The sequence below is a fragment of the Mchenga conophoros genome, linkage group LG15, assembly GCF_057382185.1.
Source record: "Mchenga conophoros isolate Kocher_MC1m ecotype Shallow Benthic linkage group LG15, M_conophoros_male_GT1.1, whole genome shotgun sequence".
In the NCBI taxonomy this organism is placed as follows: Eukaryota; Metazoa; Chordata; class Actinopteri; order Cichliformes; family Cichlidae; genus Mchenga; species Mchenga conophoros.
In genome coordinates, this window is record NC_140540.1 from 4059754 (window position 1) to 4202319 (window position 142566).

The 142566-nt window shown below is 41.4% G+C and overlaps 7 protein-coding genes across 11 annotated transcripts in view; 3 read left to right on the top strand and 4 right to left on the bottom strand.

Annotated features, from left to right (window-relative positions):
- Nucleotides 1-218: 218 nt before the first annotated feature.
- On the top strand, nt 219-12928 carry opn8b (opsin 8, group member b). The gene is made up of 4 exons (XM_085247446.1): nt 219-288; nt 10154-10447; nt 10887-11215; nt 12581-12928. Exons 1-4 carry the CDS (start codon nt 219-221, stop codon nt 12926-12928), a joined length of 1041 nt encoding a protein of 346 aa, XP_085103572.1.
- A 3670-nt stretch (nt 12929-16598) lies between these two features.
- mmut (methylmalonyl CoA mutase) lies at nt 16599-35386 on the bottom strand. The gene is made up of 13 exons (XM_085247739.1): nt 35274-35386; nt 33786-34219; nt 33328-33695; nt 33082-33239; nt 26253-26424; nt 25836-26084; nt 25530-25641; nt 23725-23840; nt 22059-22174; nt 20607-20738; nt 20347-20494; nt 17849-18016; nt 16599-17448 (listed from the first exon to the last, which is right to left on the bottom strand). The coding sequence occupies exons 2-13, from the start codon at nt 34180-34182 to the stop codon at nt 17320-17322; spliced, it is 2265 nt and encodes a 754-aa protein (XP_085103865.1). The 5' UTR covers nt 34183-34219; nt 35274-35386; the 3' UTR covers nt 16599-17319.
- An 896-nt stretch (nt 35387-36282) lies between these two features.
- fkbp1b (FKBP prolyl isomerase 1B) lies at nt 36283-45916 on the bottom strand. The gene is made up of 4 exons (XM_085247743.1): nt 45591-45916; nt 44821-44868; nt 37931-38043; nt 36283-37072 (listed from the first exon to the last, which is right to left on the bottom strand). Exons 1-4 carry the CDS (start codon nt 45625-45627, stop codon nt 36944-36946), a joined length of 327 nt encoding a protein of 108 aa, XP_085103869.1. The 5' UTR covers nt 45628-45916; the 3' UTR covers nt 36283-36943.
- A 100-nt stretch (nt 45917-46016) lies between these two features.
- On the top strand, nt 46017-50550 carry wdcp (WD repeat and coiled coil containing). 2 transcript variants are annotated; one of them, XM_085247740.1, is made up of 4 exons: nt 46017-46189; nt 46846-48775; nt 48929-49049; nt 49725-50550. In XM_085247740.1, exons 2-4 carry the CDS (start codon nt 46865-46867, stop codon nt 49916-49918), a joined length of 2226 nt encoding a protein of 741 aa, XP_085103866.1. In that variant the 5' UTR covers nt 46017-46189; nt 46846-46864; the 3' UTR covers nt 49919-50550. The 2 variants fall into 2 exon arrangements, with proteins under 2 accessions (XP_085103866.1, XP_085103867.1); XM_085247741.1 differs by having other exon boundaries at nt 46017-46114.
- Nucleotides 50551-50621: 71 nt separating this feature from the next.
- mfsd2b (MFSD2 lysolipid transporter B, sphingolipid) lies at nt 50622-69394 on the bottom strand. Its single transcript, XM_085247742.1, has 15 exons — nt 69255-69394; nt 68419-68768; nt 64736-64861; nt 64515-64639; nt 60479-60602; nt 57246-57324; nt 56937-57118; nt 55562-55652; nt 54196-54317; nt 53612-53695; nt 52713-52796; nt 52448-52557; nt 51491-51634; nt 51083-51259; nt 50622-50966 (listed from the first exon to the last, which is right to left on the bottom strand). The coding sequence occupies exons 2-15, from the start codon at nt 68749-68751 to the stop codon at nt 50918-50920; spliced, it is 1830 nt and encodes a 609-aa protein (XP_085103868.1). The 5' UTR covers nt 68752-68768; nt 69255-69394; the 3' UTR covers nt 50622-50917.
- A 3749-nt stretch (nt 69395-73143) lies between these two features.
- Nucleotides 73144-79570, bottom strand: ubxn2a (UBX domain protein 2A). Of its 3 annotated transcripts, XM_085247578.1 has the most exons (7): nt 79423-79570; nt 78983-79045; nt 78639-78750; nt 77326-77435; nt 75267-75404; nt 74788-74949; nt 73144-74059 (listed from the first exon to the last, which is right to left on the bottom strand). In XM_085247578.1, the coding sequence occupies exons 2-7, from the start codon at nt 79024-79026 to the stop codon at nt 73876-73878; spliced, it is 750 nt and encodes a 249-aa protein (XP_085103704.1). In that variant the 5' UTR covers nt 79027-79045; nt 79423-79570; the 3' UTR covers nt 73144-73875. The 3 variants fall into 3 exon arrangements, with proteins under 3 accessions (XP_085103704.1, XP_085103707.1, XP_085103705.1); XM_085247581.1 differs by lacking the exon at nt 78983-79045 and having other exon boundaries at nt 79423-79538; XM_085247579.1 differs by having other exon boundaries at nt 78983-79536.
- A 2815-nt stretch (nt 79571-82385) lies between these two features.
- atad2b (ATPase family AAA domain containing 2B) overlaps nt 82386-142566 on the top strand; it is a 66456-nt gene continuing 6275 nt past the window's right edge. Inside the window, exons 1-28 of one of the 2 annotated variants that reach the window (XM_085246773.1) lie at nt 82386-82619; nt 84356-84522; nt 85398-85429; nt 85534-85681; nt 86008-86107; nt 86213-86342; nt 86525-86674; nt 86814-86889; nt 87049-87150; nt 87239-87350; nt 88375-88490; nt 88827-89001; nt 89172-89260; nt 90309-90468; nt 91448-91538; nt 91766-92077; nt 92753-92909; nt 94219-94405; nt 94585-94770; nt 99985-100120; nt 101637-101830; nt 101916-102075; nt 104590-104712; nt 106500-106628; nt 125106-125843; nt 126875-126993; nt 138579-138707; nt 139616-139798. In XM_085246773.1, coding sequence (XP_085102899.1) covers nt 82521-82619; nt 84356-84522; nt 85398-85429; nt 85534-85681; nt 86008-86107; nt 86213-86342; nt 86525-86674; nt 86814-86889; nt 87049-87150; nt 87239-87350; nt 88375-88490; nt 88827-89001; nt 89172-89260; nt 90309-90468; nt 91448-91538; nt 91766-92077; nt 92753-92909; nt 94219-94405; nt 94585-94770; nt 99985-100120; nt 101637-101830; nt 101916-102075; nt 104590-104712; nt 106500-106628; nt 125106-125843; nt 126875-126993; nt 138579-138707; nt 139616-139621 — 4323 coding nt within the window. In that variant the 5' untranslated portion in view covers nt 82386-82520 and the 3' untranslated portion in view covers nt 139622-139798. Of the gene's footprint in view, nt 82620-84355; nt 84523-85397; nt 85430-85533; nt 85682-86007; nt 86108-86212; nt 86343-86524; nt 86675-86813; nt 86890-87048; nt 87151-87238; nt 87351-88374; nt 88491-88826; nt 89002-89171; nt 89261-90308; nt 90469-91447; nt 91539-91765; nt 92078-92752; nt 92910-94218; nt 94406-94584; nt 94771-99984; nt 100121-101636; nt 101831-101915; nt 102076-104589; nt 104713-106499; nt 106629-125105; nt 125844-126874; nt 126994-138578; nt 138708-139615; nt 139799-142566 lie in introns of those variants that run through there. The other variant, XM_085246772.1, reaches the window with a different exon arrangement.

A 142566-nucleotide genomic window follows, 5' to 3' on the forward strand; every position in this document is an offset into this window, starting at 1 on the left:
GCTGGATGATCCTCTCTTTACGCATCATCACCCTGACAACACACGCTGGCTGCAGGCACGAGGCTTCAGCCGGTACGCGTCTCAGCTTCATTCCTGAGGACAGATGCCTCTGACACCGGAGCGCAGCAGCAGCAGAGGCGCAGTCTGACTCTTCTCCGCTTCGTCGGGATCGCATGAGGATCAATTTTCTTTTATCTTGGTTACTGATCATTGTTTTCATGGATAAGTACACCTCTGCTTTATCACCGGCGCTGGACATCGGCACGGGCTGCTACCTGCTGGTCTTAAGTAAGTTGAAAATCGCACTTAAACTAGAAACAATGACAGTTTATGGTTTTTGAATGCTTCCCATCTCTGATCATCTTAATCCTGTCTGGGAATATACTCTTCAATAGCATTGACTTATTCTCCCGGCTTTGGAGACCTAAACTGAATTAAAAGAGCGTGATCTTTTTTTTATAATCCATTTTGCGCACATGAGTTCAAAGCAGCTTTCTGAGAAAATACTGGGAAAAAAATATAATCTCATGATAATATAATCCCACACCGTCATTTAGAAGGTTAGAGTAAGTTTGTGTGGTGTGTAGTGTATTTGCATGAAATCTGTTTGGTACAGTCAGGTAAGGAGAACAGTGGTCTTAGGTTTCAGAGAATATATAATATAACTTTCAGAATAATCCTAAGTGACAGAAGTAAGTCTTCAACCTTGTATGCCGCCCTTTATATAAGATCTTAGATTCTGTGTTTACTAAAATAGTTTATTTAAAAGAAAAACTACAGCCTTCAGGATGGGGGTGGAGGAGGTTATTATTACTTATGTTTGGGATATTATATATCATTACAGTGACAGACATGGACGAGGCCGAGGTAAACACTACCATCATTCACTTATCATTACCTGCCTGTCACCAATGAACGGAGGTCAGAGAGGATGCTGCTCCTCAAGGTGCTCCAAATGCGTGCAGTGGCTGTGATGACAGAAAAAGGTGGAAGGAGGTCCTGGGGTGCAGGAGGGTTAGAAGAATTATGGAAACACAGCTGTGAGGCATTTCCTTGCTTTTTATTGAGAACTGATGCCAGGGGCCATATTTAAAATGAAAATTTGAAATGACGCCAGACAGAAACTGGGAAGAAAAAAATCTTACCAAAGGGGCACTTATCAGGTGAGAGACCAAAGGGGGTGTGGTCGGTCTGTGCATGTGCAGACTTAATGTGAGAATTCAGTGCAGGGATAATTCTGGTGTCCAGCCTGCTGGTAAAGACTTTAAAAACATAGAAATCTCCACAAAGCTACTGTGATCTCCTGATCAATAAGACGGACAGAAGCACAGAGACTCAGTCATCCTCCTGCTATTTCGCACAGTTTATCTGCCTGGAAATGCATCATTAAGCAGTAAGTCTACTGCACAACCAAAGATAGACTGATAGATTGAAATAATAGAGGGTGGAGAATAGCAGCCGAGGACAAAGACCACCGGCCCTTTCATCCACTGATGGCAGGATTTATGAAGCAAAGCAGCAGAGGTTCATAATCCAAATGTTTGAGGTTTGATGTATTGAATTGGTTCTTCTAATGGACAAAAACAGTTGGTGTAGTTGTTCTGTCTGGGAACCACATTCACCTCATACCTGCAGGTCATCCCTGCTGATCTTTCTGTTATCCAGCATGAGAAATGTGTGCCTTATTTTATTTTTGTGCTGCATTTTGCATTTAGAATCAAACATGATTTCAGAATGTAGCTGGCCTTTCATGTGTTTTTAGGTGGTGACGTGGTGGGATTGGGAGGACAGCAATGCTTTGCAATGCTTTGAGATAAAAACATAGATGAGCTGTAGTTTGTAGTCTGACAGATTGTGCTACAGGGAAGCTGGATAAATAATGCAAGCTAAGAGAAGTTAGAGAAAGATAAACCGTGCTGTGTTTTGATGCTGGATGATTAATACAAAGCCTGGTCTGATTTCATTTCTGTTCGGTTCTCTGCTGCCCACAGGGGGGGAAATACACTATATAGGGCTTAATCAATCACTTCCACTGAAATCAGTCCCGACACCATCGCTCTGCTTCTGGTTATGAGGCAAGTTTCTTCCCAGAAAATTTCACACAAATACAGACAAATTATATCCAGTGATTGAAGTCATAGTCACATCACAGGAACAGAAAAACAGCACATGTGTGCAGGGAGACGTCCATGTGCACACTCATAAAAGCTGCTAAAAGGCTAAGAAAAGTTTAGTAACAGTTTGAATTCCCCCCTAATAATGATAGAAGACCAAGTTAGCTACAGCTGCATTAAAGTAATCCGATTGACTTCCTATTCTAAACCATTCTACTCCAACTGTTTGTAGTACAGTCCCTTTATCCTGATGTTCCCACACAGTGTCTACACCCTTGACTTTGTGCAGAATGGCCAAAGATTAAAAAAAGAAAATTAATTCCCTTTGGATTCAAATTAGCCCTTGCATTGTTTAAAGCATGCCTGCTTAGAAACAAAAGGATCCTATGTTTATCTGTGAGGGTTAAACACTAAAGACCTTTACCGGGGCGAGGTCTACAGGGGACCCAAACAAAAGGATGACCATTTATTTGACTTGCACGAACAGTTAAGGATACTAAAAGAGTCAGAGATAACATCTGACGAGCAGCATGAGGAACAGGAGCATGAAACACCATGAACAAGACTACAGACACAGAGTGTTGGAGCCAAGTCCAGGCCAATAATTTCACTCAGTTACATCATGCCATATTTAAGTATTTGTCATGATCTTTAAGTTTCCATTATAATCTTGATCATTTTATGTTATAATGTAATATGCTGTGCTCCATAAATTAATCCTGCTTTATTAGTCAGTTGTTGTTGTAAAGTGTTGGTAGATGTCGTAAAGGGGTGTGTATTTGGCCCGCATGCGGAGGGGTGTGGGTAAAAAAGGTTAGGTAAGCAAGCAGGACGTGGAGCAACAGTTTTCTGACTAATGTAGCGGCAGCCTTCTGTCCTTCTTTGCCGCTTCGTTTCCCATAGTGCGGAGCAGAATGTTGGACTTTTTTCCTGTGACCTGTAAATCCTTCATCAGCTCATCTGTACAAAAGGTTCCAGTGCTTCCTGGGTCTAAGAACGCGTATGATTCAACTGTTGTGTTGCTCCTTGAACATCTGACCTTCACAGGCACAATTGAGAGTGCACAGACTGCTTTGCCAGCCCCGGTACAACCGCATGTTTCACTGCCTGCTGCTGGAGAAAAACTTGCTGCTGGTTCTCTGATACTTTTACTCTCACTATCAGGAGAAGAGTACTGCTCCTTATGCAGAATGGTGGGATGTTTCTGAGAACAAGTCTCACACGTGTGTCTTTGCTGGCAGCCTTTGCTCAGATGCCCCTGTGACAGGCAACCAAAACACAAGCTCTTTGATTTGAGGAAATCAAGCCTTTCTCTGTGAGGCTTTTGCTTGAGGAGTCTGCAGGTACTGAGGTTATGCCCTCCCTTATGACAGAAAAGACACTGTCTTCCACCTGTAGGGCCTATATTTTCCCTTTCCCTCTTTGTCTGCTCTGCACTGTTTAATACAGGTGCTGTATTAGTAGCAAAGATGCTTTCCCTCTCCTTGAATTTCAGAGCATTCTCTCTGCACACCTTTGCTTTGCCCTTGTCTCTAGACAAAGTGGTGTCCTGAATGTTACCAAATAATGGGTGAGAAGCGATCTTTGCCTGCTTCTCTACAAAACTGACCAGATCAGCGAATCTAGCTCTCATTGCTGTACGTTCTTGAATGTCACAGGCGAAACCCCTCCACCTTTCCCTTAATTTAAAAGGAAGCTTGGAGATGACTGTTCTCATATTAGTAGGGCTATCCATCTCCTCAATGTACTCCATGCTGTCTACTGTGTTACAGCAACTAGTGAGGAACATAGCAAACTCCGTCAGTGCATCACCATCCTCTGGCTTGATTACAGGCCATTTTAGAGCTCTTTCAATGTAGGCTGAGGCAATAGTATATTCATCCCCGAAATGCTTGCGCAGAAGCCTCTTAGCTTCAGCGTAGCCCCTGTCAGGATACATGTGCGAACAGCTACGAACAAGAACCTTGGGTCTCCCTTGGGTGAACTGCTCCAGGAAGCGCAACCTATCTCTATTGCTGTCTGTCCTTTCCTCAATCCCATGCTCGAACGCTTTCATAAAAAACCCAAACTCCAGTGGATCCCCACTGAATACTGGAACATCCAAAGGAGGGAGAGTGGATGCTTTCTGTTGTTTTACTAGGAGCTCTGTAATCTCATTTTGTCGCTTCATGACATCCAACAAGTCTTTAACATCAGCCATCCTGCCTTGACTAGTAATAGACTGGCTATTATCCTTCTTATTCAATGGATGAGGAAGCCTGCTACTCCTTTCTGAGCCCTGCATTACCTCCGACTCACATTCTCGACCGACATCTCCATGTTCTGGCTGAACCAAACCAAAACTGGCCCCAATACTTTGGCCCGGAGCTCTTTGGCAGGTAGCCATTTTGTTGACCAAGTCAGCAGAAGTGTTATGGGCTGGCTCCTTCATCCATTGAATAAGAAGGATAATAGCCAGTCTATTACTAGTCCTCAGTCTGTTCAGTCTGGTGGGCAAATGGTTGCCAAGGAAGCTATAGTCAAAGATCCACAGGTGTATCCTTTGCAGATGTGCTTTTACATTTTTTAAAAATCTTTTTACAATTTTTACAAACAAAAAGCGACAGTGCAGTGGGAGAAAGACTCTTAGAACTACCCATCCTTTCTATTAATGTTGTAGCTTAACTCAAATAAAATCATCAAACTTTGTACCCTTGAAAAAAAAGGAGCTGCGTCTTTACATTGTCCCATGTTGTGACCTTTAAGCAAAAGTCACCCTAAATATAAAACACGCTGTTACTTCTTCTCCTACGTGTCGATGCTGTACCAGTAGACCATTATTAAGCCATGTATGGATTAGGATGAAGACAGCCTCTTCATCTGTCTGTCTAAATCTAACAGTAAGGGCTGTCATACCACTATATAATTGACCCCTTTTCATTTACCCCTGTGTGTATCCATAGATCACAAATGCTGCTGCAGTTGGATCTCTACAGGTCTTTCTCACATCCAGTCTGTCCAGGAGGGACACATGTTTTCAAACCTACTGCTTCTTCTTTTGTCTGCTTCCTTTAGGGGTCACCACACTGGATTATCTGCCTCCACCTCACCCCTTCCTCTCTGTCACATCACCATTCTGCATGTATTCCTTCACTACATCCATGAATCTCTGTGCAGTCTTCCTCTTTTCCTTCAGTTTGGCAGCTCCATGCTCAGCATCCGTTGTCCATTATATCCATGTGCTTCATCTGCATGTGTCCAAACCTTCTCCATATTGAAAGAAGACAGTGCACCATGCAGCTTCAACAACTCTTTCTCATGTCTTTATTGTATGGCTCATTAATCCTTCTGTAGCTCCTACAGCTTTGCACGTCCTCCTTGTTCATAAAAACTGGAATCAGTGTTAAACAACCTGGTCCACTGTGCTTTCTCCTAGACATCTCCATAGCTCCACAGGACCAACCAGCTTTCCACTTTTCATCCTCTTCATAGCTGCCCTCACTTCCTCATTACTAATCCTCTGCAGTTACTGAATCAGGAAGTGCAGAGGATTAGTCAGGAGGAAGTGAGGGCTCCTCTCATTTTCTTCATTCATCAGCTCCTTAAAGTACTCCTTCCTCTATCTTTAACCCTGGAGAAACCATGGGGTCAAATTTGACCCCATGGTTTCCCTAGTAAACCAATGGGGTCGGATCTGACCCCATGGGTTCTCCAGGGTTAAGCACCCTAACCTCCTGCACGTCCTTTCCAGTTCAATCTCTTGCTAGCCAATTGATACAAATCTTTTTTTCCTTTCTTAGTGTCCACATACAACGCACTTAAAGTCCGTTCCTTTGCCACCCCTCTCTTTGCTGTGTGCATAGCCTCCCAGTACTCCTGTATACTTTTTGCATCTCCCTGACTGTCCCATTTTTTCTTTGCTAACCTGTTCCTTTGAATACTTTCCTGCACAGCCTCGTTCCACCACCAAGTCTTCTTCCTTCTGCTCAGAGGATACACAAAACACCTTCTTGGCAGTTTCTCTCACCACTTCAGTTGTACTGTCCCAGCCATCTGTTATCTCTTACCTACCACCCAACTACTCTGTGTAACATTTTACCTTCTTTAACCTCCTCCATTTAATTCACTGACTTCCTCTCCTTCCAGAGTCGTCCTACAGACTACGGTCCATCTGCCGAGCTACATTCTTCCCTCACACCAGCTTGCAGTTTCTTTTCTCTTTCACATTACACTTTCTCCAGGATTTAGTCCAGCTGCCTCCACTCTTACACATCACCCTATGTTCCTCCCTCTTCTTGAAGCATGTGTTCACCACAGAAAAAAATCCACCACCGTCTGTTGGGGAGAGAAATCCTTCTGCCTCTGTCTTCTTAAACCATCACCACCCTCTCCCCCTGGCGACACTCTCTACCACTTCATCCAAGTTAGTGTAGAATTCCTCTTTCTCATGTAACTAACATCTAACTTGTGGGGCATATGCACATTCATCGTCACCTAAACAATTTTCAGCTTCAAACTCATGATCCTGTCTGACTTTTTATTCCCCTCCACAACATTATGCATGCACTCTTCTTCTAACCATCAACCAAATCCATAAAGCAAGTGGTAAAACAGAATTTTCCCTGGGCTTGATCACCGATGTGGTGGGTGGAATTAATGTGACTGTGTGTCTGTATTTCATAACCCTTCCCTCATTTGTATTATAACTGGTTATAATGTGGGTTTTCTAAACATAACTCCTCCAGCCATTAATTCAATCATGAGATAGTGGGTGTGTAGCTAAGACAAACTCTATTTGCAGACATATGGGATGATGTTACATGTCGCCATTGATTCTTTTTTGTTTGCAGAGAGCAGTTAAAGCCACTTGAAAGTAATTTGCAGTGAGCTGGAAGTTGATCGGGTCACTGGGCTTTGAGCTTAAAAAGTCCCAAAGGAGATCTTACATAAAATCAAGAGTTCCTGTGTAGGGAGACTGTCAGAGAATCTCCCTTCACGACGAAGGAGTCTGTCTTAGTGCTGGATATACACAGAAGTGCATTTATGCTGTTAGTTTTGTCATCTGTTTGTTTCCCTGAGGTTGCTTCCAGCAAAAAAAATCAATGCAATATTTTGTTCAGCAAGACAGGGCATGAACGTTATATGAAAACAATGTATACCTGCTATCTAACAGCCAGTAGGTGGGCGAAATATTGTATGAAGTCAAGGAAAGTTGGGAAACGGCTCATCACTTGATTTAAAACCTCAATAAAAAACTTTCTAATCAGTTTATGGTTTAATTGCTTGTTTCAACTCTTATTAAATAAACATTATGTTCATGTTGTAACCTCCAGTATGATTTAGAGTCAAACAGAAAAAAAAGCAGGATCCTTTAGGGCTTATTGAACCTGTGACTGAGAAATTACTACCTTATAAGTGTCTTCAACTTATGAGCTTGATCCACCTCTCACTCATCCATCCATCCATCCATCTTCTTCCGCTTATCCAGGGCCCGGGTCACAGGGGCCTAAGCAGAGAATCCCAGGCCTCCCTCTCCCCAGCCACCTCCTCCAGCTCATCCGGAGGAACATCAAGGCATTCCCAGGCCAGCTGTGAGATAAAATCTCTCCAGCGTGTCCTGGATCTGCCCAGGAGATCCAGGACACGCTGGTCTGCCAGGAGCGGAGCCCCTGGCAGACCGATTCCCGGCTACCAAGACCTCTCACTCATGATGTCTGATTTTAAAAATATATGCGGCCATAATGCTGAACTCCTCTTAAGACAATGGACTTCTGCAACATTAAAGTAGTCCTTCAAGCGCTAAGACAGAAGCAGGTGCAGGAAAGGAGTTTCTTGGTGTTCTAGTTTACGGGGAAAGGTTAACAAGATTACCCACAGTAGAAGAGAGTGAGAGGAAAGTACACAGTGCTCTAAGCTGAGGTTGCTCAGGAATAATCCTCACCTCTGGAAACTGTTTCATGTTCAAGCCAAGGAGCAGACTTGGCACACTATAGGCTAGCTCTAATTACAGCCTGAAGCTCAGCAGGTCATCATTCAGCATCTGGACATTTTTCACATTTTTCATGTACTGGAAAACTATCTCTCTGAAATACACGGACATTGATCCAAATCTACCAACCGAACCTCACAGTTCAACACTGCGGAGGCTGTGAAGAAAGCTGATTATACATGAGCACTTTAAAAGCACTTCAACACAATGTGTACACTTCTCTCCTTCCCTGCAGAACATTTTATTGTCACTTTTCTTTTTAGATATTATCCATCCTCATCAGTTCATTCTCTTAGCCATTGCTTTACCATGACTGTGAGACCAGCATCAAAAGCTGATCTAGCAACAAATATTTGTGCCTCCTTTTAAAAAATCCCATCTCTTATTTCCCCACATCGGTGATTTTTTAAACCTTTGTTGTCCTTTTGTTCTCTGCCAAAAACAGAAGCTAGGCTCTTCTTTCTACACTAATCACAGCGATAATCACCGTATACGTTCACCAATTTCACCGATCTGGCAGGAAATTCATCGAATCACCCACTCCAGTGAATACAAGCTTACAGTCTTACAAACTTTCTTCATGTGCAAGGCTGCTAGGCAAGGTCAAGTTCACATGTTGAGAGATACAATGGCGGCTTTGTGCTGAGGAAAACAAAAGAGAGGCAACAGAGTTAGCGTTAATCTGTGTCTGACGTAATCATGACTTCTTTCTGCTTGAAATGTGAAAGAAATAAGTACTGTTATTTTCAGCTTTGAGCGCCTGCCAATGCCCTAACATTATGGTTTTCTTTCTGTGGTTGTTTTCTGTATTACTGAGAGGTCAGAGGTAAAAGATTACCCTTATATGTGAATATTTAACAGTGTGATAAAAACAGTATTGTTCAGATAGCTCAAATAGACGTACAATGTTTTAAGTAATATCCTTATTGGCCTTTAGACTAAACGGCAGACGTGAATAGTTCTTCAGGCTATGGTCAGATGCTGGTTGGCCTATTTCAAAAACATCTTGTGTTTATCAGGAAAATAATCCCCTAAAGGTTTAATGGGGCAAATGTCATAGTGAGTTTAATGAAACACAGATTTGCCTGAGGTGTGGAAACTGATGTGTAAAATGCTTCACCTTATCTCCGTCTTATACATCTGCTCCAGAAATGCAGGGAGACGAGAGGATAGAGTCAGAAACAACAACTAACACTACCTTATCTATTTTTTTTTTTAAGATTTCATTAAGATTTCTGTAAATAGAGAGTGGAAAAAAATCAATGTGTGGTCAAAAGATACCCAAAAAAGAAAATTCCTTCCTTTAAAACAGTACATTGTAACGTTTTCCTACTGATGGATTTATTTATTTATTTATTTTAAACTGTGCTGCAGATGTGATTTTGCAGCAATTATTTTACAGAAGATAATAAATAAATATAGAGGAGTAAAAAGTGACGTATTTATCTCTGAATTGTGGTCTAAGCGTATAAACTAGTAATAAAAAAGCACCTCACACAAACCTTGAAGCTGCACTTAGGTGCTCGCCTGACTTTTACCTTCCATTATAAAAGAAAAGGTCAAATCATTTTGTAATGGGCTGTGAGGCTGTTTAAAAAGATTAGCATTGTGTGTCATTTGCAGGCAGCCAGTGGGTAAAGCTGTCCTTCTTCCTTAGTTAAACCTCTACCGTGGATTCAATAAACGATGTAACGACCGTGTGGTCGCACTCCTCTCCAGAGAAACAAATCCAACATCCATCCAGAGTCTTGTGTTTGTACACAGATCAGGATCATTGTTAATGCACTGTGTGTTTAACCTGTGTGTCAGTGTATGTGCTTATATGCACTTCTTCAAACACAGGGGAACAGTAATGTGGACCTCACACGTACCGCAATCAAGGCCAGTGAATGCTGATTATTGTTGTTGTTAAATCATCTAACAGCTAAAGGACAAATTTGACATAATTTAACGCACGATTAATATGCATCCAAAGGCATCAACCACTTTAAACACCTTTGCAGACGGCATGTGTGTTTGTGTAGCTAGACTTCTATTCATTATCATCTTCTCCTCTTCCTCTGTATCCCAGCTGTGCTCTCCATTGTGGGAAACCTGCAAGTCCTTATCGTGGCATTCAAAAGGTCGTCCAGGATGAAACCGCCGGAGCTGCTGAGTGTGAATCTAGCCATGACAGACCTGGGAGCAGCTGTCACCATGTACCCTCTAGCTGTGGCGTCTGCCTGGAGCCATCGCTGGCTTGGGGGAGATGTTTCCTGTGTCTATTATGGCCTGGCAGGATTCTTCTTTGGCATGGCCAGCATCATGAACCTCACCATCTTGGCTGTTGTGCGCTTGATTGTGTCCCTCAACCTGCAGTCACCTAGTAAGTAATTCAGGGCTGACAAAAATACTGTTTCCAAAGATGCTCTTCCCACATCTGCCTCTTTTCATGTATGCATAGAACCGGCAGAGAGGTCACAGACAAGAGCCATGCTGTCAAATATAAAAGAGAATTAATGGAAATAAAAATCTTCTTACCTTTGTATTACATACCATCCGCAATGTTTTCTAATTGTTTGAAGGTAGAAACATCTCGCTCACGTCCATATGTTTAAACCTGTTTTCAGTGTAACTGTGTAACAGAGTTTTTGCGTTTTAACATAAAGGCAACTGTTTTTGTGTTTCGGTGTTTAATAAATAAAACTAAATTATTTCTATGCATGTGATATGTGATTTAAGAAATATAGGATCTTATCTAAGCTCTGCCATTTAACTGCATATAAGAAGGAGAAAGCAACTGTTCTCTTTATTTCTCACTGCAGGGGAGAAAATCAGTTGGAAGAAGGTGAAGATGCTGTGCCTGTGGTCCTGGCTGTATGCTTTGATCTGGGCTCTGTTTCCCATAGTGGGCTGGGGTCGATACGGCCCAGAACCCTTTGGCCTGTCCTGCTCACTTGCCTGGGGCCAGATGAAATATGAGGGATTCTCTTTTGTTATCTCCCTGTTCTTCTTCAACCTGGTCATGCCTACTGTCATCATCCTCTGCTGCTACTTTGGCATCGCCATCAAACTCTATTTCACCTACAAAAAGTCGATGCACAACAGCCACAGAATCCCCAACATCGTCAAGCTCCATCGGAGGCTGTTACTAGTGAGTCGCTCTTTACTGAAGATTATAAAGATCTGAAACTGTAGTTTGCTTTAAAGGGTTAAAATTCTGAAAATTGTTGAATATTTGATCATCGAGAGAGACGGTTCATCCAGTCAGCACTATACCCTGTGGTTTGGTCAACCAATGGCTTGATGTTAGTTAAGTTCCCTCCTATTCCTTTCTCAGAATCAGTTCATTTTAATTTTTTTAGGACTGAAAAGCACATTTAACCTCGTTGTTGAAAACTTTAAGCCAATCCATTTTACACCCACAAGTGTCACAATCTGGAGCCAAATGTAAGCATACCTTCTGTCTATGGTTTAATTAAGAGGCACTAAAAAAGAACTGGTCCTTATCAGGTTTTAAAATTAGGTAAACCATATGACATATTACACCATGTCATTATTTATTGAACAAAACCTAAGCAACAGTGCAGAAGCAGTGTGTCAAAAAATTAGGAAAACCCCATCGCCTCTGTCAGTGCGCCCCTGAGTGGCTGTGGCTACAATGTAGCTGCCATCACAAGTGTATGAATGTGTGTGTGAATGGGTGGATGACTGGATGTGTAAAGCGCTTTGGGGTCCTTAGGGACTAGAAAAGCACTATACAAATACAGGCCATTTACCATTGATGTTGAAGCACCTTAAGCAGCAATTACATCAAATGGTTTTCTGTATGACTTTTTCAGTCTATCACAATGCTGAGGAGGAATTTGCCTCACTCTTCTTTCAGTTCAGTGAGGTTTGCAGGTATTTGTTTATGCACAGCTCCTTTAAGGTTAAACCACAGAATTTAATTTGGGTTGAGGTCTGAGTTTTGACTGGACACCTTGACACCATCGCTACACCTTGATATGTGTGCCTTCGGCCATTCTTTTGGAGATTTGCTGCCGTGTTTGGGATCACTGTCCTGTTGCACGACTCATTTTCCATCAGGCAAATGGCCTCAACCTTGACTCTAGAGCACTTTGGTATACAGGTACTTCATGCTTAACTCGGTGACTGCAAGGTGTCCAAGTCCTGTGGCAAGAAAATGAATCCAAATCATGAACCTGCCACCACCGTGCTTGACAGTTTTTCACACACGGCTTCTGCATTTAGGCTTAGTTTTTATTAAGTAATGCCATGATGTGATGTGTTGCTGTTTACCTGAAGTTGTTATTTACCTCATTTTAAGACTTTCTAAGAACCAGATCATTCTTATTATGTCCCAATATGTAAAACCTGAGAATTGATAGGGTTTTTTTTCTAACCATAACTAAATCAGTGACGCTCCCAATCATAATCCAATGAAATTCTTGCCTTGTCTTTGTTTTCATCGACTTTGAGAGTTTTTTGCTGACTTTATCTTCCTGTTTTATTTCAGATTGCTGTTTTGATCAGTATAGGCTTTATATGCTGTTGGACACCCTACGGTTTGGTAAGCCTGTGGTCCATTTTCCGTGACAGCAGCACCATCCCACCTGAAGTCAGCCTGCTGCCGTGCATGTTTGCAAAGAGCTCTACTGTTTACAACCCTGTGATCTACTACTTCTTCAGCCAAAGCTTCAAAAGGGAGGTCAATCAGCTGTCGTGGCTGTGTAAGCCGTGCAAAGTCTCCAACACGATCAGTGACAACAATATTTACATGGTTAGTGCTAGCATCAAGCCCAAAGAACAACCACGATCTACCTTGCAGGAGATCACAGAATCCAAGTCAGTGACTTTGGGTTGAAAGACTGGTTTGTTTTTTGGAGCACACTTGAGAACAAAGACTGAAAATAATGTGTTATCAAGACAGACAGAAGTTTTTTTGTTTGTTTCTTTCCAAACGGTGTGTGGTATTATACCACAGCAGGGTAATACTTGGCCCTTTTCTGACTGGCCATGACATGTGGGAGGATGTGTTTGCACAATGTATTAAATGCTGTGAATGTGGAGCCAACAAAAGCTGTAATATAGAGTCAAATTTGTGCTTACAGTTGGTGAAACCCTGCTATGAGAGACGTTTCAGAGACAGAGCTGCTGAGCACACCCGTGCCCTTGAAGAACTCACCACAGTAAACATCTTTTTGTTATTTACTACATATACACACAAACACAATGAGATGTGAAAGAGGCAGAGGAGTGAGAAGACAATCAACTGCGACATATACTCAAACTGTGCAAATGTGCACTCTGCAGCAATGTAGGTTTTGAACAATCAAAACTTAGGGCCACTCTTTTTATTGTTGTCACCACATTTTACTGCAGTGTTTCCCACAGGCTGTTACCAGTGGGAATGCATTATTATAGGGGAAGGTTGTTTTCCATCCAGTTTATAGATATAAAAGCCAAATGCCCAATGCTACAAACTTTCAATAGATGCTACACTTTCCCAGTGTTTCCAAATACTCGGCACATTTCAGCCTGATGTTCCCTTTTAACTTTTAACCAAGAATAGCTGATCCCTATTTTACACTCCCTGGCTTTAAGTCCCAACCAGTAGTGTGAAGAAGACTGAATTAATGATTGTTGAGAAAGGTGGCTCCTTCATTTAAAAGTGAGATATAAACCAAAGGTTGCGCAGAAAAATACAACAAAAACCTTGATCATAGCAAAGAAAAGGTGATTTTTTACTTCAAAGTGGACCTATTCTGCTTTTCCTGATCATGTCACATAAACTGTTTTGGTAGTGGATGCTCCAATTAAACATGGCCAGAGTTTCAAATACTGGGTTCAACTGAAGTCCTGGTGAACCAAAACACTGTCCTAAATGTCCAACTTGTTTCTCTTTTCTTGGATCTGTTTGATGTCAGAGAGAGAGAACATGGTGGCCCTAATTCTCCTCCATATCTCAGACACACAGATCTCACTGCGAGAACAGTAGCACATTTGAGAGCGGCAGCCAATCAGAAGAAAGCTGGCTTAAATGGAGGGTTGTTTTTGAACTGTGAAATGTGGAAAGCAAGAGCTAGCTCTGGAGTTAGGTATTAAAAATACGGGACTAGTAATGAGCAGGATAGGTCCACTTTAATGATTCAGGTTCAGTATACACGTGTATTTGAATAGGTTTGTGATTATTTTGAGATACTTGATCTGGTTTTCCTGAAAAAAAAAAAAACCACAATCATATTTTTGACTGACATTTTATTTCTGGAACAGCACAGGCAGTTACCGTATGTGTTAAATAGGTATTGTGTTGTACTGTTATTTCAGCAACCTGACATATGCATGGTTTAATCAGTGATTCTGACAACACCCATGTTGTGAGCATGTACTGTATTGGTATCTCTTTCTATCTCGGTCCAGTGCGTCTCGCCCAGCGTCATCTGGGACAGGATCCCTCTCTTTGGAGTTTATCTTGTTTTGATGAAATTAAAATGACAGACAGAATTTTCTTTGCTTTGTTTATTTTTGGAGCTTTAATGCCAACAGTGTGTGGCCGTGTGTGCTGGTAAATATCTGTATTGGGATGTCCTTTTGTTTGATAGCATCTGAAAGAGTTCGTTCTTGATTAACAGAACACACGTGGCTTTGCTTTCATTCGTTTTCAGTCAAAGTCATGAACACTGGCTGCTTTTAGTCATAGTCTACATCCTTGTTTTTAAATGTGGAGCCAGAATGTGAAGTGCGTTACATTTTCAAAACCCTTCTCTAATACAAGTGTGTTGTGACAGAGCCTCATTTGCAGCTCATTCGGCTTTGAAAGGTTGGTTTAGTGTTGAGACATCGACTTAAATGGTGGCACGAACTGAATCTTCAGCTGATGTTAACTCCCTTTGCCTTTGATATTGGAGTTGGTGTTTTAATTTTGTTGTGTGTGGCAAGCAGACTTTTTTTATTTCTTGCAACTTGTAACTACTGTTGACGATCGTGATTTGTGAATGTAGCGTTCTGAACACTGAACATATTTATGTATATAAGGGATTGTGCATATTTGAAAATAAACACTTAATGAATGCATTAAAGTCTTGGAAAATGACAATCACACATTCGATCTCCAACAAGAATAATGAAAGAAGACTGACATTTAAGTCTATGTTTTCTTAATCTCGTTTTAACCCTCTCAAGGCAGGCGTTGCCGATTTGCAACAGTTAAAAACTACCAACCTGATTACCCCACATACATATTTTATGAGTTTTTTTTACTCCGAAGTACCACTGCAGGACTTGGTTGTGCATTAGCAACAAAAAGTTCAATTTGAGCCTGAGAGGGTTAAAATCGGGGCATAAAGGTCGCCAACGCCAGCTGACGTATAAATCCATTAAAGGCAGAAGGGTGTGAATTTGCATGTATTTCATATACATGTATTGCTTTCCTCTTAGTACGTATTTCAGATGTGCCTTGATTCAATTAAAGGTCATCTTGAGAGCAGAATACAAACTGTAACCATGTGCTCCACCAAATCCCAAAGGTGGAGATCTGGTGACTGTGCCATTTGAATACAGTGAACTCATCGTCGTGTTAAGAAACCAGTTTCCAATGATCTGAACTCTAGTGAGTGACATTAAAATATGGGTGCACTGTGGTCATGAAGGAATGGACGTTCAAAACAAAAATACTCAGGCTGAGGTGTCAATGTTCACTTGGTACAAGGAGCCGCCCAAAAATGTCTCCCACACCATTGAACCACCACCAGGAGTCTGCACCCAGGAAGGACGGAGTCCTGCTTTCATGTTTATCCTCCAAAGACTCTTCCACGACATGCATTTTTAATTTCTCTTTGATATTTGGGCATATTGGGGCCCGAAGAATGGAAAAAAAACAAATAATTACCAGATTTTTTTTTTTTACCTTATTTTTGTTTTAAAGAAAATGAGAGCCACAAATGAGGATATTCATTTAAAATTTTGACAGAACAGTAGCAGTATAAAGTCCTCGTAAGTGGATATCAGGCCCATGTAGAGCAAAAGTGAGTATTTTGGTCTAAATAACCCAAAATGTGATGTCCACATATGTGGACGGCAGGTCCTAGGAGGTTAAGCCAGATTCTCACCCTCCCAGTCAAATGTCAGGGCTGAAATTGAGACTCATCAGTTATGGAAGCATTTTTATGATCTTCATCAATTTTGGTGAGCCCATGCAAACTCTACTCTGCACTGTGCATTTAGAGATGCTCTTCTGCCTTCCTTGGTTGTAACAAGAGTTCATATAAGTTACTTGTTTTTTGTTACCTTCTTATCAGCTAAAGCAGGCCACTTTCCTCCGAGCTCTGACATCATCAAGGCCTTTTCACTCAGCTGCTGCTCACTGGATATTTTTCTCTTTTTCACACCATTTTCTATAAAGTCTACAGATGGTTGTGTGTGGAAATCCCAGTAAATCAGTAGTTCCTAAGATACTCAGACCAGACCATTATGCACCTGCAACTAAATTGTCATCTTTTGTCCTTTCACAACAAGAACATGCTTCAGCTTATACATTTCCAAAGTTCACAGTATTTATTTTGAGTAAAGACCAGTAAACCGAATTCAGAGTCACAATCAGAAAAATACTTTTCTCTAACGGCTTCATAAACTCCGACCACTGTGACGGGGTTTTATCCTCGGAACAAATTTATGATTGATGCAAAGAGTCGAGATCAGAGCGACAGAAGGCCACTTACAGGACTATCATATCCATGAAAATAAGAGGCAGGGATAAAGTTATATAAGAGGATTGATCCATCTCCACCACACTGGCACTAATCACACTCTGCTACGTTATTAAATTACACAGAGACATTTCAAAAAATACATTCAAAGCAGGTTTGTGGTTTTCCCCGTGTTTTATCTTGGATTGTAAAGAAAAAAGGGCAAATTTCTGTCACATCATAATCCTAATTGGAATAACAGTGTATAATAAGTGCTTTCTTTTACACTTTGGAATTTTCTGGAATTTCAGATGTAATATAATCTGGCTGATTAAGAAATCAATACAGATCACACAGGTATGATGCAAAGGGTGAAATCATTAACAAACGTCATTCAAATCCTACTGAGGTTTGTCTGACGTTGCATTGTTCATTTTGAGTGTTGTTAATGAACACACAAAAAACTAAATGTAACAATTAGTCTTGCTTTTTCTTTTACATCCTCGTGCTACCAGTCAGACTGACCCTGTACAGATGCTTGAACAAGCAGTTCGCTTTTTGCAGTTAGCTTTCACATTGCTTGTCGATTCTTGTCCAGGCTCTTCTCAATGTTGTCAATAACCTCCACTGCAGCCTGTGGGATCCTGGTTCCTGGGCCAAAGATGGCGCATACGCCACTGTGGTACAAGAACTCGTAGTCCTGCATTCAAACAGAGGCGTCACACGGTTTAGATTCACGGTGTTCAGGCAATGTTGGTAAATGTTTTAATCTTTAAAAAGGCGATGCACTCTTAAAAAACGAAATAGTAATTCAACTTTTATTATCTGGAGTGGGATGGATATTGTCAATTAATTACCACAACTTCAATAATCCTTGAAAGGTAAAAGGATTTAAGTGTTCAGCAAATATTAAGCTAATAGGAAAGGGATGGAAAGAAAGACACTTGAGCATTTATAGCTTGTGTTTTTCGTCTATCTGTTTAATTTCAAACCTACAATCTTAGACTTACATTTCAGGCTCTAAAAAAAAGGCGCATTAGGAGATAAAATCCTCTGGAATGCTTTAATTATCCAAAGGAAACCATGCATGGACTGCTTACCTGGGGTGGGATGACACCTCCACAGATGACAAGTATATCTGGCCTGTTGAGTTTTTGGAGTTCCTTGATGAGCTCTGGCACCAGGGTCTTGTGTCCTGCGGCCAGCGTGCTGACCCCGACGCAGTGAACGTCTGCATCAACCGCCTGCTGGGCCACCTCCCGGGGGGTCTGTTTAGGAGAAAGAAAGAAGAGGAAAACACACAAACAACTCAGAGTGAGGTGGGCAGGATTTGAGGAAAATAAACATGAATGCAACAGTAATGCTGCTACTGTATTGTTCTCAAAATGTCATTTTTTTTATGTAGAACTGCCAAAATGCCCAAAGATCACTTAATGTGTCTTTTTGTTTTCATGTGTCACATTTTAATAACAATGAAAGGCTTTTCCATAGAAATGTTATTTTTTAATTTGTTGACTGTGCCTACACAGTCTTTCACAGAGCCCATCATTACTTCTAAAAGACTCACACTCACATTACTAGATTTATTTTACCATTATACATTTCTCTTAATTTTTTTCCTGACAAAACCCCAGAGAGATTTTTGTCTCCTCCCACCATCTAAGCGGGGATGTCTTGGTTGTTAGGCAACTGTGTAAAGCATTACAACGTGAAGTCACTCCCAGCAGTTTTTAATGAGTGTTTTCTAAATCCTATTTCACAGTCACATCTCTTAGTTTCAATGTTTGATATCGTCTTGATTAATTTTTCCAGTTTTTTCAGAAACAGCGTAACACTTGAATATTAATACTTGAGTTCCCTCTGTCTTTTTTTATGAGCTGGGATAAAAATAACAGCAGTTTAACGCCACGCTTTACTTACCACCACCAGCTGAGCTTAACACCAAGCCCTGTGATCAGTGGTGCGAACTCATGCCAACAAAGTGTGACATAATTAGCTGTAGGGCTCAATTCAAAATGCACACAGACCATGAGATCATCTGGCGAAGCTTAAATAAGCACCTTTAGGTTGTCTGAACTTTTGAACTGTCCAACAAAGATGCGGCGATTGCGTCTGTATGACTTCAGCGGCATATCATTCATTTTTTAAAAGTTATGACAATCGCCAACAGCATGTCTTCAGCTTATATATGCATCTGAAATTCACTTAAAGCTAATGCGGTATGGAGTCGGGGTTCGTCGCCATTTCTTGATGTAGCTTGTCAGTACTACACATTACAGAGCATTATGTAGAGAGCAAAACCTTTCCGATTACATAGAAATCTGAGGTGTGAGCATCAGTTATTTTTTAACTACTCTTTAACACAAAAGAAGACCTTAAATGCCTCGGACACTTCAAATAACAGAAAAACCGCATGTGGCGGGGTGTGGCCTGGGCGCAGTTGCACCTCTCCTTAGACAAGCTGGTGGTCTCAGGCTCCCCACGGAGCCCCATATCGATGCTGAACTTAGTGCAGACACCCAATCGACATAGCCTGCTGCAGCTCAGAGCCCTGAGCCTACAGTTTTTGTATTGTATGTATATTAATAACACTTCTCTTCCACTCGAGTGTGACAGCTGCAGTAAGCACCGACAATAACACGGTACCGGTACCGAAACTCAGGAACTTTTACTCGTGCACCATAGAGAGCATCCTGGCGGGAAACATCTCAACCTGGTTCGGGAACAGCACCATGCAGGACAGACGAGCTCTACAGAGGGTTGTGCGGTCAGCTGAGCGCACCATCCGCTCCGAGCTCCCTGACCTGCACTCAATCTACAGCAGGCGGTGCTGGACCAAGGCCAGGAAGATCGTGAAGGACCTCAGCCATCCCAACAACAGACTGTTCTCTCTGTTGAGGTCAGGAAAGCGATTCCGCTCCCTGAAGACCAACACAGAGAGACTGAGGAGGAGCTTCTTCCCGCAGGCGATACGGTCTCTCAATCACACCACCACACAGTACTGACCCACACATATGGTTCTTACACACACACTGGACTTTCTGGACTTTGGTTACACTAATTCGATTAGATGCGTGGTCATCTAATCGAATCACTTCAAGCATATTTGCACTGCACAAGACACAAATGTGGATTGCACAACACTGGACATTATATTCTTCATTTCCATTTAATACTTGGACAGCTGCTGTTATTGTGTGTGTGTGTGTGTGTGTGTATATATATATATTTCTTCATACATTCTTATATAGTTCTATACTGTGTATTGTGTATTTTGTTGTACAGTTATTTTATTTTCAACTTTAATTTATATCTTTTATCTTATTCTTTCCCAGTTAAATTTACCCTTCATTCTAATTTGTTGCTGTGCAGTTATTTCATTTTTAACTTTAATTTTTATATTTTATTTTATTCCTTCCTAGTTAAATTTACCCTTTTTAATTTTCATATTTATTTCCTATCTTATTCATAGCCATTTTTTTTCTTTAGGTCACGAGCAGTTGTGTAAGCATTATATACATATACATACATACATATATTATCAGATTGAGGTCATTACAGGCAGTAAAACATCCTATTTCCTTGGTACAACATTCACCTGAAACAGTGGTCCGATGTCTACATCGAAGCCCAGGTCTGCAAACCCCGTGGCGATAACTTTGGCACCTCTGTCGTGACCATCCTGCCCCATCTTTGCCACCAGCAATCGAGGATTCCTCCCCTCATGGCTCTTGAACTCTGCAACTCTTTGTTTGTTTTTTTTAATGGGGGGGAAGAAGAATTTTACTTGAATCAGCAAATCGAGAGTCTAGCATGTAAATTATAAAGGTCATGAAATAAATTGTTATTATTTTCTACCTGTTGTTGGCCAGAGTGATCTCTTCATGCTCTCCGAACTCAGTGCGGTAAGCCCCGCTCACCATCCTGGTGCTGGCCTTGTGTTCCCCAAACACCTTCTTCATGGCTTCAGTTATCTCACCAACAGAGCATCTGCAGAAAGGAGCAGATTCGAGTGATAAATAATCATTAAGCACTATTTTAAGATATCCACACTCAATACACTAATAGCCTGTTTTTTAATAATAGCATTACAAATTTTATCATTGTATGCTCATTGTGAATTATGGGAGCTCTCGTGTCGTCACTGATCCGCAGAGGGTAATAAAAAAGCAACAGATACGTAATTTTACTGCTAATTTTAAATCAGCTGTTGAAATGTAAATTAGCGAGGCACTTGTGTTTATATGAAAAAAACATATTGGAAGGAATTTAAATGTTTTTTTTAGAGATAACCGGATATGAAGCCGTTATAAGCGTTCCCAGTCAGGCTATCCCCCTGCATCCAAGGAAATAAGCTGCAATTAGCACGTGAACTCTTCACATAATATTGCACCCAAGTGTTACACAGTTCATTATTACATTCTCAAGACCAGAGAGTAAGGCTGATAATGTAACAATAACGTTTAATTTCCCATGTGACCAGCTTCTTAACCTAATATCAGAGTAACTAATGACTATTAAATAACCTGCTGCAGATTATCAGAACACACCAGTCAGACTCTGGTATTGTAGAAGCTGTAGCACATGAACAGGCTGCAGGTGTGCTGGTGTGTAGAGATGACATTATATATATATCGATTATATTCTGTGTTTTACGCCTTTTAACCTTCTATTCCTCGTGATTTGGTTTGTCACATAACAGTTTTGGGTATGAAAGGAAATTGAAAACCGGTGCTAAAAGTTACCCAGAAACAAAAACCCCTTGAAGAAAAAGCACAGAGTGGATTACAGTGGCACAGGATGGGTGCATTTAATAGCAGTTATCTAATAATAATAATGGATTGCATTTTCGGGACCCCTCAAAGCGCTTTCCACTATTCATGCACACACTGGTGGAGGCAGCTACAGTTGTAGCCACAGCTGCCCTGGGCAGACTGACAGAGGCGAGGCTGCCATATTGCGCCATCGGCCCCTCTGGCCATCACCAGTAGGCGGCAGGTGAAGTGTCTTGCCCAAGGACACAACGACCGAGACTGTCCGAGCTGGGGCTCGAACCGGCAACCTTCCGATTACAAGACGAACACCCAACTCTTGAGCCACGATCGCCCTTCTAGTGCTGGAAAAGGTCACTCTGCTCATTTGAAGGCACTGATTAGGAAACGATTTACACTGATTAACAAAGGAACAACAGACCAGAATAAAACTGCAGCCTGACTGAGGTTTTGAAGCAGCGTTCACGCAGACATAAGACATCAGTCTTATGTCTGCGTGAACGCTGCTTCAAAGGAGTTTTTCTGAGTCAGTTCTGACCTGGCTCTTGATGCCTCCACAGCCAGAGCTAAAAGGTTGCCCTCCCTGGTTCGGGCACACTCCTCAATGGCAGCCAGACACTTCTTGGCTTTCTCAGGGTCACGGCTCTCCCTCACCTAAAGAAAAGGAGGCAATGTGATATAAACATGGCACTTAAATGTTTTAATCCATCATGCTGTTGTATATACTACTTATACAGGTTTGGGTACTTTTGTTTTTATCATTTAAGGAATATTTCAAAACTCAGACTAATGGTGTCAAAGCCTGAACTTGAGATTATTATTCATGCTTTTATTCCTTCCCATTTAGACTACTGTAACGGTCTTTTTACTTGTTTTAACAAATCAGCCTTCTATCGTCTTCAGACTGTGCACAACGCTGCAGAACGTCTCTTAACAGGCACCAAGAGAAGATCTCATATTACTCCAGTTTTAGCCCCCCTTCACTGGTTGCCTGTAAGTTTTAGGTTTCATCTTAAAATTGTAGTTCTAACCTTTAGGGCCCTACATGGTCAAGCTCCCCAATATTTATCTGACCTGCTGAAACCGCATTCATCTTCTCGAGCTTTAAGTTCATTAGACCAGAGACTGCTGGTGGTACTGCGCACTTGTTTTAAAACTCGTGGTGATCGGGCCGATCAGGCAGCGGCATCACGGTTGTGTCTTCCAATGTCTCTGCGCTGCACGTTGATTCTTATAAAAAACAGCTGAAGACATTTTTATTTAGAAAAGCATTTGATTAATTTCTTCTTAGGTTGTTTTTATTGTTTTGTTGTTTTACATTGCTGTTTTATTTACTGTTACATTGTTTTATATTTCCATTTCTTGTGTTGTAAAGCACTTTGTGATTTTTATCTGTGAAAAGCGCTATATAAATAAATGTTACTTACTTTTTACTTACTTATTTTTGTGTGCGGAAAATCGTGATGAATTTTTATATTCATCACTTGGTTATGTCAGCAAACTGGGACCATATGTAGAAAAGTACATTTTGCAGACAGCTCAGTGTCTCACAATGTGTAACTATCCTAAATAAAGCTGTAGGGTCTGAACCCAACAAAGTAGTTTATTGTATTCAGTACAAACGTTTTTGAGACTTCTCCCAAATACCTAAATAAAGTGCAAAATAAGTTTTTAAGCAGTAACTGCAAAGAAAAAAAAAAAATCTATTTTCCTTTGAACATTGAGGGTTTATTGAACTTTCTCTCACATAAAAAAAAAAAAAAAAAATTATATATATATATATATATATATATATATATATATATATATATATATATATATATATATATATGTGTGTGTGTGTGTGTGTGTGTGTTTTTTTTTTTTTGTTTTTTTTATGTTATGTGAGAGAAAGTTCAATAAACCCTCAATGTTCAAAGGAAAATAGATTTTTATTTCTAACATTTCATGTTTCAGGCTTTAAAGGGCAAACCTTATAATATAAAGTGTTTTGAATGACCATTGCTGTTTTGGAACTGTGAAATTAAAAAACCATTAGAAGATTAGAAAGCCTTGATGTTTCCCAAACTCTGCAAACCGTTTTTTCCAGTTTAAAGAAAAAAAAAAACCCTCCTGTGCCGATTAAAAGGCGCATGTGTCTTTGAAAGGCGTATATTATACCTGTCATACTGCCAATTCATCAAGCTGTTCACTGTACCACTGACCTTTTTCAGTTTTTCAATCTGCTTCTGGCGCACCACAGTGTTATCTATGGCCAGGACCTCCACCGTCTCCTCTTTCTCCAGACGGTACTTGTTCACACCAACAATAACTTCTGAGCCTGAAACATTCAGGAGAATGACAGAGGATAAATGACAGACACAAAGGAAGTAAATGGTAAGTTATTAGGGCGATGATGAGAAGAAATGAAGATCATTATGATCTGGTGAGAAAGGTTATCCTTTTAAATATACAACTTCAAATACATGTAAACTGCGACACTGCAGCGTTTAATGAAAATATTAGCTCATTTCGAATGTCATGGCAGCAACACATCTCTAAAAAGTTGGGACACGGCCATGTTTACTGCTGCGCAGCATCAGCTCTTCTTTTAACGACAGTCTGTAAATGGAGGAGACGAGCAGCTGGAGAGAACCGTTGTCCTGTTTATGTCTGATGGAGGATTCTAGCTGCTCAACAGTCCTGGGTCTGCTTTCTTGTATTTTTTTAGTTTCATGATATTTCAAATGTTTTCAACTGATGAATTTAGCACGAAGTCACACATTTGTGAAAGACAGTGTATGCCGTTTGGCATCATCTTGCTGAAATATGAAAGGCCTTCCCTGAAAAAGAAATACATCTGGATGCAGCTCTAAAACCTGTTTTATACCTTTCAGCACTCACGGCGTCTTTTCAGATCTTCAAGTTGCCAATAAATAGTCCCTCTCCTTTTTATTACAGAGGACACAGCCTCAGTGTTTTCCAAAAAGAAGTTCAAACGTCAGTTCATTCAATCACACACCAGTTTTCCACTTTCCCTCACTGTGGCTCAGAATATTCAGAGACAGTGTATCTGTGAAGGTTCTCAGTCATCCAGGTCATCGTAGTCAAAGGAGCTTGCAAAGAAAAGCGTCTGGACTTCTTTAAGTTGCTTGAAGACGTTTCACCTCTCATCCGAGAAGCTTCTTCAGTTCTAAGGTCAGATGGTGGCTAGGTTTAAATCTGGGACTCCCCACCATTTGACCTTAGAACTGAAGAAGCTTCTCGGATGAGAGGTGAAACGTCTTCAAGCAACTTAACCCTGGAGAAACCATGGGGTCAGATCCGACCCCATGGTTTCTCCAGGGTTAAAGAAGTCCAGACGCTTTTCTTCGCAAGCTCCTTTGACTTCAGAGACAGTGATTTCTGCAAGTGCTGCACTGATTTCCGAGTGACTGAATCGTGTCTGTTTTGTGTCACAGGCACACAGACTTGATTTTCATCCTGTCCCTATCGCACAGATATTTCTCCAGATTCTCAGAATCATTTGATGATATTACGTTCTGCAGATCATGTAATTATTCTAAAAATATCTAATCAGTTTTGGGAGATTGATGAACATCTGCCTGTCTAAGATGCTCTTTTTATACCCGATCATGTTAGTGGCATGTTGCCAGTTAACCTAGATAGTTACAAAATGACACTTTTCCAGCCTTTCGTTGCCACCGTCCCAACTTTTTTTCACACATGTTTTAAAATGAGCTAATACTCTTTATAAAACATAAACTCAGTTGAAACATTTGATGTTTTCTATGTTCTATTGTGAATAAAATATGGGTTTTAGAGATTTGCTAACCACTTCTTTCTGTATTCACATTGAAACAACATCCCTTTTTTTCTCTTTGAATTGAGATGTAAATTCTCCGTTTCACTGCAGCACAGGCAGAGGGCAGGTTAAATGTTAGGACTGCTTTAAGTAATTAAAGTCAGGAGGGAGGTTAAAGAAAGAGAGGCTTTAAGGCCTTATAAAGAAGTCACCTTTATGCAGTACCTGAGTCAATGCGGGCCTGTCTACGAGCAGCACATTCCTCAATACGGAGCTTTGGAATTCCCTCGGCTACCGCTTTGGCCATGCCTCCCATCTCTTCGATGTCTTTAATAAACTATAAAAAGCAAAAGACCGGCTATAAAAGAATCTCTTTATGATTATGGGTTGCTGTTCTAAAGCTACAGCAAGAGCACTTGGAGCAAAGGAGAAATAAAGCCTGCACAATACAAGATTCAGGTCAAAAATGGTTAATGGTTAATCAATAATGAATTCACCGCTCTGGTTACTGCCTTTGGCCCTGCGACCAACCTTCAAAGCAGTGTTATAGACATCATCTGTGAGAGCCTCCATCATGTGCGAGCCTCCCCAAGGATCTGCAACTTTGGGGATGCCCGACTCCTCCTGGATGATGATCTGAGTGTTCCTGGCGATGCGAGCGCTTTTCACGGTGGGCAAGCCCAGAGCTTCATCGAAAGAGTTGGTGTGCAGCGACTGGGTCCCCCCAAACACAGCGGCCATGGCTTCAATCACCGTGCGGATCACATTGTTGTATGGATCCTGAGAGCGGTCACATGGCACATTAATACTGATTAATTCATTTACAATTTTCATTTTTACATTTCTGTCTTTATTTGCAGATTTCGAAATCTAACAATTCGGGATCTCAAAGTTGGCCAATTATCTCCTCGTACTGTGAGAGCATTCAATAAAACAATTCATACTTACTTGTTCAGTGAGAGACCAGCCTGAGGTCTGGCAGTGTGTGCGCAGGAGGAGAGACTTGGCATTCTTGGGCTGGAAATTGTCTTTAATGAGCGTAGCCCATAACCTCCTGGCTGCCCTCAGCTTGGCAATTTCCATGTAGAAATTCATCCCGATGCCCCAGAAGAACGACAGCCTGAAAAGAAAAACACAAAAATGTCAAAAGAGAGGTTTGTTAAAAATTACAAGTGACACACCAGCGTAGAATTTAGTGTTTTCTATACAGAAAAAGAGCTTGGCCTTGGTGCTTTATTATGGATTATATAAATGTCACTAAGCAGCCAGATAATAACTGTCACATACACCACTGGTATGTGGTACAAGTTAGCTAAAAATCAGATCAATCAGATCGTTGTTTGGGATATAACCTTTCTTCCCTTCCTGTTATTTGCTATCCTTAACCAGCACTTTCCAAATCAAGAGGGTACATCATCCAAAATCAACTGCAGACCGCGCCAAATAATAACGATCTGAATAATTACAATTTTATATCCAACCTAATTCAACTGCCTGATCTGTCTCAGTCTGACATTTATGAAAAGCACAGCCCCGGCAATAAATTGGCGAAGCTACTATTTCAATTGATTTTGGCACACTGCAAATATCCTGGCATCAGTGTGCACGTCAGCTGCTAAGCAGCAATTACAGGAAAGACATGGAAAGGTTTTTCATCACATATTTGGGTCATTCATTGCAAGTTCATCAAATGCCTCCAACCCCAGATTTGTGTCAAAAAATGGGAAAGATAGGCTTCTTAATAGGAATTAGGTTCCCTACAGTGATTAGTCTTCTCAAGAAATAAAATACAGTTCAGAGCAAAACTCTTTTTATATATATAAACTTTTCCGTTTTGTGGTGAGCTTTTCTTTGGCTGTCACTTCTTCACCCTGACCTGTCTTATTTGCCTCAGCAGAACTAAAATATATATCCTGCTGCTTTTACACACGCACACGCACACACACACACATAACGGTCAGCGATTCTCTGCGTGATCAACCTCTCATATGATGACGATGTCAGAGGAATTGGTGCGCAAATTATCATCACTCACCAATCAGTACTGTCGCTCTCTATACACAGTTCGCTCGATTGCAAAGTGAAAGCAAAAAAACAAGGGCAAATTCAAACGCGACTTCAATATGTCACATATTGACAGTGGCTCACCGATGCCAATGACATAATTACCCAGCTACATTTCTGAAAGAATGCAAAAGCATTGACATATATTTTTCCTTCCTACAATAGCCCAACGGGCAGGGCAGAGATAGATTTTGGTAGCCCGACTGGAAAAATCGCTAGCCTCGGGACGTCGGGCTAGCGATTTTGCAAACCCTGTATCTGATTGAGGAATCACTCATCTTTGGAAAAGAGAGTTTATTACAGAGAAATGGCTCTTTCCAAAATAAAAGCTATACTATCCGCTTCTTCTGGGCTATATTCTCAGCAGCATATTGTAGCGGGTCAGGGCTGTTCGGGGTTCTGTTTGTACAGTTATGTTTTGTTTATGTTGCCATAGTGACTAGTGACGCCCTCTCGCTGCGACGGTGTGTCCTTCCGGGGTCAGAGGGCGCCCTGTGTGGAGGGCGCTAGCCCCGGGACGTCGGGCTAGCGATTTTGCAAGCCCTGTGTTACAGGCATGCCCCTTTAAGGATGAAGCCTGATGGGAAATGTATTCGGGATGTGTGTAGCGGGACTGCCTGGTGTGTGTGAAGAGAGAGAGCGGAGAAAGGGAAAAAGTAACGGTTAGCTACAGAAGAGACGAAAAGAAAATAAATAAAAGGAATATAATAACTCCCTCGACAGCCAGAGTTGTGTCGGCGATGCTCGCTGTGAGTAAACTGTTTCAGCCCACTGTACGCGGTGTTCGTGCCTTAGAGAAGAAATAAAGTTCGGTGAAGCAGTTTCCTACGCCTCCTTCGATCTTTTTGCTAGCGGAGTTGACCTGTATAGTAAGCTGTTTCCGGCTACGAGTCAGTTACGGAACCTTCAAGTAACTGCCAGAGGTTTCCTTACTACGGTTCGGGGCCGCGGATCTGGCGCGGTAACACCTGTATCTGATTGAGGAATCACTCATCTTACGAAAAGAGAGTTTATTACAGAGAAATGGCTCTTTCCAAAATAAAAGCTATACTATACGCTTCTTCTGGGCTATATTCTCGGCAGCATATTGTAGCGGGTCAGGGCTGTTCGGGGTTCTGTTTGTACAGTTATGTTTTGTTTATGTTGCCATAGTGACGGGTGACGCCCTCTCGCTGCGACGGTGTGTCCTTCCGGGTCAGAGGGCGCCCTGTGTGTTGTTGTTGCTGTGCGGTTACCGCGCTGAGCAGTTAGCTAGCGGCAGTGTTCTTCTGCAGATGTCAATAAACGGCTGTGCTCCCTGGCTAGCTCACGGGAAGCAAGACCAAACGACACCTCCGTCTCCTCGTTGTCTGAGCTCGCCACATTGGTGTCAGAAGTGGGATGATGGTGGCACCCCATGTTCTGACCCGAGTGACTTTTCCCCCGCCGGTCGTGACCGGCCGGTGCGCCAAAAGAAGGCACCTGGACATTTGCAGGACTTTGTGTGGGGCAATGGGGTCGTCGGGGACGACTGACCCCTTAGGTGGGGGGCTATGTAGCGGGTCAGGGCTGTTCGGGGTTCTGTTTGTACAGTTATGTTTTGTTTATGTTGCCATAGTGACGGGTGACGCCCTCTCGCTGCGACGGTGTGTCCTTCCGGGGTCAGAGGGCGCTCTGTGTGTTGCTGTTGCTGTGTGGTTGCCGCGGCAGTGTTCTTCTGCAGATGTCAATAAACGGCTGTGCTCCCTGGCTAGCTCACGGGAAGCAAGACCAAACGACACCTCCGTCTCCTCCTTGTCTGAGCTCGCCACAATATTAAACATATCAGGTCCCCATAAGGAGAATCATGTGCTAACGGCTGTCTAAATGACTCGGGTAAAGTTTGTAGCATGCATGCTTGTTGTTTTTGTCTGCTTCCACTTGTCTTTGCACTAGGATGATGTCGGCATAAATGTGCAGTCATATTCGTTGTGTTCCCACTAGTGCTGTCAGCGTTAATCTCGTTGAAATGACGTTAACGAGCTACCCCTGCATGGGGCTAGACGGCCAACATGTTAACGAGCTAACTGCGCTAACACACTAGTTCCCACCCATGTAATTGAGCATTGCATGACACATCCAACATACTGTTTTACTTTAGTCCATGACGCGCTTACCTTCAGGGTCATACGTCACATGAAAACCAAAATAATTCCAAACGCCAGATCTGAATGAGGGTGGGGGAGGTTCAGTTTGCCATGTTGCAAGGAGAGCTTAACTTCAGTCTCGCTAGCTTGCCCTGCGCTCTTCCTTCTGAAGATGCTGTCTGTGTTGAGCGCTCAGTGGATCTGCGCTCGACAGTGCAGCCTAGGCGGAGTAGTCGAACGCAGATTCACTGAGCGCTCAACACAGACAGCATCGTCAGAAGGAAAGTTGATAAAATAAATTACAAATTTTGTATTGTTCATACATATGCGTACCGAACCGAAAGCACTGTATCGAACGGTTCAATATCGATACGAGTATCGTTGCACCCCTATTGAGAACAGAAAAAAACACCTCTGCACACGTGTGAACATATGTGGGTTAAGTAAGGGTGATCCGAAGGGCCAGCTCTGTTCTAGGATGCCCTCTGGACCCAGTGGAGGTGGTGAGTGACAGGAGAATGGCGGCTAAGCTGTCATCCCTGTTGGACAACGTCTCCCACCCCATGCAGCAGACTGACAGCACTGAGCAGCTCCTTCAGTGGGAGACTGCGGCACCCACGGTGTGGGACGGAGAGATTTCGCAGGTCTTTCCTCCCCACTGCTGTCAGACTCCACAACAAAGACTTTAACTGAACAAACACACACATCCACACATGTGCAATAACACTAAGTGCAATAATCTTTTCTGGCATCGTTGTATTTTTACTCAGTTGTATATAGCATTCGTATTCTATTTTTATCTTATTGTATATTTTTATTCTATTTTATTCTACTGTATATAGTATATTATTTTATTCTATTCTGTACAGCTGTGTACTGTATTTATTCTTATTGTATTCTAATTTTTGCGTCATAACTTTTGCACTGTCCACTTCCTGCTGTGACAAAACAAATTTCCCACGTGTGGGACTAATAAAGGTTATCTTATCTTATCTTAAGAAAGTAGCCGCTTCTGTCTAATTTAACTATTTTTTTAAATAAATTATTATTATTAACAAACAGGAAAATTGTAAGTAAACACATTTTCTTTTGGCAATTTACCAATCGAGTAAAAAAAAATTTAAGTTGCGTGGACAACAACGTGCCCAATAACAGCTTATGTCTTAACTTAATGTGATTAACTTGAGCACAGCCTTTTTGCTAAAATAAATGTACAAGTTTCATTTAACTTACCTCTACATGCTTGCGCAGGTTTGATGTGGAATTTCTAAAAGCTGCTAACTCTGTCTCTCTGGGCAAACACAGCTTACACTGCATAATAAAGCTGTTGCCTTTCTTGCACTTGAAGCCGAAATGGTCCCTTAAATATAGCCAGGGGTTCAGATCGGTTTCTTCGAGTTCAGAGTCAGCAGAATTCGACGGGGTTTCTTTTTTCGCTGGATCCGTACCACCAATGTCAGACTCCATCTTTATCGTGACCCAATGCCAATTTGTTCTACTACCCATCATTCCCTGCAGTATTTCCGAAGCACAATGTTGGAGGTTTTTTTTGTTTGTTCTTTTAATTTACTCAGTAACAGGTGTGATTGAAAATGTAGCGAAGTACAATACTTTTTAAAAAATATACTTACCGTAATTCTCGGACTATAAGCCGCTACTTTTTGCACAAGCTTTGAACCGTGCGGCTTTTCTATGGATTGTCCATGAGCGGATTTGTTTTGTTTGTTCCGCTGTTGTACGGCACTACGTTGCCTGGCGGAAGGATCGGGGTTCAAGAGTGGTATGTTGGTCACATGTCCATCCGCCAGGCAACGTAATGCCGTACGAAGTAGCGCGAAAAACAAACTTCAAAGTAGCGCTACGCGTTCAGCTGGATGATGAGCGGCGATAAACTTGCGAAAAGCAAGTTATGCCCAACTCCACCGGTGGATTCTGACAGCGTGGAAAAGTGTGAAAACATCCACGATCACCAACGGATTTCGAAGGGCTGGACTGCTGCATGATGGAGAGGACACCGCCACGGCCCTTCTGAGGGTGTTCGACTCTGACACTGACAACGAGGATTTGTTTGGTTTTGAAAGTGACAACGAAGGAGAGAAGCGGAGAGTGGATGACGAAGCCATCCTGAGCCTGTTCGTTTCCGACACTGGAGAAGAGGACTTTGGTGGTTTTAGTGCGCAGGAAGAAGAGAAAGATGATGGTGAGTGACTGACTTTTCTTCTTGTTAAAGCCGTGTCACTGCACCTGAGCCTAAAAGGTAGTCTGAATCTATTTTTCTGGTGTGCTGTAGGTTATTGTTATGTACTACATTTGTTACTCATTTATGAAGCACAGTACATGTGCAAATATGTACCCATAACTTGTTTTTCAAAATATTAATAAAAGTGATGTCTCCAAACAGCCATCTCTTTCCTGACAATTCGCTTTGTTCTTTTTTTGACAATTCTCTTACATATGATAAGTCAACATTGAAACACCTGCGGCTTTTAGTCAGGTGCGGCTAATGTATGTACAAAACAGGATTTTCCTCTGATTTTAGCTTGTGCAGCTAATATTCAGGTGCGCTCTGTAGTCCGGGAAATACGGTAAGTAAAAGTAAAATTACCGACTTGAAAAATGACTTTAAAAAGTACAAATACACAAAAAACTACTCAATTACAGTAACGCAAGTAAATGTAATTCGTTACTTTCCACCTTTGCTAAATGGACACATTTAGACAAGCTAATATATTGGTTCGATCCTGGGTTTAATTTGCTGGAGCAGCAATTGACTGGTAACCTGCACCAGTAGTAGATGGATTCCTCTCAGTGGAATTATTTAGTTTAAATATTTTAAGCCTTTTCTAAACATGTCTTGTAACCTAACAAACTTATCTGGAGGCTCACTGGAGCTGTTTCAATACTGGCATAATGACACCACAACCTTAAATATAAAGACCACCAGACTCCAGATGTGAAATGTTTAAACAGCTTTTACAAAAAATAAGGTTCCAATCATTGGCACCCCTGTGACTGAATCTATATATTTGAAAATGTATTAAATATAGAGGAATACCTACCTTTTATTTACTTTTTATCTCATTTAATTTACAAAAATAACTTTGTAGCACCTCTGTTAATATTGTCAAATGAATGTGATGTAGTTATTTTTTAGCATGACTGAACTCATATTAGCAAAAAAAACGTGTAATTTGTGCAATTCCAAGAAAAACTTGATTTGTTTTTTTCCCTTCTTTTTGTGGTAAATTGCGGCGGAAATGATGAGCATGCAATACCTGCATGTTTGTTTTCGATAATAGTTAAAGATTTATGGTTAATTGGCTTTACTTTTATGATGATTCACAGTAATTTAATGGTTTGATATAAAAACATTTGTTTACTGGTTAAATCTGCATCATCACTGTCATTGTGCATTAATATTAATGTAAGTTTTGACATTTACTGAGCGTCTTATTCATTCACCAACATCACAACTGTCATTTGTTGATATTGTGACCATCACTGGCAGCAATCCTGAAGGCATTTGTGACGTGTTATATCATAGATTTCTCAGAAATATAAACTATTATTAAATAACATTATTATTAAAACACTTTGTCAACTTTTACCTTGGAGCAAATTCATCTATGGTTAACCCTGCTTTCAGTCCAGTGCGGCAGTACTCCAGGCCATTAGCAATGGTGTAGGCTACTTCCAAGATGGCATCGGCACCGGCCTCCTGAAGATGGTAGCCACTGATGGATATGGAGTTGAACTTAGGCATGTGCTGTGAACATGACCGTGGTAGTAAATCAGTTACACTGTGTTCAACAGCACCAGAAAAAAGGTTTCATTAAACCTGTGCTATTACATACCTTAGAGGTATATGCAAAGATGTCTGCAATGGCGTGCATGGAAGGTTCCGGGGGGAAAATATAGGTGTTGCGCACCATAAATTCCTTCAAAATATCATTTTGAATCGTGCCAGTTAGTTTGTCTTTTGGAACGCCCTGCTCCTCTCCGGTGACAATAAACATTGCCAACACAGGGATAACTGCTCCATTCATAGTCATTGAAACAGACATCTTCTCCAATGGGATTCCATCAAAGAGCAACTTCATGTCCTCAACTGTATCTATAGCCACTCCAGCCATGCCCACATCTCCGTGGACCCTGGGGTTGTCCGAGTCATAACCACGGTGTGTTGGGAGGTCAAAGGCCACAGAAAGACCCTGCTGACCAGCTGAAACGAGAGGGTCAAAGAGTAGCGTAATAATTATTTCAATGCAAGCTTGGCAGAAATGTGAAAAACGTAGACCACAACAAAACCTACCCTTTATGTTGTCTTTATAGAACTTATTGCTCTCCTCAACAGTGCTGAATCCAGCATACTGCCTGATAGTCCAAGGTCTGTATGTGTACATGGTGGGATAGGGCCCTCTAGTGTAAGGAAACACTCCTGGCAGTTCATCAGCAACATCTTTTGAGTCTGTTTTGGTGTACACGGGCTTGATGTTAATCCCCTCAGGAGTGTGCCAGATCAGATCTTCTGGATTCTTCCCCTTCAGCTGTTTCTTAGCCAGACTGGCCCATTCAGAATGCAGCTCAGCACGGTCCTGACAGGGTACTGAAGTATGGATCAGAGAGCAGTGTGTGAGGGATGAGGAGACTGAAGTTCTAACCAGGTGCCGGGCAGCCATCGCTGCACATGCCCTCTGTGCGGTCAGCATGCTTACTGTTGGCTTAATCACTCACACATGGAAAAACCTGGAGGCAGAAGAGAAAAAGCTGCTCAAATCAGCAGTTGTAGTAAGTTGGAACAATCTGGCAATTTCCAGTTAATGACTAATTAAATCTGTTTGACAGTTTAATACAAAACACAGCAGCAAGTGTCACTTGATAAACTAGAAATGTAAAGCTTACATGCAATGTTCTCATTTACTTTGGAAGATATTTTGCATGCATTGCTAGAGTTGCCTGTTTCATATCCTAAAGTGTTTTTGAAAGCAAATTAAATGATAATAAATCCATGTACTCAAACTTTATAGCAGATTGTAAGTGCAGGTTAGGTAGTCTGCAGTGATGTGGTTAAGTTTACAGAGATGGGCCGTGTTGGACGGTTGCAGGGCAGACCGAGGTATTGTGGTCACGGCTAGGTTTGGTCCTGGGTACCAGCAGAGACATTTACAAGACAGAGATATGGCACTCAGTTCTAAAATGTAATTTATAAGATCATTTATATTTTAGATTGAAAGTTATTGGTAGAAGCATACCTACCAGAGGAGAAGCTTTTAAAATCTTATGTGTGCAAAGTTTGCAAACTTTTATGCAGATTGAATCAGATTTGACTGAATATTCTGCACATCAAATTTTTATGGTTTGTTGACCTTTAAAATGCATTTCAATGTGACTAAATCAAGTTAAGTAACAGGCGGTGGACACCTGCTCTTTCGTGGCGTATTTTAACTTGCAGATGATAAATTAAAAGAGAAGATGCTAACTAGTTATTAGCATAGTGGTAAAGAAACAAACTGAATAAATACATGACTACATCACACTTTATCAAATTACAAAACCACGCGCTGTTTATGTCGCTGTGGTGGAATAAAACTACAGACTTATATGAGAGCAATATGCAAAAAAAACAAAAGACTAGACACGTTGCTAAGCTAAGTCAGCTAGCCGTAAAACGCTACCGAGCTGCACTCGTTTGCAATGGCGTAAACGTAAAAGCAAAACAGTGGTATACAACATGAGGCATATTGGTGCCTCGCGTGTTTAACAGTGAGTATTTTCAGAGATATTACAACAGAATTCTGACCTTGTCGTTTGTTTTCTTGTTCAGACTGATGACAGGCGTGTGTGCCTGTAGCCAATGGAGTTTGACAACAGAGACAGTCAGCCAATCGGTTGCGAGAATCAACTACAGTACCCTTTGACCTATTACACCGGAAACACATGTTACAGCAAAGATATTTGACTGTCGTAGAGATGAGCGATACAAACAGTTGTTAGTGTATGTGTATATTTAATTTGCTTTATTGGGTTATTCAGCTATTGATGTCGTTTCAGTTGTAGTAAACAATTAGTACAGTTGAAACATATTTTTTTATAATGACCACCCTTATTCCCTGTTTTGTCGACGCGAAGACTGAGAATTCATGTTTATTATTATTATTATTAGAGATTTCAGGAAAATTCAAGGTGATAAAAACAGACGTGCAATGACTGCATATAATTCAAACCCATAGTTAAATAAAAATGGTAACAACATATCACGTTTTGAAACTGAGATAAAATACATGGACAAATCAGGTTGTGATGTATCTCCATATTAGTTCATCCGAAAAATGCTAGATGGGGCTGAATTCTCCCACAACATACTTAACTAACCACACCTTTATGGATCTTGGTTTGTGCATTGCGGCAGTCATGCTGGGACAGAAAAAGACCCTCCCAAAACTGGTCCCAGGAAGTTGAAACATCTGTATTCATCTTAATTTCTGGCCTGATGACCATTAAATACAGGTTTTAAAGGCCTTCTCCCCTGTATACAGATTTCTTGGCACACCAAGGACCTTTTTCTTGCAAAGAAATTTTATCCTTAAATGGAATAAGTATTAGTTTACATGTGTTTCTTGAAGTGATGAAGTCCTCCACATCTTGTCGTCTGAAGGCGAGATTCCAGATGTGATTAAATGCATGGTTTACTTATTTTACAAAAAATTTGATTATGGTTTCATAAAAATTGAACACAATATGTGAACTGGTAAACAGATTCCTCTGGAAATAGCAATCAGTCACTCACAAATCACACAAAGGACACAGACTTTTTAACATAGTGCATGCCACTTTATTCAAGAGTTGGTCAATAAACTGTCATAGTAGCAATGGCTCTTAAAGACTTCTGTACAGTATTGATTGGGTTTGATTTTATAGGTTACACTTGCATGTTCACAAGGATTATAAAATATACCAAACACAGCAACATCATTCAGAGCATTCAGCAGGACAAGCCTTTTTTCAAAGTGGCGATGCAGACAGTGGTATATAATGCCCAGTAAATATACAGAGCAGACATTGTACTTTTAACCTATGTACCCTCAACTCCGCTGTTCAAACTGTAAGGCAATATATGTTTTGATTGCAATGTAGTACGGCTTTTCAAAGAGAACAGGGATCAACAAAATTTACAACATTAAATGAAGTTCAACAAAACAAGCATGTGTAACAAACAAACCAAAACGTGTGTGTGTGTATAAGAGTCTTGTACGACATGAACATTTTCTTGCAGCATCTAGCTCAAAACGATGGCAACGAAGCAGAAGATGCGTTTAAATACCTAACTGAAGAAAAAGACGAAGGCTGTGAAAACAGAGAAACATAAGAGCGGGTGGCTGTGAGAGGCAACAGTCGGGTATAGTCTCCCGGTTGTGGGTTATGGTGAATGCAGCCCCATTAGCCTTCTGCCTTTGCCTTCTACCCCATGCGTCACTCCAGCTTAAGCAGCTCCACATCAAAAATAAGGGTTGCGTTTGGTGGGATAACTCCGGGGTGGCCTGTTGTTCCATAAGCCATATCCGGTGTACAGGTGATTTTAGCCCTCTGGCCCAGGCTCATCTGCAGCACAGGAGAGGAGAGGCGAGGGGACAGCAGAACACACTGAGTATTTATGTGCATTTTCTTGTACTTTACGCCTACGCCCGAAAAGTCCCTTGTCACAGAACACAAAACACTTTTTGACTTGTAAATTAATACCCTATTCAAGTGTCCCTGTAAACAATAACAGTGTGACAGTTGGCAGGCAAACATAATACCAGGAACCTGAAACACAAGCAGATATTCGGAACTCAGGGCTTTTGTTTGCGTACTTTACCAAGAGGCCCGACCACAAGTAAAATATGAGAAACTGCATAGTTTATTCTCCTTTCATAACAGATCTTGGTTTCTACTCACTGCAGCTGTAAAAGACCACTTTCAAGCGGACAGCAATCAAGTCAGCTACTCAGCATTACATACACAACTGCAGAAAATAAGTAATGTCAGACTGCTGTTGCTGTTGATGCTGTGACTCCATTTGTCCTCATTCATCTGTTTTCTCTAACTGAAAACTCTGTAACTGTGTATTTTCTGTGGCTGCCATTATCATACAAGAGCTGAAGGAAGGAATGTGTTACAGCTGAACCGATCTGAACTCCAATAGCTACAGTAGAATCTGTTTTACAGCCTCCCTCTCATTGTTGCTGACCACTGCAGTGCATCTAAGCACAATTTAAAAAACAAACAACTGCAGTGGTGCACCTGTTCACTGTATGAGAGCACCTTCAGAATTGCAACTAACTGTTAGGTATGATCAATTAAAACCTGGCAGTATAAATGAATAAATGAAGTTCAATATGTACTTAGAACATGGAATGCATAACGTACTGCTTAATACTAAAAGACAAAACAAGCAGGGCCTCAACCTTCCTCTCTTACCTGTGCTACTCCTTCTTCCCAGCCCTTAATGACCTCGCTATGTCCAATCTTGAACTTGAAGGGCTTGTTCCTGTCTCGCGAGGAGTCGAACTTTTTCCCGTTCTGCAACATACCTGCCAAAAAAGCATATGAAAACAAAATTTAGAGGCAAAATAAACTCAAAAATCAAAAGTGCATGGGCATAGTTAGCTGCTGCAATAACCAGGAATTTTTCTGGTGGGACTTCTTGGGTCTGTTTCAACTTCTCAAATGAACAGAGGAAATGTGAATCAGGAAGAACTGGCCTGGTTTAGTGGATTATTTTTAAAGTTAACTAGGCCATTGCTTAACTGTATGTAGACCACAGCGAGAGAAAGGGGTAACAAAGGCAAAGCGGGACTCAGCTCCTTCAGAACAATGACTGACCATTCAGGCATGACAGGGCTGTTGTTGCTGTGGCGGTTAAACTACTAAAGGCATGAAAACACTAAATCATTTCATTAGCCACAATCTCAATCCCTGTTCTTTTACTCTGAAAAGTCGTGAACTTTGGGAACCGTTGGCGGCCAGAAAAAAGCAACAGGAGCAACTTAATGGTGTTTGTTATTTTCTCTGCACAATCTATTGTTGTGGAACAGGAAACTTGTAACTGCAAACAAAGTTCAAATAACTGAGATTGGAGATTCAGAGATTATACAATATAATGCAATGCTGTGCATTACCAACCAATATAATAATGTGTTTTATTTCAAGTAATTAACATATTTAATATAATAAGATTTTAATAATAATAATATTTTGTCCTCCATCCTCTAGAAATACAGATTAAAAGGTTTCGTTTTTACATAAATAAATTAAATAATAAAAAAATAATAATAATGATCCGCTATCACTTTGGAGGTTGTTCTGGTACATTATTTTATCTCTATGTCATAGTGTGAATACTTGGCATTTAAAGCTGGTGTTAGCTGAAGTTTAGTTACAGTGTCTTGCTCATCCAGTCATATGAAAGTTGGTACTGTACTCCTTCTCCACTTTCATTCCCCCACTAAACTTAGAAGGTCCATCATTTCCAAGAAGTCCAGTAGCCCAGATATGAGCGGGCTGGGCCAGGTCCAGCTGCGGAGTCATCAGGTTCACACCCCCTGGTGAATACCACCTGCTGCAGGGCATTCGAGTAGCAGAAACACAAAACCTTCTTGCAGAAAAGTCGTTTGAGTTTCTAGCAGCAGTTGGCTGCACACTGAAGAAAAACCCTGACACAGAAAATGCATTTCAGCTAAACTGAAATGCATTTTTACAGCAGTGCATACTCCTGCAGGTTGGGGCTGTCTCTGTGCAGTTTGCATGTCCTCCCTAAGCCTATGTGGGTTTCCTCTGTGTGCTTCGGTTTCCCCCCACATATGACAAACCTGTTTGTTAGATTAATCAGAGATTACCTGTCTATCTCAGCCATGTGATAGAGCGTTCAGGATGAACCCCAATTCATTGCCCTGCATCTGTTGTAACTGGTTTCAGTTCACTCCAAACTCAAAGATGGAAAAAAAAAATACTGGTGGCTGCCAGTGCTACCCCTCAGCTTCCTAGTGGGTATCAATTTGTTTGGTAGTGTATAAATAGTATCAATTTCAAAATCGTACGTCACCTTTTTCTCAACTCATCACATTCACAAGATTTTCAGAAAACTTGACCTCTGACCTAGAGGTCACTGAGATTTGAAGTCGTCTGATATTTATAGTAGATGCAACCACCGTATCAAAATCCTGCAATTCCTCTGTGACAGGAATGATAGACCGAACCACATATTTCACTCTTTACACACTTCTTTATTCCGGATGTCGCTTCTTAGACACAGCCGGAGCTTAGCTGACAGCCACACACAACAACAACAACAAACCCCAACCTCAGGTCCCGGCACGTTTAATATAGGGGAGGCGTGATGAGCTGATCAAGCTCAGGTGTGTCAGCCTCCCCCACAGCCGTGCCACGAACCACGCCCCGCCACAGCTTCATTCTGGAGTTATCCCAGTCACAAGATTTTAAGAAAACTTAACCTCTGACCTTGGCCCTGAGGTCGAGGTTCAACCAGCCCTGAAATTTTTATTAGATGCACCGATGCGCCTCCATTGAGTCGTTCTCAAGTTATCGCATTGACAAACTTCTGTGTTCACGCCGCCCACCCACCCAGTGGGGTGACGACAATACCCCACCGTGTTTTTACGGCTGATGTGTAAAAAATCGATGGACTGTGACACAACAGAACGCAGACACAACAAACACACTCATGCTCAGTGTGTCCTTCCTGGCCGGGAGGGCCATCCCAATGGAAAGTGGGCCGGCCTCTGGTGCTGGCCCCCCGCCCTCCGTTGTAAAGTGAAAATTTACAAAAACAAGGCAGAGGCTCAATCAATACACATCCTCAAAATATCATCAATATATCAGTCGGGCTCCAGTCTGGACACAGATAGCTCATTTCACACAGGCAGCTAGGTGTCTGCCCCTGCCAGACCACACCCTTCACCAGGGGTGGCCAGCATGGGACCAGGCTAAACGAGGACCAGGCCGTGGACTATGAATTGCAACACATTGGACCCTGTGTTAATATTCTATAATAATCTGTTTCCTGGAGATCACAGAGATAGCCATAGCAAAATCCCAAACTGCTAACTAAACCACACTCGTATCACTGCTCTATTATCACTATTTGTACAGCCGAGCATGGGTGAGGTCTTTGCAAAAATACAGCCAAGCCTGTCCCTTCTGAGGTTGGCTCCTAGGCTCTCCTTGTGAGAAGCTTACACTTGGTAGTGGCTAGCTATCGCTGTAAAAAGCCATTCCACACAGGGGTGGGGCTATTTTTACTTTGTTTACCTTATCCTGTCTTAGCCCCTGTCTAGGATGGCTGCCAACACAGCAAGCCCCTTGGCTCAAATGTGGATGAAATGAGATGTGTGTAAAGCTATCTGAGTATGTGACTTACATGTCTGCTGTGTTTCACACCTGCAGGCACAGACATCTTAATAACAAGAGTCTTCATCATTCTTCATTTCTATAGCCAAGCAACTGGGATAGGGCATATGAGTAAAGTTGACACCGGAGCCTGAAAGTAATCCTCAGCCATGACTTAAAAGTTACTCTAATACTATCATTAAGTGCAAAAAGAGCTTTTTTCTAACTAGATATGGAGTGTCCTAGATCTTTAGTGGAGCCTAGTAGTTCACTTGATAAATAATAATGTGCTCGAATATCACTTTTCCTCCAGTCTTGCCTGCCAAGTAGGTGCTGCATAGATATTCGATCCATGTTCATAACACAAGTTGCAAAAAGCCTGTGAAGCACTCAGACAACCCAATAGTCAATGATTTTCAGCAGAAGCCTTTCTACTAATCTTGGAGCCTCCCATTGTTTGCTCAACTATATGAACAACCACTCTCCCATGGAGGAAGACTTTGGCATCTTCTGACACACAGCTTGATCTATTTCTGGGTCAAACACGTAGAACCGCGAGGTCTCAGTTTCTGTCTGTTTTATGCTAAAGTCTGGAGGACAAACATGGTAAGGTATGATGTCCACATTTAGGAATGACATCACATGCAGCACGAGCTTCATGTCAAAAGAGGCTACAATGCCATTCATCTTCGTAGCTTAGTGCCATACTTCATCAAACTTAAAACCGCATGAGCTACTTTTGTTGTCTCATGTTGACTGACATCAGATCTGCTTTAATTTTCCTCTTGCAGCAAAATGAGCTTCAGACTGCAGGACTGCAGCTGACAGAGCTGCCACTCTGTGAGCAGACTTGCAGTCAGCCATGAGAGAAACAAGAATGCAAGACAGGATAAATTATTGGAGGCCTGAGCCATCAACGACCACTCGGCTAATTTGGGTGGCTACAACTTTCACCAGAGTGAGAAGAAGGTCGCTCGCATATCTGAGCGTCTGTGTGCTTCTGGCATGTGTGCATCTGCATATTCAAAATCCCAGAGGTGAAAGTGAGAGTCAAAAATTGCACAGCATTAAGAGAATGCGTGAGAAAGCCTCTCCAGCAGAGTGGCTTCATATCCCAATATGTATTGGGAAATCACTCTCTCTCCTTACTCTTACTGTTTGCCTTTGCTATCTGGAAAACACCAGGGGAGGGTGGAGTGGAGTTGAGGGTACAGTCTGTGTTTTTGCACCGAGAGCCAGCTGACTTATGTTACAAATCCACACCAACCTGTATTACAAACATTATCTTTTTTTCAGAGTGTCAGCTAATCTTGTCGTGTAGCTTTTAATTAAAACACTTGTCCTCTGGGGCACTGAAACTGTGAAGTATAATCTTAAAACTTCCCTGCCTCAGTTTCTTACAAATCCCTTGATAACTACCTGAAACTAGTTGAACCGATGTATCAAATTTAACTGGGTTAACATAATAACAGTTCAGCAAGGAATTAAAAAAACCCTCCTCCCTCACTATAGGATCGGAGACTTGTTTATGAGTCCATAAAAACCTTGATGTGAGGAACACATTATATCAATTCTGCAGATTACAACACAAATACTCCCAGATTATCTACATAAACCACATTCTTAGCCAATTTCATGTGTTCATCACCAAGTTCAGCTCTACCCTTAAATATATTTTGCAAATGCACTTCCTGCATTTATACAAAACTGTATTTATAGCTCTTTGGGCGTTCCTTTATTGAAGCCTCAGTTTGGCTCAACTATGTATTTTTGAGTTGTATTCCAATAAGTATAAGCATCTTATGAGTAAGTTAGCGTAAATCGAAACAAAAAGACAAACAAAAGATGGGGAGTACAGTACCTCAATGAAATAGGTGACGAATGTAACAAAAAGAAGAGTACCCATGCTAATTGTTGGGGGTGGCTATGGATCAAGTGGTAGAGCTGGCTGTCCATCACCAGCTCCTACAGTCCAAGTGTCAAAGTATCCTTGGGCAAAATACAGAACTCTGAGTTTCCCCTGATGCATTCATGGAAGCGTGAATGTGTAGTAAAGTGGTTAGGTATGGATAAAAGCAATGGATGCATATGTGATTAGGATGAGATTTGTAATAGAAAGTGCTTTGAGTGCTCAAATTGAGTAGAGAGGCACCATGTAATTCCCAGTCGATTTACCATTTGTAGATTTTGCAGACAGGATTCTTTACATTTGTCCCTCTTATAAATAAAAAAATGCAACAGGTAACAACACGGAGAAAGGAAATAAAGCAGAAAAAGGAAAAGCTTTTTTATATGTGCAATCCAGCAGAGGTGGTGCGGTCTTGATGGAGTTTAAAACTTAAAGGGGACCTATTGTGCTCATTTTCATCCCCTATGTTTAATTCTTGCTCACAGCGAGAGAAGGTCTGCATTATTTGCAGATCTAAATTATTCTTACTTTAAGATTAGAAATACTTTATTTGTCCTAGTATTGGGAAGCTCTTTATATAATCCTGGGTTTTGATGCATTACCTAAACGTCAACAACCTCACCAGAACCCAAAGTTTAGACACCTTTAAATCCCAAAACTCTGATGCACGATTCGAATGAAACAAGGGACCAGAACTGGGCAAATTCTACCATTCTTGGCATGGACATGAGACTGGCCGCTCAGCCTCCAGTGTGTCCGATTACGAGTTTCACGCATAGAGCAGTGCAACAGGACCAGGCAAATGAATTAATTTTTAATTAATTTTTGGCTTTCAATATTGTAACAATATATCCATCCACCCATGTTCATAACTGCGTATTCAACAGTAGAGGGGAGCAGAGACACCAAGTGTCAATCAAACCCTTACTCTAGAATGCTATGTGGCACATCTCAAGAGCCTAGCTTCACAATTTGAGACGTATAAATTAAGATTACATTCGCCTGACATATGAAGGATCCCCAGTTCCAGACACAAACCCAGCCTCGAGGGATCACCAGCTAGTCTACTTACAGGGCCAGACTGAAGCAGATATATGGAAGGGTTGCATCAAACATGCAGATCCATCCACTAGGCGACTCAATGGAAATAAGGCAGCAGCCAAAAAAATGGGATACCTGAAATTAGGCTTAAAGGCAAATCCAACTTTCCCCAGAAGAGTTTACAGCACAACATCCTAGTATAAGGTACAGTATAGGGCATAGTTGTTGTGGATCGTTTTGTCTCTAATGACACACACACACACACACACACACACACACACACACACACACACACACACACACACACTAGTCAAACAAAGCTGCAATTTTCACATAAGGTTAAACACTATGCATAGGTCAATCAAGATATACAGCCAGTATTACAATAGATTAGGAAAATCACATTAACCCATTTCAAATGATGAAAATGAAGTCCCAAAGCTACAAGATGGAACTACATGGACGTGTACGTTCAATAAAAATAAATAAATACTTACAAACTCGAAACCAACCCTCTTTACTACACAGACCATAGCCAGAGTGTGTACAATTGCATTTATAACCATATAATAACCATGTGATACTCAGACAGTCAACAGACGAGATGCCAGCGAGGTTTATTTACTTTCTGTCTGACCTAGTTGTGTGGTCTGCTAACCCGAGGCCATAGAGCAACCCAAATTCATTTCCCAAAAGTCTCAGCGTCTTATTGTCCCACCTAAAAACTTGGCAATCTGACAAGACACAAACAGGAGAAACATGCCCATTTGAATGAATATGTGCATGTCAGCACACCCTAAAACAAAAACAAAAGAAAAAACAGTATTTTCTGGTCCTGTCGGCAACTTGCAAGTGTAACCAACACTCAGTTACACAATGTTACGAGCATTTTGCGTATTTTGAAAGCTTGGTGTGTTGTGCACATATTTCCCCCTATGGACTCCAAGACAGAAAAAAATGCAGAGAATGAAAAAAGGGGGGGGAGAGAGAGAAGAAAGAGAAAGGAAGTTACCTATGTAATGAACAACACATGTTTGGCCTTTCTTTGGAAATGTTCTTCCTGTTAATGAAAGAGAGAAAAAACAAGTGTTAGTGTGTGTTTGTATACTCTCTGAGGCTGGCAGGTTAATCTTGTAATTAGACTGGCAGTCTCATTAGCAAATGCAAGGTTCAGTCTGGTGGGGTGCTGATGCCAGTACTGTTGCATACTAAAGTGAGATATGCATCTGTCATCCTCATGCTGTAACTTTAGCCTGCAGGCATTTTTTTTCCTACATAGTAATAGAAATAGTAGAGTAATTAGCTATCAGATGCACTTTAATTTAGCAGTGCCTATAAGGACACTGTAGTCTGCCTTACCCAGCCCTAGATTTGGTGTCTTTCACTCTTGAGCTGACTGACTGCTTACACATGAGTAACTCTTCAAATGTTTCCCTACGTGCCTATGTGCTAATGCTCAATTTTAAAACACCGGACGGAGTTTGACTTCACAGGATAGAGAGTTCTAGAAAGATGCCGTGCAGGCGTCAATGATTTTAAACTGTAAAAGAAGAAACTAAACTAAAATCAAAACAGGGTAAAGCCGCAGCATACTACCGTTAATTGCTAAATATCTACGGGATATATTCAGTCGCGTCGCACACATCTTAATATTAATCTTGACAAAAAAAAAAGTAAATATTTAAAAATATCTGAATGGCATTCCGGGGAACTACCGTGCCCCGACAACACCAGCACCACCAACCCTCATCAAAGCACACATAGGCGAATAAATCCGCTTACCATCACCGGGAGATATCGTCTCGACCTCCACGCCCATGGTTGTGCTGCTTCAAATATTAGCTATAAAGCATACAGCCGACAAAGCTTTTTTTTCTTAGAGCCAGTTCTACCCTTTTGCAGCTACAAGTCGGGCTTTAGCGACAGAAACCAGGCATTCACCCACCCGCGGTAGCTACAGCCAACCGTGAGACAGCCAAGATATTTTCCACTTCGCAGGGAGGCAGCGTAGAGATCTACAACCCCACTACGTACGTCGTCTTCAGCCCTGCAGACCCCTGGAGGTGAAATAAAGCTCGAGTGTCTAATGTCAGTTGAATTTTCATTTTCTGGTTTGTCATAGTCTTTATTAAGTTTATCAAGTCCCTCTAAGTAAGCCAATTGTTTTTTATTAATTCGGGCTATATAAAACTAGAGCGCTTGTTAAAAGTGAACTACGTCTCCCACAATGCACCGAAACTGTCGAGTAGTTTTGCTTCCGTGTCGTTTACTAAGAAACGTTGGAGGCGATTTTTAACCGGTAAAACGTGAGTTTGCTGACATGAGAGTTAATGTTCACTGTTTTATACGAGCTCCTTGGAACGTGTTTTTAGTTTTGTAAGGTATGCTGAGCTTTAAAACTCATGTTTGTGTCGAATCTAGCTTTAATTATCTGTTTGCGCGATATATTTTTTAAAGGGAAGCAGCAAGTTAATCTCGCTAGTGATTTCCAATGTTTATTAATTGAATTAATGAGCATTTCTCCTTTTCGTGGTTTGTGTCTACGCGTTTTAAGCTGATGTGCAGTAATCAATCCACACAGTAAATCTGTTTTCTGAAGAATCTGATTGTGTTTAATGTGCTCCAGTGTTAAAATGGTGTTTACATTTTAAGTCTGTTACAGTTTTCTTTCTCTGATGACGTGTATTTGAAGACTTAATGTACTTTTTGTAATCATGTCAGAGTCTAAAAAGACAAATACTTTAATGAGACACTCTTATTCAACACATACTAATGTTAATACCCTTAGGTCCTAAAGGGCCTGTGTGTTGTTAAGGTCATCAGGCGTAAGCAGCTATAGGTGTTCGTCACCACTGCCTCAGGCACAGAGGGATTAAAGCATGTACTTGGAAGGAGACACAAGAGAGGCTTTTGCTATTCTTAATCTGCATAGGTAGCAATAGCCACTCGTCGTCAAGACCCATTTAGAAGACATACAGGACTCTATTATCAATGTTAACGCTGTGACTCTTTTGTTTTCTTTTTCTCTTTGGATAAGCTTCTTCATACCTGCCAGGATGGATCTTGGTAAGGCAAAGCTGCTCAGGACAGGTCTCAACACACTGCACCAAGCCATCCACCCTGTGCATGGGATTGCTTGGACAGATGGCAAGCAAGTCTGCCTAACATCTCTCTACTTTATCAACGGCGACGTGAAGTTTGGCGACACAAACGTCATCGGGCAGTTTGAGCATGTCTTCGGACTCTTCTGGGGCCCCCTGTGCTGCTCTGATTCTCCCGCCTTGCTGGCTGTGCAGCACAAGAAGCATGTTACCGTGTGGCAACTGCAGCTCAGTGCTCTTGAACAGAACAAGCTGCTGTGCACGCAGACCTGTGAGATGAGCGAGCCTTTCCCCTTGCTTTCACAAGGCTGCGTTTGGCACCCTAAACTGGACATTCTTGCTGTGCTGACTAAGAGAGACACCTCTGTGCTGTTTTCTGTCAGGGTGGACAACAGAAGAATCAAAGCAGATATCAAAGGTAGTGGACTCATCCACTGTGCATGCTGGACTAAGGATGGCACACGCCTGGTGGTGGCTATAGGCAGTGCCCTTCACTCCTACATCTGGAATGACATCCAAAAGAGTCTGGTGGCCTGTTCCTTCTGTCCCATCTTTGACGTGGGAGGCTATATCTGTGCCATTGAGGCCACCGGGGAAGCTCAAGTAGCTGTGGCTACGGAGCTGCCGCTGGATAAATTATGTGGGTTAAATTCTGGCATAGCGTTCGACTTACCAGCAGAGACAGAGGCCCTGCACGGCCATGGCTCTCACATGTCAGATGATGACAGCCTTCTGGATTCGAGGAGAAGATCCTTCGAATCTGAAAGGTCCTACATCCCTAGCTCAGGTCCTCTTGATATTACCCATCTTCTGGCGAGACACCGTCGCTCTGACCCCAGCCCCCTTATCCATTTGCGTCGCAGGGACACTGTAACAGGCTCCGGGCAGGACTCCTCGCACCTCATTCTGGTTACCTATGAGCGAAAGGTCACCACCACTCGTAAAGTCAGCATTCCAGGGATTTTGGTCCCAGACATTGTGGCTTTTGATCCCCGTGGTTCCACAGTTGCTGTTGCATCAAACACATGCAACATGGTTCTTGTGTACTGCATCACAGCCTCCACGATGCCAAACATACAGCAGATCTCTCTGCAGCAGAACGAGAGACCCAAAGGAGTCTGTTTCCTCAGCGATAAGATTTTACTGTTGATGGTGGGTCGCCAGAAGTCCAACGACCCCGCCTTCCTCCCATCTGCTAACACTGACAAATATATTCTTCATCTCATAGCCAAAGAGTTGATCTACGATGGAGAGTCGCCTATGTCTCCTATCATACCATCCTCCTCTGCTCAGAGCCATGAGTCCACCTCTAATTTCTGCACAGGGATTAGGAGGCACTCAGAGCACCTGTCAAAGGATGACAGAGAGCGCCCAGGGATAAAAGACTTGATACTGCCTGGAAGGGGGGTAGTTTGCTCACCGGGGAACAGGCGGAGATTGGTCGAGGAGGTGAGAAGCAGCGAGCACAGCCCCATCACCAGCTCTGTGGACTTATCAGACAGAGCCCCGTCCAGTGCCTCTTCAGTTACAGTGGAAAACTTTGACATGGACCATGTCAGCCGCATGGCCAGCCTGGCGGTGGCCGGACAGGTCAGCAGAGATTCCAGCCGAGCCAGTTCTCCTCGCTTCGAACCATCTGACAAGATGCACACAGAGCCGAAGCTGCCTATGCCTGAAAAGACTCCCGGCAAGGCCAAGGAGCGCGCGCTGGAGCAGCTCGTTCACAACATGGAAAGACTTTTTACACGCTTTGCAGAAGTGCAGCAGTGCCTGACAGAAATCAGAGATTACACTCAGAATGGCAAAAAGGCCCCAAGTGTCTACCCTAATGCCAGCGAACCCCCGTATGTCAATGTCACATGCCAGGTACAGTTTTACGTGTTATGTTTGATACCCTATTATATATATATATATATATATAAGTTAAGTAAGTTAAATAAGAATATTGCATTTTTTAACATAATAATAGCCACGAGCATGTCTCTTTCCATCACATTTCCTTTCTTTGTGCTCACGCAGAAGCAGTTGTCAGAAAATGTTTTTATTGACGAGCGGAGGCCGGTGCTGCTGTGCGACGGGAAACTGTGTCTGCGTGCGCTCCAAGACCTCTTCAACCTTACCATCGTGGAGATGATGTATGGTATGTTCACAAAATTGGATTTGGCATCAGTAGGTCAACAGTAACAAAGTATAGCAAATAGCACGTGTCCTCTGCTACTTGTTTTCTGTTGTTTGTGCATTTTAAGTGGCATTTCCCTTAATGTAAAGCAGTACCTAAGCTGCCTTTGTGCAAAAGCCTCATCTGTTGTTTTTCATGTGCGATTAACCGTGTTGTGACACAGGGTGTAAAGGGTTAATTAACTAAAATCACTCTGAGGAAATTTCTTCTGGTCCTCAAGTGGGGTCAACTGCAAGTCATTGACTAAATGTTAAGATCTGTATGCTCTTGCTGGCTTTATTCACCATGAAGGCATCCCCCTCAGATTGCTCTGTACTTTATAAGAAACCTTATTTATTGCAGTCAGTTGTAATTTCAGGCAGCTTGTGGTGGCATTGTTCTTCCGATAGCGTGCGTGAGCTATAATTGGACGTGATTAAAAGCCTAAGTCAGATTATAAGGTCTTAAACAAAAGCAGCTTACTACCATTTAATGTGCATAGTGTTTTGTTGCTGCTGTAGCAAAGACTGGCTTTCCTAAACTGAGACCACCAAAATGTAGGTCGCACAAACTACAGTTTCTAAACTACACTGACATTTAGAAAACCATACTAAGTCAAAAAGTCCTAATTGTCGTTTTGTTTTTGTTTTTCTCCAGGACCGTTGTGGGTTGTACTTGTGGCAGATGCAGATGGCTTTGTCCCTCTGACATTTAAGCCTAAGGAGGAGCTCACGGTGCGGAACGGGAAGCGGAAATCAACCCTGCGGACTCCCGGGAGTCCAGAGAACTCTTGCCCATCCAGTCCAGCCCCCAGCCAAAGCCCCAACACAACCACAGAGGCCTCCGTGTAGCCACTCCTAACGCACAGTTCAATATATGGACTCACAAAACAATGTCCCTCTGTTATCATGATGTATTCGACTGTCAAATGGACCGCAACTGTATGACAAAATTACTCTTGTGTGTGTTGAAATGACAGCCGTTTGACAAGAGATGCTCATTGCACTCCATGCATTGTTTACATTTTCTTCTTTTAAAAAAACAAAACCTGTGCAGTTCATGTTTTTGCTGAAGCAGGACGTGCTGATTAGCAGTCCAGCAACAGCGGCGAGTACGTTTTAGATATGTTTGGGACATGTTTCTGATTGTTCTGACGTCTTATATGAACAAATGGAGGCTAATGTTGTTGTTTTTTTTGAAGCAGAAGTAGATGTATGAAATTCAGGTTTTACACTTAAAATGTCAAGTTTAGCACTTTAACATCTCAAATGTTCTGTCTACGAGAGACCCAAAGGATTTTCCATCCTGCTAGAATTTTAACACGTTCAGGAAAACCCATGTGACCACTAGAGGGGGCAACAGTCAACAGTAACTTTTCTCTCATGGTCATACCCTGCTGTTAGGACCGCTGTGGTTTGTTTTGAATGTCCAAAGAAAGGAATGCTTGGGGAGCTTTCTGAAAATTAAATTTGTATATGTAGTGCTTCCTCGTCTGTTATTTTCCACCGCACCACCTCCTCGGTAAAGATCCCCCAAAACAACCATTACAAAAAGCACTCTCTACAACATTTATTCATCTCATATCATCAAACCTTTTGGAATCATATATTATAAATAAATAACAGTGTTGTAGAGCTAAACACAGCAAATAACTCTATACATTCATTTATATAAATTAAGTAATCTCATATATTTATATATATCCAGTATGACTGTACAGTACATGTGAAAATGAAACAAAAATGTTTACATTAAATCTATTTAGCAGTGTAATGTACACTAATGAGCAACTTCCCAGACGCATTACTGGAATCCGTGGCTTCGCGTCTTCACTCCATTCGACGTTTAGGTCACACGTTACTCGGATCTTCCACTGTTCTGGAGCCGATGCTTTGTTTCCTATGTGAGAGACACAGAGACACTGGTTTCAAATACAGCGTTTGAGTCCAGTCAATTTTCTCCTATACACTTCAAACGTCAGTATAGAGGTCAAAGGTTACAGGTTTCTTTCTCACCTTAGCTCCTCCAGGCAGACTTTATTCCTAAGCCGTACATCTTCAGTGATGGGATAGAGGAGCAGGATCATTAAGCCCGTGACGATGAAGGCCACTGGGGCGGCGCCGATCAGCAGCTTCAGGGTGTACACCACAGGGGGAGGCTGCTTGCAGGCGCCTGTGTCGTATCCTGCAAACCTACAAGCAATGACGGAGAGGCTCTGTTAAAATGCGCGAGAGGAAATGAGCATCAGGCCGCACTGTGCAGCCCTGCAGATGAGCAAACTCGACACCTTTCGTGTGATGAATTATGCATCGCACCAGGGGTTAATGCATTTCGGTGAGGTATCATGACATGCTAAGTGCAGACGTAGAATATCGCGCAGCGCTTGAGTTAATCATGCATGTGTAACAGTAATGCAGACTTACTCCAGGCAGAGGGTGGACACTCCCAGGGAGATCCCAGAGGCAAATTTGGTGAAGAAGACATAGAAGGAGTAAAAGATGGCTTCGTGGCCTTTACAGTAGGGGTTGGCCAACCTGAAGTCATCCACCACATCTGGTAGCATCGACCTGGATTGAAGCACAAAAACAGGCGTGCAGAGCTGAATGAGCATGTGTCGTTTGTCATAAAAGTTCAACATCACAGTGAGCCATGGTAAAACTTTAAGCTGATACGCGCCGAGACCTCCCTCGTGCTCTTACTTAGGTTATCTCACACGTGCAGTCAGGATGCCAGCGCGCAGCGATGTGAGGTCAGAGCTCTGATATACCAGTGGGCCAAAATTACAGAGCTAATAACACGATTAGATGATGAGCAGCGGGCGGGACAGGATAAACAATCAGCCCCTTCCAAAATAAACAGGCCCCCCTCAGGAGGCTGTAATTTAGGTTTTTAAAGGGAGGGGAAAAGAGATGAGTGAGGAGAGGCGAGGGCCTTAGCAACGACTGGAAAACAGATGTAGTGATACCTCTGGCGTTGCCGGGGCTCTGTGATGGTATGGAAGATTTATAGTAGACGGGTCCTGTAATTCTTAAAAATGACATCATTTCATGACCGTGGCATGACCTTGGTGAGCGCTCAGGGCCCTCTGACAGAATGGCTTGACTAATGACATTTTGCATCAAATCAAAAGGGGATTAAAATGAACAGCAGAGCATACATATAGCAGGGTTGAATTTAGGTAAACAATATCAGCGGCTTAGGGGATTTCAGTTTTATTTAATCCTTTATAACAAGGGGCGGGGCAACCAAATTTATATTACTTAGCAGATGGCAGGGACGCTCACGGGACCGTTCACTACAGGGCTTTTAAAATTTTAGCACAAATATTTACACCTAATTTATGTTGACGAGCGTGTTTCATCTGAACTGTTGAGTCTCACCATGGCAGGAGGAGCGATGCAGCCACAGTGAGTCCAGAGGAGACGGCCACAACGTAAGCCACTATGACGTTAGGGATGAACACCAACATCAGTGTGAAGGGCAGGATCCACTGGAGAGACAAACACACATCCATAAAAAACAAACTTTCTTAAAACTGTTTCTTTGGTCAAGACAAACACTTTAAAAGCTCATCCACAAGAAGGCACAAACAAAAAGTCTGATGGTCAAAGCTGAATGTTACAAAAATAAAACCAATTTACTCACGGTGATGCCACAAAAAGCTGCCGTCTTCTTCCCAAATCTCTGCAGAAACCACTGCCACAGTGGAATGCTTATTACTGCGGATACCTGAGCAGATGTGTGCAAAAGCGTAAAGTGACTTAGTCTGTAAGTTAATTTAGAACTTACAAAAGAAACAATAGTATTAGGAAAGATGGTCAACATTTAAAATAACATGACAAGTAGTGCTAATACTGGACAAAATAATAATCCTTTACACCAAGTAACGCGAACACTTCAATCCGGCCCATTGGACAGCTTTGGAAATGTAAATGACACAGATTTACACAGATTTTGGATTTTCAACAGTGTTTTCACACATTTTACAGCTTTTCCTCCTGTGGTTCATACTACACCAAAGTAGGTAATAGATATAAAATTCAATTAGGGTTCTGCTGAGATTTCTTCCTGTTAAAAGGGAGTTTTTTCTTCCCACTGTCGCCAAGTGCTTGCCCATATGGGTACTGTTTGACTGTTGTTTTCTCTGTATCACTGTCGGTTCTTTACCTACAATTAAAACCTCCTTGAGGCAGCTGCTGTTGTGATTTGGAGCTACGTAAATAAAACTGAATTAAATTGAATTAAATTGTAATTTTACATGTTTATTTTTTTTACAAATTATGCCTCTTGTGCTGACAGATTTCTTTCATTTACAACAGCAGCATTTCTTCATCATGTACAAGAACGTACTGTTCATTGCTTTTTTTCTATAATAAGATGTCTCAGGGATTAAATTTGAAGTTAAAAGTTCTTCACATTGATTATGTGGCACATGATGTGAAATGAAGTCGAGCTCCCCACATTACATTGTAGTTAAAATGCACAAGGTGTTACATTTGGTTACGTTAATGTTGCAGATCTTCAGTGCTAAAAGCTGTACTCACCAGGATGGTCAGTACAATATTCTGGAAATGATCCCTCAGGTCGGCTGCATAAGTGCAGAAGAGGACAAAGTTGCTCTGGATCAGCTGCAAAAACCAGAGATGAAACATTCAGATATTCAGTCTTGTCTATTCAGCACTGTAGCTGTGCACTCTTGCTATGCTGAGCGCCAAATAAAGTGACTGGAGAAGCTGCTGACAGTGTTTTTGCCGGGATTTATTCCCGCTCTGGGGCTTTCGCAGAAGACAGCTGATAACTCCTCTGAGATGAGAGGATATATGAAATACAGAGAACCAGATCTGATGCAAAATTGGACAAGTTTGCAATCATTTAAACAGCGTTAAAGTGAGGTTGAAAAGTGAGCATCCGCGCACATGTGATAAACAAAAAGCAAGAACACACTGCTGGTATCACTCCCAATAGCCCTGCGACTCACAACACGCTTAAAAACGATGAGCTTTCAGTAAGTGCTCTTCTACTCTGATCAAATCATCATCGAGCGCCAGCAGTTCTCCCACGCTGTAAGGTCTCCATTTACTGTAAGGCCGAGTGTCATGACTGAGAAGTGTTCTGCCAATAAATTTACCTGAATGGCAACAGTGATGAAGAGGAATGCAGCGGTCAGAGAGAGGTATGGCCCGTGCCTCATCACCAGGACGAAGGCCTGCTGGAAAGAGACCTGCTTCTCGGTCTTCGGGGCGTATGGATCTGAAACACGAGGAATTAGAATAAGCAGTATATCAAATAACACCCAGCAAGGGAAAGCTGATAGATTTGCTCACTGGAACTACTGGAACTGCCCCTGCATTGCAGTGGACTGTGCTTGTCTCAGTTAGAGGTGTCATTTATAATAAAGAGCAGAGAATGAGAGCTAATGTGATCACATCTATGAGACGTAGCCCAGTATATATGTTCTTACATATTCCAGTAACTCTAAGTATTGTGTTATCAATTTCTAGATAGGTTTAGATTAAAATTTTCCTGTATTTGTTCGTTTTTTTTTATTTTATTATACTGGTATCATGCAACAAAAGTCCAGTTATGAAATATGTTGGGTAGAAAACTAATTTGGTCTCAGCGAAACTGGTTTAATCCTGAAACAGTTCCTCGGGGGCCTCACTGAATAACAGTTTTCGGACAAGTTTAACTGATTTTTTTATATAAATATTACAAGAGTAAAAATAGTTACTAAATTCTTCTGCTGACCGTTGACCAGTCCTGCACATTGATTTAGATGTATTCCAATCCATGTCCATTCCTCTGTGTAGAACCGGTTAAACTTTCAGATGTTTGTGATTTTCTTCACTTAAACTGCTCACTTCAAGTCTTTCCACAACATTTCTGTCGGCTCAAGGTCCAAACTCTACTCAAACTGTTTCAAAGCAATAACCTTCCTTGGCAGAAATGCTTGCTTAAGGCCATTATTTTGCTTTATGAATCACTTGGATTTGGTTCAAATGTCCAGACGTTTTCTATGATGCCGTTCCGGTGCAGAACATTACTAAAACCCTATTTTTCAGAGGTGGGGTCGACTCTTATGGTTGGAATGAAGTGTTTTCTTTTCTCTTAACATAAAGCTTCTCATTTAAAACCAAAGTGTTCTACCTTGGTCATTCCTGTCCGCAAAACATTGTTCAAGCAGCCTGTCCACGTGACCGTTGGCAAGCTTCACAAAGGCAAGAGGGTTGTTTTTGTAGGGCAGTGGCTTTTTCCTGCCAAGCACCCACTGTTGATCACCGTTCTCCTGATGGAGAGTTGATGACAAGTTAACCTGGTGTCCTTTGAGACCTTCCAATCTGTGAGCGATTTTGTCCATTTTTGACAAAGTCTTTGAAGATGTTTGCGTAACCTTTGCTTAAAACCTTGAATGTCAACTATTACAACTGATTAACCTTTTTTTGGTCAATTTCAATACTCATTAACACACAATCACACAAAAATTAAGTCCTCACCGTCTCTCTCTTTGACACCCAGGAACATCACCACAGTGCAGATGACGAATACGCCTCCAATAACGCCGGCAGCTATCGTGTACACCTGCTTCTGCAGAGAGAAAGAAACGTACAGTCATGTCTCCATCTAGCTATCTCGTTTCATGGAGGCGACACAACACAGTCTATTTTGAGACTTTCTGCAATCTTTAATTCATAGTGCCCTAAAAAATTTAACTCTTTCTTTTTAACATGCTATAGATCAATTTTTGGAAACAAACGACACAGAATGTGCCAGTTTTTAGCCTACATGGCTTTTATTTTCTTCAATTCTTTGTCATTCTATCACTCAGCAGTGCATGATTTATTGACGTGACGTCTATGGGGAGCCAAACTATCCGTGCACATCTTGCTTTCCAAATACTAGCAGGAACAGGAAGAAACCTCAAGTAGATCCGTATCCCAAAATACAGACATTTAAAGCTGTAAACCAACAGGAACTGCTCTGCCTTAAACAACCTGTGTTTGTTTGCTATTTTTCCATGCGGCTCAGCCCAGCAGTTCATTATTATTTATGCACATCAAACACTCCCTGTTTCTGAGGGCAGACGGAGTTTGCCCAGACGGTGTGCCACCCTCACCAGCAACCACGGAGGAATTTAGTGGGTGGCTGCAGAGGGTTTGGGCTGCCCTGATAGGGTTCACCCAAAATCCATTGAAAAAGAACCATTTGAAGCCCAAATAGCTGCGGTGCAACCCCAAATCCAACACTGGACAGATTGGACTCTGGCTTGTTTCATCTTCACAAAAAAAAGTCTCATGATGGATGCTCAGTTTATTCACAGTTCTGCAAACTGAAATGCGGACATGAATGTGTCCCTTTCCCCTTTTTTTTTTCAACTTTAACCTAAGCTGCAAATAAGACATTAATATATTGAACACATTACATTGTATGTAAGATGGCTTCAAATGTTCTGGGTGAGGCATAAACAAGCCCAATGACTGGCAGACTGTGGCGACCCCTCAGTGCAATGGGGAAAGATGTGGAGTGTGATGCCAGGGGAAGCACCCCCTTTGTGGTGGTGAGGGAGAAGCTGGCTCAGGGTGCGAGGATCAGATATCAAACAGTGGTGTTTCCTTTCACTCCCACGAGGTAAACATAGGAGTAAAAAGGTAAAAGTAAAAGAACCTGTAGACAGTAAATATGGAGCCAATTGTGAACAATCCTCCTTCTCATTCATCACTGCTTTTTTTAGCCTCTAATATTCTCTATAACTGCCTTGAGCACACACACACACACACCACAGCCCGAGGTAAACTAGAAGTTATTTTCAAACCAACTCTTTGCCCTACTTTTAGCGCACCTGGCTTCCTGGCTTGGCACGGTGATACTTACAGCATATGACAGGTACTCCTTGGAGTGCACCATGCTCTTCACGATCTCTGCCCCGCTGCTGTTGCCAAGGTAACCAGCCGACATGTTGCTGGTAGGGCAGTGTTTCAGAGTGTGAGCGCTGGCCACAATCTGTCCCTGGATGGCAGCACCCACAAGTGTCCCCAGGACCTCCATTGTCATTCCTGTCATCAAATGAGCAAAGGTCCAACTCTTGGTTGCAGCACTTCAAACGCTATGCAAATGAAAAGCTAGAGCAAAGATTAATTCAGCACTGCAGGCATTAAGAACTTTGTGCATATTAAAACTTACGGTAGGCAGTGGCTGAGTCTCTCTCCTTCTGGTCCGTGCTCAGGAACATTGTGAGAGCAGAATAAGGCACATGGAAACACTAAAGAGGAGCAGAAAGACGTGGACAGAAATAAATGCAAGTCCTGCATAACAGATAGGCAAACAGTTGCACAAGTCTCCTGAGGAAAGGAAAAGATAATGAAGGTATTTTATTTTATTTTTAGCATTGCTAGCGGCTTATTTCTAGAAGATTGAAGGTTGTAATACTTTGGTCCAGAACAAAATGTGTCTCCGCTGCTACTGAATCAGTTACAATCGAATTTTGCGCTCCGATCGTGGTCCCCAGAAGACGACTCATAACAACAGTAGTTCCCTACCCTCAGGCACCAACATGAGGTGAACATTTTTTCATAGTCCATCCATCCATCTTCATCCGCTTATCCGAGGTCGGGTCGCGGGGGTAGCAGCCTAAGCAAAGAGGTCCAGACCTCCCTCTCCCCAGCCACCTCCTCCAGCTTGTCCGGGGGAATACCAAGGCGTTCCCAGGCCAGCCGAGAGATATAATCTCTCCAGCGTGTCCTGGGTCTGCCCCGGGGCCTCCTCCCGGTGGGACATGCCTGGAACACCTCGCCCAGGAGGCGCCCAGGGGGCATCCTTGCCAGATGCCCGAACCACCTCAGCTGGCTCCTTTCGATGTGGAGCAGCAGCTGCTCTACTCTAAGCCCCTCCCGGATGGCCGAACTTCTCACCCTATCTCTAAGGGAGAGGCCAGCCACCCTTCGGAGGAAGCTCATTTCCGCCGCTTGTATCCGCGATCTCGTTCTTTCGGTCACTACCCACAGCTCGTGGCCATAGGTGAGGGTAGGGACGTAGATCGACCGGTAAATTGAGAGCTTCGCTTTTACACTCAGCTCCCTCTTCACCACGACTGACCGGTGCAGCGTCCGCATTACTGCAGCCGCAGCCCCAATCCGTCTGTCGATCTCCAGCTCCCTTCTCCCATCACTCGCGAACAAGACCCCGAGATACTTGAACTCCTCCACTTGGGGCAGGAACTCATCCCCGACCCGGAGTGGGCACTCCACCCTTTTCCGGCTGAGAACCATGGCCTCAGATTTGGAGGTGCTGATCCTCATTCCCGCTGCGTTACACTCGGCTGCGAACCGCTCCAGTGCGAGCTGGAGGCCCTCACCCGATGAAGCCAACAGAACCACATCATCCGCAAAAATCAGAGATGAGATTCTGAGGCCACCATAGTATGTGTCAAAATCTAATAGATAGATAGCCATAAAATTAAGCAAGCATGTTAATAGTCCCTACAAGATAAATCTAAATATCTCTCTCTTAACTTTTCCAAATACCTAAATCTAAAAAGATTGCCTTCATCCTTAAAAATGTTTGCACATTACCATGCTGATATTAGCATTTAAACAAAGAACAATTTACAAGGGGCTGAAGAAGTAAACCACTTAAGTGCCATAAAGCTTCCTCAAATAGTCACTTAAGATGGCTCAAAAAGTCCCTTAAGCCGCCTATGTTAAAATGACCAACATTACAGCAGAAATAAATATTGTGGTCTGGTACAAGAAATTATTAATGTGTAAAGCTTATTTCCTACTCCTCTAATATATTTTACTTCTTATTACTTCTTATTATTTAGGTGAGATTTAAGTGAGTCAGTGTAGCTGCTAACTGTATGCTAGCCTTCACCTCAGCTAACTAAGGTTGTTAGCTGAGATCCTCTTGGTCTCTTTTGGAGCAATTTTCTTAAATTATTCTATATTAAATTATGTCAAATTATTTTATTTGGTGCAATCATCTAACAAATAACATGGTGTGACCAAGAAAACAACCCAATTCTGATGAGTGAAAAGCTAGTATTTTTGTATTTGGCTAACCAGGCTTGTTAGCTGATCGTTTAGCATGCCACAGTCTTTTGGCTCCAAAAAAACAAACAAACAAGCAAAACAAAAGAAAAACAAGATTGTTGCAGCCAAAATGCTAAATTCAAAGCTTTAAAGCAATGGGTGATGTCTCAGTGGCTATGTCCATCATTTTTTGACAGTCCGTGTATACAAAAGAAGAATGTAACTCATAGCCCTACTGTGCTAAAGTCCAGTCAAACTGTTAAAAACAAAATCTGGCTCATAACTGGAAACACCCTTAATGCCTTTTATCTATATATTCCAGAGAGAATGCTGAAGAAAAATATACACGGTATATAAATATCAACAGCAATTTCTGCAGTTTCCATGCTGGCCAACCTCAGATCTGTTTTCTCCTTTCTCACCACCTCTCCCAGAGAAAAGGCGAGCAAACCAAGTCCTGCTTCACTTTGTAATTTACACAAGGGCTCAGTCAGCACTGTGGCCAAATGAGTATGCATAGCCACAACGAAAATAAATGTGACTCTGTAAGGACTTTTTTCAGCCATCGCTCTCCTGTACAGCATGTCATTTATGGGGCTTTTCCTGGATGCAAACACATTTGGGAATCAAACTTTCCTACACAGAGGTGAATGAAAACTGATTAATTAGATGGAAAGCTATTATTAGTTGATTGCATAAACAAAGGAAATGTTGAATTCTAACCTCTGTTTACAGACTGTGAATGATAACAGCTGCGCTTTCCCAGAAAACTTCACACAAACACACAGGCAGAGACAATGAAGGGCGGCTAAAAGTGGCAACCAGCATTTATCCGGCAAGAGGTTCCTGGCAGGACTGACCGTATACTTATCAAGTAGTTAGAATGACATGCCGTTACAGTTCACCACAGTGTGGCTGCAGTGGGCTACATGCTCTGCAGCACATACTATATGGGGTGCCCCAGAATCAGAACAGAAAGAGGAGGAGGAGGAATGGTTTGGACCATCACAACAAAAGGGAACTTAAATAGCTACACTTCCCCATTTGAGGTAAGGTGTTTAAGCGCTCTGGGTTTTAATCTGCTGCTCATCTCACAAATCAAAGCAGAAATCCTACGAGGGGCTGTCAGAGCCTGCATGAGATGACTGTAATCATTTCCACTTTGAAATCTTGTTATTCCCAACGTTTTCTGCGTTTTGTCTATACGTTACATAATCTGTCATCTGCAGACTGTGAGCTGCATCAGTCAGAGCTTTTATCTCCCGTTTCAACTTGACATCTCTCTTGTACTGAATGCGCAGTCCCTCCGAGTTATCTGAAGCATCGCACACACATAAATCTGAATTTCTTAAACGCACACAGTTCTGACAGAGCGTGCATACTCACGGTGATGAGGGTTTGGTAGAGGCAGTAGAAGCCGAGGTACCAGATGAACCGGCTGCCACTGAAAGGAGGAACGTACCACAGGTAGAAGTACGAGATCACCAGGAAAGGAGTGCAACCCACCATCCTGTAGAAGACAAATGACAGTGTGTCAGATAAAACTAAACATACAGAAGCAAAAATATCAGATTGTTTCTGAAAAGGTTTCATTAAAAAACACCACCTACTAAAAAGGCGGCAAACTTGGATCTGAATTCAAATCCTCCATCGTCACCGCTTCAACCTGTCACAGTAAGTGTTACAGCAGCTGTGCTCTGTCATTTTCATAGCGCTGGTAATTTGAGGCCATATTTCTGTCAGATTACAGTCAGTTTAAGCTGAATGCTAAATGATAATGTTGTAAGCATGGCAGGAATCTGCCTTGGGAGGGGAATACCGCAGTATTTCAAATCCTCATGAAAGATCCACATACACAAGCACGCAAATATGTAGTCCACACTCGTGCAAACGCAGCATGAAGCAATTCTGTCGCGTTGTGCTAGTTTTTTTGGGATTTTCTTCTAAAACGTTGTGGGCCATGTATAATACATAAGTAAACAACGGATATGTATCATTATGGTTAAAGCAAACAGCTGTGTGTTCAAAATGAAGAGAAATGCTGACAGATGATGGATGATGGACAGCATGACTTGGCTGCAGACATCAGTATGTATCACCAACCCTGCTCCTCTAAACAGTAAATGGAGTTTATCCCGCAGTGCAGACCGGAATAGCTGTAGCACAGCCACATCTGCAGGTGGGGGGAAAAAACGGAACGATTGAATTTAGGTGACTGTCACAAAACCCACGGGGGCTCTGACCTCTGACCTGCTCTTCGCCAGGAAAGAGAAAGTGGGAGAAAGAGGTAGAGAGAGGTTGATTGCAGTCATTTCTGGCATCATCCAGCTTGGCTACCTCACTCTCTTCCTGATTGTTTGCTGTAACAAAGGCGACTGACATCGCTGGTGCTGCAGTATTGACCGCTTGGTCATGGGAGCGATGAAAGGGCCCCGGGGCCGGTGAATGGGACAGTTAGAATGTTCCTGCAAGATGACTATGTCCGGGGAGAGGCAACAAAGGCACGCACACACACACACAAGCACACACAAACACTAGCATACTCTCTCACACGTCATGCACGCATGACTACACACCTGTCACACCTGTCCTAATAATTTGCACAGCCTTAATTAAACCAGAGAAGATTGATAAGTAGCTGGCACTTACAATTCTCTCCTCAGTGACTTGTCGGGGACATTTGCGGCATGTTAATTAAAAGATGTGCGACTGGGCAAAGGGGATTTGGAAGAGGTTGTGTAGGTGAGATTACACTTTCTTTGCTGATTTTAGGCTTAGTCATGTTCATATATCCCAGTGGATATATAAGTACATTTACTCAAGTACTGTTGTTGTACTTTCCATGTGCATTTCCTGTTTATGCCGTGTTATATTTCCACTGCCCTCACATATTAAGTATTTTACTTTTAAAACCACTACATTTGTTGTGACTAGTAAAAATCACTGATTGCGGTGAAGGATTTTGCTTGCAGTAATCGCTCAGATTAGCAGGCTGTCGAGGCGCAGGGGTGATCACAGTGGTCGCCTTTAGGGAGGCAACTTGTCTCCAGACAGTTGCAGTTTGGGTCAGATTGTCTGAAATCACTCTCAGACAGCTCAGTGTGGGTTTGCAAATAATCGCTGTTTAATTTATAAGCTCAGATTGATTGCTAGCACACTGCAAATCATATAGGATCTAATCCCAAAGTGATTGCAACTTGACCCCATTCAATCACAAGCTGATAGCACACTAACTCTGTCTCATTGTTGTTTGATCGCCGTTGTGATGCGCCAAAGACGCTTTGAAGACGGCACAGAACTGCACCTCTCCTTCAAAGCACCCATTTCAAAGGCAACGAGATTACAAGCAATAATTTTGTTCATACTGCAGTATCTAACCACTGCTTCCCCTCGTGTGACTGTAGCATTGGCTTTCTTTACATGTGACGACTGTGACAAGTTCTCTGTAATACAAGGAACCATAAAACTGTTCACCAGCTACACCTGCTTTTGTTTCATGTATTTATCTCTTTGTTTTCATCAAAACCTCCCATCTATGTTTGTCACAGTGCTCCCAAACCCAAGTGAGGGCAGTTTAGTTAGCCGACCTGCGATCTGGTGTCGAGGCTACTAGCGCTGAACCCCACAACGGATGTGAAATATCTTGGCAGCTTAGACAGCAAGGTTTTCTAAATGTGTCCCTGCGAGGACTTTGCTGACCGGTCTGTACAGCGGTCAGCCTGATAGCTGTCACGGCTAATGAAACAAACGCCACCGCAGTCAACAGAAGTTCAGCACTTGTTAAGATTAAAATAAGGGTTTGTACTACTTAATATGTAGCATTTTGAGTTTTGCGGATGATACTTTTCAGCTCTCAGGTATTTAAAGCTATAACTGTAGGACACTTACTAATAATTGAATATACTTTTATTGTCTGTTTTTGGCTACGTTTACTTAACTAAACAAATTCTGTCACTTAACTCTCACTCTGTCTGTCTCTGATGGAGACAATCTGATAAATCTGCTTTCTCAGGCTTGCCACAGTGATGGTGGTTTGCTGCCTTCACAAATAACAAACACGGCAGTACCCAAGGGATGCGTTTTAGGCTAAAAGACTCCATCCTTAAGAACTGAAGGCACAGATACAAATCACTTAATGTCTGGTTGTGGATGTGTCAGCCAGAGGGAAGAGAAAAGCACTTCCTGCCGAATGGACAGAGGGGACTTCCCAAAGAAGGCTTTGCACGCATCTCATCACAATTATGACCAAAAACACACATTAAAAATGCCCATAAACACTACAGGTTCACAGTGGGCACACTCACATATGCGCACACCGACAGCTTCCCAGGGGTAATCGAAGCTGATTTAACATCAGCATCTGTCTGCTACTGAATGTGGCTGGCTGGCCACACTTGACTTGGTCCCCCTCCAGCACTGTCAGCCAGTGTTTAATCTATGGTTTATAATGGAGGAGGCATTAGATTGCCTGCTTGTGTAAATTACATCAAGTGTCATGCCAGTGTGTTCAAAAGACATATACTCGGTTTAGCTGCTTATGGGATGATTTTCGAAACTGAGTTGATAGCGTCGTATAATCCACACTTACAAAGTCGCAAAATTCAAATTGCACTCAAAGCCCCCTGAGATGCTGAGGTTGAGCTTGCAGATAAAGCAAAAAGAAATGGGACGTGGCACATTACGTAAATGTATTTAAGAGAGCACCAGCGGATGATTTATGAACAAATGCAGATGAACGTCCCTGTTTTTTCTCCTTGTGTGGCGTTCAAAAGTCAAAAAGAGCAGCCCACGTCCTTGAAGTGTACAGACTGTATAGCTAATCAGAGGGAGTGTCTAAAACAACAAATTCAAGCATAACGGCTGTTTATCTAGCACAATCCTCAGGTGACAGACTCGAGTTGGAGAATAATTTTCCAAAACTGGAGCACACAGCTTGTTTTTGTTGTTGTTTTTGCATAAACATTAGCATCATGTGGGGGCCATATTATGTCTGAGAGAGTGGGAGCAAACCTAAGTGAGTCCCAGGGTCTGTCAACAAATTGCAGTCGTTTACATAAGACACTGAAACCAAGAATTACATACCCTAGCTTTATAGTTTCGGTAAATAGTTCCATAAACAGTTTAGATTGAATCTTTACAGGAATCTGGAGTAAAGACAATCATTATAGATATTATGATGCAGTCTTATAACTTCCACTTTATGCAGTGTATGCTTTTATTCCAGTTGGGGAACACACATTTATGAATTCACTTAGTATTTGTGTGTTTTATTGGAAGAATCCTCAGTGACTGTCTCTGCCAGTGGTATCAACTGGCGTTTATAAGAATACACAGCCAGTTTTTAAAATTCCATCAAACTGGGAACAAATTATCATTTCAGCTTTCCTGTATTAGTTTATGGAGAGAGAGGAGAGGGTCTCACCAGGGCATGAGTCTTCCAATCCTGGTCCATTTGCTTTTTGTGATGAAGAAACCGACCACAGGATCGGTCACAGCACCCCAGACTTTACCGATGAACAGCACCATGGAGGCCTGGAAGGCGTTAATCTGTGGAGCGCAACAGGGACACGCTGGAACTCACAGGCACACATTTCCATACCAGCTCATTTTTTCATCTGTGAAAGTCGCTTCCAGTGCGCTTACCTGAGCAACGTCGAGCAGGTAGATTTGCAGGAAGAATCCTGTGGCGCTGGCAGCCACTTCCTTGGGCGCGCCGCCGATGGCAAAACACAATTTGCTGCATAGCGACAACTTCTGGCTCAGGTCGGTCTGGGCAAACAGATGTGAGAAGGGACAAAACACACCAGTATATTTAGATCACAGCAGTAAGTATATATTTATTGCACATACAAGACTAGAATAGTCATAAGCATATTTAAAAATGTTGAAAGATGTACTGTAAGTTCCTTCAGTCAGAAACTCTTCCCAGACACACCAACACAAATGAAGGTGTGTCCCTCTCACATTTTTTAAGTCATCAGAACAGGCTTACAACACAAAGAGGTGTCCTTTCCAATTCGTGGTGCTCCAAAAATAACATTTCCTCTATATCTTCCTGTTGCAATGATGCAGTGATTCAGTGTAAAGAAACGTCACATATGACATGTGTTTGACTGTGAACTGCACTCCTTCAAATAACCCCAGCCCAAACTGCATAATACGGTGATCACATCTCCCTTTATCTTTGCCTCTCTTTGCTCATTCATGACTGTGTGGGAATGTGACTGTGTGTAAATACAATTTCAAAAAAAGGATCAGAAGAAGACCCCCTGCCAGCTGTTAGCACTGTGGTCTATGTGTGCAGACACAGAGCCCACAGAGGAGCCGAAGAAACCCACCGAGTCTCCATTTCCTTCCCCGTGCTCTGCTAAAACCATCAGGCATGTGACTCTGCGCATTTGTGTTTAGCAAGGGCGAGCTTTCATCTTCAGACGCGAATACGACGAGACACCGCAGTCTAGGGAGCCCAATATTTACAACTGGCTGTGAACACATATCGACCTTTTTTCCCCTTTCCTCCTTCTGGACTGCACAACCTTTAGTGTCAGACGCACAAACAGCAGAGTCGACACACATCTAGTGGCCAGGCTGGTCCACAGCTACTCCCCTCAGAGCTGCATGAAAGACATAAATCACCAAAGTGGCCTCAACCCCTACTGACACGCTGTTATTATCCGCCTCACATTTTCTCTTCCCCCCATCAAAATATGGAAGGGGTTGGAGAACGACAATTACCAGGAGGGAGGTGTGTAATTATTCAATCTCAAGACAAGCGGGTCAGAGGTAAGTAAAGGCTGCGCGGCGGTTCCGGCTTCAAAACTCTCTCTTCTTCTGCTCTCACTGCAATTACCCCTAATTGGAGAGGGGGAAAAAATCAAAGTCTTTGGTGTCTGGAGAATGCTGTTTAACTGATGATGTGCAGAAAATACTCTCTCTGTGTCTCAAAACACTTTTTCTTTCCCCCCCAAAATCTTACACTCCATCTTTCATTACTGACTTCTTATCGTCAAAGAGGATAAACAGGATATCCCTGCTACTGTTCGCTGGATGCCCAAACGTAAAAAACCACATGCACACAAGTCAGCATAGACACACACAAACAAACTGTATATATACAGAAACACTGTCTGAGGAGGGGAAAAAACACAAAGAAAAACACATTTAAAAACAGAGTACTTGGAGAGTTCATACAGTGAGCAAAGGGGCAAGGACAGACTAATCTCTAAAGTTAATGAAACTGAGGGAAAATGATTTAGGACTGAGAATAATTAAAGAAGCGAGGGAGGGAAAAACTGAGCTTTGCTATCAAAGAAAAAATGCACACACTCAGTGTTTGCAATGCTAATGTCAGCCTGGTAAAAATGGATCCATGTTGAGTCGCTGAAAGGGTTTTGGACATTTTGGTGCATCAGGTTTACGCCACAGAATCCAGTTATCTGTGTCAACAAGAGCAGCTTTTTGCCCTCCATTCAGCTTATGGATTATAAGCATGAAAGTAAAGTGATGGCAGCAGGCCATTATAAATGTCCACAGTGGGCTTAGTGACATGGCTCAAGGCCCTTGGATTTTATCCAAAATCGAAACATGAACTAGTGCGCAGAAGTGATTTATTCTTTCTCCCGACAATACTGCATATGAATAGATATCATCGCAATGTGACGAGCGCTTTTGTGATGGATTGGAAAGTTCTTGGTGTATAATTTCCCATGCTACTACTCAGTGTGCATCTATCATGTCATCTGAGTTTCAAGTAGTTTCAAAGAGAATATGTGTTTCACGTGCAACATTCCTTTTGTAGTCCTCATCTTTCAGAGAGAATGGAACGCAAGAGTCTACGCTGTAAAACACCTTTAATCCTTCCTTTGTTTTAAAGGTAGTTCAACTTGAAATGTATAGATTAATAGATTCAAGAGACGATGGAAAGTGAGTGTGTATAGTTGAGGACGGTTACAGAGCTGATGTTTTCATACGCTGCACTTTTCCGTCACATCTGAAACATCATGTTAGGATCCGGTGTTAGGAGCACACTAGCTTCACGTGAAGGCAACTAATCCATCAGTTCTGTTTCTATCGCACATAATTTGCATTTATTGATTTGAACTTTTCAGATAGTGTAATAACTTCCCCGTCTTTTTTGTCCATTTTTCTTTAATGTGCAATTTAAAATGTGCAAAAAAAAAGCAGTTCATCCAACTATTGTAACAGAAAATCAGACTATAACGCTTTTATACTTGTATGTATTGAGCTTAACAGCTAGTCCAGTAAATGTACATTTGATTTATTTCATTTCAATTCTTTGTCTAAGATGAGTTTGTTTAAATCCCATTTATGACGCTAAAAAGTGAATCGTGTTTTATGTTCACATCACTGTTCTGCTGCCTGAAGAGTAATCCACTTCACAACCGTTTGATTGAAGCAAACGTGTAAAATTTCAACTGTCAAGTCAAATTCAATGAAACAAAATGCATCGCATATTTGATAGTTTGGCAGAGATGAAATAGTTGCAGAACTGGTTCAATTGCCGTTCCCCGAACACCCTGAGCTAATCTAACGAAACAAAGAATAGATGACTAACTATTATGGTATTGCATTGAGATGACACCACGAACTGTAGTATCTGTCTTTACAGAGGAACAATACTCCATGTAAGGAATTGGTTGTCTGTCTTTCATTCCCTTGCCTGTGGGTCATGTTCTTGTGAGGACCTATAATCTTCTCTTGATTGAACTGGTTTACAAGTGCAAGCACATTCCCATGCACACAAAAAAAGCTTTGCATACCTCACACCAACTCATCCTACACATTGTGCAACATCTATAAGGTTAAATGAAACAACAACAACAAAAAATTACACATAAGGCAACAAATTTTCTAATCACGGCAAATTTGCCCTCTAGTCACTGTTTACTCCTATAATAGCTGTGATAATGACTGCCTCTTTCACTGCAAATCACCACTGATATCAGACAAAAGAAGCTAATCATCAAGCCGATCTTGCCGTCATCAGTGGAAACACTCACATGAAAAATAATCAGCTTCCGGACAGTGAATGTGTTATCTGAGGGATTATAGGTCACAGGAAAACAATGGAGGTGATTAATCCCAAACAGATAAGCAAATAAACAGATCTATTTCCCAACTTTATCCAATCAAGTTAATTCAGACTCATTCTGAGCCTTAAAGACACCAACTGAGATTGAAAGTCTCAGCAAGCCTTAATTGTCCAAACAAAGGTTACAGCTATGAGACTTAAAATTAACTCACACATGCAAGACTGCACAATAGAAAAAAATCACCAACAAACAAATGATAAGAGAAGATCTTACCTGCTGAGAGGTTTTGGGAAACAAAGGTTCGTTGGGCTTTCCTTCAGAGCCTTGCACGCCCCTCTCTCCCTTGGCCATGGCTGAAAGACTGTGTGTGAGGCGACAGCCGTACCTCTGTGTGTGTGACGGGGTGCTGTTGTTGAAGTGAGTGTGGCTGTGACTCCTTGTGTGAGCGAGGGCGCGAGGAGCCTGCTGCCAGTGAGTGGTGTGTGTCAGAGGCTGAAACTGGATGTGGCTCTGACTTCGGGTGTGTGTGTGGTGAGTGACAGCTCCAGAGGCAGGGAGCTCCTCCTGCTCCTCTGCTCTAACAACCCTGCTGCTTTCTGCAGCCATTCACATGCTGTGGTGCTCTGGAATGAGGCCAAGCGGAAAGACCAAAGTCAGACAGGTTGTGTCACACACACATTTTTTAAAGGCACTTTCTCTGTCAGCACAAGGACAGAAAAAAAAGAGTTCATATGCTTGCGCACAGACAAATGCAAGGGCAGGAGAGTTCACTAAATAATACCACTCTCTTTCCCTCTCACACACACGCACCTATCCACACAAACAAACGAACTGTCTTGAGATCAAAATAAAACTAGAATGTAATTCATGGCACCACCGAGATATGCAGAATTTGACATGTTTGCACAGCTGGCTTTGAGAAACGGCACAAACGGGAGCGCAAATGCGACGATGTCCCGTGCAGGAGGAGTAGCCTCCTGTGTAGTCTGCCCTCACGTTACTATTACTGTAAGTGCATCCATCAACAACCAGTCTGCATACCTACATGAACACCAGAGCCCATTAAAAAAATAAAAAATAATAGAAGCATTAACCAGATATCAACTCACCCCGTGATGATGGGAAATAGCCGGTGCCGCTCAGTTAGCAGGTTAGTTTTGAGCTGTCAGTGAGGTGATCTGCAAGTCACTCAGTCAGTCTGTCGGGCAGGAGAGGAGACTGCGGAGGATGGAGACGGGGTGCGCGTCTCCACTCCTGCGTTCAGTACGGTGACGCGCTGCGCCCTACAGCGGCCGCACCGGTGTTTCACATGGGAGATAGTGGCATCATTTTACAATCAAGCCACTATCTCTCACTATCGTCTCCTTTAAGCTCGGGTCAAAAACACCAACCTTTGAATTCCTATATTATCTATATTTATCACTTATGTATAAAATAAAAATATTTTTATCAGTCTTTCTTAGCTCCTGTGTTATTGTCTAGTTAGTTATCTGACGGTCTATCACATATAGGAATCTTTTATTAGTCCATTATCGGTGCTTCACACTGAGAGTGTTCCAGTCATTGCAATCCACGAATCCCATTCATGGGAACTGGCAGTTGCTACAAGTGGAATGTATGCAATGCAGTTTGGTTTCATATCTTCTTGCATTAGTGTGCTTCTTTGGAAGAGGGAGCCGGAAACGGAACTCGTAAAAAATGCGCTCAAGAATTTAGCTGCATATTTCTTACAATGCATTATTATCATCATCAACGTCTTCACTATTATATAGTTATTGTGCGGATTTAGTCCCCGGGAAGCACCAAAATCCAGACCTAAAGGCCTACAGATCTATAGTGGCAGCAAATCCTAAAAAGAAATGATGCCGTTCAAACTAAGCATTTTTTTTTTATTGTTGCGTTTTTTATTATGATAGGCAAAGAAGCCGGACGAAAATGTCAAATTCAGATGATTTGCATGAGATTTGCGCAATCTTATCAGAGAGGCAAACAGTGAAATGTAATGTGAAAAATGCACTTCCTCTAGAGATGGTAGGACAGATTATTTTGTGTGTTTAATGAAAAACAATATTCCTCAAACACGTGTTTTGACTGTCACATCTATTTTATTCACAGTCTAAAGCACATTTAAACAACAGGAGTTGACCCAAAGTGTTTCAGAGGTGTGTTTTTTGCAGAAAGCAAACATGGCAGTGATTAAACTGCTCAGAATGTGTAAATTGATGCTGAGTCATATGGCTCAGCATCATGTCATGTGTCAGCCATGTGTTATGACTTATGAGATATCTCATAAGTCATAACACATGGCTCTTACCTGCATAAGCTGCCTTTGTAGTTTTAAAGTATCGGTATCAGTATTAGTATTGGCGATACTGGCCCTGTATTTAATTGATATCGGATTGATACCAACATTTGCAACTGTAGATGTCTCCAAAGTGTCCCCTAGACTTCAGTTTTAAAATGCACAACTTTACAGCAGAAATAAACATGTTTACAGCCTTATACAAAAAACAGTTTTGTCCTGCATGACTGATTTCTGACTACATAATAACTGTAATGAGTATGAAATCTTAAACTGGGTGTTTTCTTGGTTGCCATTTTGGTGTTTGGTCCAACTGAGATACTGAGGGATGGTGCTGAAGCTCATGCTCATATGTGAGCAACTTGTAAATCACAAAGTAAAGCATAGGTTGCTTTTTAAATGCGATAACAAGATAAATGTAGAGAATAGCTCATGGTTTTATTAGACTTCTAAGGAGGTGGGCCTCTTTTTGAAACCCGACCAACTGCCCTCTGCTGGTCATAACAGCTGGTTAAAGCAGGGGTGTCAAACTCCAGACCTTGAGGGCCGGTGTCCTGCAGGTTTTAGATCTCACCCTAGGTCAACACACATGAATCAAATGATTAGTTCATTACCAGGCCTCTGGAGAACTTCAAGACATGTCGAGGAGGTCATGTAGCAATTTGAATTTGTTGTATTGGATTTATAACATCTAAAACCTGCAGGACTCCGGCCCTCAAGGCCTGGAGTTCGACACCTGTGGGTTAAAGGTACTTCTGCATTGGCCTAAGTTTTATATCACCAACTAGACAAACAAAGCTTTGTAGTGTTAGCAGATGAAAACTGGATCAACAAAAAAGACTAATGGATTATGTCACCCTCACCATTTCCATTTTTCTTATACAGTTTATGGAGTGGGTTACACTGTGCAATCTTCAAAATAAACGTTTTTCCTTTTACCATCAGCAGCGACCTCATGAACCTTCATACACAGGCTATTTACCAATATTGTCTTGTTTTAAACATGTGGTTGATGAACTTATTATAAATAACTAGCTGATAATAATCCTTTGTTACAATGGTCAAACAACAATTTTACTCCTCTGTTGGGAATGCCTTAGATTTGACCTTCCTTATCCCAGAGACAAGAGAAATATCCCAAAAACAGAAGTATTTATGATAATTATTTGCTGTTTGTATCAAGCGTTAGTCAACCTTGTTCACCCAGAATGTAAAATAACATGAATATAATAAAAAATGTCACCAGCTGCATAGTGCAAAAATATTTTTAACAGCGTCTTTTCACCTTCGCTGCCTTTTAAGAGTTTGATTTCTTTCAACTTCACACTACCTGTCTGCAATCCTGGCTTTCACTGTAGTTTCTTTCCCACAATTAGTCATACAAGTTGAGCAGGAAACTGCACGACAGAGTAAACTGAATTCAAGTTTGTGGTTGACTTTAACCACAGTTTGTGTTAAACCTGTTTCTTTTAGACAGTGAGCTAGCTGAGAGACTGCACTGAGGCACAGTAGAAGGTAAAAAGAACTGCGAATCATGTAAAATAACTGTAGTAGAGTCCAAGGATAAAAAATATGGAGCTGGAATTGTGCATAATATATTCACTTTAAGATGGACCCCGAAAAAGAAAGGAGGCCTTTTTGTATGGTTTGGGGAATTAGACAAACTCTGGAAAGGCCCTTTTCACTCTTTGATTTCACTCTTTAGTTTTCCAACTAAGCATAAGCAGCTGTTTTGGTCCCAGATGCTTACTCTCAGCGATCCTCCTCTCCTTCAAGCATGACAACAAACATGTCATGTAGACCTCAGCTACCTGAACCAAGACCTCTCCATAAATTCCAAGCATGCAAACCCCCTCTATGAAAACCACATTACCGACAAGGGCACAGGCACCGCGGCAGCAAATTCGGGCTTATGACCTGCATTAGAATGGGTATGTTTCCGATAATGCGTGAAGAGGAATGTACGAAATGAAAAGGTCTGCCGCTGCTCGAGTAAAGAAGGTAATTCTGAGAGGAAATGTGGGGAGTTGAAGGGAAAGTAATTCCCTGCATGCTTTGCCTTATTAAATATGCAGCACAAAGGAAATATGGTCTGTTTTAACTCTCTAGCCCACAACCAAGCGATGCACCCAGCCTGCAGCTTCAGGTATAAAATCCTAAACATACAGTCAGATCAGCTTAGAGACATTTCTGCTGCCGGATTTCTTCGTGTGACCTTGACCATCCAGAGGATGTGAGCTCCTCTTCCTCAACTCCCCCCACCCCCTCCTCACCCGCCTTTAAATATTGAAGATGGATAATGGTGTTGGGCTTCATCATGAGGCCAGTGCTGAGAGCTTGGCTACAGCACACACACACAGACACACACGTAAAACCAAACACGTCACGTACAAAGAAACACAAGGTTCAATACTCAAGAAAGAACCGTCGGAATACGATGTTTGTGTTTGCTGGCAGTTTTTCCGTGAATCAGCATCAGATGTACGCTTAAGTGTCTTAAGCACCGCTGTGATGTCATCATTCCTCATCAGTGAGCCCTCCCTCCCTCCCTAATCTAAACCCCCTATTAGGACTGTAAATGCCAGCACAGATGTGGAGTAAGGTGCAGCATTGGTGCTTAAGAGTCCAGCCATAATCGCGTATCTGTCATCAGTAGTGAAAGCACAGCTAAACAAATGATATTAAAACAACACCAATTCAATTTGATCAATTTATTAAATGTTCAAACAAAAAAATGCAAAATTTTAAGGATTTTTTAAAATTTTATTTTGTCATACCTTGACATGTGATATGTCGTCCAATGATTTGGTCAAATAAAACAATGCATTTGACCGAAAGAAAAATCATAACACTACACAAGGCGAGATAGAGATTAAACAGCAAGGCAAACATAAATACTTCTTTTGTATCACAGTACTGTGCAAACAAAAAAATCACATGTTTGTAAACTTAAAACCTCAGCCCCTTATATATATATATATATATATATATATATATATATGTATATATACTGCTGACTGTGCAGAAAAGGTGGTAAATCACAATTTGGGAAGACTTGCTTGGTGGTGATGGTGGTGGGATTTTGCATGTGTGATGGGGCGGATGGAGGTTTCACACGTGGCAGATTAAACAGATGGAGATCCCTTGGAGGACCATCTGCATGGGCGACAGCCTATATAGTTTTTCAGCAGATTTAAGAAGGTCTGACGACAGGTAACTGCTGTCCTCCAGAGGAAGGACAGCACCTTTTGCAACTAAGCGATTATATCGTTAATAAAGTTTGAGCTAATCCCACACGGGGACAGTAGAAGGAGACAGCAGCTGTCAAATGCGAGTGCTGTGGACCTTGAGATTGCTATCAGGGGGACACAATGAGTCAGTGAGGGGGAAAAGCAGCGTGCTGTGTGTGAATTATGGGCTCGTGTTGGTCAGGAGTGTCCAAATGGAGCCTGTGTGTTCAGGGCTCTCTGTACAATGACAGCGTTGGTCAAATCCGCTTCTTCCAGACTTAATTCTTTGTTGGTGAGCTCTCGGAAAGGAAGAGACGTCGTCAGGACGAAAGGTGGGCAGCTCCTCTGGCAGCGTGACACGAAATCATGAACATCAGCGATCCTGGAGGAGAAAAAATATAAATAAATTAAACATCAAGACTGGAGATTTAAATAAACGAAACAAACAAACTGCCATCGTAAATACAGAAATGAACATGTCTGCTCCTATTAAAACTTTCCCAGCCAAGTACTCCAGTCCCTACTGTGACACGTGACTTCTGTATGAAGCACTATACTAGTACCATCATATATTATTAATAATGAGGCCCCAGTGTATATGAAGCAATCCTATGTAAGGCCTGCTCCTCACGCTGCAGGCTGGAAGGGTTCAGTCCTCTCCATCCATCCTTTGCTTACTAACCCTGTTATATAAAAGCTGCACCAGACTTACGCAATCCCTCTCAGGGGATTTTATAGATCCACGCTGTTGCTACATCTCAGATTATGTTTTCTGCTGCCCCATGCACTGTGGGGCAGGGGGACGTAACACGCAGCATGCCTCCAGCCTTTAACTCCAGCAGCCTAGAACAGAGCATTACGTAATCCTAACCCCCACCTACTTCACCACCTCCCAAGTTAGAGCAAACAAAAATCTTTTTTCATCCCTTCAACCACTTCTTTTTCCTGTTTGAGATTATGGGATTTACACGCAGCGCAGCAGGAGCAGAAAAGTGTCAAGATTCCTCTTACACAGCGCAGTTAGTCGGTCTTTAATTTGCTGATTCTTTCTCCTATTTTTGTCCTTTGATCAAACCGAAGATCGAGATGTGGCGTATTGGCGATACGTACCGATGCGATAGGTTAAACCTCTGCACCAGTCTCCTGCCGTCGGCCAACCAGATCTGCAGGGAGGTGACGGGAAGGGCGTGGTCTAGTGTTACCATGGGAATAGGAGGAGATTCTCCGTCCTCGTGCACAGATGGTGACCTGGCTACTACTCTGGGTGCCACACTGGGAATGGACAGAAGATAAATAGCAGATTAACCACCAGTTTAGGAGTGCGCACGCCGGGTTTACCATGCACACCGACGCCAGGAAAAAAAAATCTCATGCAAAATGTTTGCAGACTCTTTGTGTCAGTGATGGTGCAAAAATGTTTTGGTGCTCAGCTTGACAAGCAGACTCGTCTGCTGTGCCAGATTTGGTTGTGGGGTTTTTGATATTTGGATTTAGAGGGACACCTAGTGGTGCACGGTAGCCTTTAAATCTTGAGATCACACTGCACAAAATACAAAAACAATAGGACATTCACAGCGACAATCTCTCACCTGCCAAGTCTGTATCCTCGACCGCTGAAGGGATGAAAAGCCTTCTTCTTGGGAACGTAATTTTCCTCTGTCAGATCTTCCACGCTAATCTCCAGCTCCTCCTCTTCTGCTCTGCTCTCCCACTCTGCCGGAAGCTCCCTGGGATAGATTAAAGATCCGGATTGGAGTCCACTCAGATCAATCAATATGACAAATGAGCTGCACTAATAAGCTTTATCTAGCTTCAAGTGTCGGGCTTTGGTCAGCAGGGAGAATATCTTCCCTGCTAATTTCATCATGGGGGAGTGATCAAAACCAGTGAATCGAACCAAGGAGAGATGTTACATGTGACTTACATTCAGGCTTAGTCTGTCCCTCCTTCTTGTATGTGTGCAGCACATATAATTTAAGTAGGTCTGCATCAGTGTTCCCAAAGTGAATGGGTTCAAAAGTAATCAGACAATTGCCTACTTAATATTCCTGATCTAGCCCTTTGACATTTTGTCATTAGCCCATGATGAAAAGAGCTCCCGTTGATTGATTGAGAGCTGTCTTTTGGATTGAGGTGGCTACTCAGGAAATTGAGAAAACGGCAATCAAGCAGGTATACCAAGAAGCATGATTGGTTATCATCACTAAACTCTGGCAAGTAGGTTTGATAATGGACGTAGATATGGTATTTAAACATATTTAAACTAAAGACAAAGAAAGAGAGAAAATAAAAAACAACTTCATTTGGCATTTATTCAAAGCGATCTAACGCTGCAGGCTCTGATTGAAATCAATAAAGTATTAACGTCTCAACTGAACGGGTCAATGCTATTTGAACTGACGTTCATTAAACACTTGGCTGGTGTCGAGGAGAAGTGGACCACCTCTAATTCATTAAAACTTTTTTTTTTTTGGCATTTTGATATTGACTTAACTTCTGACACCACAAACAACTTTGGGTCATGCCCGTGCCTGCTGTGGAGCCATGCCCAGTCAATGCATTCATCAAGCAGCGGCAGCTACTACACACTTGTTAAAGCAGTTGTAAAATGTTGCTTAGTGCCCACTCAGCAATAATGTTATGTTTTTGGTTTATGCATGTGAGACATGGGGAACCTGTCCACCGTGCACTCTGCTTTTTGCACCATAACAGCTGTGATGGACATTTTACAGATAAATTCAGCTGAATTGGTGTTTTTAGCTGTCCTGATTGTTTTAGTATAAGTGTGTTTTTGGTAGAAAAAAATCAGAAATTAGTATAACGTCTGCCACTTCTTTTTTTGTCCTCCCCTTGTCCAGTTTCCTGAATATTTTTAAGGTCAGACCGCACACCATGCAAAGATATGCCAAGCTTTAGGCTAACAGATATTTGGAAATCATCTTGTTGGTGTTATTATTGAGATTTGTCACGTATTCAACTATAAATAGGAACAAATGAGGTGTTTCAGAGAAAAGTCACGTGTCACAGTAGGGACTGGAGTACTTGGCTGGGAAAGTTTTAATAGGAGCAGACATGTTCAGTGGGGAGTGTTACATGGTCAGGTACTGGACTGAAGATGAGTGGAAAAAGAGCTAATGAATGAAGAAAAGCCTGGAGAACTATTGTTCAAGAACACTTTAAAAATGACAAGAAAATCTTTCTCCTTGGATGCGAAATGTTAAACAACTTTTGCACCTTACTGTACATTTCTCCCTAACACTGATAGCACATCTGCTCCGCAATGAGCACAAAATATAAATAAACATGTTTTATATTTAATTTCTGTATGACTTTGCTCTTATTAGGAGAAATGTGTTAAATTTATGTTACAGATTACTCAAAAAGATATTAAGATGATAAGAAAAATGACACCGTCTTGCCAATAACTTTTCACTGCCTGAGGAACAATAAGAATTGCACTATTAGTCTGAACACTCCCTTCTCATCAGTGAGAGAACACTATTTGAGGTCGTTAAGCCACCAAGAGTAATTAAAAACCATGATTAAAGCCTAGGATTTGATGGCCCTCCTTTGTGGTAAGGCAGCAAAAATCTAACTGAAGACATCGTTAAAACAGGAAGGTTATCCTGTTTCAGCCAGTCGACTCACCCCCTTTTGATGGCATCCAGGAACTCTTGATTCTCTGGAATGGAGTAGCTGCGAAAGTCCTCGTCATTCACAGTGAAGCCGTCCTTCCACAGCCTCACCACCATCTCCACCTGGAACCAAAGCAAAAAAAACCCCAATCAAATAGGCCTGACAGGATTCAGAGATAAAGTCGCCACACAGCTGTTAACCTCGGGAGGTCGGACTTTTACTGCGGACTGTTTATCCTGGCAACGAACGGGTAAACAAAATATCCTGTGATCACTGAAGCCTGGTGCTTGTGCTTTCAACTGAGATTTGCCTGACAGAGCTCGGCGAGAGTTCTCATTTGGAGAGTCTTACGCCACTTTCACTCACGCACCGCAGGCCATTGGAGGCGAACGTGAGCATGCAATTTTCAATGCAATTAAACAAATGTTTAGCCTGCCGGGTCCCTATTACAAAGGCTTTGTGAGGTTCGTCTGGGCACGTGCCAGAAAAACTACAGGTAACAGTTCAGTGATTTCTCTGCAGGCAAGTGCGTCCTGCATGGCTGTAGACACTCACTGTTCTACCTCTTTCCTGACTCCTCCATTTCTCTCCCCGTTTCCCTTCCTTAACAATAGCTTCTTGACAACCTGAGACACTGTGACCATTTCTGATGAGGCTTCAATGAACAGTACATAGGTCAGCTGAAGGATAGAGACATCTCCCGGGTCCTGTGTTAGGTCTTTTGCTGGGTTTTTCTCAAGGACATTACTTCCAGATTTTTTTTATTCTGTACTTATCCAGTTTCCTCAAAACTTTAACATTTTGGGCTAATAGTCCTAGAGGAATTACTTTGCTGGTGCAAAAATACTATTTATACTTCTCTTGTGGTGTTATCTTTGGCATTTTTCATAGTTTCAACTAAAGAAATGTGAACAAATTAAGTGTTTTTGCCTTAATGATGCAAAAATTGATTCTTTGCTAAGCTGTCAATTATTTATAGACATAACACTAGTTTCACTCCTTAAGTTTGATGCCTTTTTCTACTTAAATGCATTAAGTGGCTTAGCAAACAAAAATAACAATCCTGTGAAAATAGTCAGATACAAGGACCGGACTGAAAATGAGTGAAAAAGCAGCCAATACTGATGAAAACCAATTTTAAAAAATGACAAGTGAGTCTGGCTCCTTGGAAGCATAAATGTAAAGCAATGAGGTGTGGCTTAAGACTCTTGCATAGTACTGTGTATACTTTACTTAAATGTTGTGTTATTACTAGTCTATAAGCTCAGAAATGTAGGCTGGACATTTGCAGAGATCTGGCTCTCAAGTGTGAATTTGTCTCTGACCTTTGAAGTCCCTGAGGCATCGTAACAGATCTTCTCCACCTCATCGAGGAGGTCTTCCACAGAAAAACTACGACTCATTGGAGCTTCCTCTTCATTGTCCTCACTGACCACCCTTTATGAGAAGAAAGTGCAGGTATTCACTCATCATGCTGATTGAATGTCAGTCTACAGTCACAAGCGTTAATGTGCAAGACCATGCAAAGCAAGTTCACACACCCCAGAATATGTTATTATTATTATTATGTCCAACCCAGTTATTTTCAGATTATTTCACATCCACGGCATCAATTCAGTTACAGGACTTCATTTGCCTAGAAGTGGATTTAACAAAGAGAATGACTTACCATTGTTCATCTTTTTCACTCTCCACAGTGTCAGTTTCTTTCATGTCTTCCTATGTTTCCCATCTAAGGAACAAGCGAGCACACACACACACACACACACACTAGCGTGGTTGATGTTCAATATTTTGGAGGGTAACCTTTTATTGTTTTAGCGGCGTATTATGTACACGTGTGGAGTAAAACTGTGCTACACCGCTTAAAAATGACCTAAAACGGATCATTTTGATAAAGCACTACGTGATCGATAGATAGCCAGACAGCCAAGCAGCCTGTAGCTTTATCGTTATTTATGCAAGTGGGCGGCAGAAAGCGATGGACCCGCAAAGAGCAAAACACACACGCAGGAGCCGGTCGTAAAAACGAGGATTATATGTCAGCATAAACACAACAGATGCCCATTAGCATGCGCGCATAAAGGGTAAGGTCGAATAGTGAATTACCAGTCCGTGTTTTAATCGGTTAATCCAGGGCTACACATCTGTAGCCATAAGTTTCAGGGTAGCGGCGCTTCTGCTGAGCAATACATGTGACGTAACAGTGCCGTAAATCCACTCGCGATGTCGCGGTTGTACACTCTTCTGTGCTGAACTCAGCAGGTCTTCTCTCCCAGCTGAAACTCACGATACAGTATTAGATGGCATGGAAAGCCCACTGGATCCAAACTTGTGTGCGTTTGTTTCTATTTAGAGGTAAGATGTCTCATATGGCTCAACTCTATGGAAGGCTTAAACTGCCAAAATACAAAACAAATAATTAATGACTCACTAATAAACACGCAGGGAAACAAACACAGACAAAAATAATTTAATATAGTTTTCTGGTACATTTTCTTGCAGAAGCTTCTCATACGCCCTGAGGACCAAAACTACCAAAATTATAAATGAACAGGTAAATAAATCAGTAAAAAAACAAATAACAATTTTAAAAAAGCTATCTTACTGAAACGCACAAAATCTCTTTTTGGTTGTTTTAACTGAGGAACAGAGCAACCAAACCTGGCACACAGGTACATCTTCCACACTGGATGTGATCACATTGCTTTGGTTCAAGGTTCAAGGTTCTTTATTTGTCACATGCATAGTTATACAAGTATAACACACAGTGAAATGTAGCAACCTGTCTTTGAAGCTGACAGGTGATTGCTTATGGACATTCTAGGCTCTGACTGCCTCACTGAAACTCCAATACATTTATTACGATATATTTACTACGTTGATCAGTGACATCCTGCACTCAGTAGTTTCAGTCGCTCATTTGGAAGTTTGGAAAAATTTGTCTTGGATCCAGCCCTCTATACAACATCACTGGTTATTTTACTTGTAGTTGTTTCAAATGCCTGAATGTAAATCACTGCCAAATCGCTGTGAATTGCTTCCTGTAGGGGTACAGCTTTGGACCCCTCAAGGTTCTCATCTATATCACATATTATGTTCCCTAACAACCACCTCTCAACAGGTTTTAATGACCCATTTGTAGCAGTTATGCACTTAAATTACCTTTCACGTGCATGGCACCACTTTCACTGTACAACAATAACATTTAAATTGTTGCCTATTTGTTATTGTGACGCAAAACTTGAATAATGCATGATATATTATGATGTCATTATGTTGCACATTGTAGCCAATAGAAACAATACTACAGCATGGTCATTTAATAGTCAAATACAATTCAACACATCAAATATAATTTTATAAAAGATCTTTTTATTTTTCCCCATTCATTTGCTTACTTATTAAATGTGCCTCGTATTTATGAATTTGGCATACGTTTATACTTTTTTGACATAATTATAGACATTGTGCTTGAGAAATAATATAGCATCCAAGGTGGCATGTTCAGTATAAAACACACCCTTAAACTTATTTTCATTATCTTTGAATCAATTATCATTGTTAGCAAATGTATTATTATAGTATTTTCACTACTTCTAATAAAAGTAGTAATTTAAACTTGACATATGTTACATCAATTATTAAGCAGCTACACAGCGAAGATGGTGATGTATGGTGTGAAAAACAGGCTGTATTTCTGAAATTACGCTAATGAGAGATTAAAAAAAATGTTTAAAAATGAAAGGAAGCTCTTGATGGTAACAGAATTTAGTTTAGGTGTGGACTTAAATCATATCCAGGAAAATATGTTTGGTTAACATGAAATCCATGCCTGATCTTTGATGGCGTATCAGTGGAGAATGATTTCAGTGACCCTTGACCTTTTCTGCATTCCCATACCTTCTATTAAACTCTATGAGAACATATAAGCACAGGTAAAGAAATTTCATTTTTCAATCATCTAACCGATATTTCGATGGCGAGATAATGAACTGGACATGTGAATGAATCGTCTAGTTCACTTCATTTGAAATCGACAGCCTGTCTGGAGTGCATTGCCCACTTATGCTCAGAACAGGGTACAATGATAATGAAAACAGATTCCTGTTTCCATGTGAAAGGTTTAAATTTTCTTACATTTGTATAAAAAATATTTATTTGAGATATCAAATGGGAATATTTTATGGCACAAGGTTCTTAAGAAAGAAACAACAACATTTTGACATTGATTTTTAGAAACTATTGCTTGAACCAAAAAAGAGGAAAAAAAGAAGAAAAAAACCCAAAACAGATGGCTAGCACAGTTGCATCTTGACTCGAGCCAGAAATAGAACAGAAATCACACAAACAGTCATTTTTACTTGTGGGGATAAAATGATAGGGAGTGCAGTGAAAGAAGCAAGGCTAAAAGCATCAAAGTGAGAAGAGATTATTATTAATTCAGCCTCTTCTACTACATACTTGGAGGTCACAAAGAATTCAAAATTTGATAGTCAGTACAATTCAGCCCTGTCTTGCAAACAAAAACAGTTTTTTATGTTGTAGTAATAATAGCTTGTGTGATTATTTGAGTTTTAAAGATTCTGATTGCTGCTTTACAGGGCAAATCTAAATATTTTTATCATTCACAGACCTTTTACATTTGTTGATGTTTTAATATATATATATATATATATATATATATATATATATATATATATATATATATATATATATATGTATGTATTTGATGAAGACAAAGAGTGAATTGCTGCACATACTGGGCATCCAGGCTGCCCACTTCCATCTGTTTTCTTGCTGGCGTCAATTGTACCACCTTTTGTTATTCATTTGGTGACTTATCGTGCTTTAATAGTACTTAGCTGATTAACTGACTGTCCCCAGTGTACAATACAAGTACTTACCCATAGTAACATATCTGCATTAAGAATTACTGCCTTTGTGATATCAAGTATCCATGTAATAACAAAGATAGTAGGTCTTTTGGTGGTAATCCAGTCAGTAGAAATGAATGCACCTGCCAAACAGACTTAGAACCACCACACACAGAGAGAGAGGGAGAGAGAGGCGGGGAGATAGGGAGGTAGACACAGAGAGAGAGAGAGAGAGAGAGATGGCGCCTCGAACTCGATCCTGCTCTCACTGAGGCAGTGTTTAGAGCCGGTTAGAGAGATTCAGTAAGGGGCAGACAAAAGAAAAAAAACATGGTGAACACAAGGAAAAGCTCACGGACTAGGAGCGGTCCATTCATCTCGTCGAGGACTAGGTCGTCGTCGAGAAACGAGCGAAACTCTGAGGAACATGTAAGCCGGTTTCTTTTCTTTACCGGCGAGCTAGCTGGCTGGCTAGTTTGGCTAGCTGGTTGCTAGCCTTGGCCTCAAGGTGCTCCACATAATGTATTATTCACAGCAAAATACGAGCAGTATCGACACTGACACCAACACAGTCACGCAGATACACAGTGTAAGACATGATTGCGGCTAGTCGTTTGCGTATCCTTCGCACTGAACAGATTGTACAGCTGTTAGATTACAAGCTAGCGATATGAACTGGCTATAGCTTCAACTTGAGTTCCCTTTGTTTTTGGCAATTTTAACCGGCTGACTTGTTCCACTGTTTTCACCATTAATTAGCCCACCCAATAAAGACAGTTGGGGTTTTGACTCAAGGCTGTTGGCACTACTATGTGTCGCTATCCTCGAAGTGTCAGCTTACTTATTATCTCACATATGAAGGGAGAAAGCGATAGTTAAGCTAGCATTGTAGGTTATAGTTAGCCTAGCAGCTAGCTTACAGTGGGGGGAAGGGAGTCCCAGGTTCACAACAGTTGGCTGGCTCGGGTCCGTATTTAGCAAGTCTGAACCTGGTGAACTTTGAGTTATAAATGACCCAAAGACCCATGGGCAAGTTGGTTTTTAGACTGTCCGTTTAAAACACACTCGTAGAGTTAAATATTCCCATGTGTTCTTCGAAAGAATGATTTGATAAATGAGCTTTAAATTTTACTCCCGATCGCCCGACCTACAAGCTGCCTGACAGGCTTTGTTTCAAAATGTAAACATTGTGATTATGCAAGACAGGAAGGTCTGTATTTCCGTAATATTTACGATTATTAAGGCACTTAACACAGACAAAGAAATCATTTAATCAATGGGAAATATCTGTTGGTTGCTGTTAGCGCATTCCTGAGTTTTAATGGTTTGTTGGACGAGTGGTGGTACGTCGCAGAATTGTGGGTCATGATTCATGAAATACGTAGCTCCAGTCCAGACCAATCGATAGCACCCGATATTGCACTGTGTGAGTGTAGAACTGCACTCTTTGTAACAGAGTTGTAACTTTCCCACCTTTTATTTACATTGCCATATCACAAGAAGTCAGTGTAGTGTTGTACTCCATGCAACCAGCCATTTTACTCTGTTAGCTACTTGTTGACCTTGTCAGAACTTGTCAGAACCGACTGTCCTGCTGTGACAGTGTTTGCAGAGTGATTCACATGTGGAAATGATTTCACGGTGGACCTCTTGGGCAGCCTCCGTGCGTTTCTTCACTCCTGGTACATCCTGCATTTTACAGTCTGTCTGCATCCATCTATCCACCCAGTCAGACAAACCCCTCTGTCAGCACTGCAGACAGTTGCCTATGACAACAGTGAGATATGCTCACATATCAGCGGGGAAGTTAGGCTGTGAAGGGCATGAGCATCAAGGGCATATGTCTGGTTGGTGCTGTGCTGAGATTCACAGGGTACATTGAGGAAGTGGGTTCAGGGCGTCTTGTTTCATGACAGTCCTCTATTCTGGATTTGACGCTCTCCGATCTTGTTCTCTTGTGTCCTCGATTTTTTTATTTTTTTTTCCCGCCCCATGAAATATATTTTTACTTAATATTCAAAGAGACCTTGTATGCAGATATTTGTGAAACATTCTCTCTGTATTTGTTATCCTCTTTTTTCCTTTCCTTGTTTTTTCTGATTGTGTGTCACAGTTTTGCCTTCACTCCCCTAAGTTCTGGTGTTATGTGTGTGTTTGTCCAACAGAAGGAGCCCAGCAGTGATGCGAGCAGTCCCAGCAGTCCACGGTTTGCACCGCCTTCCAAGCGCACACGGCGGCAGACTGCTTCTGAGCCAAGCTCCAGTGATACCTCCCCGTCCCCTCAGACTAAGGGCCAGAGGGTCAGCTGGGGCATTCCTACCTACTGCACAAGGTCAGCTCTTGGCCTAGTTTTTTTTACACACGTAAATTTAATTAAGACAGAGTTGGTCAAGATAGATATTTTGTGGCTCTGGCTGTGAAACCAGAGTTGCATTGTTACATGTCATGTTTTAGTGCTGTGTGATTAACCAAATTTGAAATTTTGATCAGTTATGATCTTCGCTTTTAACAGTTATGAAGACAAGATTATCTGGATAAAACAGTTACTTCTTTTTGCATTACGTTTGCCTAATTTTTTAAAATGCAGTTTTCTTTGTTTTTAAGAGTTATTTCTTTGTATATATATTTTTATTTTTCTTTAATACTTTTTTCCTGCTATTGTCAAGCATACATTTTTTTTACCCTTCCATAAAAGCTCAGACTCACTTGCTGTTTAGTTCAGCTCTAGCTGAGATGACCAAAAGAGAGCATGCATAGACCTGTTAAGAGGAAGAAAAACTTATAAGGTTTCCATGGGTGAACTTGGGGATGGATTATTAGAAGTTGGCCTCGTATTTGAGGGTCTTTCCTTTGGCCACCTGGCCCAGGGCTAACTTGCAGGTCTCACAAGGCACACAAGTTCACTGCACCTTGAGGCTCCCCATTAGAGGCAGACTGGTAGCTGCACTCTTTACCCGTGTCACCCACTAGCTCTACCTGTTTTTTGTTTTGTTTTTTTCTTCTTCATGGAAATTCAAATGTTCAAAAAAATCCAGGTCACAGTTATCAACTAAAATAATTGTGATAATGATTTTTGGTTTAATCTTGTAGCCTTGTTGTGCATTGTGATCAGAAACACTCCATCCTAAGCTCCTAAGCAGTAATATGTGTGATTGCCATCTTTTGTGCAGCTGTCAGAATTATTTTCTTTGTTGTTCTGTTTTACAGACTGTCGTCTCGCATCATGCAAAATGGGCACGGTAAAGTATTTTCCCCCAGTTTATCCCTGTTTAAATAACAATCATCTGGGGAGCATATGATTAAAAAATACCAATTTTAATTGAATCTTCTATCTGTGCTGCAGCCCATATGAGTCACCGGAATGAGGAGAGCGGAGGGGGAGATCACTCTCATATGAATGGCCATGTGGAGCTGAAGAGGAGCTGTCGGGTGAAGAAGAGCCAATTTGAACACCTCAATCAGAGCCTGCTGTTTGACCAGCTGGTCAACAGGTAGCTTCAGGCAGTCATACTATTGACATGTTTCTTTGCAACAGTGCTTTGAACAGAGAATGAGCTGGAAATGTGGTTAACCGGTTCATTTGAAAGACACATTCATTTTTGGAACATATGAAAGTGGATCCTAAAAAAATATTCCTTATTAAATAGTATTTGTATGCTGTGTGTTGTAAGTTGTCACAGTGTTTATTGGTTCAAGATTTAAGATGAAACATGAGTAGAGAGAAAAACATTTTTGAGATTCTGTACTCTGAAAAGAGAACACTGTAGACAAAGTTGTTATCTTGTTTCTCATTCTGTGTTGGTTTACGTGTGTGCAGCACCGCAGAGGCTGTTCTTCAGGAGATGGACAACATCAGTAGCATCAGGCAGAATCGTGAGGTGGAGCGACTTCGCATGTGGACCGGAGAAACTGAGGAGGTGAGCGAAGCAGTGGAGCGCCACACAAACCAGGGTTTGAAAAGTACCACTGCCTGATGATGCAAGGTGAATGCAAGTGTTGGCATTAAGGCTCTTCTCTTTTAGGAAAACATGGACATGTATTCACGGGTGAAACGCAGGAAATCCATGCGCAGGAGTACTTTCAACATACCTGCGCATCACAAAGTCATGGGCAAAACAGAGCAGGAGGAGGAAGAGGAGGAAGGAACTGAAGGTCAGTTCCCTATTAATGTTCTGCTTACGAATCAGTGAAGAAAGCAAGAGATCATGAAGTCGTTATGAAGTACCTCGTCTTAAAACAAATTAATCATAAAAAATTTTGATTGCTTAGTGTACTATATAATATTTAAAAAACTCAGTATTCTCAAATTTAAAGATGATACTTATGGCTTTCAGAATCTCATGGTGAGGAAGAGGAGGAAGATGCAGAGGATGATGATGACGATGATGAAGGAGATGAAGCAGAGGAGGCAGGGGAGGAAAATGACAGGCCGTACAATCTGCGGCAGCGTAAGACAGTGCAGAGATATGAAGCACCGCCTATTGGTAAATATATGCATTTTCTGAATTATTCTTCACGCTTCTAAATTGGTTTCAAATGTAATTTAAACAGAACAAAAATCACAGTAAATGGAAATTATACCAGAGTGTAACCACTAATCATTTTTTGTTTCCCTTTTTTCAGAGCCAGTGAACAGAAAACAGAGCAACCCCTCACTTTTTGACACCCACAGATCCCCAGCGAGGAGAAGCCATATAAGGTGGGCAAACTGTGAAAAGCCCAAATCTGGTGCTCAACATATTACTGTCTTTTTCACAAGTAGCTTTTCACTAGTACGAGTAATGTGCTCATGAGGGAAAAAAGGAATGTCAGTGCGGAGTGATACAATTCTGACTCTTGATTTGTCACGCCTCTCCAGAGTGAAGAAACACGCCATTCACAGCAGTGACACCACCTCATCTTCTGATGAAGAACGCTTTGAGCGCAGAAAAAGCAAGAGCATGACTCGGGCCAGGAACAGGTGCTGGCTGCTGCCTTCTTTCTTCTTCCCTCAGTGTTTTTAACTACTCGGTTGTACTCACTTATTTCACTTGAATTTGTTGCAACAGGTGCTTGCCCATGAATCTGACTGCTGAAGACCTGGCTAGTGGGGTGCTGCGTGATCGAGTTAAAGTGGGTGCAAGCTTGGCTGATGTGGATCCAATGAACCTTGACCCTTCAGTGAGTGAAAATACTCCCAAGTTCCAAAACAATAATAGAACACAGTTTAGCCTGAATACTTGGGTTCATCAAAATTATTAGACAAAACTAAACGACCCACTGTTTAGTTTTGGAACGGTCAATTATTAATACATAAAAAAGAAATTTTCTGAGTTAAAATGTGACCTGTTATGCTTTTCCTTATTTAAAGTGGTGGATTGCCATATTAAACATAGCCAAAATTTCCATTAAAGAGTTCAGTATATGGACACACTTAGAATGTACTTCAGGCTGCTCTAATAGCCCTTTTCCACTAGCATCTACTGGACTAAACGGGACTCGACTCTTTTCGGTGGTTTTCCATTACAATTAAACATCACAAAATGTGTGTGCGGTCGTTACAGCCGTGTCCCGAAAGTCCTCTGACGTCATTTGTATGTAATGCGAATGGAGGGCGTTGAGATGATGGTATACCCGCTGCTCGGTGTGGGTTTTCGTCAGACTTGGGTACCACGGTGTTGTTTTCCTTTAGGCATTTCCCTAAATAATGGGGCTTTAGATTTTTGTGAAGGAGATGCTCTCATGACTCATCGAGTGATGCCACTGACTAACCAATCAGTAGAATGCAGGCTGTTGACGTCTCATTTTTGGATTGCCTCAGAATGCTTGGAAACGCGGCTGAGTAGGTACTAAAATACCTGGTACTGGGTACTATCACCTAATGGAAAACCCGAAAAACCGAGTCGAGCCATTCCCAGTTGATCCGAGTAAATACTAGTGGAAAAGGTCTATAAATATCCCATACAATTTTCTTTTTCTACTCTTGGGTCTGTATGATGTCAGGGAGGGGGGATATCCTTCATTTGTTCAGCTCGATCTCTGAGCACAGAAACTCCACCATGTGATTTTCAAATCTTTTGTTTGCAAGAAAGAGCCCACTAGAAGAAAGGTGGCTTAAAGTCAGGAAGAGAGGTACAGCGCTTGCTTCCGACATTGGATAAACTGACTTAAAATATGTCTGTGGTTGTGTGTGTCTTCTCCCTAGGTAAGATTTGACAACGTGGGTGGTCTTAGTAATCACATACAGTCACTAAAGGAAATGGTGGTATTCCCTCTGCTGTATCCTGAGATCTTTGAGAAGTTCAAGATTCAGCCTCCCAGGTGAGAACGTACTGCAAGAATATAAGGTTATTCAGTTCCAATTTATGCTGTGTTTTCTAGGGAAAAAAATGGGATCGTTACTTTAATGATGACATTATATTTATGCCTTTTGTGCACAATAAAAGAAGTGTAAGCACTATTTGAAGTTGGTTAAGGGAGCATAAAATTGAGTTATCCCAACAATTTACAGCTTGAAGTACTATTAACATCAAATATTGATCAACCACAGGGTGAGAATTTCCTTTATGTAGTCATTTTAGAGATGAATCTAAAAAGTGGTGAGCTGTAATTATCACATAAACTAAGGTCCTATTCTCCCCCTGTTCTTTTTTTTAGAGGGTGTTTGTTCTATGGCCCACCAGGCACAGGAAAGACCCTGGTTGCGCGAGCTCTTGCCAATGAGTGCAGTCATGGTGACAGGAAGGTTTCCTTCTTCATGAGGAAAGGAGCCGACTGCCTCAGCAAGTGGGTTGGTGAATCAGAACGGCAGCTACGCCTGCTCTTTGACCAGGTAAACCACTGCAACAGCACTCTGATGAGGTGGAAGACATTTTTTTGATTCTGATGGCATGTTTTCAGTTCTTCTAGTTCTTTGTACTTAAACACAGGTAAAGCTAAGGAGTGTAATCATATATTGAGTTAAGTAAGCTTGACTTTGGTCCTGTGTGTGCTTTTGACCAGGCTTACCTTATGAGGCCATCCATAATTTTTTTTGATGAGATTGATGGTTTGGCTCCTGTTCGCTCCAGCAAGCAAGACCAGATACACAGGTAAGGCCAATGTCATTTTCAAAGATGCACAGCTGCTTCATGTAAATGTAAAATGCCTAACCTATACAACACTGCTGCACATTAGCAGCAGTGGCATGTCTCTGCATGTGCAGTTCCAAACTGCTGTCTTTTTAACTACCAATAGGTGGCGCAGTTTTGCTAAAACTGCTGGCATTGTAGCTCCAATTGTAAATTAAATTTACTGGATATCTATTTTCCTGCTTGAATTTGAGTTTCATTTGAGCCTTGGTCACAGTAGTAGTGGAAATCAGGAGACCTTCATTTCTGATTTAAATAATAATAATAATAATAATAATGGATACTTTATTGATCCCCATGGGGAAATTACTTGTTTTTCTCTGCATTTGACCCATTCACTCAGTGAAGCAGTGGGCAGCCCACTAAGCAGGCGCCCGGGGAGCAGTGTGTAGGGACGGTACCTTGCTCAGGGGTACCTCAGGGTAGCCGTTAAGTGGATTCGAACCGCCGACCTTCCGATCATGGGGCGACCACTTTACCTACTGAGCTATCCCTGCCCCCATGCTATCCCTGCCCCCATGCTATCCCTGCCCCCATGCTATCCCTGCCCCCATAAACCACTGAATCTGAACTGTGCGTGGGTTAAGAGCCCTTTCACGTAAACACAGTTTGAAGTTGAGCCTTGCTAAACAATTGCCTGCTAGAAAATTAAATATTTGTAACTGTGAAGAGTGCCATTTAAACCAGTGAAGAGTGTGTATGCTCTCTTTTTTCATCCATGCTGCCACGCTTTAGTCAACAGAGCACAAGCACAGTTGCTCTTTGCACCACACTATTTTATTCAGTATGGCTGTTTAATGGACCAAATCTTTGTACCATTTGCAAAAATAAAGCCTTGTTAATTTAGGTTGTACCAACTCATGACCCGTATCAGTATTGATTCAAACAGTATTTGGCTCTTGCATGAAGGTTTGCGTATAATGTTTTAGAGCCATGCATGTACAAAATTGAATTTGTTGTTCTATAACTGTCTGGCAGCTTTTGTAATTGCCTCCTTTTCTCTGTACAGTTCTATTGTATCAACTTTGCTGGCCTTGATGGACGGCTTGGACAGTCGAGGGGAGATAGTGGTCATTGGTGCTACAAACAGACTTGACTCTATCGACCCGGCACTCAGGAGGCCTGGACGCTTTGACCGGGAGTTTCTGTTCAGCCTGCCCGATAAGAAGGTGAGAAACATCAATACTGTATACAGTGGAAGTGTGCGCACAGTTGTTTCAATGACACCCAGCTGGAGATCGAAAATAATGCAAACATAATTAGTCTCTTACTCATAAGTCCTGTGACAAAATTGGTACCCACAGCCCGCTGGCTATTAAAAATCTCCTGTTTTTTTTTCTCTTCATCCTCAGTGTTTGATGTTTTGAGTTAAGCATGTGGCAAAGCAGATGCTCATTAGCTTTCTAGAAAATTAAAATTCAGTCTCAGAAGTTAAATTTTTTTTTCCATACGTAATTGATTTATTTAGCTCTTAGAGGGCGGGAAGCATAAAACAATGTTGCGTGTGAGTAAAAGTGACAGTGAATCAGATGACCAGAACAGTGCAGGTGACTCCTCCCCATCGAGTCTGTCTAATGGGTCGCCTTGCATCGTTTGTCCACACAGTAGGATCACTGGTAATCAAAGGCTAATCTGCAAGCCAGTGGTGGCTTCTCACCGGTAGTAAGCTCTGAATGATTAGAGGATGGGGGAAAAAACACTCTCTCTTATGCAAAAGCGAGTCTTTTTACATGTTTTAGTTCTGCTATGTTCCGGTGTTGCCCAAGCTAGACAGCTTCATGAAATCCATCTCAATGATGCCAGTTGAATAGAAAGGTAGATATGATGAAACATGATGAAAACTCTCGCATTTTATTCACGATAAAAACCACTTTGCTCTCATTGCCCGATCATCAAAGCGGACTCCTGTGGAGATGTTGCAGTGAATTGTAGGGTGTAGCTTTGGCAAACGTTTCAGCTGAACTCATTCACTCACTTGGCTCTGTTTTGATCTTTCTCATTATGTTGTCAGTTCTAGATAGGGTGAAGGGTGCTTACATTTAATAGGTGTATTTATGGTGTGTTTTTCTGGGTTTCTTACCTCATGTTTTTGCTCCTTGTGTTTTATTTATCTGGGTTTTTTTTCCCTATTCACTACTCTCTCTTCAGGCCAGAAAGCACATTTTGGAGATCCACACACGGGACTGGAATCCCAAATTGTCTGAGCCATTTTTAGATGAACTTGCAGAAAAATGTGTCGGTAAGAGTGATGTTTAAGTATAAAACATTATGCCAATTTTGAAAGTGACTGCAGTGTGTAGCTTTACTTTAAAGCTCCAGGTGTTCGGGTAGAACAATAAAAGACAATTGAAAAATTTTCACCATGAAGTGGCAGCAGCTCACGGTGGCTGTGCCAAAAGAGCCAGCGTAAAACCCTAATTAGGAAAACAAATGATTCACTAAGCTTTGTTGTTCTCTTTCTTACAGGCTACTGCGGTGCTGACATCAAAGCACTTTGCACAGAGGCAGCCTTGATGGCGTTGCGCCGCCGCTATCCCCAGATCTATGGCAGCAGCGTCAAACTGAAGCTGGACGTCGCCTCTATCGTCCTGGGGCCTGGCGACTTCAGCAAAGCAATGAGGACAATTGTCCCAGCCTCCCAGAGGGCTTTGGCTCCCCCAGGCCGAGCCTTGTCCCCAACCCTCAGGCCCCTGCTGGCCACTTCTTTCTCCTTGGTGCTGAAAGCTCTGCTCCGAGTCTTCCCCCATGCTCAGTGTACTGACAGGGACAACACACACGGTAGGCGTCTGGAACCCAGGCACCTGTGGTTTCAATTCTATCATGTGTTTTCCTTTTCTTGCTGCTGTTTTTCCACTGTCACTCTTGCTCTTATCTCTCTTGCCACCTGTCTCTCTTGTTAGTTTGTTTTTCCTGTTGGTACTTTGTAGTATTTGATTATCTCTATCTCGTTCCCCAACCTTATTACCAAAGTGCTTTGTATCGCCCTCACACAGTGAACATAGAATCTGTAGTGAAACATCTCCCCTGTGTATGCAGAAGTGATGGCACAGAGATTGGATAACTAGTCATCCTGTGAGCGCTTCAATAACTCAACTCCCACTCCAGTCAACTGAAGACTGTTTACAGCAGATTAGGCTCGATGCAATACTCGACCAGTTGGAGATTGCTTGCAGGAATCATACTTCTAAAAGCCATTAATGACATGAAAATCCCATAGCTGTGCATGATGTCAAATGGCCTAAATATCTCTACCTAATAAGCAGATTTGCTTTTTTTTTTTTCTTTAAATTTAATTTTCTTGTTGAATTTGCTTCATTAACATCAGCAGCAGTGCTACTTTCAGGATTAAACTTTTCAGAAACAATTTTTTATGTACCCGTTTGCCATCAGTACACTGAGTAAAGCCAGGAAAAGTGAGTAGCCACATGTGTACATGATCAATGTTCCTCACAGTGCTAGGCGGTGACAATCATCTGCTAGAAGAGGACCTGTATAGCGACGATGACAATGAGGAAGGCTCTGCTTCCATTTATGAAGTCCAGCCTGCTGCATCCCCAAAGAGTCAGCTCACCTCTTCTGCAATGCACAGACCCTTCCTCCATTTCTCCTCGTGAGTTCACCAAAGATGGCTTTTATGTGCTTTTTTGTGCAAAGGCGCTTACGTGTCATAACCAACAGATGGAATGAATGTTGTGTCAGAAAAAAAACATCTTTTATCACAAGACTGCATTTAAGACCTACTCAGATAAAAAAACTTCAGACTGCTCTACAGAACTGCATTTTCTAACGCTGAAGTTACAATAACTTTGTACAAACAGGTGCTATCGGTTCTCATTTTCGCCATTTAATTCGTGCTACAATAGCTCCAGTGAGCCTTGAAATACTGCTATCTCCTTAGATGAAGGCAACCTCTAAGGCAAAAAATATACAGTTGTTCCACTGGGAGTATTTATTAACAATCCTCAGCTGTAGAGTCAAAGGGGTTAGATCATAGGAGAGGATGAAAGAGGAAACAGAAGGTGAAAAGACGACTCACAAACCAGAATTGCTATTGCACCTTCTATTTAGAAATGTAGACGGGCAAAGGAAATAAACCGATCAAGTACTTGGCCTTTGACTTTCCGTTAACTTGAACTATTTGATAAACACATTAAGCACTTATCAAGCTTCTTGCTTTCAAGCTGTATAAAATTTGCTCGCACTGTGTGTTAGATGCACATAGGAAAAGCCCCTGAAGGCATGTCTAGATTTGTAGATTAATGGCACCTACTGGATTGAATGCAGGCAAAGCCATGCTTAAGTGGCTTATTGGCGTTGTTATCAAACAGCTGTGCTGCAGTAGGACAGATTTTGTCAGAACTCTGTTTCAAAAACATGTCTCCTCGAGGTTGAGTACAGATAACAATTACTGCAGAAGTAGAACTCATGTAACTCTGAGATAAGGGAGGAGTCCCACTCATTTTTGCCTTCAAAAAAGCCATCAAGTAAAATGCAGAGCAGGATTACTAAGATTGTTCTCCCACACAAACCTTGAAAACAACAATAAGCTGCTGCAAGCGGGCATGTTGCCTTGTGCGTGCACATGTGCACAAGTAATGTGTTCACAGCTGGGTGTTTGCAAAACCATACTGAATTCCTGTTGTTTTTCCTCTGACCACTCTTCTTCACGTGTGGCTTATTTTTCTGCATCACTTGTGTGTGGGATTGCTTTTACACCAAATGCCAAAGATTCATTGCAATTAAAAGCAACTCTTGCAGACTCGGACTAAGCTGTAGCTTTTACAGTGAGTGCACAAAAGTAAAAAGAGAACAATGGGGCTTCTGCTGTGACGAGGCTTTTTAAATGACTGGAGGACTGTTGTACTGCATTCATCTAGTGATAGATGATACACTAACTGTGAACTCCCATCTGCCTCTAGCTCTGCCCTCCAACAGCCCACAGCATACAGGCCTCGTCTGCTCCTGGCAGGGGCCCCGGGCTCAGGACAGAGCTCCCACTTGGCCCCTGCCTTGCTGCACCACCTGGACAAGCTACCAGTACACCGCCTGGACTTGCCCACTCTCTACTCCGTTAGCGCCAAGACGCCAGAGGAGTCCTGTGCTCAGGTAAAGCGCAAACGCATACCGATGCACTGAGAAGGTGCAGACATGTATTTATTTAACTGAAGTTGTTTTACTGTGAGAACAAAATTTGGAGACAGTAGGCAATCTGCTGGCTTCCACAATCTTTATTTCCATTTCTTCAGTTTTAGAAAACATTGTTTGCTTGACCATTTTCCCTGTAGGTATTCCGCGAGGCCCGCCGGAGCGTGCCCAGTGTAGTATACATGCCACATATCTCAGAGTGGTGGGACACAGTAAGTGATACTGTGAAGAGCACCTTCCTCACCCTGCTGCAGGATGTGCCCTCTTTCAGCCCTGTCCTTGTCCTCGCCACAGCTGAAACGCACTACTCAAAGCTGTCAGATGAGGTAGGAACGCACACACGAACACCTGAGCTGACATTTTGAGATTTTCCTGAAGGCTTGCAACCTTTTTTTTTCTTTCATTATATGAAAGAGAAGATTGTTAACCCAGTGTCCTTTTTATGTGGTGTTGGAGGTTAAAGCATGATTTGAAGGGTTTTTTTTTCCTTTGCTAAGCTGTAATGCTAGTGCAAACAGTGCGTCACAGTAAATGTCATCTGCTCCCACAGTTTTTATCTACTTTTGCTTTGTCACCCGCTGACCGCCACACCTCACCCAACCCTTCAGAGCAGTCAGCTGAGGGGAAACACTGAAACCCTAATCATCAGTCATAATCACTATCGTAACAATCCCCCCTCCCACGGTAACCCAGTCTCCCCACCTCCCCACCCCCTCATCAGGCTTGTCTTTTTTGGGTTACCTTGTTCAACCAGAGATATGAAAAATAAAAAGCAAAAGAAAATAAACATTGTTGATAAAATGAAGGCAACAGTGCCTGCAAAGAATGAAAGACTGGTTCATTTAAAATCAAAACATTTTAAATGTCATTATTTTTTAATTTTAGAACTTCATTTATTGTGCTTGTTTATATTGGATATAGGTTTGTCCCATAGTGAGGGGCATGTAGGAATTTTTTTTTTAATAAAACAAAATTAAAATAATTGCTATATATTGGATATTCTCTGTAGAAAAATGCAAAGCTAATAAGCCTATCAATTGATTCTGTTGGCTGAAGCTAAAACAAAAAACGGACCGGATCTAAATCTGGCAGCACTGACAACAACGCTTGAAGTTCTGTTGCTGATGACACAGACTTTGCTAACCAATGACTGATGAGGGAAAAAAATAGCAAAAAGCCAACAGGGAGTCCTTACTCCCACCCAAACATTCAAGGAAAAATGCTGCAGTTTAGAGCAGTCTGAAAAACCAAATAATCAAGCTTTGTACCCCACACTGTGCCCCAGTCTGCACTGTTTTCTGACTGTAAATGAACATTTAGACTATATGTGTGATGATTAATGGTTGACAGACAGATGAATATTGTTGCTTAACACTTGTGGCTTTATTTACTCTGAGAAAATACTTCATAGCTTGACAGTGTTGACCACTGACATTTTCACTGCTGGAAATTAAATGAGCCCTCATTCTCAGCTGTAGCAACCTTAATGGATTGACTTTTCTTTAAATGATGTGAAGATTGATTTCCTTGAAATATGCTACACTGGAAGTGACATTTCCACTAAGCACTTAAGATAAGCTTTAGTTTGTAGGTGTGTTTTAGCACACATGACTAAATCCATGTTATGGTGTAATCAGTGACATAAATTGACTGAAAGATTATTTATGATAAGCAGGTTTTAAGTTTCTAATAGTTTTCAGACTGCCCTGAGATGACCCTAAATGGTGGTTAAAGCCAGACAAAATGTAAGAAATCAGAAAGTAACTATTTGAAGCTAATGGTATAAAAACTCAGTCATTCCTGCTGCTGCTAGAAATAGTTTCTGTTGCACTACTTATATCTACAGCCTTTCTTTTAAATCCTGCAATGGGAACATAACGAGTACATGAGTTGGTTCCACTGATTGGGAGTATTGTTCAGGCTATTTAAAAGCTTGTTTCATCTACTAATTAGACCCATTTGCTGGATTTGTTTGCTTTATCAATCATTTTTAGGCACGGACATGCCGCAATCTATGGCGCTTTAAGTGATTTGGCCATCTCTGAGAGTGTTGTTTCTCTCTCTGGCACGGAGAACACAGTGACAGCTGCTGTCTCAGCTCCAAGCCTCAGCAGGGAATGGCTAGGATCCCTCCCCAGCCAAAACTGACACTGCAGGCTGGGTCCAACTACATAATTTCCCTCCCTCCCTTAACAGTCGTTCAGCCTGCTAAGATTGACTCCCTTTTCTATAAAAGTAGAAGGAAAATTTGCTCCAGGTTCAACACAAAGAGTGTGGAGGGATGGTGGCATCCCTCAGTATCTTTGCTATCTATCTAGTTGTAACACCTTTTGCTGTGTCTTTGATGCATTGCTATACTGTTCAAGTGCACAATAACTGTATCAACAGCCTGTAGAGTGTGAATTCTATCCACTGCTGATTGACCATAAAAGCATGATTAATAATGCATTGGTAATCTGGTTGCAGTGCCAAGGAGCAATAAATACAGTGTAGTAACACTTATGTCCTGTGAGATGGATGATGAGGCGTAGTGATGTTTCTACAGTGCGTCCTTCAGCCAGACTTGAGTTGCAGCGGTTTTGCTGTTTTGCTGTTCACGCTTGAGGTTGGGCTGTAAAGGCCAGTGTTGGGCGATACGCCGCAATAGCACAGTTACTGATAAGACATTGAAAGTGAACAGCAAATCTCGCCTGCTGCTTCACATTTGCACAACTGATGCATCACCTTGGAAAGAGGGTTTCAGATATCTGACACTGACCTCTTCAATGGTTTCTAAATGCACACTGGCTCTTTTGTGTCATGCACTATTTATGTCTCCAAAAGCAAAATCATCACTGACCATTGTTCCTCAGTTCATGCTAAATCTTCACTTATCAAAGCACAACAGTGTGTGCACTGGCAGAATGAATTGTCACTTCATATTCATCTATTTTCTTCTGCTTTTCTGGGACTGGGTCACAGTGGCAGCAGGCTAAATAAAGTAAGCCAGCAGAACCTCTCTCTCATCCATGTCGTCCAGCCCTTTTTGGTGATGGCTAAAATGTAATCCCTTTGGCATGTCCTTCCAGTTATTTGTGCCGCTGCCTCTACTGACTCGTTTCAGAGCAAAGGAGCCTTGATTCTTCTCGGAGCTCCTTCAGGATGTTTGAGCTCCTCGCTCTCTTGCTCTTTCAGTAACTACAGAAAACTCATACCAAGCTTGAGAGAGAGTTCATATGTGAGATTCAGAATGCAGTCCAGTGAATGAAAAGCTCCTGCTGATGCGACACATTCACGGTCCATGTTATCACCATCTGGGCTTCAGTGTTCCAGTTATCCATTACTCTTGCAGATTTCTCACTTTTATTCCCTAGATGCCGTGTAGTAGGTAGGGACTTGGGAATTTGATTCAGGTTAGCCAACATGAATGTGATTTTACTAAATAAAGCCTTTAAAGCATTGGAGATGGAGATAAGTGGCTCTATAACCATGAAGTGAAAGAACGGTGATAATGGAAACCTACGTGTCTCTTGTACGCATACACAAACTTTTCATGTGATTCAATTTATAGGTTTGCAAACATTGATTTCTAGCTACAAACTTTGAAAGTTGTTGTGTAAACCAGCTCAAAATCTTAACAACCCTAATCTGAGTCTATAAAGAATAGGTGTCCACTTTTATTTTACAGTCTCTCTAGCCAGTAGGCATTCCCTTTATACTTTCCACCCTCCCTTCCTTTTTAAACATTCATCTGTCTACACATTACTGCTCTCTCTCCTGGTGTTAATACACCTGCAGCCTTTATCATAATAAAAATACTGTGAATCATTACCTGCTGTGTGCTACCTGCACGATCTCTTTCTGGCTCTCCTACTGTTTTTACTCAGTTTCTCCTTTTTTAACCTCTTCTGAGGGGAGAGCAAGTAATTCAGAGAGTGTGTGAAAGAAAGACACCAGATAGCGGTGCAGAGCGAGCAAACATGCCACAGCTAAGGGTGAGGATCGATGTGAATGACAAATAGCGGGGGAATTATAAAGAGTAAAGTCGGCGCTTCGTCAGCAGCGGGGCATCCTGTTGGAACTGGTGTTCAGCTCCATCACAGAACTAACTTAGGATACTGCATCCATGTAAATGTACACATTGGCAGGTTATATGATCTTCTGCGTATGACCTGCTGCAGAGGGACTACAGATGCAAATGAGCCCAAGCTAACTCGACATTTATGTTAATATTGTTAATATTGTCCATGGTCCCTTTTCAAATAAAATGAATTAATAATAGGAATTATAATGATGCTCTCACTTGAGGTCTTTTGACTCCAAGCGTGCATTGTATGTGATAATAAAAAGTTCTGCTTCAGGTTAAACATTTGGCTATCAGGGAATGAGGTTATTGTGCTTTTTTTTTATTTTTTTTTATTTATTTATTTTTAAATACTTACAGTTTAGTCAGTCCTTCTGAATTATACAGGTTGAAACATCAGAACTTACAGGCAGACCAAATTTAGAGTCATTGAAACATTGTTATTGAATCCTGCAGGCTGAGAGGAAAAAATACAAACAAGCAACCATTAAAAGAAAACGCATCAAATCAGACCATGTAACTCATCCACTACAGGGTCTCATGTTCAGCACAGTTTTTCCATATCTGTTGTTTTCCATTAAGAAAATTGACTTCAGTTGAATTTAATTCAATCCAATATGAACAGTTTTTATCCATTAAAATCCACCACAGTGCTATTTGTTTTTCTTTTTTTCAAAACACTGCTTAGCTGTGCACATTCACTGAGGACATCTGTAATACTTCATACATGCATTATATTTAGTAGAGTTGTGGTTGAGAATTTATCAAACACCTTTTAATAGCATTAGTGTTTATTAACCCATTGTTACCCACTCTGATTTGCAGTTTTTGACAGTTAAGATAACCTTTATTATTCCTACAGATGGGAAAGTTGTTGCTTTTATAATATAAGAATTTCCCCACAAGAAATCTGCCGCGTGTTTAAGGCGATGCATTGTCTGCAAACCTTGGACAGTGGGCTGTTTATCAATTGGGTTCTATTAGAAATAACGAGTCCCGTTTTCTTTTTACCGCTTTGGTTTGCAATTTGGACTTAAATATTTTCCACGTTCATTAAGTCCTGTGCTTGGTTTCTGCTGTGCTATTTTGTGCATTAGTTTAATGTAGCGACAGATGAAAAGAGGACTCGCGTCAATGTCATAATTATTATTTATCATTGGCTTCTGTGTTAACAAAAGTGTACATAACAAACTTCAGTGGAAGCAGTTAGTTTGTGCCCCTGGTATCAAACTGAAATTAAATTGGCTCAAAGTGGAATATTTTCACATCTCATGAATTCTACTTGGAACAAAAATGAATGAAACAACTGCCTTATAGTGCTCAATGAAAAAGGGCACCTTAGAATAAACATACTAAGTATACCGGCGTGGCAACAAGGTTTGACATGTTCTGTTGGTGAGTCTTTTTCAGAAACACCCTTATTTCTTTTTTCCCTTTTTTAAAAACTCCTTTTTCTTTTCTTTTTTGTTAAATACAGGTGAGAAGTATATTCCAGAGGACCTATGGGGAAGTAGTTGCACTGTCCCCTCCGGGAGAAGAGGAAATACGGCACTTCTTCTCTGACCTCCTGTTGGTTCAAGCAGCCAGGCCTCCACCACGCCTCAGGAATGCAGGTATCTATTTATGCATACATAAGTAAATAGCATAATGACTCATTTCTTCTGTCAGTGCTAGAGGGCAGTGTTGGCTGGTGTTGACTGCTTGTATTATTCCCTCTCTAGCTCTGGTTTCGTATTTCAACTCTCCTTTTATTTTGGATTAAATGTAGACTGGAGGAGCAAATGTTATTTGATCGGTATGTTAAAAACGGTCCTTGTGTGTGCGCGTTTGTGTACGTGTGTCCCTAATTCATATTCTCAGATCAAAGCTTTGTTTGACGTGTTCAGAATTGGTTTAATTTCACCTCGGCAAAAATATGTACAGATGTTAAGGTAATTAGCGTGGTGCACACAGAAGTGTAAGATTGGCCCAGTGTGAAACCTGTGAATCCTGGACATTTCTATTTCTCAGCCACATCAAAATCAGGCCACAGCACCCCTCAATCACATCCCCATCCACCAGTACAATTACCCCCTGCTATTTCCCTACTGCTCAATCTCAGTGTTCCCAAAGTCTACTGTTCCAGTTCAATATGAGAATGCTGTCCACCCGGGCTTTCAAATGGAAATGGTGTCCAGCATTCATCTTTCGATTCCTCATTGATGCAAACCAGGAGGGTCCCCTGCTGTACTCGCTCTGTGCTCTTCAGGGGCTCCTGCCTCTCTAAGACAGCAGTCTGATTTCCTGCAGAGAGGCCAGCAGAAAAGCGCAGAGAGGAATTGCTGTGAGAGGGCCCGGCCGCGATTAACCATAATTAGAATCAGGAGTTGGATTGCTGCTGCTGAGTGAAGCGCCCTTAGGTGCTGTATAGCCCTCCTAACGATATCGGCTCATGCCTTGGGCAAGTATGGGCACCTCTAGAGACGAAGGGTGAAGATCTGCTGGCTTTGCTTTATCGCTTCGCCACTGGCCAGAGGCTGTTCCTAGGTGTATTTCAAAACCAGGGGAGTTTTATTTCGTTAGCTTAATTAATCTTTAATCTAGGGATGCACCTTCACTGCTTTTGACATTTATTACTGTTTTTCTTTGGAACAATAATTGTTTTACTGTTTAAATGTCCAAAGAGGGTATGATAAGGATAGACAACTCCAATGAGCTATGAAACTGTTATTTATTGACTTTTTCCCCCCCCCCCCAACAATTTCTTTGTTTCAATGGCATAAAATCAGTAAGAAGCAGGAAAAGGTAACACCTAATTAAAAAAATTGGCATTGGTCAGACAGTTATTTTGTCTCAGCGTATCCTTACATGTTCTTCTTCACTGGACTAAGTTTGTTTGTTGTTTGCAATGGTGCTAAACGGAAAAGGTCAATAATGACTGGTGTCTGACTTTAAACCAAAAGATTTTGTTTAGCAGCTTTACTTGTGCTGATAGTTGAGCCAAATCTTTGGTGCTTTGTTGCTAAGCTATAGACGCTCACAGTTCTTAAATGTGTTAGATTTTTTTTTTTTTGTCTTGCTGGATGGATGGAAGCAGTGTGAAAACTTTATATACTTTATGCACTTTTCTTGCTTTTCCTCCTCAAACAGATAAGTGTGAAGAGGTTCTGCCAGTGGCGGAGGCTCCAGGCCCGAGAGTCCTTTCAGCAGAGGAACAGCGTCGCCTGGCTGAACAGGAGGAGAACACATTACGGGAGCTCAGGCTCTTTCTCAGGGACGTGACCAAGCGCCTGGCCACTGACAAACGTTTTAACATCTTCAGCAAGCCAGTTGACATTGAAGAGGTAGAGTGGAATTGATTTGTGGAGGGACTGACGCCAGCTTTGTCAAACTGTGAATGAGATCACAAACTCAGTGTTTATGTTTCAGGTGTCAGACTACCTGGAGGTGATTAGGCAGCCCATGGACCTATCCACTGTCATGACAAAGATTGACACCCACCAGTACTTGACAGCCAAGGACTTCTTGGTGGACATTGACCTCATCTGCAGTAATGCTTTAGAATACAATCCCGACAAGGACCCTGGAGGTGAGAAGTAGTTGGGCTTGATTATGAATCCACGTACATAAATACAATCTCACCAGCAGGCTGTCACAAATGTAAAATAAAAAATTAACAAACAAAAAAAACTCATAAATAGTCTTGTATTACCATGGTAGGCTGAGTATATCTGTTCTATCTCATAATTAACTCAGATCTTATTTTGATATCAAGCTTTCTATACACCCCTTGGTAGTGAAGCAAATTAGAAAATTTCCCCAAAAGTTGTATAATTATTTAATCCCCAGCTTATTTGTGATATCGTCCCTAAAACTGGCACAATATCTATAGAAAACTCCCAGTGTCCAATTTCCTTTGATGTTATATCAACATATCCAAATAAATATGAGCCTGTGTATCTCTAGTCATGGCTGTGTTCCATTAGACCACCACTGGTGAGTAAAAAGTAATTAGATGTAATACTTAATGACTTAAAAGGAGAGCTTCCAGGCGGTAAAATTGCTTAAATATGGTTTTCTCTAACTTGGAAATTCAAATGCAGTACATACGGCCCCCACTGAAAATAGCATTTCCACAGTGTACTTCATGCTCTGTAGCTGTGGAAGGCTGCATAGGCATTAAAATTTAATTTGTCTCCTTTCTTGCAGTTTGAACTGAATTTTACCCCATCCACACTTCATCTCAGCACATTTTCCAGGCTTAGAATGGGCTTTATAAGGATTGGTGGGAAACACTTGTAAACAGAAATATATTTCATTTTCTATACCTTACACATATGTCTGAATTTTGCATGACAGGAAATGTTCTGGGGTGAATAGGTTCATTTAAGTTCAGTTCACAACCACAACACAGCCTCCTCAAGGTGATGTGTTTTATGCAGAATTTACAATTAATATAATATAGCAGTTAGCATTAATATAATATATTATTATATAATTATATTATTGTTGCACCAAATGATTCAAATCTGATATAATGTTTACTGAAGGCAGCATGTGGCAGGCCTGCGTTAAAACATTCACTTAAAATTGCTGTTTTAATTCTTGCCTTGTGTGTTTAGCTGCCTCGGCACCCTTGCTAGAATATAGCTGCCCGATACTAATGGGAAGCAATTCTCTGCCCAAAGGAATAAATCATATCTCTGTCTTTGCAGCCGAGGTCCTGGGTCATTTGTTGGAATGCAGGGCCTACAAATGATACACTAAAGGGAAAAAAAATTGCAATTAGGCAATTTAATAAAGAAGACTAACGAAGCATCTTGTCTGCTCACCCTGTGCTTGGTCCAGGGAATATGGCCCAGACCCTGCACAATTATGCTGCTTGGGAAGTTCTCCACCAGCTCTCCTAGTGCTTGGGAAAGAACCTCATTATCCCTCTGTGGTCGGTTTCTCCTTGTCCTTCACACTGAATTTAGCGTAAAGTCCTCCACGTCCAGTCATGTTTGTTTGCTTGCTTTATACCTCCCCACCTGGCTAAATAATTTGTTTAAAAATTGGGATATCTCTGTGCTCCACAGTACGACTCAGGGTTAGAAATACTCTTTAGCTGATTGGGGGAAATGGCAATAACAACCCTTTAACTATAAAGGAGCGCTAAAGCAACAGAGTTGCATGTCAGTCCGTCCCTGCCAGTTTTAGATGGGGAGGTTAGTCCATGAAGTTGCAGATGAGCTCTTGGCATCCCACCTGGCCTTTGACATTTGGGCTCATGCACGTGCATTTTTTCCCCTTATAATGCACGTGCATGAGCATACTGTGAGACGTGCTCTGTCAGTAGAAAAACACACACACATGCACCCAAATTGCCTCCATTGCAATTAAGCAGCAATCCTCCAATTAGACAAGGGAAGCTGGCAGATTGTGACCTCTGTGCCACTCTATGCCTGAACTCTTCTCCCACTGCCTGCTGTAATGAGAGACGGCCTGTTTACAGAGACTATGCTTTTAGCCTGCCTCTGCAGCTCTGCCTTTATTTTCCCTCCATGGATGCAGAAGCAGGGGGAAAGGAGGATTTAATGATGCTGTGACACATCTAAAGGGAACAAGGCCTGGAAGTTATAAAGGTGTAAGGACTGTGAGAGATAATGAGTGTGCATTTTAAAAATATTTCTCTTTGTATGTGCAATATACATGGTTGTGTGTGCATATAATGCACCCAACTTTGTCTTAAATGTTTGAAGTAGTGGCATTCCTGCTTTCATGTCTGCAGTTCTGCCCACTAACATTTCTCACTAAAGCCAGCTCTATCCTTTCGTTGGTACTGTGAGAAAATTCTACACTCCCCTTTCTCACAGATACAGTGGAATGGGTTAGGCTTTCTATTGACTCTTTGCTTTGCCTGCTCGTTAGGGTATGGAGAGCATGCTTTCATGATGGGAGGCAAATGAATATTTAAAATGCCATACCAGAGATTTGGGTAGATGTCTGCACTATGTTCTCAGCATGTCTCTGAACATATGGCACATGAATGCAGCCCTATACAGAAAGCTGTGGTTTGTGTGTTTCTTCATTTGTGTTGTTTTGTCGTCTCCTCCCTTCTCAGACAAGGTGATCAGGCACAGAGCGTGCAGTTTAAAGGACACAGCCCATGCCATATTCGCTGCTGAGCTGGACCCTGAGTTTGATCGCATGTGTGAAGAGATTAAGGAGGCGCGCAGGAAGAGGGGTAAGAACTTCATTTAAATGGAGAAGGGGGAGTCGGGGTGGGGGGTTGCTGCAGATCCAAACATCCTAAATTAGCTGCTTATAAAAAGAAAAAGAAGAGTTTTTCCAATGTGATCATTTTAATAACTCTTACTCCAGTATTTTGTTAGGAGTGTTTTGCTGCGTTTCATTATATTGTTGTGTCAGCTGACTAATGATGACACTTAAAAGTACAGTTTGTTTATCTAAATATCTAAATATTTTGGGAGAATATTCAGGCTGAGCTCAATAATGAACTCAAGCCAGTTAATGTTAGCTGTGTGGTTCCCAGCCTGTCTGCTCCCCCCCTCCCCCTCTCATCTGGAAAGTCTTTGATAGATTCTTTCAGAGAATAGAAATTTGCTTTTAGGAAGAAAATCTGTAGGGTAGCCCAGCAGTACTTGATGGAGCAGTCAGTTTTTAGTGCAGAGTATGTGGCACAAAAAGGAGTGGCGCCTCAGGCTCCAGTGTTTCAGACAGTACCTTCTGTGCTAGCTGTCTGCCTGACGCTCCATATTTGTACACTCACCAAACAGCCCCAAGCAGTGCTGGGTGGACGGAGGGTAAATCTAAATTAGGCTTATGCACATAGAAGCACACAGGCAACGCAGTAATATGATGTGTTTTATGTATGCTGTCAAATACTGAGCACAAATCTGTATAATCTTGTTTAAATATTCCGATTGCTTTACATGCCCACGTGGGAGTTAACATTAATTAACAACATTTTGTACAAAGAGCACAGCACACTTGTTACATTCCTCTTAGTAATGTAAGCCATGACCAGATTGGGCTACAAATCATATCTGTGTGGGCATATGCCGACAGAAAAAACAGGATGTGTTCAGTCCTTGCACTGACTTTTTCTAGAAATGGACACAAAACTGCTCTTGAAGCTTAGGTTATCTTCCATCTTCGCCTCTCAAAGTGATGCGACTGCCAGGGAACTGCACAAGAAGACCAAATTTCTCATATAAAATATAATCTGAAGTATGCACAGAGGTCTTATTGACATCAGCCACAGAGGCCTGACAGTTTTTTTGTCAAGCAAAAAAAGCCAATTTTCAGAAGTCACCCTGTTTCTTTTGATTTCCTCTTTTAGCAACTAAAAGCACAGGATGCTAAATGAATATTGCAGGAGCAGAAGTCAATTGCCTGAGAGGAGGAATACAGCAGTGTAAATATTTAATCTTCCAGTCAAGGTCCTGCTATAAAGCTATCAATTAGCCCAGCACTGCATGATGTCCAGCTGCAGCGGCGTTCAAAACCCACAGTGCGTCCGGGGGTGGGTGGGGGTTCCTCCCCCATGACAAGATGAAAGGAGTTGTGATAAATTTGGCTAAAAACTTAAATATCGCCGGATGTTAGAGTTGAAATGTCTCATTTTCAGGGGCTTGCATGTCTCTACGCTTCCAGTTCTGTTTTTTATTCCTGTCATACTCGAGCTCCGAGTGAAACATAACCATTGCAAATTATATCTTTGTAGTTTTAATATTAATGTCTGTGCTGAATGACACACAGTTGTACTTCACTCGGCATATCACAACCCTTTGGTCATCTTTGTGTGTCACATCACATTTTTATCAATGTCTGCCAACGTACCTTCATAGCCTTTTGGTGTTTTATTCTCACATACACGCTGACATAATATACTGCCAGCAGCGTGTTTCAGAAGTGCTTTTCGTGTTTACACACACCGAACTGCACACGCACACAAAGCACAAAGAGTATTGTCCATTGTCGGTAACTGATCCTCTGTGGGCACCGCAGACCTTCTGACGCCGGCTCAGCTGTCAGCGGTTCCGGGTGCTGGTGCAACCAGGAAGCACCACAGTGCGGGAGAGGAGCAACCCAGGAGCAGCACTCAGGGTGATGCCACTGAGAAACATTGCACCACTAGTGAGTATTTATGCAATCTTTTAGACCACACACATACCCACAACGGGGGTGGAAGATGAGCTCAACAGGCTGATCATGCACACGCTTGCCTTGTAGTGTCAAGCAAATGCAGAAAAAACTCAGATTCTCTCCAAATACTGCGAGCCTTTCTGCTTGACTCACATTCACTCAAAACTTTTGACTCTCCCAAACACAGCAGCCAGCAGCTGTGTCGTACTGCAACAGAATACCAGATGTATGTGATTCTCAACACACACACACACACCCCACACCTGGCTCCTCACACACACACATACATTTCTCAGCAGTGCAGAAGCAACACAGTGAGCAGCCTCATTAGCAAGGCTGCTCTCTTCTAACCATTCAGAACATGACCACGCCACAGAGCAATTACATGCCCACCTGTGGCAAACGGCAGGTGCCTAAAGGTGAAGGGAGGGCCGGGAATGGATGGGGGGCAGACTAATGAGGCTGTTACCTTTTTACAAATCAAAGGTAAGCAGATTATGCAAGTAATCTGAAAAGATGTTCTCTAGCATTTACCTGGATAGGGTAAGGGAAGACTGAGATGCTAGCCAAAGGGTCTTCTGCAGCCATGAGATCAACAGAAAATGAAAAATTTAGAGATCACTTTGAGACCCTCGCTTCTTTATAAAACTACATCATTACATAATGATGGTTAATTATCTGAGATGATCAAATTTAATGACTGAAGTGGTAAAAGCTATTTAAAATGCTCTGTTGTGGCTTTTTGTGTGCCTGTGTAGTGCACCAGTCCAACACTAGGTGGTGCTTGTCTCTCATGAGAGTTTACCTAAAGGAACCCCTACTGTGTGAGTAAACCATGCGTTCTCTGAGGGAGATGGTGCCCTCTTGAGAGAGGAGGGCATCTTTTTTGAACGGCAAACATCTGAGAACTCAAGCTCACTGCAACTCATCAGGTTCTGTTAAAGCCAAGAGTAACAGTTTGATAGTGTGGAGGTGAAATGTGCAGATTAATGTTCACCTAAACAGCAGTTCAGGGTTAACTAATGAAGCTTTGGTAGAAGACTTTAACATCACACTCCAACACAGTCCTGTTTCAACCCCCTTTTTTTTCTTCCAATGTAGCACTGGAGAAGTGGAAACAAAAATATGTTATATTAGCCAGATTATTCATATTTTAAATAATCTCCAAATTGCTGCTTGTTGTATTGCATCACATGATATTATGCAAGTGTATTTAGTCATAAGTTGATTGCTAATAACAATTATTTGCAAAATTTTAAGTAATATAATCTGTAAATAATCCAAACAAATCAGTGGCAAAGTGAAAGAAGGGTCTAATTTATTAATCTGCACAGACCTTTTTTTTCTTTGATAACAGGTGACAGCCAGCTGTATGTGCTACCTTTAGCTGCAGTCTTTATCTATGACGCTAAATGTCACAGATACTAACCAGCGATTTAAAAGCTCTTGGGAGAGTCGTTATCAGCCTCCACCAGAGACTTAATTAATTAGGCTAACTCAGGTGATTAATTGGTGACATTGGCAGCCAGTTCTCACCTGGTGCACCTCAGCAAGGCAGCTATTAGGCTAATTGAACCAGTTATGTGCCGAGATATGACAAAGCCACATAACAAAGGAATGGAACATCAGCTGGAAGAGATGCCAGAGCTGAAGAATCGTTCCTGAAATCGCATCCACTTCAGCCAGGTCATTCTGGGGTTATTACCTTTCCCCTGTTCTTCTGTGGAAGGGCAGGACACTTGAAGGTCAAAGTTATCCTCGATCATTACCTTCCGGGGATAGAGCCTATCTGGAGCTCTTTGGGCATCTGCAGCTCTATAGGGCTTTTATCTGGGCCACCACTCTCCCTCTCCTTCCATCCCTCTTTTCTGTTTGCCTGAAGCTGAGAATTGCCCATGACAGTCAGATATAACAGAGTGGTAGCGGGGATGCAATGCACTATTTGAAAGCATGGAGAAAGTTACGTGGAAGGCTTTTTGAAAGGCTAGCGGTATTTCTGATTCAGGTGTTAAAAGCAGTTTGGGTAGATAAGCCGAGTCGTTGAGAATGTAGATGGTGGGCGGGCAGCTGCTGCGGCTACCAGCCCTCTCAGGGTTAGTAAGATGGGAGACCTTGCTGCTGTTAATGCACAAGGAAATGTGAAGGGCGATGGGGTTTCCATTAGAATCCATGCGTGGCTTTGTGATAGTTTCTCTGCTCCCCTCTCCTGGACGTTCTTTTCTCACCCTCCCCCTTCTCCTGCCACCCCCTCCCAGGAGAAAAACCAAGGCCCATTACCTGGGCCAAAGGCTGGGTTCATTCATAGTGCATCACCACCAGCATTGGGTTCATGTGGAGTGCCTTCCTTTCATTCATAATTTAGCCCCCTGTTTTCCTGATTCACTGATGACTGTTTTACAAGCTAAATCAGCAAGGTTTCTTTCTGTGACCATCACAAGACAGCTGTTGATTAATTGCTTAACTGAACTGCAGTTTTTGATTATTCTCTCTTGCTTTGTCTCAAGCGGCCGGCTACATTTTCACTTTGGCAAAGACTAAACTCGGTCTGTTTTGTTGGCACGGTTCACCAGTGCTTTTCTTTTGCTACTTATGAAGATTGTCCTATTCAACTGTTGAACCGTTTGTGGAAGACAAGAGTAATGATGCAGATGCTGCATAATGTGTCCTCCGCGTCACTCAATGGCACGCCCAAGGCAACAGCCACCCGGCTGCATTCATGTAGATGGAACACTGCTGCGCCTTGCCTCTCCCCAAGCCTGGTATCACAATAAACAGGCAGATCCTCTCTCCATTGCCAATGTCAATCCATCATAAGACCTTGATGGGGTATTTTAAAGTCACAATAAACACTCCTTTTACCTCAGGCTGAAGTAGTCACTGCATAAAAGGATGGCCTGAATTTTGGCTCAAAGGGACAGCAGGCACGCAGCTTGTGATTTGCTGTGATGGTTGCAGCGCACAAGGAAATAGGTTAATAGAAGGGCACTCTGTTTCATTTATAAACACAAAGCAGAGAATTTGGTTAACTTCATTTTCTCATCTGTGCCTTTCATATTTACATGGACCCACTAAATTAAGTTTTACCTTGAAGTCAGCGTGCCAAAGACATGTTGAATCTGCAGCTGCTGCAAAGCGTTTGTTGTCTTTGTAGCTTTTATACAGCTCTGCTCTACAGGTGCTGCATGTAACCTAACATTTCAGGTAAATGGAATACGGATGTACAATTAGCCAGTTTAGATTTCAGTCCAATCATCTCATTTAGTTTGCTCCATTTGCTAAATTTTCTTAAGTACTTTAATAAGTTCCTTTATTTGATTTGATGTTATGGTTCATAGTTGAAAAAAAGTAATAATGGCACTTGTCCTGTTTAAGAGGCTGCCGTGTTTGCCAAATGAACTTGAAAATGAAAGAGACAGTGTTGTTGAGTCCAAAGTTTTAAATACCAGAACACAATTCTGTGGGAAGGTTTAAGCACTCGGACTAAAGTTTAGATGCTTTTGAAAATAATGCCTCAAGTAGCTTTCATTTGTCATTACCTTCATACAGAGACACATGGAGGGAAAAAAAGCGGCTATTTTGTGTAAGCGTCCATGACATTCAAAACAGCACCAGTTCTCAGGTGCACACATGAACAGCTTTTGATAGTTCGCTTCAAACATGCCTAATTTCTTCTGTGGTTTTAGGCTGTCTCAGTTGTCTCTTCCCAGCGGGGGATCTGCCATTCCTTGCAGTACTTACTTTTCTTGTCGCTGAATATGGTTCTTTATCATTATCTGTATATTTGGAGTTGTTATCTTGTTGAACGAAGTTAGGACCTGTCAGTTGCCTGCCTAACGATGTCTCATGAGAAGAATTAAACACCCTAAGGACCAAAACTTGTCATAAAATAAGGTTTTGTTTTGGGGTTTTTTGCAGTTACATAATACATTCTTGTATTCAATTATCTAGATATTTCTTCATGATAGTTGTTGATCAAATATAGTAAATTGCACATTTCAGTTTACATTACATGTGCTGCAAACCCTTGTAAACGCCATCTGGTACAGACCAGAGGTGATGAATCATCCTGTTGTGTGGATTTAATATTTCCTCAGCTTCTCAAGGGTCCAAATGAGAACATGCTGGTGGCCAGCAGCAGAAAACAAAGCACCTTGCCTAAAGCTGAGGTGATGATGTTATTATTAGTTATTAGAACTGGACACCGATTCTCCTCAAGTCACTTCTTGGCTACCAAGCAGAAGCAATCTTGAGCTGCACACTCTGACACCCCGTGGCAGTCACTAATAAAATCCGTGCAAAGCCCCGAGCATAAGCTGCCATTTTGTGGGCACAGATGCCTCTTGGATCATTGTGGCACCAAGCGTGAAATGAATGTAAAATTATCTGTGATGCCTCTTGCTTCAATTTATTGTTTTGGGGTGCAGATGAGCTGACATCAGTGTCAGCTTATCTGCACTAGTTAATGTCTTTGAAGATTCATTCTGCGTATGTGGATCTTTCCACTCCCAACGTATCTCCGTGCATTGCTGTTGCCACATGCTAAGTGTGCACAATTTACAGCGTTGTGTGATGAGGCTCTTCACAGGATTTTAATGTCTGTTTTTTATTTCTGTGCCATGCAGATAACCATATATATTTTTTTAAACCGCTTACATTTCTGTCTGAAAGAAATGAGCCTGGAGAGTTGCACTAGAATGATTGAGCATCAGTGCTCAGTGTCTCTGTGCATGCCCAATGACGACAAGCTGTGTTGCCTAAGGACGCTAGGAAAGGGGAGAGAGAGTGAGGGGAAAGGGGGAAGTAAATGAGTGAGTGAGGGCGGTAGGCTTCTGAATGCTAGACAGAAAGTATTATAACGCTGACAATTCCCTATTATGATATATGGTTAATGCCTTTTCAGAGGCTGTGCTTAGTGTTGTACAGACAGATTAGGGCAAGGGTGAGTATGAAAACACTGCCAGTGCGTAGGTGTCCATTTTGCACAGTGTTGTTTTTATTATTTTTGTTGTTCTTTGTGGAGCTCGGTTGAGCCTAAAAGCTTTCATACAGTGTATTAACAGCGACATTTCTGCTGATGGACTGCTTTATCAAATGACTAAACCTCAAATGACTCCTTTTGTTTTCTTTCTAGGAATATCTTCCGTCATTCCTGAGCTTCTGTTGGTAATAGACAGGTTTGAATTTTCACAAAGGACTGGCTTGCCTGCCATTCCAATTAAAGTGGATCTAGAGCTGTGCTTTCTGTGATAAAGGGGTTCTCCTTTTTTACTCTGCCTCTCTCCAACATTAGAGAGCAGCCCGGCATTCCAGCATTTAGTCTGTACTACAGACAGAAAATTATACAAGGCCTCCTGGGCTTTTACTCTCATTGTTTTTACCATAGTGCAGTCGATTAGTCAGTTTCAGTAAACATCAGAAGCTAGTAAACGGCAAGCAGCCTAATGGGGTGCATTCCCTCTCTCTGCCCGGTCCTGATAAGTTGTAATTGACTGGAACAATTGCACAAACATGATGCATTAGTGCTTGATTAGTTGAAATGACATATGGATTTGTTGATGAGGCCTAAATTGTCTTTTGAACTTCATGCAATACTTAAACTCGGTTTTATAGGATGTGAACTGTTATCAGTGTTCCTATTAACATCCTGCTTTTTTCATAACGTTTGGCTTGGTTTGGACAGCACGCTAACAACCTTTTTCTACAATTCTTATTGAGTATTTTGTTCAAACACGCTTTACAAATTTTCACTCGAGTGGTTTTAATCCTTTGGCTTCAGCGGTTATTGGTAATGATACCGACACCTTTCCCCCCCCCGCCTACAATAGAGAAGCTAATCTCTGTGGTGAAGATTAACTTTCCTTCATATAAACTCACATATCCATGCTCACATCTCTGGGGACTCTTTAAAAGCAGAGTCACATTAGACCATCATAAGAAGAAAAATGTGTGGTGACAAGGTTTTTAATTACATCAGTTTAGTCCTACAATCACGTCTAGGCTAATCACCACATCTCCATTAAACCCGGAGATCAGATGCACTTTTCTCTCTCCATATACGTCACCTTTTCAGAAAAAAAGGAGGAAATAACGGTTTTTAATAATCACTAGCCGCATTTTAATGTTCATACTTTTATAGAAATCAGGAATTTTACCCATGTTTTGACTTATAAGCAGTCCATGTGGGCCCATAGTTTGTTTTTGTTTTTTTAGGCATGCTTGTTTCCAAGTATGTCCTCTACAGTTAAAGCACCTGATCCAGAATGGTTGTAGTTTTGTATATCAAAATCAAAAAATCAAAGATCAAAAAAGCTATAGTAAAGAAAATGGATTAGACTTTTCCATCCAAATTCGATCGACTTTTTTACAGCGAGTTGACCATTGTATGTTTCACATGAAACGCCAATTACTCTGGGCAAGTATGCTCTACCAAAAATAGTGCTTTGTTGTGTATCTGACGGACAAAAGCTAAACCAGTTCCACACCACTCAAGACATACATACCGGTATTACCGTGAACGGTATGATATGGCCCAGCCCTACTTTCACTTATTTTATTCATCACTGCATTTTGTCTTTGTTAGGGACAAGGGAGTGTAAATTGCTATATTCACAGACCTTGAGCTATTTCCATTTTGAAGTCAGGTCTTTAAGTATTTGGTCAGTGACACAATTTTCATAACTTCTCTACAGTACCTCCCTCACCACCACCACCAGGAGACTTGAAAATGAAGCAATCAAAATGTGATTGAAGTGTCATCTTGGAGCTTTAATTCCAGAGGTTCAAGGAAATTTAGCCAAGGTATCTACAATTAAATGCAGTGTTTTTCTTGATAGGCTTTTGAGGGGAGGCAATCAGCCTCTTCCCATATTTTCTGCGTGTTTTCTAGTGATCAGGGAGATGGAAAAAAACAAAACAAGAGTGAATAAAAGTCATTAAAAGAAAAAGGTAAAATATTTTTTTAAATGTGCATGATAAATTATGTTATCCCGTTGCCTGGCAGCCACCTGGTAACAGGTTAAAATGACCTGCTTTTTGCCTTTATGCACCTAAAACACCATCGAAAGCATCCCGTTGTAATGACAGTAACGTCTCTTTTTATTTTCACAAAAGCTGAATTAGAAATGATATAATAGCCACATGTTACCTAGCAATGGCAAAAATGACCAATTTTTGTATTTCTGCGTCTTATTACACCTTATAAGAGCGTCATATCATTTTTATTTCACAGCCAACGGCACGAACAGACCAAATAATGCTGTAGCAATATGTGGCAGGAATCTGCAGTCACATGTCATATTTTATATTAAGATGATTACCGGGATTCAGATGGTCTAAGTTTAATAAATGGCTGTTGAATCGTGAAAGGAAAACGGCATACAGAAAGGTGTCTGTGTGGAGGAAAAGAATCTCAGTGTAAACATCGGTTAATTTAATATTCCTTTCTGCCAAGTCTTATTATCATACAGCTGTGACAACCAGAATCCTTTAACAGACTCACAGGGTATCTAATTGGTATCTAATCTAATCAATTTAGCACGTGTAAGACTTTCAGCAGAGTGCAATTGCTATCCCTCACTGTGAATGTGAAATGCCTCCTGATCTTGGCTTTTGTCAGACGGACAGTAAAATGAAACTAGGCCTAGTATGTTTTGCACTAAGTGCCGCAGCAATTTCCTAATGTTGTAAACCTGCTCAACATTTCTGATTCTGATTTTGATTCTAGCTGTGGCATTATATCCCAGAGTAATCTAACCGGTAATTTCCATGTAAGACACATGGACTGTATGACAAGTTATTTTAATTTACCTGTGAAAGTTCGCGGGGCTCCGCAGACGTGTCACCATTTTAATATGTAGCAAAACAACGTCTATGCCAAGTGAAACTGTAGAAGTGTTTACAGACGATAAATAGATTAAAACTTAAATTCTACATTATGTTATAACATAACACAGATCTCTGGAGAGTATAGTGTTCCCGTTTTCTTCACGGTGTTTTATTTTACATTATAGCTGGCTGTTGAACATTACTGCCCTTGTCAAAAGACTTCTGCCAGGTGCATGATCGTACTTTCTCCACTCCAAGAGGAGTGCTGTTACTTGCAAATCAGTCAAAATGAGTCAACCGGTGCAGATCTCTCCACCCCCTCCCACTCCTGACTTACAACATGTGTGTATGCATGTTATTGCTGCAGGCGACAGACCTTTTTCCCCAAAAGGCTTTCATGGCCTGCTTTGTATGTGCATGTGTGCGTAGGCTGACATCTTCAATAGTTCTTGCGAGCTGCTGGTGCGTGAGGGCATATCTGTCTTCTGTGAAGAGGGCACCACAGGCACTGTTATCCCACTGGCCATTTACTGAGCAGCAGAGAGGAGAAGGACAGGAAAAGATTGATGCTCTGACTGAATTATTTTCTCAGTTCTTCTTTCTTTGGCTGAATTTACTCTTTGTAATACTACTAATATGCAGTAGCATTACTGGGTGGCAACTCTGACACAAAAGAAGCTATTTGTTGCACGTTACATTTTATTTAAGGCTGCTCGAATATAGCAAAAATCATGATCCCAATTTTGGTGACTAGCATGTTATTAATGAAATGATTTTTCTTCCATTTATACTTCATATAGTTATTGAACTTAAAGCATGCCTTTTTACTGGAGGGTTCCCTAATCTTTAAATATAATAGAAATGAAAAACAAATTGAAGAATGGAGGAGAGTGTGGCAACACAGGGAATTTAAGGCTCAGACTAACAGGTGGCCAACTGGTGGTCTGCCTCCTACGTGGTAAGTTTACAGGTACAAGCAGGGGTGAAGAGAGCCCCAGGCAACGGTGGACCTGGTTGTCTCGTGAGACCTGTATAATAGTCACGGGAAGAGCAACAGAGAAGCGCAGCTAACATCCAGCTGTCCCAACAGAAAGCAGACTGAGCGAGAAACCTACAGACAAAGGAAGCTGCAGGCAATTGTTAATAATCCTTCCTCGGGTTCACTTATGGAAACCCTGTGAGTTTATCTTTCACTATAGAGCTTATTGACCGAAGGCTGTCTTTTTTTTTTTTTTTTTTTGAGGCATCTATGCTGCAAATGAACAAAGAGTGAGTGATCCAGAGATTTCAGGGAGGGGCAAAAGGAAGGAAAAGGTGTGTGTGGGTGGGGGGGGGGGGGGGCTTTGGTTTACAATATGAGAACAATCAAGAGTGTTGCTGTGAAAGTGAATACAAAAAGTAAATTAAAATTTGCTGTATCATATGGGCTCCATTTTATTAGGCTGAAATATGTATGTTTCTTTCTGGCATTGTGCTAAAGCAGGGTGTTGGTGAATAATCTTACCCATTAAAGTGAGTGCTTTTAGTTTACAGTGATGCTTGCTGGCGTTGCAGATGGAGGTGCTCTTTGTGTGAGCGCGTGTGTTTGTGTGTTTTCTATTGTGACTTCATAAAATCAGTGTGCTGCACTTAGAAGAAAATTAACCCCTGGTTAACCCCTTTCACCATCACTGAACTTGCCAGGATACTCCCTCAGGTCATTGCTCCAGCCAACACAATAGCAAGAAAAGAAGCTTTCAACCTTTTTATTGTGTATTGGTTGTGTAAATGGTAGAAATTATTTGCCAGTGCTTTAATTGTGCTAAACAGAAGCGGTTTCCTACTGGCAGAGCCAGGCTACCTGCATATCCCTGCGTCTTCGTGCTAAGCTGCACGTACTGTTGCTTTGTTTAAAGTTCAGAAAAGTGGCATAAAGAGACTTTTGGCAATAAAACTGTTTTATTTTTTAACCAAGAGTAGTGGCACAGCCTGAGGTGGAGGTGTGGTTGGTGAATGTGTGAAATGGGAAGGTAGTGACACAGCAATAGAGGGAAGTGACTGATCTCCTTAATTTCAAGAAGCAAGGAGCGGATCATTTATTGATCCGGACATTTCATTAAGTGTCAGTGCAAAGTGTCACATCAGTTGATAAACTAACAGCCGGCTTCCTTTCATGACTTGGAGACCCCGAGGCCGTGCGTCCCACGATGAACTTTCTCTTTTGTCTCCTCCAGCGTTTTATTTGTCATCTCGTGTTTTCTCTTCACTCATTCGTCTGCATATTCTCCTGTCTCCTACTTGAAGCATATATGGTACATGCTGCTGCTGCTGCTATGTGCTGTTGCATCATAGCTTGCAACCTGAAAAATAAGTAAAAATTTTGTGTTTTTCTTTATTTAAAACAGTTGTGATTAAAGTGTTTTTGTATATGATTTCATACATGAAGTCCTGCTGTTGGAATGTATATGTAAAAGTGGAAGCACAGCTAAAGGAAATCAAAGAGTCTGTCTCAGACTGGTGTCAGTCAGTGTTTGTATGAAGCTGAGCTTAAATGGCCTTGAGGCGTTTGAGAGTTATAAGTCAGTTTATCGCATGCATTCATTTGAGTGAGCAAAATTATATCCGCATTTATGAACCCATGAGGGACACATCATATAATTTTGAGTTTTTTCTCATGTCCATAAGGATCAATAATTGGTGCAAACTGCACCTGTGTGTATCACGTCTGCACCTAATATATTCTATACAGAGCATTTTTCATTTGCCATTTGCCCCACTGGTATTGCTGATTCAAATGAGTGAAGGCATCATATTAAAAACCTTTTTACTTATACATCCTCATGATTTGCATTTGAAACAACCCTTTAAACAGGAGCTTCTCTTGATGTAACTTTTTTTTTGACATTTCCTAATATGGTTTTCCCTTTTTTTATGTTTGCCTCTGTAAAAACAACATTTAATTCATTAATTTGGTTTAAGTTATCAGGAAGCAATGAACTGGAGTTTGTTCTGCAGGCAGGGCAGGGGATATGCAGCTTTTGTATTGCTTTAATTACTACTCAGTTGAATGATTTAGAAATGGCTGCAATCCCCAGAGAGGGATACAGCTGGGAAAATACAGTTTTTCAAGAATAAGTGCTTGTTGCTAGAGTTTAGAACAACGTCGCCAATCCATTTGAATTACAATTATGCTTCTTTTTAGAAAAAAGGTGGTGACATTTAAGCATGTTCTAATAGTTTTAAAGGACACCTGGGGATAATTTTAAAGTAAAAATCTTGTGCATTTTAAGTGAATAATCTGTAGACTTTGAGTGGCATGGTGTTTACTGTTTACTTGGACAGAATGTGTGTAGAAAGTCTTTTAAACTTTTAAGTTTGGGTCACAGCTCTTAACTCCAAGCTCCTCCCCCTCTGTCTTGGGTGATCAGAGCTGGACTGATCGATACTTCATTAATGTTACTCAATTGAGGCCCCAACTTCAATCGATTCCAGTGACCTGGGATGACAAAAAGCTGAGTTGGAAGCTGATCCGTTCCTGTCGTGGTGCTTTTTGTTTTGTTTTTTCTTTTGGACCGTCATATTTTTAATTCAGATGTGGATGCAGGTGGAAAATACCCTATACCCATGCTTGCAGCGAATTCATGGCTGCCTGCGTACTACATGTATGAAGGAAGGTGCACAGAGTCTGGAAATGAAACGGTGCATCACAAAGGTAATGTCATAAATTTCTAGCTCCTCACAAGCACACAATTATAATACCTTTTCATCCAGAGCACTGACCATAACAAATAAATATTTGTTTTATGCTGCTCACAGTGGTAGAGTACCACATATGCTTTTGATTTCTGGAAAACACAAGTATTGATTTGTTATGGAATAACTTTTTTCAAGAGACATCCTAAGTAATAGAAGTGTGTCTTTAAATTTTGTGAGTAGCCTATACTGTATGTAAGTCATAAAGTTTATTAGTGGTGATTTGCCTTTTCTCAACTTCCCCCCTTATTCACAACGTGTCCTTATATCACCAGAGTCACACGCTCATATTCTGGTTGTTTTTGTAATCTCTTAAATCTGGAAGTCTAATATCAGTGCCTTGTCTTCATTTCTCGAGAGCTGCAGTAAATTGACCTTACATTCAATAGCTTGACTCAATTGGATTCTGCTGTGACTAGCACGCACACAAATCCTATGTGGTTATTAAATAACACATGCAAACACAGAAACAAAACCATCTGTATATTCACATATTTTCTTGGGAGCTCATTTCCCTTAGTCCCATAATTTTGTAATATATTTCCCTGCATGAATGCACCGCTGTGTTGGCCTGCTGTCCCACATGCAAATTCATAGAATAAAATTACAGAGCAAGCTTTCTCTGTAGGCAAGGAAAATTTTGCTCATTGCCATGGAAACACACACTCCACGCCCTTACACACACACACACACACACACACACACACACACACACACTCACTCTTCGTTCACACACATTCAGCAGGAAGGAGGTAAATGGGTTAGTAAACAACAGTACATCTGTCCAGGTTGGGAGAGAAACATACTTGTGTCGAGTGGACCAGGGAAACTCCTCAGACCAGTGCTGCTCAGAAAATTAATGGACGTGAAATTTATCTACAATTTCGACAGGGCCTCAAATTGTTTGTGAAATGTACGTCTAATTAAAAAGGCAGCAATGCTTACAGTGGTGATGACACTTACAAATTAATGATTAATTAAGTATGTAGAGTGTTAAAAGCTGTATCTCATATTTTTTTAAAAAAGAGAGACACAGTGAATTCTGCAAATATATAAAGTGCAGACATTAGCAGTCTCTTGGCTATTTTTCTGAACTAACGACCTAATGACAAAAAGGATTTTATGGATCAAACCAGAGAACCATTTTTATATGCACTGTCTGCCACAGTTTAGTTTTATGTCTGTGTTCAACTGATGTTATTCTGTGAAGTGCTCATCACTTCATGGTGCTTAATTATGGTATGTGTCATGATTGTAGCTTTTAAACTCAGTAATTGTAGCAGCTTCATTGTCCTTTACATCACTGAGCGTAATAACTCATGTCTGGGATATATTCGATCAGCAGTGAAAAGTTTAAGCTTTACAGCGTAATTCTTCCTCTTTTCTTCTTTGGCATTGTTGTATTGAGGAAGTGAGATCATTTTTTTGGCCATTTGTAAATGCACAGTGTTTGTCAGCTGATGTGTGAAGGGGTCACAGTGAGAGAACATTGCAGTAAGATGTGGAGCAGCATTTCTGCTTCTTAAAGGATATTGGGAAGAATTGTCATATGTATTGTGTGTCTGAGTTTATGCCTTTTAAAATAGGTTTTACACTAAGGGAGAAGATGAGAAAAGACTTCAGTTATCCTTCCTCACCAAAGTAAAGAAACGAATTTATAAACTATGAATTTGATGGATAAAACTGAAGTAAAATAAGATCAGTCTTTCTTTCTTCTCAGCTTAGCAGCTTATAAAGACTTGAAAGTTACTCGTCCCTAACAAAGTAGGCATCAAGCACAGAAATCCCTATCCTTTTACTTTTTAATTAATTAGCGTTGTATGTTAGTTTTTCAGATGTTAAACAAGTAATACAGCCAATGTCTAAAATGAACAGTCGACTGTGGTTTTGTGGCGCATCCTGTAAACTGGCGCCCAGTGAAAATAACCCGGTGTTTACTGTTGCCCACAAGGACTCCTGTTAAGCATTAGCAACAAAGATAAAATATATTATTCTCATAAAATGTTGAACATTTAATTTAAGAAACTTTCCTTTCTTAAAACTTTAACATTAATCAGCCCAATGGGTTTTGGATTATGTAGGCCAAGAACTGATTAAGAATTAATAGTAGTTGAATGGATTGATTACCTTGATTTTGTTTCACTAGCTTAAAGGTATTCAGTAAGTATGACTTAGCACTGATAATGTGGCATTGAATCCATATTCCTAGTATATGCAGCCTTTCTGAGGTGGATACACTTTATGGGCTAGTGTATCACGAGAGAATAAAACTAATGAATAGTATATGTACACCACATTTCATAATGCTAATGGTATGTGGTTCTTCAGAGAGACTATAAACTGTATGATCTGGACAATAATGACAAGGCTTTGGGGTATTTACTGGGTCTATTGTGCTAATGTTACTAGTAACATTTACTGGATGAGTTTACTCACTTTTAAAGTGAGTAAATTGAGCGAGGTACTCGATCAGACGTAAATCGGACACATTCACATTTATAGCCTTTATATAAAAAGACAGGCCACAGAGACAGCAGCCCATTGGTTTGTGAAGTCTCTTTCTGATTTTTCCCCCCCAACTCTAATAGGACCCATTATTTATAAGATGAGCATTGTGTACATAATATGAGACCTAAAACTAGCAATTGAAAGGTTTTTCTTGGGAACCCGAGGCACCGATCCCTGGTGGCCATTACGAAGAATGCTGCTTTAAAGTACCTCAGCATTGGTTTACTTTTCAGATCCTAAAGCTATGTCCATATATTATAAGGTTTATAATTCAGATGACATCTGATTAATGGAAAGGAAGTCTGAAATGGGTTTGGATGTGACTTAAGAGTGGTGATCCAATTACAGTGTATCAGAAACATTGATTCACAGTTTTTCCCAAAGGCATTGCCAGAGTATGCTGCTGGGGTTTTTTTTTTCTCATTGGTGTCACTGAACTGATTTATTTATTTAATACTTGCTTGCATGGCAGCTTGGATAGCAGTCTCCTGGGGCTTCTGCTTTCAAAATGTGTGTGTGTCTGTGTGTGTGGACCCGTACATGCACCGTGGATGGGTTAGACACTTTTAATTATTACAAAGTGCTCTGGTTCTCTTTCCCTTCGTCTTCCCGTCTCCCCGCCCCCATCAGCATATCTCCCCTCTGTGGTTGGCTCTTCATGCTCTAACGATTTTCATGCATTATTTAAGAGCTCACAATGACGAGTCATCTGCTGCCATTCCGACTCACCTTCTCTTCTCTCAGTAGGATGCTTCATATCTTGAGGTAAAAGTTTAGGTAAGAAAGCAATATTTTCTCAGCAGAAATTGAAAAGAGCCATGCTGTGACTAATTGCTGGACTTGGCAAGGTGATGGTGCTACGTTATTACCAGCAACCTAATTCTGAAAAGTTGGGCAGCTGCGTAAAAATGAAAATAAAAACAGAATGCAGTGATTTGGAAATCTCACATACCCATGTTTTATTCGCAACAGAACATAGAAAACATGTTTTGAACTGACAATATATACCATTTTAAGAAAACATTAGGTCATTTATGGCAGCAACACATCATAAAAACATCGAGACTTGGCCATGTTTACCACTGTACAGCAACCCCTCTTCTTTTAACAGACTGTAAACATCTGGGAACTGGAAAAATGAAGATATAAGATTTTAGCTGCTCAACAGTCCTGTGTCATTTTTGGTCTATTGAATGGCCCAAACAGCACTCAGGCCTGTTCAGCACCAGGACTCTTCTATTATGATACCATGATGTTGGATTAGATGCAGTATGTGGTCTTGCTTTGGGGCTTTTAGCCTTTCTCTTGGTGGGACAGTGGAGAAAAGACCAGAGGAATCTTTGAATTAGCCTTATGACATATGAGTCACAATTTCAACACTGAGCTAAAAAGGCTCCCAGAATCATGCTAGGGTTTGTTTGTTTTGATGCAGTGCCACCTCAGGGCCCAAAGATCAGTATTGCTTTTTGGCCTTGTCCCTTGCGCACACCGATTTCTCCAGATTATCAGACTCATGTAATCACATTATTTATGGAACTTTACATTGTGAGGCCAACTTTGCATCGTCGAACATTATTCTGAAATTGTTGCACAATTTGTAGTCCCAGTTTTTGCATATTTGTGAACCTATGCCCATCTTTACTCCTGAGAAACTCAGTCTCTGTAAGATGCTCTTATGGTAACCAATCATGCTACTGACCTGTTGCCACTTAACCTAGTTAGTCCCAAAATGTTTCTCCAGCTGTTTTATTTTGTGCCCCTTACTGTTTTTTTTAGCGTTTTATTACCCTTATTCAAAGTTTGTGGAGATGTTTTGCTGCCATTAAATTCAAAAGGCGCTAATATTTTAGTTCTAATATTTGATATGCTTTCTATGTTCTGTTGTGAATAATTTTACACAACTTTTTCAGAATTGGGGTTGTATATCTGGAAGGTTTAAAAAAGTGGTCAAAAGTGAGCATTATGACCAGATGAAAAGTGCGCGCACACACATTGTTGCTAATGTGAAATATCTGCTTACAGAATCCAATGTTTATCCAGATTATTTCTTCTTTGTTGCTCTCTTTGTCCTTCCCTGGCCCTTCCTCTTATAACAAAGAAACTATTCTGAGTGCCAGTCATGTCTGAAGAATAGAACTGTGCGCCTGCTCCATAGCGTACCCTCCAGCTGTCATCTCTTTTCAGATCAGATCAGGAGGAACCAAAAATGAAAGGTGCATTCCACCTTAAATCTAGCCCAGACTGCAGCCCCTGCACCTGCTTGAGAGAGGCTTTATGGCAAACTGTGGGCACAATGGCACAGTGTTGTTTTGTGGTGGTAGTATGAACTCTGGCTCATATTGCCCCTAGTTCTGCAGTCCTCCGCTAATGGGAAAGGTGGCTCCTACATTACTATATTAAAGTGTCTTAAATCGCAGTTCTTTTCACTTATTTTTGGAATATTTTTATATAAGATCAGAAGGTCTGCGCTTACTGTGCATGAAAAATGCTACTAGCTCTGGATTTTGAATGGGATTAGTCCCCCAATGTGACGCATACCTAGCCTGCTGAATGGCTGGACACTTAATAAATGGTGAAAGCAGTAAAAAATTAAAGAATTCAAGGCAGCACTTACGTAATGCTGCATGCTTTATTGCTTCAGCCCTCCAGATGCAGAATCATGCATTGGTTTTGTAAGGTATATGTACGTGATTAAAATCTTTGGAACGACATACAAGTATGCTATGGATTTCTAAACACAGCTGAAGAATAGTCTTGTGTAAATAGCTGTTTGCTGCAATAATTGTAATACATTATCTGGCATGAAGTGTACTTTATTCCTTTCTGAGCTGTCTCCTGTGCTGGTTGTGGCTGACAGCAGTTTCGTGACTGGTCATTAAGAGGGTCACTAGAGAACACCATTACCAAAGATGAGTCCCATCAGCAAGCACTGGTTGACTAATTATCCTCTTTGTGTTGTCTATTTCTGGGAGACCAAATATAGCTTTCGGTTGGTGCAATAGTTGTCATTGCTCTTCTGTTCTCATTATGGACAGGTACTTAACATAATGTACATATACTGTGTGCATAACCACATCTCACGTTTAGAGTGGAAAGATGAAACCTGGCTAAAAGCACTGGAGGGGAGAGAGGAATGTGAGATTTGAAATTTGACAGACAGCATGCAGGCATATCCTGATTTCCTTTCAGTGTGTGCCTATTCATATCTTTGTGGGGAGCAGGAGTATTCAGGCGAAAAGCTTTACTCAGTATGTGCAGTACAGTGTGATCTCTGCCTAATAATTTTAAGGAGCTGTGATCCTTAAGTCCTTTGAGAACCAAGCTTACATATGTTATTGATTCTGCATAAAATGCCAATTTGGCCGATTTAGATCATTCAATGACCCTCTACAGAATTATAAAGCCTAGTAGTTTATGAATATTAGAGAGTCCACAGTGAACTAACAGTCCAAATCACAGCTCAGCTCATGTAGACATGTGGTCTTATATTCATGACTTTAGAGTAGATTTCATGGACTTGAACTGGAGCCCTTAACCATAATTAATATGTGCCTAACCTTATTGTTACAATAGTCCTAATATATGTTTTTACTTTATGAGTTTACTTTACATGTCTTAAGCAAGACATGTACCCATAATGTTGAGTGTGGCTGTGTAAGCAGGTCTAGCTTCCTGCAACGTGAGTAATATTTCTGAGCAGATTTTTATTTATTTATTTTTTTAAACTTGGGAACAACTTGTTTCTTTGGGGTTAGAGTCTGTGTGTCTCAGCCACTTATGGTAATGTATAAAAAACTGACTTGTGATGGAGCCGTATGTGTGTTTTGTTTTGTTTTTCTTTCACAGTCTTTCTGTATCTGTCCTTCACTCTGACTTTGTTGCTGTGGTTTGTGTCTGCTCTGTAAAGCAGCAAATGAAGGCAAATGCCTTGAAGTTTTACTGCATTTAGCATCCTTGTTGGCTTGCTGTGACACTTTAACTGCACTTTCAAAGATCAGGCTTTGGTTTGCTCTTTCCTCTCAAAACCCCAAGCACCATCTGTTGTCATTAGTGTCTAAAATCCATGATATAGCAGGACTGCTGTCTCTGTCTGGTTCTTCTCTGTGATCTATGTCACCCGCTGCTTATTACCCTTTGAGGAAGGCCAAATGTCCAGATTTAAATGCAGTGAACTTGTAATACATGCTGTGACTCTATGTGGGCAAGGAGAGATGGTTTGTATAAAATTTACAGTATGAGAAATGGATTTTTCTAAGCATTAGTCGTTGTGGAGGTGTGTTGTTTTGAGTTATCTGTCCAAAATGCAAGATTTCTGTTAAAACAAAAAATGCTAGCCTTGTGAATATTTTGTTTAAATTAATATTGTTCCATCTTGTCTCTTTTCCTTTCCCCTTTTCCTCACAGATTATGTAAAGCGGAAGGTTCGGAGGAGGCCATCGTGGGGGCGGGGCATCATACGGAAAAAGAAGAACTACAAGAAAGGGACAGAGGAGGAAGAGGAGGAGCCTGAAGCAGAGGTGGAAGCGGCAGGGCCCAGCGACTCCTGTTTAACACAGGATGAGGAATCATCTTGTGATATTACAGGTCCCCAACCCAATGGCCATCATCCACATGCCCCCTCCACAGAAGAAGAAAGCTCCAACGAACCCCCTGTTGCAGCTCCCGATAAACCTCCAGATGCTAGCGAAGCCAGAGAGGCGCCAATGCCTAAGGTTGAGGAGCCGGCAGCTAAAGAAGCAGAGCCTGAGATCACAGGGAAACACACCGAACCACATTGCCTTGGTGGTAGTTCTCAGCCCAACACAGATGGGGATAGCGAGGCCAGTCGGGCTGACTTCCAGCCTTTGATTGAAATGTCGGTGTCTTCAGATGCTGAGGACCAGCCTAAGCACACAGAGGTTCTCCTGGTTTCACAAGTGGACTGTGTGAATGGAAATGAGTCAATGGACAGCCTTGACTTGCAGAGCCTCAAGGGGAGCAGTGAGGCAGAGACAAGGACTCCTCAGAGCACGGCTGAGGGCTCTAATAGAGCTGAACAGGATGAGCACAAAGACAAAAATGAGAGCAAACCAACTCAGGAGCAGCATCCTCAGGATGGAGTGGCAGTAACGGAAACTGTTGAGGAAGATCATAACAAAGAAGGTATGTTAGTTATGTTCCAGCATTAATATTGGTTAACACAAATGTAGAGCTTTTGCTTGCAGTACATGCTTTTCACTATTAATGCTTTCTCACACTTTCAAAATCCAAATATATGTGATGAGTTAAAAAGAGAGAGATGCAATGTCAGGGCTACTTGTTCTGATCTCTTAATTTGACTTGCTAATTTTTAAATTCTAAATATGTTTTTACGCAAAGTTAACAAACATCTGTGAGTTTTTAGACATTCAGCCAGTGGGTTGCCTAGCACTTATCTATGATAAATTACTGTTATTATCATCCAGTTTTCTGATTTATGCTTGGTTTAAAATAGGATGTAAGACTCAGTGGTGAAACTTAAGTAGCATTAGCATTTATAAATACTATTCTTGGCTTGGATGCATTTCATAGCAAAATGCCATGGGCTTGAAAGTTATATGGATATGTTACACCTCCTGATATGCATCTTTGGATGGTTTTCAATTTTTGGATTTTCAGCAGTGGCTGCCTTTTCCTTTGCTCCAGTATATTTAGTTTCTTTGCCATGAAACCTTATGCTCCTTCTACTGGGATGTTGTGTTCAAGTCAGAGACGAGCAATAAGTTTTTGTTTGATTATGGGCCTGTGGTTTGGCTTATGATGAGGCCAGCTGGAAGGCTGAGGTAATGGTGCTGATAAAATATGAAGAAGCCATCAGAGGATGACATGATCGGACAACAGAACACGAATTGTGGCTCCTGAACCAATAGAAAAACTAAGCTACTCCACCCCCATCTCATTAAACACTGAGCCAGATGCGAGATATTGTACACTTTAAAGCTGATCGTAGCTGCAGATAATTTGTTTTTCTGTTGTATAATTGCATTGGACCTGTAGCCATGACATTTTAAATGTATTTTTCTTTGAATGAGAAGAACAAAACTGCATCAATTTAGTTAGTTTGCTTAGGTTATTCAGTTACTCTTGATTGCAGTTAAATATTTAATATTTCTTTGGTAATCTATTCATTTGTCTTTTCATTGATGTCTTTGAAGTGGGGACATTCAACAGTAGCTCATCAGAGCAGTTGAAGGAGTCCGCTGAAAGGACCGAGGAAGAGCCACAAGCAGTACCTCCCCATCCTCCAGTGGTAATTGACCACCAGCGACTTTTGGTAAGAATTTTATTTTTTTAAGAAAATAAATAAAGCATTATGACCATAACAGGTGTAGCAGCACACCACATGCACTTAAGCTTCCTTACATTCTTGAAAATACTGTAATTTTATTGGGGTGTTTTCAAGGTTTAAAAGGTGCATAGATTTTCGCTAAAGTGCTCGAAATTGCTTAAAACTGCACTGCTTTTGTGATGAAATGCTTTCTGACTGAATGGTTTGCCTCTTAGATAAAGAAAGAAAATAAGTTGGGGAGAACCTCTTCTTTTCCATAAAATAAATACGACTCCACTCAAGTACCACCTGCTGCTTGGAGCCTCTGTGTTTGGCTATAGTGTGATCTGCTGGTGTTTTTGAAATATACGCCTTGTGATGGAGCAGTGGGTGGGACATGACAACATGCTGTGAGGTGGCAGGTTTAATGAGCGTTAGTTTGATAATGAAAAAGACAAGGTCATGGTTGAAACGAGCGAAATCTGTAAGAGTGGCCTCCTGTAAATTCTACAGGACGTGGTGGGGGAGCTTTTGTCACTGTAGCTAGGCTAGCTGTCACCATGGGTATGTTGTCCAAGTATTATGGGGAAATACAGTTTTACTGATGTCGGTTTAATTGAGCATCAGTGTAATCATCTTTGACATAGGTCGATAATTAGATGTGGTCTAATGTTAATTGGCCACGTGCTCATGTTACTAATGTGGAGCTGTTAATGCTGGTTTAAGAATGCTAGTCGTGTGAAAGCCTAATAAAATACATCTGTGTGTGCGTTTGTACTGGAAAAATGAATAAAGGTTATGTTTTGATCTTTAAGTTGCCCGACATAGTTTGATACATTATTCTTGATGGTGTTTTACTTAACATTGTCATTCTTTTTGGAAAAAATATTGTTAAAATATATTTTTTAAATAGATCTGTGTGATCAAGTATGATCAGTATCACGTATTTATGAGCATCTTATTTATGAAGTGCTAGAGAAGCTCGAAAATACTTATTAAGCATCCTATCGTTTAAACACAAACGGTAACAGAAAATAGTGAACCTTAAATGTTGCTGAAATGGCAGCTTAATAATTCAAAGCTTGTTTGATTCAGACTGAGACATTTTCTTCAACTGTCTGTTGTGACTTTTTCATTACTGCAGCAGTTGTATTCAGTATTTCTAATTAAAATACAACAAAAAAATCTACTTGAAAGTTTATAAACATTGGCCTCTGGTCTGCATTCGCTTATTCTGAAATAATTGGCTGAGAAAAGACACACACACACACACACACACACACACACACACACACACACAATGGAACTAAAACACTTTTTAACTTTTTTCAACCATCAAGACTTCGGCTTTTTAAAATCCTGTCCACACCTCATTGCCATCTTGTTGATTTTACACAGCCATCATTCTGATTCAGACCATGAAGGATGTAACAGCTGGTGTGATTTGGCATTGTGCACTGTTAAGCATTTCAGATTTAACAGGTAGTGTGATCTGTATAAAAATGTTCTGGTAACACAAAGGCAAACATTTTGTAATGAGGAAATAGTCACAATAAATGTTAATAAATGAGCATTTCTTATGATTTTAATCACTTAATGTATCCAGTTATGATTTCAACAGTTTCCAACCTGAGTTGCTTTGTTAGAGGAAGAAGATTGTAGGATCTTGCAAAAACATTTAAACAAATTAAACAATTCCCCCCAAAAATGAATTGTGTAGTAGCCAATCCAATTAGTAGAAATTCTATAGAATTTCTACTAATTGTATTACTAATGTAATAATAAGTAATACTGGTGTTATAAAGATGGTATAAATATAGGGTTGCCCCTTTTTTGGTAAATACAAATGGCTTCACTTCTGATCATTTTAAGAAAATCTATAAAATATAAATGTTAAGCAAAGATGTATTAGTTCCAACACTACCAGCTGTGGACTGTCACATCTTGAAAGTGCATAATTAGATTTTGATTATGGAGAAGATGAACTATAATCAAATGTTGAAAATATGTTTTTGTTTAGTCTTATTTAAGTTCATTTGGCTACTTGTTGCAATGCTGTTGTTAACAGTCTGGGTGAAAGGCTTGCTTTTTTGTTTTCTCCTCCCTTCTGTAATTGAAACAGCTGTGCCTCATTTGTATTGTCTTGATTGGTCACTCTTTGAATTATATGAACCATTAAGTCATCTTGTTTGTGCATATTTTTATATGCAAGTGAAACTGTGGCTTGTTCTGACCAGTGTTGGAAATTGCACTGTGGGTCGTATTCATACATACAGATGTTTAAAAATGGCTGCTTTTCGCATCAGGATTACTAATCAGTTAGCCTGGTTCTGCTGGAGTTCTCTTCTTGTTAGGAGAGTTGTTCCTTTCCACTGTTACAAAAAACTTGTAACATTTCTCTGCAACAGTGAAACATAAAGCTCCTTGAAGTTTTATGTTGCACTATGAATTGGTGCTATGTACGAAATGTAATTGAACTGAATTGATTTACATTTTAATATGTGTTTTATTGATGTAAAACACTAGTTTATTGTTGAGTCTGAGATATTACGCAGCCATTTGCAGCCCTGGCAGATTGAGCACTCCTCTCTGACTCTGATGCAAAGTCGTAAACAGGCAAGCTTCAAGTAAGCTGCACAAAGTAAGAAAGGGGGAAAAAACAAAACAGTTTCTATTAAATGCACAAGTTGCACAACCTCATCCATTCAGTTTTAATTGATGTTAAAATCAATCTTTTACATTGTCTTGCCTTTAGACTATTGAACTTTTCTCCCTCCCATTTAATCAACAGGTAGATTAGACGCCTGGAAAGTCCCACATTTTAACTTATACCTTTGTGTAACTGTAGAATATAGAAAAAGTTGAATAAAGTCTCTCCCTCCCTCCCTCCCTCCCTCCCTCTCTCCCTCTCTCTTCTTTGAATGGGATTTAAGGTATTGAGGTTGTGGAAGTGCAATCATGGGTGACCAGCCTTAAGCTTTCACCAGATCCATAGGTCTCTTCTGGAGCTGATGCTGTCACACTGCCCTTCTCAGATGAATAACTTCTTAAGCTTATCCCTCCTTTTCATTCATGCTACAGTTACGCCACTGTCGCTCGTCCCCTTCCATCTTTCAATTATCAACCTTTTGTATCCTTGCCCTCTGAACATAGGAGGGAGCCAATTACAATGGAAAGAACGAATTTCACATCGTTCAATCAACAGGTGTTGTTCCAGTTAAATCTGAAGGAAACAAGGTCATGACTCAAACATGAGCTTCTCTCTGACCCACTAGATCTGCCAACTCGTCCCAGGGTGTGTTCAAGTAAGTGGAAGCATGTGAAGCAGCTCCGTGGTACTTTGCACTGTCACGCCAGGGTCCCACCTAATACCCCAAGTGTAAATTGGAGCCTCGGCTCAGTGGGCCCCCTTGACAGCACTTCCCACTGATCGGATGGTTGGGGAGGGGGCGCTGGTTTTACAGCGCTCTGTGTAGTGTAATTGGTGTAAAAGAAGTGTCCTTCTGACATGTGCTTACGTCTTTCCTCAACGCTCCGAAGAGACATCCAACTATCAAGCCATTATCTAGTGGTTTTTACACACATCCCATGGGGATGATGGGGACCGTAGGGGTACATATCTCTTCGTGCTGAACCTGACTCCATCTTTCAGCCTGATTGACAGGCTTTTTAGCTGGCCTGATCTTAGTGCTTCAACTGGCTGCCCCTATGAACAGCCACACATAGCAGTAATCTGGAGGTTTATTTGTTAGCAGGGGGAAGAAGGGAGATATCTTAAAGAAACAGATTGTGAAAAGAGGGGACTGTGAATAATTGCTTTTTCATCCCAGTCTTACGGAACAAATTGAATTTCCGGTGCGCAGGATGAGAGCCGCCATTTAAGCAGATATTTGCTGGCGGGGCTGCGACTGGCACGGTGCCTGATGTGTGTTAGGGCCCACAGTGAGTGGTGTACTGTTCCCTCACTCTTCAGTTGTATTCATTGATTGTAGAAGCCTCATTATTCCTGACTTTTAACTTGATGGAAGAGGCTCTGAAATCTCTCTGGAATTAAATACCATCAGAGTGTTATGAGTTTGTTCACAGACCCTACACGCAAAGCTTGGGTATTATTTTCAGTATTCACACCCTGCCTTTCAGAGCCATTGCACAGTTATTTGCTCTGATTCACTTAGTAAAATCAAGTTCTGTTATTGCCAGTTTCTCTGAAATGATGCTTGATGCTGTCTGGATCAAAATGAAATCCTCAGTATGAATAAATAGGTCCTGAGGCTTGTTTCTCTCCCTACTCCAAAACGTCTCTCATTCTCAGCTGTTTTCTTTCATCAATAATCAGACACTTGTCCACAGATGGGCTAGGAGAAGTGGTGCTGAGGATTGCAGATGAGAATTCAGTAACAAGAAATCCAATCTGGCCCCAGCAATTTTTCCTCCATCTCACCAAGAACACACAGATTATCATCTGCTCTGCTGTTTCCTTTAGCAGCTGCCCAGAAAAAGCCAGTGTTTCTAGTCACTGGCGCAGTATGGAGTCTTTCTGGCTTGATGCTTAGTTTCTACAGCATGTCAGGATTTCCTGTTTTAGAGAAGCTTGTCAACAGAAATGGCCCTGCTTCAGTTTGTCATCTCCCTTCATTTTTTAGTATTGATAACAGCAGGGGCCCCCTTTGGCAAAGTAGCCATGCCTCGTGCCTGTTCAAAAGAAGACAGCCTAATAGTAGTGCTGGACCATCGTTTTGATTGTCAATAAAAATAGATGGTGCTTGAAGTGCTTCTTTTATTTTTATTCATTCCCACTGATTGCTTTGACACATCTCCCATTTGCATGTAATTGCATATCTGTGCCTCTTGGCTATGCAGGTGAGGGTCACTTGTTTGCTCACACAACATAAACATACCAGTTAGTCTCTCTTATTTCTCTTCTAATAGTTTGCGGCCAGATTTATTGTGCCCTTTTGCGTTGCTCCCATCTCCTCAACCTTTGGCTTAGGGTTACACTGTGTGGGATTTTGTACGTCTTAATACCCATACAGTACATGAAGATGGTATTTTTAATGTCTGGTTACAATGTTTAATATCAGGGCTGAAACAGTTTCTTCTGTTCCCTGAAAGAGAGGACAAGAACAAAGTACAACACGTAAGTATGGGATATCACTCCCCCGCATGTCCTGGCTGAAGAAACCTCTATTCATGCTTTTAGGGTGGAGGCCATGTGATGACATGCGCATGGCCCTGCCTGCACATATACCCCCTGCCATCACAGTCAAGCCGAGGTGCGCGGTGAGGCAACCTTGTGTTGTACCTCGTTCCTCTCCTTCAGGGAACAAAGTCATAGATATAACTGTTCCTTTTCAGTCGATTCACTCGGGACAACACATAAATATGGGACATGTATACAACCAACGTACTCCAGTTGGACCACCGGCACCTTAGTGTGCGGTAGATCCAGGGGAAGGACAGCAGGAGCCATCAATCGATAGGACTGAACAAAAGAGTGCGGTGATGCCCAACTAGCTGCAGCACAAATATCACCTACGCGGGGTTTAAAAAGAGCACATCAGCTTACATTCTCCTGGTGGAATGTGCTCTCACCCCCTGGGGCAAAGCGAGACCCTTGGTGCTGTACGCACATGAGGCAGCTTCCATAATGCAGTGGGACAGCCTCTGTTTAGACAGAGCTCTACCACTTGCTGGATTAGTGAAGCAGGCAAACAAATGGTAACATAAATGCACATTCTGAGTGCGATCAATGTAGGTAGATAGGGCACACACCGGACCAGAGAATGAGGCATCCACTGTCATGAAAAGAGAAACCGCACCCCTGAGGACGGGGCCGAACAGAACAGTTCTGCCCTGCTTGCTTCGGTTTAGTGTCCATTCCAAAACGCTGCACAGGAAGACTCAAAATTAGCGCTCCGCAGGCAGCCTATGCAGCCGCTGCACAGTGGAGGCCAACACCAACAGAAGCCGTTAAGCTAAACCTAAGCTGCCAGGACGCATAGCTAATTTGCTCTAGCAAGCCAGCCCAACTCTGCAGAGGTGTTCTTAGCGAGGTGAAGAATGTAAGAACTGGGGGGTGATTTGATGACCGGTGGTATATGTGGCTTGCATCAAGGTTTCTTCAGCCAGAAAACGCAGGGATGTGATATCCCATACTTTTGTGTTGTACCGAGTCAATCAATGGAAAGATAACAATCCTGTTAAGCTGCTATTGCAGTTGTTAATTCATGGGCAGGCTGCGATTCCAGGTCAGTTATATTGTGTGTGTTAATAATGTATCGTAAATGTAGGTCTGTAGTAACGAATTTCAAGCCTCCGCCACCTCCTCACTGCTCAAATCCTATGATAACAAATACCTGCTGTAACGCTTTAAGCTGCACTGCTTATTCAGATGAATCCAGCTTTACCAGGCCGTACATGCTTTTGTATATTCCAAAAGCATACCCTCATAATGCACAGACGGTGTGCAACGCTTAGTGCTCTGTCAGCATCTTTCGCTGTTTAACACTTTACTCTTCCTGCACACTGGTTGCACGACACATGGAAAGGAGTTTGTATTGATTACCCTTTATTTCCCTTGAGCTCTCCCCAAAGTTTAATCATATCAGTTCATTAGCAAATCCTTTTCCATAACCTTGACCTAAATCTTTTCTGTATTAAATTTTTCTCCCCTGTGCATTTGTTTGGTAAACATATCTTCATCTGATAATTTTGCTCTGTGTATGTGGAGGTCTGTTTGGTTTTCTTCTCCTTTATTACCTGGTGATATTGGATCTCTCCTGTCTTGAGTCTGTAAAATATGAAATTTCTTTCCTCCTTTTCCTTCCTTATTTTTTCCATCTTATTATCTTTCCCCCCCAATTGTAATTTTTACCTTGTAATACTTTTTTTGCCAAGGACTTGCCAAATGAAACCTGCAGATTTTACATTTGGTCATTTTCACATCTCTCAATGTTCTATATTCCTACCCAGACTCATGTCATGTATGGACTATTTGATTTATAAGGCTCATATTGTTATCAGTGTTTTTGAGTAAAAAAAAAAAAACAATACTCATTGCTCAGATTTTTTCCTCCTAATTGAGATTGAAGCCAGGTGCTTCAGGACATTTTAAGTCCTGAGATAAAGTTTGAGCTATCCCAGGCAGCTCTGTTCTGTAGAACTATATTTAAGATGTATTAGGAAAACCACTAAGATTGACATTTCTAGATTAAAGCCTTAGAATAGTTTAATTTACCCCCTGCCCAGGAAACCAGCCCTTAGGTCTCTTAAGTTTTCTATCAATTAAAGTTAACTCCTTTATTGATCTTTGTGTGTGAGTGAATATAATAACAATTATCTACATTTATTTTCATCCGTGATTCATATTTTTGTGTGTGATTCTGAATTCAGTGTTCTACTCATTATCTAAGTGGCTGAGTCACCGCATAAACCTAACGGCACACAGAGCATGATGTGTTCATTTACATAGGTAAATATTAAAATCATCAGTTAGAAGAGAGTAATGCTGTTTTTAAACAGTATCATTGGACTCATTTTATTCAGATATCAAATTGCATACTTTGCACAAAAGACGTTACCATATATAGCATCGAAAACCCTTTTTTCCTCCTCTACTAAAGTAAAGAGAATTCACCGTAATCTAATGGCATTTCCCTGTAAAGCCAAGCGTTGCATATTTAAGATGAGCTGTCGACCCCTGCAGCGGTTTTTACATGGGCAACTGAACAGAAACACCATTTCATTTTAATGTTCTGGGACCATGGTAATATGATTCATCATGATTGTCCCTGACCCTTGTAACACTATCAATATTGCATTATCCGTGTGACCGAGTGCCCTGTAAACCACATTATTTGCCACCATGACTTAATTTTTTTTTTTTTTAAATAAATCTGAAAATCCAAATCCAGTGTCTGCCTCAGCTGAAGGTAACAAACAAACCAGAATCATTAATAATTCATTCATTTGCTAGTATTGGAGACACAAAATCTTAGTTAACAGGAAGAGCAGGCTGAATTGTTCTCAGAGGCAGATATTGAAGGCTTAATAGCGTCCCTTGTGATGGAGACTGTTGGGTTTTGAGTCCTTGTTGTTGAGTTTTTTCCTCCTCCCTCTCTGCCTGCTAACCCTCTTCTCTCAGCCAGTGGTGAGGAAGTCTCTCCAACACACATGTGCGTGTAGATAGTGAAGCCTTCAGTGATCAAAGAAGACCCTCTACTGTATCACAGTCAGCTCCAGTCTGCATGCCTGACTGTGTACAGCATTCTTATTTGAAAAAGGGATTTGTTTGCAAAATACCAGAAGCATAGAGCGACTGTAAATTCAGTGGACTGCACTTACATTCTGCACATTTTCGAGACTTTTAAGTGGAAATACTGCATTTTATAAAATATTTGTGCAAGCCACGTTAACAAAAGCTCTGAGTTTGCCGCTAATGACAATGTATACCCTTATTCAGCTGTTGTTTAAAATCGCAGGCATCCCAACCCTCCCTTTTGAATCTATGTTCTTAAGAAGCATAGATAGAGATGTGGTAAAGAAAAGGTTGTGGGGGAAGATGGAGCAAGGAGTTTAGAAGGGGTGAGGTTAAATGGCCCATGTCAGTAGTAGTCTTTAATGCATGGGATTACGGCCCTTTTGTGTGCTGTGAGCTCACTCAGTCACTGAGCCCATGTAAGACCCTCTCACACCATTTACCCCACAGTGTCGCCGACACCCTGATCAAGCTGACAAAGGCTGGGAAGTGCACTGCTGCAATCAGCCTGGTAACAGTAAGAGGAGAATAAAGCGAAGAAACGGAGAGAGAGAGAGAACAAAGAGGGGAAAGAAAGGCGCATAAGAGAGGAGAATGCAAAGACAAATACACCAGAAGCAAAGACTGTTGTGCAATAGTAATGTCGGAAATGCAGTTGAAGAGGAGGTGAGAAGAGGCTGTGTAAAACAGTGAAAATGGCTTGAGGTGAGAAGATGAACTATCTCAGGAGAAAAAGGTGCATTATAAAGTAGAGACACTTAAAGCAAGAGTTGGGGAACATGATGAAAAATGGAGAGAAATGCAGTGGCAGTGGGATGAAAGGCTGGCTGACATTATTACACATGTGCGATGGGTTGGTAATGATGCTAATTAAAGCTTTTATGCATGTGTTGTTAAAACCGGCATCTCACTGTGATGTGCTCCATTTGGACCTCTTTTATTAGTTCTTATGGCTGGATTGAAACTATGAAAGCTGATAGCTCCCCTGATGTTAGGCCAGAGTTAATGTGAAAAAAGTACAAAAAGATACCAGTAAAATATATTCAATATGTAGCAGCTGATGGCACTTTTTTCCCAGTGTTGCAGAGATCATGATTATCGCTCTGCATGAATTCTGAATATTAGATTTTTTTCATGTTCTTAGCTTCTTTATGTAGACATTATTTGTCAAGGGACTTGGTTATTAGATTGGCCAGGTGGAAGTTCTTGTGAAAAGGGATATAACCAGTGATTTTCTACACTACCAGATGAAATTATGAAAGTTTGAATGTTTCAAAGGAATAATCGTCCTGTTTTCTGGACCTTTAAGTTTTATATGGTATGCATTTAGCGGCTGTGCTTATACGGAGTCTGATGTTCTGCTTGTAATCATTTCAAAAGCTGAAACAGTAAAAATAATGCTTAGTTTAAACACCCCAATCAGAAGAAACACGCCCGCTTTTTTTCAGTTTCAGAGGGATGAAATAAACCTTTGTGTAAACTGATTAGGAGAAAACTTGTACAATGTAAGTAATTTAACCTGATTGCATTCTTCTCTCCACATGCCCTCCATCTTGACAGAAAAGTGCAGGAACATATGCTTCTCTGCTTTTGGAATATGGCAGCCTGCAAGCGCAGCTGTCAATCTGCATAGAGATTGTTTTAAATACAGTGTTTTCAGGAATTAAGAGTGCGATAATAACGGCAACTACTGTGGCGAACAGATGATGGCTGTCTGTGTTCAGGGAGCTGATTAAACATGTGACGTTTACTGATAACTGTAGAAGAAGGGGAGAAGTTAACAGGTGAAACAAAGTCTTGAATCAGACTGACTTCAACTATAGAAATGTTTACGTGTGACTGAAAGAGAAGCTGTAAAAGCTTTTTCTGATGATCTGTCACACTGTGGTTTTTCATAGTAATCATTGCTCTAACACAATTTTTTCCATTTGTGGTGCTTTATGATGTCAAAGAGATTACATATCCTTAATATAGTCATCTCAGGCACATTACACAGTGGACTTGCCAACCTGCTGTTCAAACCTTATGTTTGTAGGAGGAGCTGAGGGGCTGCACCGAGGCCTAATATGAGATGAATAATGTTTATTTTGAATTGTGAATTATGCAGAGGTACTCTAATAGACTCCAAGGATAATAAATATGGAGCTGGAAACGGACACATTAAGTCCACTTTGAGCTGGAGTTTATCCAATCTTCTAAATACAAAATGTGAAAACATTGATGCAGATAATGTTGTTTAGTTGGAAGCAGGTGTAATTTCTCTCTCCATGTGATGTTTGTAGCAGAAAAAAACAATCTAAAAAAAACTAAGGAAGGCTTTTAGGAGGTCACTGATTACGTTAGTCAGCACTGAGATGAAGAGCAGTAGCAAATGTTTGTCACGAGGATTCGATACGAACCATTAGGACTAATGCATCATGCATGACGTTTTTCATTCTTTCAGTTATAAAGAATAATAACAATAATAATATTGGTGGCAGGTACGTGGCTCCAAGCTGTGGTGTATCTTAATAGAAGCTAAAAAGTAAAAAATCCTACCGAGTATTTTTCTTCAGGCCAGATTTCCGGTTATGAGCAGACTTTGTCTTGGGATTAAGTTTCTGCTCAAGTTTCTCTTGATGTGAAGCCTCAGTTTAACTTTAATCAGGCCAACTGTCATTTAAACAGAACCCATTGTCAGATGGAGTGATTAATACAATGCTAACCTTTTTACCTTTGCAATTTTCATTCTTTTGCTCACTGTAATTATCTCTCAGACGTTCACTGATGAGGCTCTGACAAACATCTATGTCTTATTAATCATCATATTGCCTTGATTTTATGTTTTTCAAGCAGTTTTCTCTCTCTGTCTCTCTGTCTCTCCCACACACACACCATTTAATTTCAGTTGAGGTTTCTCTGTTTGCCTTGTGTCAGTGATGATAACTTTAATTATTGTGCCTTTGCTGTCTCAGTCCGTGCATTCTGATGAGCTGCGTGTTTAAATAGAAGCGCATATACACACAGACTTTGGTTTGGGTAAAATGCGAAGAACGGGTCAATTAAAAGGGCCTTTGACTGTCCAGAATGTTTTAATTAAAGTAGCAGTGAAATGTAAACTTGGTTCTAATTATGATTAGCCTTAATTAGCTGTCATTCTGATCTTAATTGCTTTTGAATGCAGCTGACCTCCAAATGATGCATCTCCACGCACCAGCATCAGTGAGTTGCTTGTGCGACCCGTTGTTCCATCACTGTACGACTGTCCGATTGCGCCTGTGCTGTTGTTTCTGTGGTATATATCTGTAAGATGTATTTATTTTCTAAAACGAATGATTTCTATTGTTTCCTGCAGATTCTACTGGATATGGTGGTGAAGAAGAGCGAGGGCTACAGCGTGGAGCAGCTGGAGCGACTGTACTCCCTACTCAGCCAGTGCATCTACAAGCATCGTAGAGAGTACGACAAGACCCAGCTACTCGAGGTCAGAGAGACACAACACACACTGGTGTAGCCTTTATAATGTGCATTTAAATACAAATATAGTCCTTATCCAGTACTGCAGTCTGCCTTGAGCCTTTCACTTAAAGGTGAAAGTGATTTTGTTGAATCATAACATTTAATTGCTACTTTAAATAATGCATTAGGTACACAAATGCCAAATCTTGCCATTTTCAGCTTCTCAAATGAGAATATTTCACATTTTTCAGATTCTCTTTAATATAGAAATGTATTGACAATGGTAATAAATGTTTTCTTTTATTGTTTGAAACACACAAACACTCAAAATTATTATATAAATTAGATGGACAATGCCAGGAAATTCTGGGCAGCATGCAATAACTGCAGCTTGGAGAGCAGTACAAGGTCTAACAAAAATTGGAGTGCCCGGCCTTTACCTAAACCTTATCCTTTGTGGATAATCATTTAAAGCCATGCACCACCCAAAGACTCTCGCACTGAAAAGGGTAAAAATAAAACAAACTTGGGCTAATCAGAAAGTAGGTTTAAGGACAGGAGCAATCGAGCTTCTTGGGGACCAGAGAACCCTCCTGAAGATTTTCCAAGAACCCCCTCGTAACCTTAACATAGATTTAACTGGTTTGGATTTAGTGTCACATGGACAGATGAGTGGCATGTGTTTCTCCGTGCTTGAATAATAGCTAACAGGGTAATTAGCTAACTTGCGTAGCAGATCGCAGTCATATCGGTGTTTCTGCTGGCCCAAAGTGAACATGCAAAGGACCCCCTCCCCTTCTGTATGTTTAACATTTGCATTTTTAGTGATGCGGCATCCCGAGGATTAGTAGTAAGTAATTCTCAAAGCAAGATGTTATGGATGTCAAGAAAATGTTACTTTTTAGATTTATTTTTTTATATTTTGTCCTACAGATTTGACCTTGTTCAGACCAAATAACTCCGATTATTAAAGAGCTGGAGACAGTTGTACACAAAGGCAGATGATATCGGAGAAGGTGTGGCTTTCTCCTTAGGGAGCTTAGACATCTCTGAACACTGCGACAGACTGAAACAAGAAGACGTGTTTGGCACTCACTGGGATTCATGACAAAAAAAGGCTAGATATCGACTATGGAAGAAGAGATGGGTAAGAGTAGCATAAACAGCATCTAGATCAGGGTAGAAATTGAGGTCTGCAGCAGAGTGTGATCTAATGAGGACAGTGGAAACTAGTAGTGAGAACATTTAAAAAATTGTTTTCAGTGCTTGTGGGAGACCCCCACAGTATATTCCACATAATTCTGATGTTAGTTGGCCAAACAAATGTACTGAACTTCTTAAACTCCACTGAGGCTTCATGAAAAATATATTATGGCTTTGTTTTCCAAAATAATTACAATTTAAAATGGTACTGTGTTTCAGGCAGCCAGAATAAGATCTTAGCGGCACAGGACTGAAAGTCAGAATTTTATATTCATGAATGCAATCAAGCCGCTGACACACAATAATGTTTTATATTATGGTAGCATGATGGTAATTTTGAGGAGATGTAGATCATAAAATGTAATATAAAGACAAACTCGTGCTACAATAACCGCAAATGTTCATTTATCTTTTTCCCAAGTCTCTCGGGAAAATACTGCAAATAATAATAAGCGAAGGATGACAAAAGGGTCTGAATGAATGGGAACTTTTTCCTTTTAAGTTTGGCTCTTTCTTGACAATGTTCCATGTAGAAAAAGCTGCTGTATATTTTCCCAGAATCCCATCTGGTCATCTGCTGCTGCTGTAGGATGTCAGTGCAGACAGGGGCTCAGAATGGCAGTGTCCTGGCGCTGGTAGCCAGTGCCGGCTGTCAGGATGTCAGAGGGAGGAAGCGGCAAAGGGAGAGGGAGAGAGAGCAGTCAGCCAGGTGGTGCCGCCTGTCTACGGGCCGCTCTGGTGAAGGGAGGGAGGGCGCGTGTCTGGGTTCGTTTCATACTGCCAGCCTAAATTGGTGTTTCGAGAGCAGAAATGTCAGCTCATCTGGCACGTGTTTTGTTTGCCTGCATTTCCAAACATACATCTCAACCCCACAGCAGGTCATCTCCTTGAGAATGCAAAACCACGAGCACACAGATGCACACCGAGGTGGTCCAGAGTGTAGGGGCTGCAGCCTTTTTGGGGGCAACTTAACGTTGCACGCCGTTGCAACTCTCGGTATTTATGTCCGAGTTGTAGAGCTGAGTGAAATGGAGCGTGTCCATACATTTGTCTCCCTTACGTTCTCGCCGTCCTCCTCTGGGCACGGCTCGTCTCAGTCTTCCTGAAGAGCTGACCTTTTCAGCAGATGGAGCGGACAGCACGCTGCGTTTAAAGCCAGAGGGACCGTATCTGCTCTGTACACAGAAACCCGCAAGCTATGTTCCTGTCCACAAATTGGCGTATGTGTTTCCCTTGGCCCGGTATCATATTTTGCTCGTGTCTCAGACAGCAATTAAAGACTTTGTAAGGGCCTTTGACCTTTAACCTAAATCTGTGCTGTGCCAAAGCTGAACAGGATACCAGTCAGGTTAACTAAACCCCTCAATAGTTGATTAATTCTCTGCCAGTTTTGTGTGTATACTGCTGAGGGCTTTGGCCTGCAGGTCAATTAACACTTTTATTCCTACTTGTTTAGCCAAAGCAGCGTCATGAATAAGAGCCTAATTGTTCCTAAAACTAATTTGACCATTGAACTATTTGATTGGTTCCTGGCATGCATTTCGTATTTAGAATATTGATTAAACTTGAGCTTCAAGGGGGCCTATTACGCTCATTTTCCAGCACCGTATTTTGATTCCTGCACATTATTAAAGTAGCATTTCATTATGGAGTTCAGAAATGATCTTTATTTATTTTACACTGGGCTTCGGTACACCCCAACAAGCATTTAGCTCATTTCTCCCTGCTTTTAAGTTAGCTTCTTTCTGATTGGCTGTTACTCACAATCAAGACTTCTGTGGTCTCATATGAACACTCATTGACGTCATACAGAGACAAGAGTATAAAAACTGCCTCACACTCAGCTTTTGGCTCATGGGATTACACGCACTGCACTATTGGAAGACTAAATATGAAAAAGCGTAACAGTCCCTCTTTAAAGAGTCTTTTGAGACCTTCTCTGACATTTGTTGCTGAATAGCCATATAAAGAGAAACCTATTTAAAATAGGCGATATCAGTTTCTCCATTGACAGTAGGCTATGCAGTGCAGGCTTTCATCATTGTGAGTCTGTGAATCTGATGTCAGCGGCTTGTGTAACAACACCTTCATCCAGGAACAATACACAAGATTGTTCTCTCTCGACTCTTTCTTCCCTGGAAAAAAAAAACAAACGACTCAACTTATACTTGAGTTGTTGTGAAGATTTTTTTGTTTGGTTTTTTCCCCCTCTCACCTAGCCTTCACGTAGATGCTGCAGAGAACCTCGTCCTCCCAGGGGTTGTAGCAAATTAGATCTGGGAAATGGAGGAACTCTGTAAGTGATGTGGGAGTAGATAAGATGGGTTCAAACAAGGTGGGTGCACCAAAGTAATTTAAAGTTAACAGTGGAGAGCATGCTACGCTGGATTTTTCTTTTCATGCACGCGTTGAGGGCCCCAGTGAGATATAAAACACCTAAAACTGCAGTTTGGCTGCAGTTGACCTGTTGAGCTGTGCAGAGGTTAGACATTTTTGCCATGTAAGTCACCATCCACCCATGCTAGATAGAGACAGTGTTACAGGCTAACTTTATGTCAGTGAGACAAAGGGGAGGTGCTGTGAGGGCTTGTTAGTCTGCTGTGTACTCGGGATGACAGCGTGCGAGGGCTTCAGGCAGATAAACTTTAGATCACAGAGGCGCAAAGCGTCAAGGCAGTGAA

What these genes read in the sequence shown, in the direction of transcription:
- mfsd2b (XM_085247742.1), bottom strand. Translation starts at nt 68,751, where the DNA reads ATGGCTGCAGAAAGCAGCAGGGTTGTTAGAGCAGAGGAGCAGGAGGAG. An exon ending in TCTACCAAACCCTCATCACC is followed by an intron (nt 57,325 to 60,478) that starts GTGAGTATGCAC and finishes GCTCCTCTTTAG; the next exon opens with TGTTTCCATGTGCCTTATTC. An exon ending in TCATCACTGTTGCCATTCAG is followed by an intron (nt 53,696 to 54,195) that starts GTAAATTTATTG and finishes TGGTTTTTGCAG; the next exon opens with CTGATCCAGAGCAACTTTGT.
- fkbp1b (XM_085247743.1), bottom strand. Translation starts at nt 45,627, where the DNA reads ATGGGCGTGGAGGTCGAGACGATATCTCCCGGTGATG. An exon ending in ATGTGTTGTTCATTACATAG is followed by an intron (nt 38,044 to 44,820) that starts GTAACTTCCTTT and finishes CTTTTTTGGCAG; the next exon opens with GTATGTTGCAGAACGGGAAA. An exon ending in GGGAAGAAGGAGTAGCACAG is followed by an intron (nt 37,073 to 37,930) that starts GTAAGAGAGGAA and finishes CCTGTGCTGCAG; the next exon opens with ATGAGCCTGGGCCAGAGGGC.
- wdcp (XM_085247740.1), top strand. Translation starts at nt 46,865, where the DNA reads ATGGATCTTGGTAAGGCAAAGCTGCTCAGGACAGGTCTCAACACACTG. An exon ending in ATGTCAATGTCACATGCCAG is followed by an intron (nt 48,776 to 48,928) that starts GTACAGTTTTAC and finishes GTGCTCACGCAG; the next exon opens with AAGCAGTTGTCAGAAAATGT. An exon ending in CATCGTGGAGATGATGTATG is followed by an intron (nt 49,050 to 49,724) that starts GTATGTTCACAA and finishes GTTTTTCTCCAG; the next exon opens with GACCGTTGTGGGTTGTACTT.
- ubxn2a (XM_085247578.1), bottom strand. Translation starts at nt 79,026, where the DNA reads ATGAAAGAAACTGACACTGTGGAGAGTGAAAAAGATGAACAATG. An exon ending in CTGGATGCCATCAAAAGGGG is followed by an intron (nt 75,405 to 77,325) that starts GTGAGTCGACTG and finishes AATCTATCCCAG; the next exon opens with GGAGCTTCCGGCAGAGTGGG. An exon ending in CGAGGATACAGACTTGGCAG is followed by an intron (nt 74,950 to 75,266) that starts GTGAGAGATTGT and finishes GTCCATTCCCAG; the next exon opens with TGTGGCACCCAGAGTAGTAG.
- opn8b (XM_085247446.1), top strand. Translation starts at nt 219, where the DNA reads ATGGATAAGTACACCTCTGCTTTATCACCGGCGCTGGACATCGGCACG. An exon ending in CTGCTACCTGCTGGTCTTAA is followed by an intron (nt 289 to 10,153) that starts GTAAGTTGAAAA and finishes TCTGTATCCCAG; the next exon opens with CTGTGCTCTCCATTGTGGGA. An exon ending in TCCATCGGAGGCTGTTACTA is followed by an intron (nt 11,216 to 12,580) that starts GTGAGTCGCTCT and finishes GTTTTATTTCAG; the next exon opens with ATTGCTGTTTTGATCAGTAT.
- mmut (XM_085247739.1), bottom strand. Translation starts at nt 34,182, where the DNA reads ATGCTGACCGCACAGAGGGCATGTGCAGCGATGGCTGCCCGGCACCTG. An exon ending in AGATTGAAAAACTGAAAAAG is followed by an intron (nt 22,175 to 23,724) that starts GTCAGTGGTACA and finishes CCTTTTCTTTAG; the next exon opens with GTGAGGGAGAGCCGTGACCC. An exon ending in ATCACTCTGGCCAACAACAG is followed by an intron (nt 20,495 to 20,606) that starts GTAGAAAATAAT and finishes AAACAAACAAAG; the next exon opens with AGTTGCAGAGTTCAAGAGCC.